Here is a 144,179-nt window from a genome sequence, read left to right as displayed (position 1 = left end):
ATTGTTTTATTTAATCTGATAATTAAATTTTTTTTTCTTAAGATGGTTGTTACCTACATCTGTTCTCCCCCAAATCCTGTTTTACTCTCGTTGGCTGACATAAAGTGGTTCCCCTTGTGGAGAAGAAATTCAAAAGGCTTATAGTGGGGTATAATAAGTGATCTTCCTTTCATCTAAAGATATATGCCTTTTTTAAAAATATCTACCCTCTGTCATGCTAAGATATTAATATGGGGGGTTTTCATATCCCATAACAGTGAACTAAGAAAGGCTGTTAAGTCTAATTAGCTAAATATGCAATGTTCATTTGTCAGGTTGCATTTATTTTAATTTATTGGCATGTACTATGTGCTTAAAAAAAAGATTTTCCACTATGTGGAAAATTAATGGGTAGTCTGGGAGCAACAGAAAGAAATTGGTGTATGTGTATTAAGGGGATCAGAGAAAAAGGAATAAGAGAATTACAAGTAAGTTAAGTGAAATCGAGGCATAATTAAGGAAGGGAAATGAAACATAGCACTGGGACACATGGAACCATACAAATATACAATTAGTATTAATTATTTACATCAATTAATATTGATGTCATTTATAGATGACCAATAACTGAAAAAAATACCTAAGCTCAGAATTGCTCACCTTGGAATAGGCCCAGATGATTTCTCCTATCATGTTCTCAGAATTTGTGAAAGTATTTATGGAAGTCCTTACAACTTCTTAACCTGGATGGATCTGTGGCTTTATTCTCTTTCAGCTTTAGTTTACTCAACTGTGAATGATATCCATTGGAGCCCTTCTACCAACATCCCAAACATCAGTCTTGTTTGTTTCCATGGAAAATAAAGGAAAGTAATGGAAGCAATCCATGATGGAAGGACCATGGGAAGGTAGGCACGTTGGACTGTTGGCAGAGCTATGCAAAGGTACACCCATTCTTTATTTCAGTTTGGAATTACAAAAGAAAAGTAACTAAACAATTCATTCCTTTTACGAGACCATCCCATTACTAGGACACATATATCCCCAAGGAAGTCAGAGATGGAAACAAAAGTCTAATATATGTCAGCATTTTGATAGCAGCACTCTGTAGTACCAAAGAACTGGTAACAAAGTGGATACCCATCAATTGGGGCCAAGAAGACCTAAGTATAAGTTGTCCTTTCTGATATGTACTGACTGTATGACCCTGAGCCAAGTTACTTAACATCTCAGTGTTCAAACAATTCTCTAAGACTATGTATAAGTTGCAGAGAAGGTATAGACCTTCACTGATAGAGTTCCTCACCTGGCTGTTCTCCATACCAATGATCAACAACTCAATCCCTATCCCTCTATGAATGGAATAGAATTTGATTCTGCAATACAAAATGACAAATATAAGAATTCAGAGAAATTAATACATTTTTAAAACAGTAAGAGTTTACTATTTGCACTGGGGATACGAAGAGAAAAGAAAGGCATTCCTGTTCCCAAGAAGTTCACTTTGTAATATGGAAGATAATACATGTAAGAGGTTTCAGTTACAAGTTAGATGAAAAGGTTTAGTGGTCCTTAGGGTATAAAGGCAGGGCAAATGGTAATTCATCTCATTTAGAGTCACTCCCATTAATAAAAACCATAGCTATTACTAATGTTGAATCATTCGATAGTGACTTTCTTTTCCAGGTCTTCAGCAGCTCTGAATACTAAGAAGGCAGTTGCCAGGTCATTTCTACATAAAAGTCTTTCCCTAGATGGTGGCTGTGCCTGCCTAGAAGAAGGACTAGTTGCCCATGGGGTTGCCCCTATTCTCCAGGGCTCTTGGGTTTACCTGCCCCTAGATAGCAGATGGCCAGAATCTTGTGGAAAAATCTGCATGAACTAAGAGAGTGAATTAAAGAAAGAAAACAAAATGCACAATAACTACAACAATGTAATCTAAACAGTTGCTAAAAGGAAGTTGAACTCTGTCAAAATGGCAAGCCGATGAAAGTCTTCAAGAAGAGATAATTGAACATGTCTCCTCCCTCATGGTAAAGAAATAGGGAGTGACAAGGACAGAATACAGTACACATTGTTGGGCAAAGTCTCCATGCTGGATGTTTTTCTTTAATTGTTTATCTTTGTCACAAGGAAAAAGTCAATGGCAGTGGGGAAAAAGGGTATGGTATGTGGAAGAAATGATTAACATAAAGACAAGAGGCATCAATATCAATTTAAAATTTTTTAATAGGGAGGATTGAAGCTCCCAGATAAAAACTTTTGCTCCTCTGCATTAGCAATTGTGGACCCAGGTTGATATGTCAAACACAACAGCTTTCTTACAGGAGATTAGGAGGAAGGGATGGGAAGAATTTTGTGACCAGTTCAGTACTCCTTTCCCAAGAGCTCTGTACTGAAGCCAAATTCATCAGTGCATTAGACAAGCCAACACAGGTCAGCTGTTAGCTGGGTGGAGTTGCTTCTGGAGATCTGGTGTTCCCAGAGCATAGAAGCAAAATTTCAAAGTGAGCTGGCACCATTCCTAAGGACACCCACAACCTTTGGCTCTTAGAGGCAGATGATGTCTATGGGCATGACCTAGAATTTTTTAATTGTGTAATAGCACAGCAAGAGTGGAGCAGCTGAAGGATGGGGTGAGGGGACAGTATGGAAAGGGACTTCTGGGGTCAGTTCCCCTATGTGTCCCCTACCCATGATTAGTGACAGCTGTCCTCACCAGATCCCAGTGTCCCTCCTTTAGTGCCTTTCATAAAAATCATAAATTTAGATTGGGAAGGAACCTCAGAGGAACCCCCTCCTTCATTCTGGGAAGTGACCCCTGTGGAGAGATGGCCTGGCAACTGCTCCAGCAGGTACGACAGGCACATCTAATGAAGACCCAGAAAAGAAAAGTCCTGGTGGCCCAAGTCCTTGGTACTGTAGTATGGTGGAACAATAGAAATTGATATGATTTTATCCTTGCCACTGCACTGTGAGAACCATGGGGCCTTTCCATCTAAATTGTACCTGAAAATCTCCACTTGTGTTATCTTCCCCATTAGAATGGGAGCTCCTGGGAGACAGGGACTGTCCTACTTCTTTATTTGTGTCCCCAGGACCGAGCTAGAACAGTGCTTTGCACAGAGTAAGCACTTAATAAATGCTTTATTGTTCATTCAGTTTATAAATGAGAAAACTAAGTCCCAGAAAAGTTAAGTGATTTGCCCAAGATCACACAGGTATAAAGCATCACAGCCAGGATTCGATCTCAGGTGGTTGGATTCCAGAGCCAGAGCGCTTTCCACTAAAATTTCCTACTATTGATCAGATTTTTTTTTTCCGGTAAAGAAGTTAATGTCAGTCGTTAAAATGAAACAGCCCCATAATATCCTTGAGATGTTCCAAGAAAATGATAGCAACCATCATGACAAAAGTTGTTGTGGTGACCTTCAATTACTCTAGGTGGCACAGTAAATGGAGTGCTGGACTTGGAGTCAAGAAGACCTGGGTTCAAATCCTGCCTTGGTCACTTATTTGCTAAGTCACTTCCCCTTGATCTATCTCAGTTTCTTCATCTATAAAATGGGGATAAAAATAGCAACTACCTCCCAGGATTCCTGTGAGGACCAAATGAGTTAATATTTGCAAAAGCACTTTGCAAACCTTAAAACACTGCATAAGTGCTATTATTGTTGTTGTTATTGTTGTCAATGTTATTGCTATTTTTATTTATTACATTTCTCCCTTGGTGTTACAACCTGTCAAACCCCTACTGAGAGTCCAAAAACTGCAATGTCAAATTCCTTTTCCATCTTGGCAACATTGCTGGAAATTGCAGGTGACCCAAAAAGCAATGGAGGAACATATGGTGGGTATCCGCAGGGCACAGTACGATGTTACCAATGATGGTTTGTGGGTGAGAAGAGGCATAAAAGAAATCATCAGGGATGAGGATGACTAGAAAAGGAAATAGTAGGTGGGGCCTATAGCAAGAATGAGAGATAACAGATGGACCACCCAAGTGCTACATTAGTTGGTATCCTAGAGTTATTCAAAGAACCAAAGGAAAGGCCTGTAGTATATTGAATGGATCCTCTATGGAGAATTTATGAAAGGATGTGGATAAGAACCTCATAGGATAGGACAGATCCAGCATTAAAAAGCATAAGATACTTTCAACTTCCTATTTTTCCTTGAAGGTCCACATTTAAGAAAAGGACTTCAGTGAAAGTTAAATGAATGTAGGTTGGTTTCCACTGATGTGAAATAGAATGTTAGAGCTGGAAAGAACCTTGGGTAGCATCTAATCAAACCCTTTCGTTTTAGAGAAGAGAATAGACTTTTTCAAGACCCTTAGCTATTCAGTTTAATTCAATTCATTTATTAAGCACCTTTGTTGTTGCTGCTCAGTCATGTCTGACTCTATGTGACCCTATGGACCTTCTTGGCAAAGATACTGGAGTGGTTTGCCATTTTCTTCTCTAGTGTGTCTGAATTTTACAATTGAGTAACGGAGGCAAACAGTGACTTGCCCAGGATCACACAGCTAGTAAATGTCTGAGGTCAGATTTGAACTCAGATCTTCCTGACTCCAGGCCCAGTGCTCTCTCTTCTGTGCCATCTAGCTGCCCAATTATATGCCAAGCACTATGTTAGGAACTGGGTATAGGAAGACAAAACAAGTCATAGTCCTGCTGCTTACATTCTACTTGGGAAACAGTGTGGTCACAGATAAATAAATATAGTATCTATATAAGATATATAAGAAGTAATTTTGAGAGGGGGACAGCACCAACAATTGTGGAACTTGGGGAAGGTCTATTGTAGGGTTAACTGAACCTTGAAAGAAGTCAGGGATTCTAGGCAGTAGAGGTAAGGAAGGGCTTCTGATCAATTTGACGACTTCCTCTCCTGCCCCCATCAATCTGATAAGACCACAGGGTGTGGACCTTGCTGTAGCACCTAAAGGGCACCTCCTATGAAGATGGACTTGCTCGGTGACATTTTACTAATTGAACTTCAGAGTTTGGGGTTGCCTCTTGAATAGGGAGCTTCTGATCAATTTAATGAATTCCTCTCATTGACCCCCTTACATAGGCATGGAGGGCAGCCTGTGCAAAGGCATGAGATGGAAGGTAGAATGCTATATATAGGGAACAGCAAATAGGATGGTTTGGCCAGAAAAGAGGACATGAAGAAAATGGTGTATGATAATTCTGTGGAGAGAGATTGAGCCATATTGTGAAGGACTTTGGTTTTGGGGGGTTTTTTTTGGTGAGGCAGCTGGGGTTAAGTGACTTGCCCAAAGTCACACAGCTAGTGAGTGATATGTGTCTGATGCCGGATTTGAACTCAGGTCCTCCTGGCTCGAGGGCTGGTGCTCTATCCACTGTGCCACCTTGCTGCCCTGTGAAGGGCTTTAAATAACAGAGAAGGTTGTATCTTATCCTAGAAGCAATAGGAAACCACTGGAGCTTCCTGAGAAAGAGTTTAATGTGGTCAAGCTCCTACTTTAAGAGTATCATTATGGGGACAGGTAGGTGGCAAAGCGGATAGAGCACCAGTCACAGAGTCAGGAGGACCTGAGTTCAAATCCAGCCTCAGACACTTACTAGCTTTGTGACCCTGAACAATTCACTTAACCCCATGGCTTCAAAAATAATAATAATATGACAGATTAGAGAGGAGAGAGATTGGAAGAAGGGAGACCAACTGAAGTTCTTAAAATAATCCCAGTGAGAGATGATTGGCTAAACTAGGGTGATATCTATGTGGGCAGAGAAATGGATGCAAAGGCTGTTGCAGAAATAGAATTGACAGGACTCGGCAACTGATAAAATGTGTGGGATGAAAACAAGCAAAGAGTCTAGGATTGATTAATCAATCCACAAATGTTTGTTAAGTCAGGCACTATGCTAGGGACTAGTAGAACCAGTTCCTGACTTCAAGGAACTTATAACCCATTGAGGAATATAACATGTATACATCTAAGTGTATAAAGAATACACCCGAAGTAAACAGTTCTGGGAAAAACAGCAAGTTCTAAGCAGCTGGGGAAATCGGGAAAGGCTCCATGTAGAGCAGAGTCTTAAAGGTCGTAGAGGTAGAGGTGACCATGGAATGTATTTCAGGCTTGGAGGAATGATTTGTATAAAGGCAGAAACATGAGTGAGGTGTGAATGTTACGTGTGAGAAGAAGCAAAAAGGTGATGGATACAAGGCACAGAGACACACATTTTTGAGCATGTCCACTGTGTGGATTTGCTTTGCTGGATGATGTATACATGTTGGTTACAAGGGTGGTTTTTCCTCTTTCTTTCAGTTTATCCGGGGATGAGTCAGAGGAGATGAAGTGGCAGCAATAGTCATTGCCTCCCCCCCAACAAAAAATCAGAGCCATTTTTTTAAAGGCACAAAAGAGACCAGAAAAAAATTCAGAAGGAAGCACAGACAAGCGGGACAGTTTTGAAAGTAATATGTGGTATTTATTATATACTTTTAAAGGAAATCAAGCAGTATGAAATGGAAATTCATGGTTTCATAAAGAATCCTCTTGCATTTTGCTGTGTGTATAGGAAAAATATTTTTGGTGTTTAAGTTCAAAATAAAAAAATAAAATTTCAATTAAAAAAAGGAGGTTGGTGCCAGGTCATGATAGGCTTTTAACTGCCAAACAGAGGAATTTATATAGCCCTTATAAAGCTCTGGATATCATTAACCCAATTCACATTCACATTGATGAGTTAGGCCCCTCCCAACTCCACCACCACCACCCCAACACGCAAACCCTCATATGAGAAACTAAACCAATATGGTTCTAAAAGGCCTGGGGCAGGTCCTACAGGGGTCCTATGTGAATCCCATAGGAATTCTTGAGGTTGACTGGAAGTTACCCCTTCATTCTCAGGTGAGAAACCAAACTGGGTGGCAGGGCTTCCAAGATTCCTTTTAGAACATAAGGCCATCCTAACTGGAAACTGCACAAATCTCTAGGTATGCCTTTCTACACATGCACACAAAAACTTTTTCCTGGAGTCCCTTACCATAGGGAATCCTCTTGGAGGACAAGGCAAATCTCCTCTGGATTCCCATGCCAAAAGGCGCCTGAAATTTTCCCCAGTGGATACTTGCCACTGAAAGGGTACTTCTGCTGGAATGCCAAACTTACCCAATAATAGGACAAGTAGATTAAATGAGAGACTGAAGAAAATAAGAACAGTAAGAAAGTATAAGGACCCTTACATAAATATTCACTCTTCACTCTCCTTGTGACAAGGAGTGGGGGTGGAGGGTAGGGGATGGCTCACAAGAAAAGGGATTAAGTATATGGGGATAAGTATTCCAGGTTTATGGTCAACAGGCAAACCTGACTCTATGGATCTGTAATCCTTAAAGATGTTGAAATAAAGCAAATGGTCTAGGTCTAAGAAATATGTAATCATTTATCAGCTAGGCATCAGCATTTTAGTGATAGAAAAATACGATTCTCATATTAGCTTCAGTATCAATACTTGAACAGAAGTCAGTAACATGGCAATATTTAAATATTCAGCAAACACAAAAGTCTGCAAAAATGGTCTCAAAAAGGAACTGGTCTGACTTATAAAGGGAACACTCCAGGAAACAGACTATTCAATTTTAGCCTAAACTAAAGGTGGGGCAGGGAGGGGGAAGAATTGCCGATTTTTTCCTAGTGGATTTCAAAAACAAGGGCATCCAATAACTGAAGTGCTGGGATTCCAGAAAATCTGAAATCCTTGATGAATGTGTAGGGCCCAACTTTGTAGATAGAGAGAAAATTTAATTATTAAGTTTTTACTATGCTCCAGGCACTATGCCAAACAATGAGAGTACAGATGCAGTCATAAAGGACAGTCTCTTGTCTCCAAGGAGCTTCCATTCTAAGGGGGAAGATAACACATAAAAGGGGAGTTAGGCAGTGGAGTTAGGTCAAGGTGTCCAAAGAAGGGGCAAGGTGAAGAAGTAGTCTGGGGAGTCATGGGCTGAGACAAGTTTGAAGGGGTAGTGGATGTGGGTGTTTTCTCAAATGGAGGTTCTTGGGAGGAACTGTGGCTGGTAAAAGATTAAATGACTGAAGAAACAAAGGTTCAGTCTTCAGAGCATATCAATTTATTAAGCAATACACGCTGATTGCCCAACAAATTGGGACCAGGCCCCTTCCTCAACTTAGGACTGGATCCCAATACAGGGGGAGACAGACTTTTATAAATTAAAGACAATTAATCAAATAAGGCTAATTAATTAAAAGGAAATTTCATTTCTAATTACATGAAAGATTAAAGACTTCCCAAGCTGGGAAGGGAAGAATGAACAGGTGAAATTCCTTGAAATCAAAAAAGGAGATGGTTCACTCTCCCCCAAGTGTCTGTAAACAATCAAAGGAACATGGAAGCAATAACTGATTAACAGCATGGGGCCAGTTTTCAGATAAGACATATGGGTGGCTCATGATGTACAATTTTGAGAAAACTCCTTGCATTGATCTTTGGATCTGACTGGTCAACATAACCTAGGTCCTTGAGAGGGGTCTCTAAGCAGTAAGAAGAAGTGCTCTAGTTTCCCAGCCATGAAGGGCTAGATTCAAATAATGCAATGAGGTTTTTTCCCAATTCCTTCAGCTGAATAAATTTTTCTCACAAAACAGAATTTGTACTAGACCCATAATTGAATAGAAAGGGAACTGAGCTAGCTCCAGAACTGAGTCACAAGATGGAAAGATGGGGTCAGTGTGGCCCACTCAATTGCACAATTAATCACTTGCTATCCCAATCATCTCAATTCCCGCAGAAGTCACCAATCAGAGGAGGAAGTTATAGGGGTGGAATGATTGCCATTATGAGTAGACTGTTTCCAGATGAGCCCCTACATATAGTTCTTATAAAGCTCTGGGTATCTTTATCCTAATTCACACTCATATAGATGAGTCAGATGCCCCAGAAGAAGGCTACATCTTCCTTTCAGGGTTCTAGGGGTATCCCTGAAGGTTTGAGTGACTTTTCCATAATGTTATTAGTTCGAGCCCATATTCTTATGTGTTTTCCCAAAGTTAACCACCAGTGATTAGCACTTACTATCATTTAACCAATTAACAAACTTTTAGAAAGAGAGATTTCCAGAAGGAACAGCAAGAACAGAATTACAAACATCTCCCCCAACATCTGAGGGAATATTCTTCTCTGTACCACCTTGGTCTCCAGGGAGAATGAACTCAAACTTAGGGTGGTTGCTACAAGGCATCAAACCCACCAACATCAAGTTAACTTCAGCATGAAGACCAGCTAATGGATGTAGGTGACTGTTTCCCTTTGATCTATTCTGGTCAAACCAGTTATTCAGAACTTTGCTCCACAGTCTCAGCTGACCACAAAATCTGGCACAGAATCTGGCTCCCGGACCTCTGATGGCATATCATTCTGACCTTTGGAAGCTCACAAGGCTATCACTATCTCCAATGCTTCATCAAAAAATAAAAAAGAGCAAATGCAAAGAGGTAGAGGCCTGGCATCCGTATTCGTAGGTCACAAGTCAGCCCCGAATGGAGAAGCCTCTCTCCACTCAGAAGCTTACAGCATCTTTGCCTGCTTGAAGACAGAAGGCAGGAAAGATTAGAGGATCGTTTTGGCTGGTTAGCGTCTTTTGAATGCACCCCAGTTCTAGTTCACCAGTCAATCAAAAGTCTGTCTTTTCACCACATGATTAGACGACTGGAACCAGTTACAGAATACCTATGCATGCTCAATGTAGGGATTGCATAACCAGAGCATGTCACAGATTCTTGAAATGACTGGGCTCATTAGCCAGGCCCCTGTAACAATTATATTTTATCTTATGGACAATGGGGGAGGGGGGGGCACTGCAGTGTACTGAGTAGGGAAGTAACATAGTCACACATGTACTTAAGGAAAATCACTTTGGCAGCTGTGTGGATGATGGATTAAAGTGGGGGAGAAACTTAAAACAGAGAGACCAATTAGACAGCTATTGCAAAAGTATTAATGAGAGGAGATAAAGGTATGAGCTAAGGTGGTGGCTGAGTGAGTAGTGAGATGCCAGATAGGAAAGATGTTGTGTAAATGGCAACATTTGGCAACTGGTTGGATATGATAGGTAGGGAGTGGGAGAAGTCCAGGATCACTCGGAAGTTTTGAAACTGATAGCCTGTGGTGATAGTGGTTCCTTGACAAGAAATAAAGAAATTTAGAAGAGAGGTGGTTTGCAGTAGGGGAAGGAGGAGGGGAGAAAATAATGAGTTTTATTTTGAACATTCTGAGCTGTTCATAGAATATCTATTTTAAAATGTCTAACAGTTAGTTGGCAATGCAGGACTAGAGCTCAGGAGAAAGACTAGGGCTGGATATAAAGATCTGGGAATCTTCTGCAGAGAGATGCTAATTAAACACATTGGAGCTGATGAGGATACCAGAGATGCTCAAGAGTGTTAACTTTGACAAAAATAGGAAAATTAGCAAGGGTGTGGGTCTTGGGGAAAAGATAATGTGTTCTGTTTTGGAAATGTGGAGTTTGAGATACCCATGTGGGAGGGGAAGTAGGAAGGAGAGTGATCTCTGAGTCTACCAATCCACTTGATAAAATTGTAGGATGTCAGATGTGAGTAGCCCACTTTTAGTTTGTAAGGACACAGGACAAGGATCCATTTAGACCTCATTTTCAAAATGTGAGGAATAAGTAACAGAGATAATGAGACGTGAGAACATGCTCTTTACAGACTTAGAGTGGCCACAATTTCATAGGAAAAGCGCAGGAAACTTCACTGTGTACTGACAAAGACAATAGACTTCCTCTGGACACGGATTGCCCTGGTGACTTTTCCTTACACACTCATTAAAGAATCAATAAATAATTAAGCATTTATTAAGGGCTTTCTATATTAAACATTGAGGATCCAGAAGTGAGACAGCCCCTGCCCTTAAGGAGCTTGCATTTAATGGGGTAGACAACATGTAGAGAATACATACAAAATGAATATAACGTTGTTTGGGGGGAGTTAAGAAAGAAACTGAGAGTTTCAAAATTGGTTAAAAATAGGGAACTGAGCCTGATAGAGCCAGTCCAGTCAAGACAGCCAGTCAGCTCTTAGGAGTACTTCCCCTTCTTCTTTCATCTTGCAAAGGTCTGTTCCAAACTTTGTCTGCTGTCCTCAGACTTCTCACCACCTCCTCCTCCTACCCTTTCAACTAAGGACCTCTACTCATACTTTTCTGATGTAACATCCCCTCTGGGCTCACTTGTCCAACTGGCACTTTTACTGGTAAGCTGAGACCCCAGAGGGTGGTTGACTACTCTTCCCTTGGGGTAACTAGGATTTAGGAGTTTACCCATTAGCCACATATGCTCTTTAAGTTTGAGCCCACTTCCCCAAGCATAAAGACAAAGTGTGCCCCCCAGTTTAGGGGGAGGGGAAAGGGGAATGTCTTTTTTACTGCCCTTGTTATGTTTGCTTAGTAAATACTATTTCTAAAAGATAATTAATTCTTGCTTCATACATGACCTATCAATGGGGAATACAATGCTGGTAATTCATGAATGATAGTACTAGAAACCCTAGTGGCCCTTAGGGTTACCCACTGTTGTTTCAATGGTTTTCCAGCCTTTCAGAGTTCATAAAATTGTCACTTTGTTGGTGGAAGAGGGGAGGAAGGAATGAGATAAACTCCATACTTTCTCTCTTCTTCCCTCCTTCCCCCTACAGGCAAAAGTCTTCTTAACACAGGGTTCAATCATCAGTGAACTCATTATTGCTGGAATCTAAGATTTGGAACTTGCTTTATGTATTATATATAGAACCAGAATTTTGTCTGATTTTTTTCAGCCAATCACAACATATTTCCTGTGTGGCATCATCCACTTTTTTCCAATGATCCAAAGGCCCTAAAAGCCTTTCCAATTGATTAAGGATTTTTTATTCACAACTAGGACAGCTAGGTGGTAGTAGATAGAGTACTGGGCCTGGAGTCAGGAAGACTCATCTTCCTGAGTTCAAATCTGGTTTCAGACACTTACTAACTATGCGACTCTGGGCAAGTCACTTTACCCTGTTTGCCTCAGTTCCTCATCTGTAAAATGAACTGAAGAAGGAAATGGTAAACCACTCTAGTATCTCTGCCAAGAAAACCCTAAATGAGGTGATGAAGAGCTGGACACAACTGAAACAACTCAACAACAAAATTCATTCCTAGTTCACTTTTGGTTGATTGATGAATTTGAGATGCCTGGGCCTTTTGGGATAAATTGGGAACAGGTTGAACCTCCCTAGCCCCTTACAGGAAAAAATGAAGACCAAACTCCCTCTTTTTCTTGCCTCATAATCTCATAATCCTTTGATACCATGCCTCCCCCCACCTCCCCACAAAAATACACTATTTCCTCCTTAAATCCAATCTCTGATTAAAAGGTGACTCTGATGGCCAACCTCACTGCATCTATGACTGAGCCCATCCCCTTCTGTCTCCTCCATCAGATTGCCCTCCTTATCCTCCCCTCTCTTTTTCTTTTAATCTCTCCCTACCAGCTAGCTCCTTCCTAAAAACCTTCATACATGCCCTGTGAGTTGAGGGACAGCCAAAAGGTATGACTTATGGAACATGCAGCTGTAGATGTCCAGTAACAGTTGTTAATACAAGACTGGGAATCAGAAGAGAAATGAGGGCTGTGTACGTAGATTTGAGGTTTATCTGCATTAAGATGATAATTAGAACATAACAACATACAGGCTATCCACCCTGTGAGGCCTGTGGTTTTGTAGATTGTGAAATATCGCAGACAACTATTTTGAATAAAGCATATATTTCAGCAAAGCACATATTTGAGTCCAAACATACACTGTATTCTAGCATCCAAATTTCTTTGTGAGCAGCCCAGTGTTCACTACTAAATAAAAGTTGATTCAGTTTCAGGAATCACAGTGTACTATATATTTGCCTTTGTCTAGGGGTTTTTTTTTGGAGGGGAAAGGGATAAGGGAGATTTTCTTTTAAAAATTCATAGCTAATAATAAGTAATATTTATATATCACTCTGCAGTTTTCAAAGTGCTTTACATATTTTATGATCTCATTTGGCCCTCACACTAGACTTGTCAGGGTAGATACCACAGATGTTATTATCTACATTTTATAGAAGGGAAAACTGAGTCTTAGAGGGGGTTAATGACTTAAGACAGCTAGTAATTGTCAAAAATGGAATTTGAGCCCAGGTCCTCTTGACTCCTAGCCTAATATTCCAACTATGCTATCACTCAAGACCTCCATTGCTGAAAAATCATGAACAGCCTTGATGCTCAACACCTCTTATTTCCTTAATTATGTGTTGTTTTATAATAGGGATGATTCCTCCCGATCTAATATGATGTTTGTTTTATTTGGGGGCCCTGTGATATATTTGATGTAATAAATAAACAGATGGATTATATAGCATGACTCTCAATGTGACAGCTGGCTCCTATGTACTCTCTTTTCCAAGAGAAAGGCGATGGAGGAGGTGTGTTTATGCCTGTGTGCTTTGAGCAAGGCTGTGAAAATCTTCAAGCACTTGTAGACATGTGAGTGCACGTTTGTACATGTACACATACTTAAAAGCCCTGTAATACTCGGAGAGCACTTTTACGCCAAACACTGTACAAACAGTGCCTTCCTCTTCAGGACATAAAGTAGGCTGGTACATGTGCTGGTTTACTTTATTTTCAATACCATAAAGACTTCTGCCTCAACCATGACAAAAGTTACAGGAAGCAAGTAGTGGAAAGTGTGCTGGTTTGGGAGTCAGAGGACCTGGGTTTGAATCCTGACTGCCTCTTGCTAAATGCTTGGACGAGTGTTTTGAGTTCTCTCAGCCTCGGTTACCTCATTTGTAAAATGAAAGGGCTAAACTAGATAACCTCTAAAGTCCCTTTTAGCTCTAAATCCATGCTTCTGTTGGGGGGGGGGGGCTTTTCAGTCCCCTCACCCTCTTTCCCAAAGCATTCCTCCCATTATCGCCCCCACCCAGCTGTCCCCCAGGTTCAAGCTGCCTGTTCAGTGATGTTATGTAAGTCCTATGTGCATTTACCTATGTGTGCTGCCAGGTAAGCTTGTGTGTGTTGTGTGTGTGTGTGTGTGTACATTTGTGACTACATGTGTCCTAGAGCAGGGTTGGGGCATGCATGCATGGGAGTTTGCATTTCTGAGAACAAGTGCTTGGATGTGTCTGGCATGTTGGCTTCATGTGAAACGCCTAATGGCATTGTCTCAGAGGAAGGTCCCCTAGCCCTTCCCTTAAAGAATGGAGGTGTTTAAAGGTATCTCTTAGAGACAGGCACAGCCAGGGCAGCCTAACCCCAGAACAATGGGTCCTTTCAGCAATCCCCTTTAGATGGATGGCTTGTCGCCATGACAACCACCCCATTATTGAAAGTCAGAACCAGTTCCTGCTTCAGACACTCTTTTTCTCCCCTCTCCCTCCATCCTCCCCCCCCTTCACCCCCCTAGTGCCGTATGGTGTGTGTGGCACTGGCAGCTGCTGTCCAAAGAGGCACCTCTTTGTCTAAAGAGGATGAAAGACATTTGGGTTTCTCATCGCCACTGTTTCTCTGTCCCACAACTTTTCCCCCCATCCAGCACCCCGTCTCGTGAAGAGGGGAACAAATGCTAAGGACAAGCCATGTTGCGTGTTGCTGCCTAAGTTCCTCGTGTTCATTTCCTCTGTTTTCCACATTCTCCCCACCCCTACCAGACACACATCAATTCTCTGGGCTCAAAATCCGTACTTATACAAGCCTCTTGGACCGCCTTTGGACTCTCACCCTGAAGTGTAACTTCCAGGCCTAGCAACGTACCTTCTAAGCCACAGATTTCTTTTTCTGCCCTGTTCATTGATTCCTCTGGCAAAGTAGTCCCCCCACTCAGATCCACATGCATCACCTGATTTAGTGTGACTTTAAGTGAAGGGTTTATACGTGCTGCTGGCTCAATGTCATGTGTCCTTATGTCTGGAAGTTAATGGACCTGCTTAGGACCCATTGATCACAGACTTTCAGAGTTACAAGGGACCTCAGAAGTCGTCTGGTCCAACCTGCACTTAAACAGGAATGCCCTTGACACCAGTCCTCAACCAGACAACATGAACCTCTTCTTGAAGACACCGTGTTCCCTAATGTTGTTGTTGTTACTGTTCAGTCGTGTCCACCTCTTCACGGCCCCATTTGGGGATTTTCTTGGCAAAGATTCTAGAGTGGCTTGCCATTTTCTTCTCCAGCTCATTTTACAGATGAGGAAATGGAGGCAAGCAGGGTTAAGTGACTTGCCCAGGGTCACACAGGTAGTAAGTGTCTGAGACTGAATTTGAACTCAGGAAGATGAGTCTTCCCTACTCCAGGTCTGGCACTCCATCCACTATGCCATGTTCCCTAATACAATGAACCTCTTCCTACTGCCCACCTCCCACATAGACAGATATAATCTTTGAGTTCTTGAGGGCAATAAACATATCCTGACCAGTTCCCGAAACTGTGGTTTGGAGGTGGAAGGGTGAAGAGTCAATCTTCAGTTCATGTGAAAGATAAAGAGAATACAGTGGTGATGGTACAAAGGCTGAGGGAGTCAGGATATCATGAATGAAAATAATCAAACAATGGCAGTCATTTCTGGGAGAGGAAAAAAGAAAAAGTCAAAGATGGGCATATGGGTGGAACACAGAGGCTTTAGGCAAGCAATAAATACTGTAGTACATGAGTGGAGAGGAAATGTTGGAAAAATTAGAAGACTGGGGCAGCTAAGTGGCCTAGGAGGTCAGGAGGTCCTGAGTTCAAATCCAGCCTCAGACTCTTACTAGCTGTGTGACCCTGGGCAAAGTCACTTAACCTTGATTTCCTACCCGAAACAAAAAAAAAATTAGGAGAATTTTTTTTTGAATCGTGAAATTTTGTCTAATGCTGAAATTGGTGCTTGCCAGGAAAAATGGTAGATCATAGGATTTAGAGCTGAAAGGATGACCTGGCCCAACCTTCTCACTTTATAGGTGAGGGAAGAGGTTTGTTTGAAGGAATCACTGCTCCAAATCAATAAGACTTTCCCCCTTCAAACATTAAAAACATATGTGATTTTCTGTTGCCAATATATTTTAATTTCTTTTCCAACCAATTATGCTAAAACTTTTAACTTTGAGGCAATAAATGTAAAAGTTTTACTAATGTTAAAGTATAATAAATGGTCAGGAAACTCTTCTACCAAGAGAGGCCAACTCCTGCCATTCCAGCTTTCACAGCCTGTCCCCACCCCACCCCAGCCTATCTCTAGTTTCACTTTTGGTCACCACTCATTTAGGGATGGGAAGTCCAGAGGGTGAAGGACAAGAAGCAAATTGCTCTGATTTTTTTTTTTTTCCTGTTGTTAAGTACTCCAGTTAATAAACAGGAAATTGCCAAGTCTAGCAGAGGAAAATTTTTCTGACTAATTCTCATCTAGACTACCATCTATAAAATAGTAAGCACCTTATTTTGAAAACTTTCTCAGTCTCAGGGACCAAGTTGCCTTTTCTTTCTTATGTTTCCAAAGATAAATCCTGGAGAGCAAGCCGAGGAACTAGCTGATGTGATTTAGTTAAAATTGATATTTTTTCCAGTGTTTTTAAAGAAAAGGTATAATTCAGTATTCTTAATCTTAAACCTTAGCAAATGATTTGATAGTTTTAAAGTGACTAAGATGCAAAACTTTCCAAACACTTCATATTCTGTCTGAAATAATTACCCTTGGCTCTATTTGCAATTTCACCTTATTTTATGTTAAACCTTTTTTGCTTATTGGGTTTAGGCACATTGACTATAAAGCAGGAATATATTTAATAATTTTATTTTTCTTACTTTGTAGGGGAAAAACTTGAGATTGGTTAGTTGTAGAAGGGATTCATGTTCTAAGCAGGCGGCTGAACTAAACATCTTCTAAAATCCCTTCCAACTCCAGGATTCTAATTAGGTCAGGCATGTGTCAGTCCAAATCCTCTTAGACAGACCTTTATCCGTAGCAGCCTGTTTGTGTAGAGGTTCTCACCAGTTCTTAGTGAGGGTCTTTAGTTGCTTAACCTCGAAGGGCCTCCAATATTATAGAGTTGGAAGGTAGCTCATTCAGTCCAACCCCTTCATTTTAGGAATGCAAGTCGTCCTTTCTGTAATGCGGTTAGAAAGATGCTAACACTGACTAAACTACTTACTGATCCTCCTTCTTACTTCTCTCATGCCCCTTCCCAAAATGGGGCATTTCTTTTTTTTAAATTGTTATTGATGCCTTTTGGTTTTACATTACTGACATTTCCCAATTTATCCTTCCTTCTTCCCTCACCCAAAGAGCCAAATTTGTAATAAAAATAAGTTTTTAAGGGAAAAAATAGTTTAGCAAAATGAAACCACATATTGAAAAAGCATGGCATTATATCAAGGGTCCCATATCTGCCAAAAAAAGGGAAGGAAGAATCTTCTCAAATCTCTTCTTTGGGCTACGAGTGGTGGGACAACTAATTCTAAAAGGAGATGTTTATATATGTGCTAATGTATATATATGTACTTTATTACAGGTATCAAACTATAATGATAGGGATTCTGTTGCCTTGATAGAAAAATTTCTAATGATAATAATAATAATAATAATAACAACCATGACAACAAAAATAAGTATTGAAATTTATATAGCATTTTAAGCTTTTTAAAAGTAATTTACATATATCTCATTTGCTCTGTATAATCCCATGAGGTAAGCACTATGGTTGTTATTATGCTTATTTTTACAGATGAGGAAACTGAGTCTGAAAGAGCATAGGCACATAGATTTAGAGATAAAAAGGACCTCAGAAGTCAACTAGTCCTACCCTCTCATTTTACAGATGAGGAAACTGAGTCCCAGAGAGGCTAAGCAATTTGCCCAAGGTCACACAAGTAATAAGTGGCAGATGTGGGATTTGAACCTAGGTCCGGAACTAGTGTGCTTTTTTCCCATTAATTAAGTGATTTTTCCCAGGAACTATTAGACCCTTGATTAAATGGGCTACTGATGAATGATTTTGAATGTTTCACCAGAAATCTTTATATGTGTATCAGTCAGACAGATAAGCTCTGAGTAATTGGAGTTAAGCCAGCAAATACGCTATCAAACTTACTTGCTAATGGATCAGATCAGGCTGTTTACTGGGCAAAGGATGAATGCAGAAATGGGAATAATCATATTCTACTCTAGGACTCCAAAACTGTGGAGAAGGTAGGGACCCAAATGTTATCAGAGCTTTCACTAGTCAAGAGCTGAAGTGACTGGAGAGTAAATAGAGGTGCATCTATTCACTCCAAATCAATTAATGTGTGCACAGCATTGAGAAATGGCCGATAGGCATCAAGCATTGTTACATAGGTAAACCTTCAGGTTTGACCAATCACAACAGGGAAATCCAGTACAGAGAAGTAATCCCACAGATACAAAGTAGGCCATGGTATAAAAAAATTCAAAGTCAGGAAACAAAGATTTTCTGAAGCAAATAGTTCAAGTAGATTACTTCTGTTTGTGTCAGGCCCTCTGGATTCCTACAGCATATAAATCGGTTGTTTATACTTATAAAAACCCACAAAAGTTGTCACTCTTCTTCAAAGTGGCTGGTCAAAGTGTTATGGAATCAATGAATACTCCGGGCCTCGCTATTTCCCTAGGCTTGTGCTATTGGCTGGAACTAAGGCTTCCTTCAGACCTATCACTTCATTAATTCATTCAATCAATCAATATTTATTAAATGCCTGATATGAATAAAGCACTGTGCTAAGTGCAAGGAGCTTGTCTAAGGAGAGGGAAGTCTGTTCTGAGGAGAAATATAACTAAGATATAAGATACATGTTTTGGGGAGTGAGGGGTTGTCCATATATACATACATACACACATACACACACACACACACAGATATATATATATATATATACATACATATATATATATGTATATATAGACATGGCTTTTAGGTGGCATGGGTTGATATACTAGGAAATCTTGCCCACTCTTTGCAGAAAGGAGAAGAATCTTGCATTCACCAACCACATGCAACTGGTAGGTAGAGGCAGTCAATGTCCAGGACAGTCAACATTAGGCAATTTCTTTTCCAGTCTCCAAGAGGGGTATTGGGCTAAAATTCTATCTGTCTGTTCTCTGGTCTAGGGTTCAAGTGTGGATTCTGAAGGAATCCTTTGATTCCTCCTTTGATCAGTCTTAAGAGGAAGGGTAGCTTACACTTGTCAACCCCTCTGCACTAAATGCTAGTTGCATAAAAGACAGTCTCAAATAGTGAATAGCAAGTAATTCTAGTTATGCAAACAAAACAGCCAACAGAGATTAGAGAAGTTCTGCAGGAAATACACAGGGGGAAAGACGTTCTTCTTCTAGGAATGATGTAGAAATAAGATCTGAACCCAGATCAGGAGAAAGAAAATGATCTCACCCAGGGGAAGTCCTGTCTTTGCAGTGTCTATAATTTCAGGTCTTGGAGGTCAGGAGCATGATGGAATTGGTTCCCATAGATGTCATTGGTTCAGAGGGTTCTAGTTTGCCCTTCAAAAGTCTTTCTCCACTCCCTCCCAAAAGGTCTTTTCTCCTCAAAGAGTCTCTGTTAACCAACTATAAGCCTGGGCAGAATTCAGGTTAAATAAGAATAAATAAGGCTTGGTCTATGTCCTCAAGAGTTTACAAGTTAGTTGGGGTTATAAGAGAGATACAAAGAAAATTACACAGTAGATAGGATTTCAAATGTGTAGGACCTACTCTGGGAGCAGTTGGCTTTTTTCCCTTCAGATCTTTCCAGAAGCATCCCTGAGGTAATTTGAATAACCAAGGCAGTTACCCCCAAGGAAGGTGGGATAAAAAGAGAACTGAAAAGAGGAGGGGCCTTCCATTCAAATCTCATGACTCAGTGAGTGATACTGAGGCAAATGAGAGGCATGCCAACTTGGTTTCGGGGAAGGTGGAAGAAAAACAGAGGTGATTCTCTTTAATTTTGCATGAAAATGAAAATGGAGACCCATTTGAGCAGTGTAAGAAAGGAATATTTCTATAGGCCTCAGAAAGGCCACTGGAGTGAAAAGATAGAGATGGCGAGATCCAAGAGTACCCCACCCCTCCCAAAAAAAAAAAGATTTCAAAAGTAACAGAACAGAATCATCCTGGTCTGGAGATATATTTTTGAGTTGTAAATACATTCAGACAGGTTAGAGAAGTCTCTCCATATAGATCAGCATCTAGAGATCTAATCCTCTACTCACTCCAACAGAGAATTTATGATAAAGAGAGGAAAGTTGAGAACAATATGATATGCATTCTAGATTTGGGAAGAGGAGATTTCAGAGGGTTCGGGGGAAAAATAGCAGGTTCCTGTGACACAAAACAAGAAAAGTCCCAAGAGGGATGAGAAACTCTCAAGAATGAAATACTGAAGACACAGACAGAAACAATACCAAAGAAGAGGAAAAGAGATAATTGTCTAAAGATAAATCCATATCAATGCATAAGGATCCCACCAACCCACTTAGATTTTTTTTTAAATATATGCACTGAAGGTAGAAGCAAGGATCGATTATGGAAGATGAATTCAAAAGTATGACATATAAGGCATCTTAAGATTCATATTGACTGGTGGCTGGAAAGGAAAGAGCAGGTTAACAAAAAAAAGGTGGTTTTAAAACTATATTGGGGAAAAAAGAGGATTATAGAAATGATAGGGCTAGAGAAAATGACAAATGTTGGAAGGGATGTGGAAAAATTGGGACATTAATACACTTTTGATGGAATGGTGAACTGATCCAACCATTTTGGAGAGTAATCTGGAATTATGCCCAAAGAGTTATAAATCTGGGTATACTCTGACCCAGCAATACCACTATTAGGTCTGTTTCCCAAGGTGATCAGGGAAAAATGAAAAGAACTTATATATTCTAAAATATTTATAGCAGATCTCTTTGTTGTGGCAAAGAACTGGAAATTGAGAGGATGCCCATCTACTGGGGAATGGCTGAATATATTATGGGATATGATTGTGATGGAATACCACTGTGCTGTAAGAAATGATGAGCAGGTTGAATTTAGAAAAAAAAACATAGAAAGACTTGCAGGAAATAATGACAAGTAAAACTAGGAGAACCAAAAGAATGTTGTATACAGTAACAGCAATATTGTTTGAAGAGTAACTGTGAATGGCTAAGCTACTCCAAGTGATATGAATATTCAAATCAACTACAAACAACGTATGAAGGGAGATGCTATCCATCTCCAGAGTGAGAACCGATATATGAAAGTACGTATTGTATGGTTCCGTATATATGTTTGTGTGTGTGTGTGTGCATACATATATATAATGTGTGTATATATATACCCGTATCAAATGTTGGCCATCTCTAGTGTGGGGTTGGGAGGAAAGGAGGAAGACAGGAATTCAAAATGTAACAAAACAAATAAATTAAAGAAATATCAAAAAAGGAAAGGATAGGACTAGTTCTTGGAGTAGATGAGAGAATTATAACTGCTGATGGAAATAAGACATTGCTGCTTGATTCATTTTGCTTCTGTTTTCTCAGGTTAGGAGAATGATCTCTGGACTGTCAAAGTCAGGGAAATTGTCAGCTAATTGGGTGCTGATAAGCAAAGTAAGCAGGGAAATAGTAAGAGAGTACCTAGTTTCCCTTGAGGAGTTCAGATCAACTGGCCTAGATGATGAACTACATCCTTGGGGACTGAAAGAACTAGCAGGTGTGATTGTTGAATCACTGTCAGTGATCTGTGAAGGATCATGGAGAATGGGAAATGTCCTGAAAGACTGTCCTAATTTGAGAGAGAGAGAGAGAGAGAGAGAGAGAGAGAGAGGCAGATGGAGCCTGAAAACTATAGACCAATGAGCTTGACTTCAACTCCTAGCAAAATTCTAGTGTTTTCTTGAAAGAGTTAACAATAATCTCCATTGGAATGCCTAGGGATTGGTGCTTGGCCCTCTGCTTTTTAGAGTCTTCATCGTAACCTATATAAGGGAGGAAGCATTCATCTGTAGACTCCCCAAATTAACATGATGAACTTATTGGTGGTAAGCTTTTGTCTGAAATTTTTGAAAGCATCTCTTCCTATAGTATATAGATAGGACCACTGACCCTCTGTTAAAAGGACAAAGACAACTTCTGATTAAGTTTCAGAACCTAAGGCTGCAAGAATATGAAATGGCTGGTATGTGTCAAGGCAATCACATTGTACCTTCTTGGGTATTCAGTGAATGAAATTGTAGCCAAGATGATTTGGTTAGCCAGACTCAAGAGAATGAATTCTTGTTGTAGCAGCCACTCCCTGTGTTGGCCTACAAAAGAGAGCCAACTCATCCCCTTTCTGTTTTTTCTCTTGTGCCTTTCTTCTGGAGTATAGCATGGATTGGATGGGGGGAAAGGAAAGGAATTTTCATCTTCCTCCTAAACAGGAGTCCATAATGGCTGACTTTTTGCAGAATCACACAACAAATTACATGTGCTCGCTCAGATAGCCAGAGAAAGGAGTTCATAGATTTCAAGTTCATAGTTGCTTTCTGCCCTTGTTTCCTTTTCTGAGCATAGGTCAGAGACCAGAAAGCTGATCCTATGAACAGACAATGAACTTCCCAATCCAAAAGATGGCAGCCATAGCTGGACAGCAGTAGAGCATCAAGCAGTTCTTGCAGAAGCATGCGACGGCAGTAAAACATGTGCTCATCCATGAGGGTCAAGAGGGGGCATTCATAGAAAATGTTCCTGAACATCCTGGGTAGAGGAAAGGGGACCTAAATTTCATAGGCAGCATGATCCCTGAATCTAGCTTTCCAGCTTAAAAGGATAATAGCTTGGGCAATGCCAGCCTTGGGTGTTACCTTAAAAGAAACCCTGTTGGGGCAGCTAGGTGGTGCAGTGGATAGAGCACTGGCCCTGGAGTCAGGAGGACCTGAGTTCAAATCCGACCTCAGACACTTGATGCTTACTAGCTTTGTGGCCCTTGGCAAGTCACTTAACCCTGATCACCTCACCAAGAAACATAACAAAACAAAACAAAACAAAAGCCACTTTGTTCAGGAGTTGGAAGATATGACTTAGAGGAGAGAAGGGAAGATCATGAGCAGCATGCTTTGGAGATAGAAGAGTATTGCCTATGTGGCCTCCACAGCTAGAAGAGTAATGAAAGACTAAAGCCATGAGATGGGGGAGTAGGAGACACACTTTACCCTTCTACTATTGCCATCAATTATTTAGACAGTGCAGGTGCAATGGGAAAAGGATTTTCTGTATAGTAGCCCTAACATATATTTGCTTTCCAGGGGGAGCCAAACATGAGGGTGGCACCATGAGTCTGGGAGGAACCATGTTCCTGTGGGAGACCTAGAAGGTCAGAGTGTGACCTGCTAGCCCCCTAAGTTCATTTCCCTTCTGAGGAGAGCTAATAGTCTATTTTGAGTATTTATTGTGTGTTGTGAATCTGTTTATGGGCTCCTGAAAGTCTTTTTCCACATCTGCATTTTCTGTGGGGTGAAATAAAGACTGTACTCTCCCAGATATGCATTTGTTACCTTGAATGAAGATAGAGGAGCTGGGGGCACTATTACTCACATTTGTGGAAAACGAGACATGAGCATATTTAGAGATTTCCCAAAGTGAACTCTGGGTGGGACCATAATGAACTAAAAAGAAACAGATTTTTTGGTTCAGCCCCTAAAAACAGACTTTGTCCACATTAGTCCAGAGCTTTAGGGACCCCAGGACACTGGACAGGGGTTATACTTGAATAAAGGCATAAATGGTGTGGTTGTGAGATTTGTAGATTCCACAAAGCTGGGGAATAGGGATAGTTCACAAACCGGATGACAGACTCAGGATTCAAAAAGATCTTGACAGAATAGAACATTGGATTGAATCTACTAAAATAAATTTTAGAAAATAGTAAAAATTATAATTATATCAAATATGCCTGGTAGTGTAAGTGTTTAATAAATGCATTGTCCATCTATAAATCCAGTAGACCATCTTAATAACAAAACAATAATAACAATGATTATATCAAATATTTGAAGATAATTATCATGCCCCTTCCCCTCCCCAAGTCTTTTCTTCTTCAAGCTAAATATATCCAATTCCATTAGTTGATCCAGATATGTCATGGTCCCCACTATTCTTGTTACCCTACCGTTGAAGCCTTCTAGGTTCCCAGCCTCCTTCATAAATTGTGGTACTCCAAATTGAACACAATACTTCAGATGTTGTCTGACCAAGGGAAAGTACAGTGGGATTTGATCTGAATATTGTCCTTCTCTTAAAGCTAGTATAGCATTAGCTGTTTTTGGCTTTCATCTTATACCATTGACTCATTTGGAGTCTGCAGTCTATTAGACATCCTGGCTCTGTCATTGTCCCAAGGCTTCCCCTGGGACCAGAGTGAGCTGTCAGCCTACTAGATTCTATCTTCATACCAGGTCCTTCTCTAGAACTGTTAGACTCATATCAGAGACCAGGCCCCATCATTGGTTTCAGGAGTCTTCCTCCTATTCCCCAGGGTTTTCTTTAGCTGTCCCACTTCATACTGCCACCTCCTGTCTCCTGCTCAGACTTCCCAGGGTCTTATTCTTTCTATTCCCACCTTCTTTGTTGCAGGCCTCTCAGGATACAACATCACCACTTGCCACCATATGATGAGGGAGGACCTCATCCTGGTGATTCTGAAGCCCTTGTTACCTACATAAAAACTCCAATTCCCCAATCCCAACTCCCTTACTTCTCAACCCAAGCCCCACGAGATCCCATTCCACATCTGCCCAATCCTTCTACCATACTCTCCTTAATGCCTGTATCATAATTAACTAATTTCCTTTCATCTTAGACCTCTTCTGTTCTCATTGTTTCCAGTTTTGGAAATGACTGAGACATAGTTCCCTCCTGCATCCCTGGTCACCTTTTCTAGTACAAATTAGATTGTTACTCATACCCCACATCCCCCAACATCCAATGATCATGGTAGAGGAATTGGAATACTCCTTGCTTCCTATTGCCATTTCTGGAGACTCTCTGCCAGCATCATTCAGCAACACCTCCTTTGAGGCTCATGCTATACAAATTTGTCACCCAATGGAGATCCTGGTGGCCATTATCTATTGCACCCCAGCACTTTCCCTTCCTTCCTCAATGAGTTCAGTCCCTAGCTCATAGTCTTTCTTCCCCAATTCCCACCTTCATGTTAAGGGACTTCAGTATACATGTTGTTGCTCCTTCAAATAGCCTAAATTCCCAGTTCCTCAATTTATTCCACTCCCACGATCTACTCCTTCATTCTACTTTAGCTATACAAAGAAGAGGACATACTCTTGATCTTGCTATCATCCATAATTGTTCTACTTCAATATCCATGAACTCCCAAATGCCTTTATTTGATTGTAATCTCTTATCATTCCATCTTTCCCTATACCCTGTGACCCATAATTCCATGTTTTGTCCTTATTGTGACTGCCATTCCCTTCACCCCTCAGTTCTCTTAGAGGCCACCAACCCTGCATTGGCTGCACATTCCTCCTTTTCCAATTCCAATCCCTTGGCAACCAACTCAACTCTGTACTACCCGCTATTCTCTAATCCTTCCCCTCCCCCCACTGTATTACAGATCACAGATGCCCTGGATTGCTCCCACCACCCAAGATTCATGTGTTGCTGAATAAAGATAGAGAAAATCAAGAGACCTTATGATTGGATCCACTGCAAATTTATGTTACGTAATCTCAATTGGATCCTCCCTGCAGCCAGGCAATTTTTTTATGCTTCCCTAATTGATTCTCTATACCATTCACTGCAGCAGCTATTCCAAATCTTTTAGTATCTGTTCTAGCCTCCCACTGAATCCCTCCTCCACCCTACTCTTACCCCAGCCCTCTCTACTGAAAACCTTGCCTTAAACTTCACTGAAAAAAATTTGAGGCCTTTTGCTGAGAACTCACTCTTTCTCCCTCTTCCTCATCTCATATCACTCAGACATCTTCCCCTACTACTTGTTCCTTCACTCCTATCTCTGATGAAGAAATAACTTTTCTCTTTGCCCAGGCAAACCCCTCCACATGCATCCCTTTTTCCTTTTCTAACATTCATTTTTAATAAGATTTTGAGTTCCAAATTTTTCTCTCTTCCTCTCTCCTCCCTCAGACAGTCAACAATTTGATATAGGTTATTCTATGTGCATCCTTGATCCCACCCCATTGGTTTTTTTTCTTCAGGACATACATATGCCCCTACTAACATCCCTACTCTCTTTCTAATCTTCAATCTCTCCCTATCTGTTGATTCTTTCCATGGTGCCTGTACATAATCCAGTGTCTCCCCTAACTTTAAAAAGTCCTCATTTTATCTGACCATCCCTGTAAGTTATCATCCTGTATCCCTTCTTCCCTTCTCTACTAAATTCCTTGAGAAAGTCATCTACACACACTAGGTACATCTACTTCATCTTCTTTCACTTTTAAACTCTCTGAAGTATGACTTTCAACCTTTCCATTGAAAGTATCCTCTCCATAGTTACCAGTGATCTTCTTATTGCCAAATCTAATGGCCTTTTCCCAGTCTTCATCCTTCTTGACCACTCTCCATAGAGCCTTTGACACCAATAGTCACCACTTCCTCCTGAATGCTCTGTGTACTCCAGGTTTTCAGTATACTGCTCCCTCCTGGTTCTCTTTCCCCTTTCCTAACTAACCATTTTTCAGTCCCCTTTGCTGTATCTTCATCTGTGTCAGGACCACTTACTGTGGATGTACCACACAGCTCTGTCCTGGGGTCTCTTCTCTTCTCCATCTACTCTATCTTGGTGATCTCATCAGCTCCCATGGGTTCAAATGTATCACCATACAGATGATTCCCAGATCCAGTTATCCAACCTTTGTCTCTCCTGAGATACAGTCCTGCATCCCCAACTGCTTTTGGAATAGCTTGAGTTGGAGTCTAGTGGGCATCACAAATTCAATATGTCCCAAGCCTAATTTATTATCTTCTCCAAAACCTACTTTCTTCCCAACTTCCTTATTAGTGTCAAGGATATCACCTCTTCTCCCAGTGACCTATACTCACAACCTTAGTGTCCTTCTCAATTCCTTACTTTATCAACTACGTATATCTTATCTGTTGCCAAATCTTATTTCTACTTCACAATATCTCTTGTACACAACCTCCTTTTATCCATTCATACAGCCACTACCCTACTATGGAAAATTATGTCAAATTGGTTGCCCAGAGAAGTTCATCAGCATTGTATGTCAATTTCATGACTGCGTGCTTGCCTGGGTTCTGGATAATGGACGATGCTCTCGTGCTTTCCCAGTCACCAATGGAGTGAAACAAGGCTGTGTGCTTGCTCCCACGCTTTTAGCATGATGTTTTCAGCCATGTTGTCAAATGCCTTCAATGAGGACGAACACAGCATCGAGGTCAGCTACTGCACTGATGGTAAATTCTTCAACTTGAACAGGCTACAAGCTAAGACCAAAGTGGAGGGAGTGTGGGTGCATGATTTTCTGTTTGCAGATGATGTGTACTCAGTGCAGCCTCTGAAGCTGAGATGCAACAAAGTATGCATTAATTCTCTGCTGCTTGTGCTAATTTTGACCTAATAATTAACACCAAGAAAACAGGTGCTCCTATTAGCCACCACCATACCATTCATATGTGGAACCATCAGTTATAGGAAATGGAGAAGTTTTGAATGTTGTGGCTAAGTTTACTTAACTTGGTAGTATAGTTTGCCAGGATGTACACATGGATAATGAGGTTGCACACATTGCCAGAGCTGGCTCAGTGTTTGGGAGGCTCCAAAAGAAAGTGTGGGAGAGAAGAGGTATTAGCCTGACTACCATACTGAAGGTCTACAGAGCTGTTGTGCCAACCTCATTGTTGTACGCCTGTGAAACCCGGACAGTCTACCAGCGCCACGCCAGAAAACTGAATCGCTTCCATTTGAATTGTCTTAGCTTCCTAAGATTCTGAAGATCATGTGGCAGGATAAGATATCAGACACTGAGGTGCTTTCTTGAACTAAACTGCCAAGCATTTAAACTGTACTTCAGAGAGCACAACTCCAATGGACCGGCCATGTTGCTCAAATGCAAAATGTATGCTTGACAAAAAGACTATTTTATGGAGAACTCACATGGTGGTCAGAAGAAGCAATACAAGGACACTCTCAAGGTCTCTCTTAAGAACTTTGGAATTGATTGGGTGACATGGGAGACATCGGCATAGCACCTCCCAGCATGGCATGCCCCCATCAGAGAAGGTCCTGTCCTCTATGAGCAAAGCAGAATTGAAATAGCTCAAAAGAAACTCAAAATGTGCAAATTTAGAGAATCTATCCCAAGTGTTCACATGGAATATTTGTGCCCGACTTGTGGTAGAACATTCTGATCTCATATTGGTCTGATCAGCCACATTTGCACACACTGTAACTTGACTGTAGCATAGTGATGACATTTTGGTCCTCTTTGAGAATGAAGAACACCAACCAACCAACCCTAGTATCAGCCCTCATCCATTTTCACCCGGACTATTGCAATAATCTATTTTTCCATCGAAGCCCTTCATTTATTTATTATATTATATATGACATATTGTTTATTTTATTATATTTTATTTCTTATTTATATACTGAATTTCATCTTCAGCAAACAATTTGAAAAACTATTCACCTTCCCCCAGTCTAGTTTCTATAATGATTCTCTTAAAATGCACATACTATGTATGAAGTTGTTCATGTCAAAAATCATAAGCTCCCGACAAAATGAAACAGGACAGCTCATTTTTTTAGTAAAAACCTGCGGGTCAACAGATAACTCTTCTGACTGTGACACACATGGGTTGGCTGAGAGAGGTCACATTTATGAAGCCTTGAAGGTTTGCAAATCACATCATTAATTAATTAATTAATTAGAGCCACACAACTACCCCATGAGGTAGGCGCCACTTTATTTTATTGTTTGTTGTTGGGTTGTTTTTGGTCACGTCCAACTCTTTCTGACCCCGTTTGGGGTTTTCTTGGCAAAATACTGGAGTGTTTGCCATTTCCTTCCCCATCTTATTTTATAGATGAAGAAACTGAGGCAAACAGGGTTAAGTGACTTGCCCAGAGACACACAGCTAGTAAGTGTCTGAGGCCAGATTTGAACTTAGGATGATGAGTCTTTCTGACTTCAAGCCCATCACTTTGTCCACTGTGCCACCTAGCTGCCCTATACACCAAGTTAAACGACTTGTTCGGGGTTTCAAAGCTAGTGTTTGGGGGCAGGATTTGAACCCAAGTTTTAACTCCAGGCCCAGCACTTTATTCACTATAGACAACTGCCACACACAGAGCAACCTTCAATATATAATTATTACACAAACAGGGATGCAGAGGTCAGCAGTTTAAAATATCATGTACATATTTATTACTGAACCAAAAAGGTCAGCAGCAGTCTCTGCAACAATGAGTTTCTTTATGTCTGTCCCTTAGCAGGCAGCTTGCAAAATGGGAGAGTCGTGGCATTTACTTCTTATCAGGGGCGGTGCCATGGTGAGGTGCTTGGACTTGATACAAAATAAATCTGAGCATCATAATGTTGGCAATTCTTCATGGATCTTGCTCTGTCCTTCTCCAGAGCCTCTTCCTGGAGCCACACCTAGACTTATGGACACTTTTCATGAGAACCAACTGAAAAATGAGACAATTTTGCTTCGACTTCTTTGCAAAAGAGCTCTTGATCTCAGACATCTTGTGGGAAGACACAAGGAGGTGGCAGCTGCTAGGCCTCTGCAGCAGCCTTCTGACTGGTGTCATTGCCTCAGATCTTTTTCTACTCCAGGCCATATTCCATATAACTGTCAGAGTGATTTTCTTACTTTCTTTCTTTCTTTCCTTCCTTTTTTTGGGTGAGGCAATTGGGATTAAGTGACTTGCCCAGAGTCATACAGCTTGGAAGTGTTATGTGTCTGAGGCCAGATTTGAACTCAGGTCCTCCTGACTCCAGGGCCAGCATTTTATCCACTGTGCCACCTAGCTGCCCCCACAGTGATTTTCTTTGGGTTTTTTTGTTTGTTTGTTTTGTTTTGTTTTTGTTTTTGCTTTTTGGTGAGGCAATCGGGGTTAAGTGACTTGCCCAGGGTCACACAGCTAGTGAGTGTTAAGTGTCTAAGGCTGGATTTGAACTCATGTCCTCCTGACTCCAAGGCCGGAACTCCATCCACTGTGCCCCCTAGCTGCCCCCCACAGTGATTTTCTTAAAGCACAAATCCTACCACCTCACCCTTCCCCCCTGTTAAATAAGCTCCAATAGCTTCCTATTACCTACAGGATCAGATGTAAAATCCTCTGTTTGACATTGTATGTCCTTCACAACCTGACCTTTTCCTACCTTTCCAGTCTTCTTACACTTGACATCCCTCCACGCACCCTCTGATCCAGCTACACTGACCTACTTTCTAGTCCTAGAACATAGCACCCCATGGAAAAGACTATTTTCCATGCTTGGAGTGTTTCCCTTCCTTACTTCCACTTCTTAGCTTCCCTGGCCTCCTTTAAAACTCAGCTCAAATCCTACCTCTTACAGGAAGCCTTTCCCAATCCCCCACTGCTAGAACCTTCCCTCTCTGAAATTACCTTCCCTAAACTCCATATATAACTTATAGATGCCCAATTGTTTATAAGCTATTCCTACCTTTAGTATGGGAGCTTCTTGCTTGGTGGATTGAGTTCTGGGTCAAGAGTTAAGAAGTTCAAATCCCACCTCAGACACTTATTGTATGTCCCAGAGCAAGTCACTTAATCTCTGTTTGCCTAACTTTCCTCAACTGTAAAATGGGGATAATATTAGTACTTCGCTTCCGAAGTTGTGAGGATCAGATGAGATAATATTTGTAAAGCACCTAGCACATAGTAGGTACTATATAAATGCTAGCTATTATTATTATTATCATCATCATCATTATTATTATTATTATAGTTGTTATGATTGTTTTGCTTTTTTATATATGCCTAGTGCCTAACATAGTGCCCGGCACATAGTAGGTGCTTAATAAATGTTTGTTGATTGATGATCAATTGATAAACCTCCCAAATCTGTTTAACTTGAACTATAATCTAATCATGCCTTTTCATCAAGTACTTACGAAGCTGATTTTTGAAACCCTCAGATGTATAATTTTATTTATTACCATTCAATTTCACTTGATTATATCTGACTTCCATTAAAGCCATACTCCAATATACATTATGGTGTGGAGGTGACCCTGACTTCTTGAGAATTGTGCCAGTGAAGTAGACATAAGTCTTATCAAGACAGGAAGGTTTTGAAAAAGGAATCGGTGATGGATCGATTGTATGTCTATGGCTTGAGAACTAGTCCAGCTAATTTTTATAGAATTTTTAAAAATTCTGAACTTAACAAATATCAGATAAAATTAGCATCTTCATATATGTATATAGAACAGAAAAAAGAGAATTGTACATGAAACTGTAAAATTCTATTATGTACAACTTGTTTTTCTTTTAAAATATGTAATAAATTCAACATGTAACTTTCACAAAGCTGTTCTGCTTGTTTGTGATTCTTTCTGGTCTTCCTTTCCTTCCCTTCTGTTCATTTTAAACAATTCTCCAACAAGGCTCTTTTTTTCCCCCCTGGCTAGGCAATGGGGTTAAGGGTCACACAGCCAGAAAGTGTCAAGTATCTGAGGCCAGATTTGAACTCAGTTCCTCCTGACTCCAGGGCCGGTGCTCTATCCACTGCACCACCTAACTGCCCCCAAGTCTCTTTTCTTTTCTTTTTTCCCTTTCTTCAAAAAAAAAGTCCAAGGTCACCACTGCATCCTGGGCCATCTCCAGTCATCTTGACTTTCATCTTGCCACTGAACTCTCATGATTCTGTAGGAGAGAGTGAGGCTGATAAGACATTAACCTCCTGATGTTTTTGGTCCTCTTTAAGAATGAAGGACAAACAACAATTTCCTTTCTTAATTCTAGTGACTTCTCTCTGTTGGTTATCTCTAATTTGTTCATTATCTAGCTTGTTTGTTCGTGGTGGTTTGCATGTTGTCTCCACCTTTAGACCATGAGTTCCTTGAGAGCAGGGACAATTTTTTGCCTTTTCTTTATGTTTCTAGCAGTAAGTACACTATCTGGAACATAGTAGGTGTTTAATAAATATTTATTCACTGATAGACCTTTTTTTTTTTTTTTTTGCTATCTCATCCCTAATCCTCCCCTTTTCACTCCCCCTCATCTGCAATTTTAAAGTAAAAACAAAAGCCTTGCAACAAATACACATAGTTAAGCAAACTATATTCCTACACTGGCTCTGTCTGAAAATTTATGTCTTATTTTTTATCTCAGGTCCTTCACATCTTTGTCAGGAGGTGGATAGTAGGCCTTATCATCAGTCCTCTGCAAACTCTGTTGGTCATTGCATTGATAGAGTTCTTAAGTTTTTCAGAGTTGTTTACCTTAATCATATTGTAGTCATTGTATAAATTGTTCTCCTGGTTCTGTTCATTTCACCCTTCATGAGGTCATTCAAGTCTTCCCAGGTTTCTCTGAAACTTTTCCTTTCACCATTTCTTACAGCGTGATAGTATTCTACTACATTCATATTCCACAATTTGTTCAGCCATTACCCTATTGATGGGGACCCCTTTGGTTTACAATTCTTTTTTATAACAAAAAGAGCTACTATGATTATTTTTGTGCATATGAGGTCCCCTTTCCTCTTTCTTTGATCTCTTTGGGGTATAGGCCTAAGAATGACACTGGGTCATTTAGTTACATTTGGAGCATACTTCTAAATTCAGTTTAACGATGGATAGGAGGGAGAGAGAATTTGGAACTTAAACTTCTAAAAAATGAATGTCAAACATAAAGAAAAAAGAAATTCAGTTTAGCTACCTTTAGACAAGTCCATCACTAGGTTTGCTATAGAGCAATAATTTGGGGGCCACAACATTTCTCTAAGACTACTAATTTACACAATACATCATGGAGGGAATATCAATATCAATGAAATTACAGATTCTTTTGGTATAGAAGAAAAAGCAGATTTGACCCATTGTATTGTTTAGATCTCTCTGGATACTGACTCTGTCATCAGATGTATTAGCTATTTCTCTCAGCTTAAGACATTGGCAAATTTGACAAAAATGACAGGTATGGCTTCATCCAAACCATTGATACTCTCAATAGATTTCCTTCTAAGTTGACAGAGGGCCATTAATGGTTACACTTTGGGTTTGGTTGTTCAACCAGTCCTGAATTCACCTCCTTATAGGTTCTTTTAGGTCAGATCTCTACAAATTGTTCAAAAGTACAACTTGAGAGATTTTGCCACACACCCTAGTCCTTTTCAAATTCTCCTAGACCTCGTTGTCTTTCCTCCTCTTCACTCCCTACCTTTTATTATATTCATCTGGGCACATGTCCTATGCCCCAAGTAGAATGTAAAATCTTTGAGAAAAAGACTTTCATTTTTGCCTTTTTCTCCCCAGTGCCTAGCACAGTGCCTCCTACTCAGGAATGTTTATCAAACTGAATGACCATAATCCAGGTAGATCATGCCTAACAGCATTCCCTTGATCTACCAGTCTAGTTACCTTGTCAGAAAAGGAAATGAGGCTAGTCTGGTATGACCTGTTCTTGACGGTGTCTTTTACCTTTTAACTGTTTATTTTTCTCACAAACCATCACTTTAATAACACATTAGGAAACTGAGAACCAGAAAGGGAAGTGATTTGCCCAAGGTCACACAGCCAGTTATTGGCAGAGCCTGAATGAGCATGCAACTCTCCTAACTGTGCGTTTTAGTCTTTTTAGGCATTGTCTCTGCATAAAGTAAGAACAAAACAAGCATAGTAAAGTGGGAAGAATGGTTTGCGAATCAGAAGATGCAGCATTTGTTCAATATTTAGAATCATGCACAGGGTTTAGAGCTGAAAGGGACCTTAGAAATCATCCAGTGCAAAAACCTCATTTTTTGGATAGAGAAACTGAGGCCCTTAGGGAAGGAACTTGCTCAAGGCCATACAAGTAATAAGGGGCAGAGTCAGAATTCGAACCCAGGGCTCCTCTGGCTGTAAATCTAGCGCCCTTTCCGCTGTACCGTGATGATCAAAGATATTATTTTCCTTCCCATATTGTGCATTTGATAAATTTGTTTCAAAACAGACATCTGGTACCGTTCCCGTTTCTGTGTGGGAAGCAGCGACACTCAAAAGCTTGTGACACAGAAAATAGGACAACCGGCCGCAGACCTACCCAAGCCCACTGTCCCTCCGCCCACCCGCTCTCTGTCTGCCCAACCAATCAGAGGCCCGAGCGACTGGGCAGCCCCAATCAGAGGTCGCTCCAGCACAACCAATCACGAAGCTTAGAGACTGGAGGCCCAGGAGGCGCCTCGGGAGGGGCCAACCAAAGGACTGAGGAGGAGAAGAAGGACAAATCCAATCAGCGACTCCCTCCTCTTCCCTGCCTGGGGGCGGAGCGCGGGCTCTCCGGGTAGGCCAATGAGCGCAGAGGAGGGAGGGGCGCGCGCTCCAATGTGGGCGGGGCAGGAGGGTAGGGGAAGGCGGGGCTCGTCAAGCGCGGCGTAGCGGGTCTGCGAGAAGCCGGGTGAGGGGCCGCTTTTTTTTCTGGGCCAGGTCGGGGGTGGGGGCAGCGCGAGTGCCTGTCACAGGAGACTGGAAGTCCAGGGAGGGTTCGTGCAGGGCTCGAGGGCGCAGCGATGGGGGCGCGCAGAGCGGCATATTGTCGGGGTGCGATGGAGAGAGTCGGGGTCGTGCCAGACCTCAGAAACCGACCCTCCAGAATGCGACATATTGAGAGAGGTTGGGGGGGGGGAGCTTCTCACGAAGGCGAAGACCGGGGAGGCTCAGAATCCTGCCCGGAGACTGTCGGGGATGGGGGTGGGGGAGGATGAGGGTTATGGAAAGAGGAGGCGGAAAGCTTCGTTGCCATGGCAGCGGATGTATGGAAACTGAGAAGGCCCCATCACCCCATCCTCCTCCTTTCCCTACGCCTCCCCACCATTCTCCGTACATGGTACCCAGGACCCCTGGCCTTCGTGCAGCCAGGCTGGGGCCAGCTCTGCAATGACCGGATTTGGCATCTTCCGCTGTCCCCAGCCCCGCCATCCATCCCTCCATCCCTCCATCCCTCCATCCTTCCATCCTTTCCTCCCATGCCTCCATCACTCCTTCCTCCCTCCTCTGCCTCCATCTCTTCCTTTCGTCAGCTGAGGCTCCCACTCTCCTGCTTCTTTTCCTGTGTAAGTTCGGGAGGCAGAGCGGTCGAGGAGCCTTGCACGAGTATTTTTGGTATAACTGTCCTCTGCCCCTGCTCGGCCATGTTGGAAGCTAGCTCTCCTCTCCCCCTCCCTCTTTCTCTCCACCTCCCTCCCTCCCTCTCTCTGTTTTCCTCTCCTCCCTCCCTTTTTCCTTCCTCCTTCTCCTCCCTTTCTCCCTGTCCCTCCTCACTCTTTCTCTCCTCTCCCTCTCTTCCCCCTTCCCTCTCTCTTCCTCTCTCCCACTTTCTCTTCCCTCTCTCCCCCTTCCCTCTCTCTTCCTCTCTCCCACTTTCTCCCTCCCTCTCTCCCCCTTTCTCCCTCTTCTTTTCTCTTCCTCCCATCCCCTCCCTCTTTCTCTCTCTCTCTTAGAGGTACAGAGATGTTGCTGCAGCAGGAAAGGTCTGAACTGTACCTCAGAGAGTTGATTTTTGTGTAAAGCATGAGTAAACTGTGGCCAAATTGGTGAAATAAACAATTAACATAAGGCAGCTAGGCAGGGTGTCCATGCAGTGTTGAGCTTTAGTGGCTGAAAACTGCGTTTTGGGACAGCCTAGGCTGCAATGGCGCAGTGAAAATAACAGGACTTGGTGTCAGAACTAGGTTTCCAATGAGGACTGCTGTTTCCTACCTGTTTAACCTGAGGCAAGTCGCTTATCCTCAGGGGGACTCAGTTTACACAGCTGTAAAATGAAGAGATTAGGTTATCTCTTTAAGTTTTATAATCTATGATTATGAACTCCACAAGGTACCTTGCAAATCAAGGTAAGAGAAGAAAGCTTTTTCATATAAATAGCTACTTGTTTTGTCTAAACTTTGTAGCTTTCTCATACCTAGCACAATGTGTTCCAAAAGTCTTAGTGCAGTGTTTTAAACTATTAAAACTTCAAACTTTAATTAATTTTTAAGCTTTCAAAGCTTAAAATAATGCACTAAAACTTTAGGAACCCTGTTATTTCTTAAATAAGGAGTACAAGCAAGTGTAAGGCAGAGGCCTTCCCCATAAATAATTTACACTCTTTTGGGAGTCAAGACAAATGTGTTAAAAATGAAATGATAAAATATTGAAGTGATAATTCAATGTAATAGAAGAGATGTTACAAGATGGTTTATAATTAATTGCTAACAGAACCACACAAATAGTAATTAACATGAAAGTTCAGAAGAGGAAAATATTTAGTCTGTAGCTATTACTATTACTGAGGAATTGGAACATCACTTGTTTTTTGATGGATAAGTATGATTTAGATAGTAAAAAAAAGAGAGAGTGGGCATTCCAGACAGGTGGAGCATCACCTTCTTACTTAACTCATTTTGTTTTCCAGGGTTGAATTTCTATCGAGTCTCTGAGTCATTTGTACTGAAAAAAGGCTTTCTTCTCTCACCATGATTCACAGCCTATTCTTGATCAACTCCTCTGGGGATATTTTTCTAGAAAAGCACTGGAAAAGTGTGGTTAGTCGTTCCGTTTGTGATTACTTTTTTGAGGCCCAGGAGAGAGCTACTGAGGCAGAAAACGTGCCTCCTGTGATTCCTACTCCTCATCACTATCTCCTAAGTGTTTATCGCCACAAGATCTTTTTTGTGGCTGTGATCCAGACAGAGGTGCCACCCCTTTTTGTCATTGAGTTCCTTCATCGTGTGGTAGACACATTCCAGGTGGGTAAATCAAGAGAAGACTTACTTGTAATATCTTTTAAAATTTTACGGTTGACCAGTTGTATTCACCTTTAGCAATATCCATGATGAGAGAGGTATCCTCCCAAGAGAGTCTTGCTATTCAGTTCAATAGAGAAGTAGCTTCATAGCTGATGAAAGTTATGGTGTAGTCAACTCCTTCTAAAATGATAAACTGAGTACCTTTTGGATGGGAAGAACCATTACAGTCTCTCAAAGTTGGACACTGCATCATGTACTACATGTAGTACTACCTGTCCTTGACCAGACAGACATACTTGAATGATACCAGAGTTGCTGGTTCACAGCCCTTTCAGTTCTGGTGACTAGTTTAAATTCCATTTTCCTTCATAAGCTAGATGACTAGAAATATCGTTTTACAGTATGGTTCTTTGTTGATACTAACTACAGTAGTAAAGTGCTATGAGTTACATCAGAATAAGATAACTATGGAGGATTGTTAAAGAGAAAAGGAACAAACTAAGTTAATGTTTTTTATTGACAAATTCTGTTTCACATAGCAGACACCTTCACGAACAAATCACCAACACAGTGTATTTACTGAAAAGTTAAAGAAAACAGCATAAAGGAGTATATGTGACTGATACTACATGCAATTTTATACCTTTGTAATTTATCATTTAAAAGAAAGGAAGGGTATGTGCTTTAATAAGTTAGTGCCATAAGTTAATTATTATTGTAGCAGCATGCCAGTTGCAAGGGTGAATGGTTTGTACACAAATAGCCTTTAGTTTAGGATATTTGTCTGTAGGTTGTGACTGAGCTCATAATGGGGCAGCTAGGTGGCACAGTAGGTAGAGTGCTAGGCCTGGGGTCAGGAAGACTCATCTTCATAAGTTCAAATCTGGCCTCAGACACTTAACTAGCTGTGTGGACCTGGGCAAGTCACTTAACCTAGTTTGATTCAGTTTCCTCATCTGTAAAATGAGCTGGAGAAGGAAATGGCAAACCTCTTCAGTGTCTTTGCCAAGAAAATCCCAAGTGTCCTCATGAAGAGTCAGACACAACTGAATAACAACAAAGAGTTTATAATGCTGGTGTTAAACCTTTATTGCAGATAGAAACCTATAAAGACTTCATTACTAAAATTAGTTTGTATAGCTTTTAAGTTTCACAAGGTAGTGTTCTCTTTTGGAGTTTGTCTTCAAAGGTAGGCAGGCTTCAAGTCTTCAAGGAGAAAGTTAAGTTATGCAAAACCATTAGTACAATGTAGAGCACAAGTTTCTCAGTTATTTTGGGCAATTTAGCCAAGGTCTGACCTCAGGCAGTAAAATCTTCTATTTAACTCTGATTGCTTCCAAATCAAACTTTCTGCCCAGGTCTCATGACCAGCATTTGCATAGAGATAAGTAACGACTCTTTGATTTAATTTGTGAGTTATGGAATTAGCTGTATGAATACAGAAGTTGGTGGATTGGCAGAGAAGAACATGAACACTGAAACATTTAGATAATACAAATGAAAAGCATCATCAGAAACCAGCTCTATGACATGTTTAAAGCTTCTTTTATCCCAAGGAAAGCCAAAGCATATTTTATAATATTATTTTAGTGTGTGCATATATATGTACAATACATACACACACACACATATATATGTATATATACACACATTCCTAAAGGTTTGTAATATAAAAAAGAGCAATTCTGAGATATCAAGATTGATATGGAACACTAATTACTTCTTCCATACTTCAGAGATGTGTAATTTCATCAATGTGGGTACTTGTACTACTGATGCAGATGACAATCAATAAATCAGTTAATAAACATTTATTATGCACCTGCTACATGCCATGTACTGTGCTAAGTTCTGGGGATACAAAAAAGAGGTAAAAACAGTCCCTACGTTCAAGAGCTTATAGTCTATTTGGGGAGACAGCATGCAGACAAATATACAAAGCAAGCTATATACAGGAGAAGTAGGAAATAATTAACAGAGGGAAGGCACTAGAATTAAGAGGGGTTAGGAAATGCTTCCTCTAAAAGGTGGGATTTTAGTTGGGACTTACATGAAGCCCAGGAGGTCAGTAGTCAGAGCAGAGGAGGGAGAGCATTCTAGGCAAGGGCAATAGCCAGAGAAATTGCTCAGAGCTGAAAGAGAGAGTGTCTTGTTGGTGAAACAGCCAGAAGATCGGTTTCACTGGATTCAAGAGTATACACTGGGGAGTAAAGTGTAAGAATATTGGAAAGATAGGCGGAGGCTAGGTTATGAAGGGCTTTCAGTGCCAAACAGAGCATTTTGTGTTTGATCCTGGAGACAGTAAGGAGCTAATGGAATCTGTTGAGGAGGAATGGGGAGTGACCTGTATTTTAGGGAAAATCACTTTAGTGGCTGAATGGATGGATTGGAGTGGGGAGAGACTTGAGGCAGGCAGACCTGCAGGTTATTGTAGTAGTTCAGGTGTGAGGTGAGGGGGTGGTCTGAATTAGTGTGGTAACAGTCTCAGAGGAGAGAAGGGAGTATATTCAGGAGATGTTACAAAGTGAAATGGACAGACCTTGGCAGTACCTTGGATATGGGAGGTGGGAGATAGTGAGAAATCCAGGATGGCTCCTAGATTGTGAGCCAGACTGGGAGGATGGTGTTGCCCTCTACAGTAAAATCGGGAAGATAGAACAATCCTTCTAAGCCTTTCTTGATGATCTTTATGAGTTGGCCGGCCAAAAAATTTTCTGATGGCCAGTCTTTTGATGATGACTCTTTCCTGATTTGTCTAGGGAGTTCCTCGGTACCATGGACAGGTGTGCAGTCCATTGCTGAGACCCCCCAGAACTTCTACTCTGCTGGCATAGCCTCGCAAGTTTAACATCCGTGCCATGCTAAGGCATTGAAGGTAGATTTCAGTGGACTAGCTAACTTCATAAAGTGAAAATTATAGAAGCAAGTGATAATTATAGATGAAATGAAAGCAAATGAAAATTATAGAAGCAAATGATCTCAGCAAGCAACAGAGATGGAGTTAGCTTAAGTCATTTCAGCAAACACATTAAGTACCTATTATGTGCAAAGTGCCTTGCTAGGCATTAAGGATACAAAGACAAGACTGAAAAAGGCTTTATGCTGAAGGAACTTACATTGTACTGGGAGGATATGATATGTAAGCAGATAAGTATATACAAAGCATTTTCTGGAGGAAGAGAGAACTAACGATAGGAAGAATCAGGAAAGCCCTCACATAGTGATAGCACGTGAGCTGTCCCTAGAAGAAAGCTAGGGATTCTGAGAGGTGAAGGTGAGGAAGGAGCATATTACAGACATGGAGGTGACATGTCAAGGCATGAAATGTGAGAATGTCATTTATGGGAAACATCAAGTAAACTAATTTGTTTCAAATGGAGAGTGTAAAATAGTGAAATAAGATTGGAGATGTAAGTTGGAGCCATATTGTGAAGAGCTTTAAATGTCAGGCTAATGAGTTTGTATTTTATCCCAGAGTTAGTATGGAGTCACTAGGGTTTGGCTGTGAAAAGGAGAAGCTATAATAGCTTGAAGGAATCGCAGGGTCAAGTGAAAGCTTCTTTAGAGATGAGGCCAACCTGAGTGTGTTTGTTGGTCTCAGGATAGGAGCCAGTAGGAAAGGAGAGATTTAAAGAAGAGAGAGGGAATGATTTAAGGGATAAGCTTCCAGAGAAGATGGGGGTAGGGTGGTTGGATCAAAGGCTCAAGTAAAGGTGTTAGCCTCAAAGCAAAAGAGAGGATAAAAGTTTTGAGGAATGGAGTAGGGAAGGAGATGGATGTCCACTATTTTATTAGAAGGCAGGGTTGTGGAAGAGAGGAAGATATGAGCCATATACAAAACCCCTTAAGAAAGAGGAGAGACTGGTGGTCAGTTGATAAGTGTAACAAAGATTTGGACCCAGTGCTAAAGATTAATAATAATAATAATGATAGTTAACATTTTTATAGCACTTTTAAGGTTTGCAGAGCACTTTACATATGTTATCTCATTTGATCCTCGTAACTTTATGAGGTACATTTTATTGTTATCCCCATTTTACAGATGAGTAAACAAACTGAGAGGGGTTAAGTGATGTTCTAGGGCCATATAGCCAGTAAATGTCTTGAGGTAGTACTTGGACTGATGTCTTCCTGACCTGAAGTACAGCAGTCTATCCACTATGCCTCTTAGCTGCCTCTTAGGATGAAGTGAAGTGGATAGAGGGAGCCTCAATGGAGGAGAGGTTGTTGAGCGATGGTGGCTAATGAGCAGTTTGTCTTCCTCTCCTTCTGACCCAATGCTTTGGAATGCATGAGAGAAGGAGCGTCCAGGACTAAAGTGGGTGACCTGGGATACACTGTCTTCTGGGGAAAGCCAGGTTTTCACTCCTGCAAGAGGGAAAAAATGTGAAGTCAAGAAATCCAGGATGAAGGGGAATCGCCAGGAGAATGGAGGTTTTAGAGGATTCCAAAGAAAACGAAGACTTTTGAAAGATAAGACTGAGGTAGTTAAGAATGAGCATACAGCAAAACATGAAATAGGCAGGGGATTTTCACTTCAGAAGTCATTGACTCTACCTGAATCTCTAGGATAAAGCGTGTAGTCTGAGAATTTGCCCACCACAGCATGAGGAAAATCCTTACCAGCTGATCAGAGCTCCAAAGCATAAGGGACTTGTGATGCCTGAGTATGGAGTCCTTAAGGGTTGTTTTACTACTGCTAGCTCTCCGGGGCCCAGGATGTTTATAATTTTGAGACTCTGAGAGTAAAGAAAGAATAACATGATGGAAATCTGACAACTGGACTGAACTCAGGGTTCAGGGCCATCTCCCAGAATGGTAGGGATGAAGCATACCCAGAAGATACCCTGCATTTGGAGGAGGCATTAAGCTCCCAGTCCCCGAGTTCTGGAAAGTAAAGCCCTTGTAAGTACCTTTGCTATGCTTAGGCTTAGGATATATGAGGCTTTGAGGTTGTTTTAGAACAGGGCCCTTTGCTGCCCTAGCCCCTCAAGGCTTAAGCAAAGAGATAGAAGACCAAGTGGGAATTTGTTAACAGCAGTGGGGATTCTAGAGGACACAATGAGTAGTTTAGTAGGGGAAGATTTTAGGCTTTGAAGGAGTAGGGCCTGGAAAAATACCTAGGGAGGAGTGTAAAGTAGGAAGGGAGGATTTGTGTATACTGATAACTTGATAGCTAGTGTTTAATCATTTTAAGTGTACATTTTTTGCTTAGGTGCCTACATATGATACTTTATCTTATCCTAAGATGTAACGGTTTCTGTGGTGAAACATGTGACAGCTAGTTAACATCTGCATAGCAACACTACATGACTGATTATAATACAGGAAGTAGGAAAAGATGTTTAATCTAGTTAAACCACAGAGGAGTTTAGGAAGATTAAAAATTTAGTTGGGTTTCAGGTTTGACTTTCGAACTTAATAGTTTTGAGAGTAATTAGACAAGTCCTAAATTTTATGTCTTATTTGAAAAGTGATACATACACTTTGCTTTTAGGAGTAGTCTAATACATTGTACAGAAGTGCTCACTTCAGAATTATTAAAGGATTGTATCTTAGAAGCCTCTTTTTCAAGGCCTGGGGTGACATCAAGTATGGCCTATAAAATCTTGTGATTTAAAAAAAGATACATTTGGGATGAAAACTTGATAACTATAAGTAAAATTTCTTTTGTCCTTAATTCTCCATTTTAGTAGGAAAGAAATGTTAACTTAAGACAGATCTTATCTAAGGGTATGGAATTGACCAGAATCCAGAATTTCAGAGTCACAGAATTAGAATTTCATTTACAGAATTGAGTCTTCAGTTGCCATCCCATCCAGACAGGAGCAAAAATCCATGCTATCATGGATTATCCTTAACTTAGTTAATCAAGCAATCGTTTGGTCCACAAGTATTGATTTAGCTCTTACTATAGTGGGCCAGACATTATGCTAAGAATTAGGGAGACAAAAATAAAAAGAAATAGTCCCTTCCCTCAAGAAACTTACATTCTAGAAGGGGAGACAGCATGTACAGAGAGAAGTATATGAAAAATATGTACAGACTAAATACAAGGTAATTTTGAAAGGGAAGTATACTAGTAGCTGGGTCAGGGAAGTCAGGAAAGGCCTGACTTTAGTTAAGAGTTAACGTTTGAACAAAATTTTGACGGAAACTAGGAATTCTAAGAGGCTGATGGAAGAAATACATAACAGGGATGGGAGACAGCTTATACAAAGGTATGGAGATAGGAAATGGAATGTGTGTAAGAAACAGGAAGAAAGTCAATTTGACTGGACCAAGGAGTACCTGAAAATGAGTAATATGTAATGAGGTTAGAAATCAAGGTTAGAGCCAGTTGTAAAGGTTTTAAATGTCAGAGTAGTTGTTATTTGATCCTAGAGCCAGTGGAGTTTATTGAGCAGGGTAGTGACATGGTCTGACCTGTGTTTCACTTGGGTAGCTCTACAGAGAATGGATTGAAAAGGTAAGAGGCAGGTGGTCTGTAGTTTTCTCTAGAGACATGTGGCTTCTCTGAGGCCTTTTCCAAGGTTGTTTGGAGGGAAATTTGAGAGACTCCAGAGAGTTCATTTCCTCATTCTGCCAACTTGGCACCGGAAGTCCTTCCTTCGTTGTTCTTTAGCAAAATGCTTTTTACCATGTTTAACTCTGCTGGTTCCCAGATTTCCACATATGAACAGATCTTCTTAATTTGCGTTGTTCTTCCTGCCACCCAGACTAATCTCCATTTTTACCTTTCCCATTCCTTATGAGTAAGATATACCTTTCCAGAACTCTATTCTAATCTTAGATCCAGTCCTATCAAATCTCAGGGATACCTATGAGATCAAATATGTTTCTTCATGTTAGGATCTCTAAATTAGCTTGTACATTGAAGAAAGATTTTGTGGTATACATAGAATAAGGATAACAAGGTAGATGAAGTAGAGATCATAAGGTTGTTTTGAGCCTCACATGTAAAGTGTTTTGCAGACCTTGAAGAGCTGTATAAATTTCAGTATTATTATTATTATTCTCATTTTATATTTAATGATGTTCACATAGACAGGTTGATGGTCTAATATATTTTTGTGTTTAATGTTCTTTAAACTATTGTGCAGTGGATAAAATGACTGTATTCTTTAATTATATAAACTTGTGCTATAAGCAGCTTTTGCCTCTTTAGGTTTAAGTGTCTCCTTGAATTAGGCTTTTATTTTATTTGATCTTAGAATAAATAAGGCACCTGGGTGGCCCAGTGGATAGAGCACTAGGCCTGGAATCAGAAAGGTCTGAATTAAAATCTAGCCTCAAATACTTACTATCTGTGTGACCCTGGGCAAGTCACTTAACCCTGTTTGTCTCAGTTTCCTCATCTGTAAAACGAACTGGAGAAGGAAATGGCAAGCCACTCTTTGCCAGTAAAACCCCAAAAGGGGTTACAAAGAGTCAGATACAACTGAAACAATGACTGAACACAACAGAATGAATAAAATTATTTCTCAGAGTTGCTCAGCAATGATCTCCAATACATTATCGGATAACTTGGAGCTGAAGATATCAGTGGCAGAAAGCAGTGTAAAGCTGTTGGGAACAACATTTTGTTTTATAGTTTTTCCTTAAAGGTGCAGAAAACTGCCTTTTATTGATCTAGGAGACTGATGATCCTTGATATGGTTTCCTGATCACTTAAGACATAAAATATCTAACCTTATGAGAAGTTGGTGTTCATCAGTCTTGACAGAAACCACACTTTCATGTGAGACAGCACATTTTTGTTTTCTTCTTTTCTTTTTTTAGGGCAACCCTATCCCCATCCTCCTTTCCTTTCCTAAATACCCTATCCCACCTCTACCCCCTTTGAAAAAAAAAAGAAAAAAGAAAAACAAAACCTTTGCAAAATTTACAGTTAAGTAAAATAAATTCCTACATTGGCCATGTTCAAAAATATATTCCTTATTCAGCATCTTGAGTAGATCCCTTATTTTTCAGGAGTAGATAGCTAACCCGATCTTTAAAAAGAAAAAAGATAACCAAATTGTTCATATCAAAAATGAAAAAGAAGAATGTATAAAAATGGAAGAGGAAATAATGGAAATGATTAGAAATTCTTTTGCCCAATTATATGTCAACAAAACTGATAACTTAAAGGAAATGGATGAATACTTATAAAAATAGAAAATACCTAGATTAACAAAAGAAGAAACAGACTATTTAAATAACTCAATATCAGAAAAAAAATTGAATAAGCTACAAGTACACTCCCAAATTAAAAAAATCTCCTCAGATGGTTTCACAAGTCAATTCTATTAAATATTTAAAGAACAATGAATTCAAATACTACATAAACTGTAATAATAAGAAAGACACCCTTCTAATCTCTTTCTATGATATAAATATGGTCTTGTTACCTAAACCAGGGAGAGGCAAAAGAAAATTATAAATCCCAATATCCCTAATGAACATTGATACAATTTTTTTAATTCCAGATTTTCCCCTTTGCCCCTCCCCTACTCATTGAGAAGGCATAAAATATGATACCCATTATACATGTGAAGTCATGCAAAACATATTTCCACATTAGCCATGTTACAAACCAAAAACAAAAAAAAAAACAAGAAAGATAAAGTGAAAAAAATATATTTCAATCTACACTGAGAATTCATTAATTCTCTCGATGGAGGTAGATGGCATTTTTCATCACGAGACCCCTGGAATTGTCATGGATTATTGTATTGATCAGAGTAGCTAAGTCTTTCACAGTTGATCATCCTTACAATATCATTGTTACTGTGTACAGTGTTGTAATTCTGCTCACTTCGCTTGATGTAAAAATTTTAAATAAACTATCATAAGCCATAAGCACATATTGGTTACACATTATGACTAGGTTTGTACAATGGTTGGTACAAGGAATGTAGGTTGGTTTAACAGAAGGAAGACTCCAAATACAATAAACTATCTTAATAATATAATTTTTTAAAGCTATGGTGTCAATAGATGCTGAAAAGGCTTTTGACAAAATACAATACCCATTTTTATTAAAAACTCTAGAAATCATTAGAATAAGTGGACCTTTCTTTAATATAGCAATACTATTTAAATGCAAAAGCAAACATCATATAGACCTTTCTAATAAAAGATCAGGGGTAAGGTAAGGATGCCCATTATTAGCACTACTTTTTAATAGTGCTAGAAATAAAACAAGGAAAAAATTGAGGAGATAAGCATAGGCAAAGGGAAAAAATAATCATTTTTTTTCCAGGTGCACTTGGAGAACCCTACAGAGTCAACTGACAGATAATTATGATAACTTCAGCAAATTTACAGGAAAAAAATAAATTCACATAAATCATCAGCATTCTTATATATAACCAATAACTTCTAGCAAATAAGAGTTCTAAAAAGAATTCCTTTCAAAATAACTCAAGAAGTTATAAAATACTTGGGGATGTATCTTCCAAGATTCAGCCATGAGCTATATGAATCTAACTATTGAAACTCTTTGCAGAAATGACAGACCTAAATAATTAGAGAAATGTTAATTGCTCATGGGTAGATTGAGTCAGTATAATAAAAATATCAATACTACCTAAGTTAATTTCCTTATTCAGATAGTGCAGTGCCAGTCAAACTATCAAAAATATTTTATAGAGCTAGAAAGAAATAATAAAATAGGGAGGAGCAAAAGGTCAGTACTCAGAAGGGAAAAATGAAAAAAAGTGAGAAGGAAAAAGGTCTACCAGTACCAGGTCTCAAACTGTATTACAAAGCAGTAATCATTAAACTGATTTGGTACTGAATGAAAGACAGGGAGAGATCAATGGAATGAATCAGGTATACAGCATGCAGAAGCAAACACAGTAGCATGTTTGATAAATCCAAAGACCCTACTTACTGCAGGAAGGATTCAACATTTGTGAAAAGTCACTGGGAAAACTGGAAAGTGGTATGGCAGAAATTAGGTTTAGATCAGTACCTCACATTATATACATTTCAAGGTTCCTACAAGGTCTTCATAGCTACCAGTCTCAGAGCACACAAAATTTCTACTACATATCATCCTAGCTGACATTCCCCCATTTTGCCATTTCCACTCCCCTCCTCCCATGATATCAATGATGGTTTGGGCATTGAGAGGTTATTATTTAATAGTAATAACAACAAAAAGCTCATTCTTCTATTATTGTTTGATAGATCACAGATAAAAATGATCTTGAGACAAGTTGCTATCCTATTTTTTTTAATATTTAATGTTCTAGGGGCAGCTAGGTGGTACAGTGGATAGAGCACCAGCCCTGAAATCAGGAGGCCCTGAGTTCAAATTTGGCCTCAGAGCAAACACTTGACACTAGCTGTGTGACCCTGGGCAAGTCACTTAACCCCAATTGCCTAAAAAAATTTTTTTTTAAATTTAAAATATATTTAATGTTCTATAGATTATTGAACTAGTAAACAAAAGAACTGCTTTTTGTAGTTGAATAACAGTATCAGGATGTAAGCTCATCTTCTGTAAACTTACTGAAAGTATTCTTGGTATAAGTCCCATAGGAGACAGGGCGGCAGGGATTATATATACATTCTTTTCCTGTGTAATGGTGGTGGTGATGAGGATGAAGATGATGATGATGTATCCCTAGTGCTTAGCACAGTTTGTGGTACTATATAAATGCTTATTTCCCTCCCTGCCCCTATGTACCAGGCACTGCACTGTGCTAAGAACTGAGGATACAAAGAAAGGCAAAAAACAGCCCTTGCTTTCAAGGGGAAAGTCTAATGAGGAAATCTTGACAGTGCTGCATGGTAAAAAGTGTTTGAGTGAACATCAGAAGAAACAGAAATAAACTATATTGTCATCAGAATATACTACAGACAACCTGAACAGAAAGAGGGAATAGATGAAGAGTTAAGGAAACAGGTCGGAGGTCTGGCAGAGTAATATAGGAGTAATGGGAGATTTCAATTATCTGGATATCAGCTGGAATGCTATCACTGTGTGAAAAGCAGAATGTCTAATAATTTCTTTTCTTGGCTTTGATGGTCATTTCATCCTTCAAAAGGTGGAGGAACCAACATGGAGAAATTCCATTCTGGATCTGATTCTCACCAATGATAAGGCATTGGTTACAGAGGTGGAACTAAAAGGAACCTTCAAAGTGAGTGATCATTCCACCTTAGTTTGTGATGAAAAAGAAGAAAAGCTAAACATACCTTTAAATGCATTCAGAATTTGAGAAGAGCAGATTTCAAATGGTTCAGAATAAGAACAGGTAGAATTTCTATGCACTGAAATTGTAAAGGGGAAGTTAGCCCAGAAGAGACGGGAAACTTTCAAGAGCGGATGACACAGAAGTGGTTTTGGTGAGAAGGAAAAGAGAAAGTTGTCCAAAGAGACAGATGTTGGTGCACAGAGAACTTAGTGACCAACTTGGATTTTTAAAAAGAAGCACAGAAGATGGAAGCAAAGATAGGTGTTAGATGATAAATACGAAAGCTTGGAGTAATGGGGAGGGGAGGGTAAAGTTCAGAATAAGCAGGGGCTAGAAGGAGAACTGAAACAGCAAAGGAGTGGTTGGGATCCAAGAGGGAATGGAATCACTGTTCTGAGTGCATGGGGACAGTAGGCAGAGCAGCAGAATTCTCATTGTGCATTTTTTTCCCTGCAAGAAAAATGCTCTTTGGACTGTCAAAGAGTACAAAAATGGTTAATAGGGAATTGGTACCTAAGATAAGTACCCAATATTAGTAAGGTGACATACTCCAATAAATATTAAATTAATAAATATTTTTAAATTACAGTACTACAAAACATTGGAAATATAAAAACAAAATGAAAAACGGTATCCATTCTTAAGGACCTTGCATTCTACTGAGAAGATACAACATACACATATGTGATAATTTGAGAGGAGAGAGTATTAGCAAACACATCAAGAGAGGCTTCCTATAGGAGGTAGCATATAAATGAGCTTTGAAAGAAGCTAGAGATTCTAAGAGATAGAAGTGGTGATGAAGAAGTGCATTTCAGGCATGGGAGACAGCGTATGTGAAGGCACAGTCCAGAGGTGGTCAATTGTATACAGACAACATCAAATAATCCAGTTGGACTGAAATATAAAGTCCATAAAGGAGATTTCTGTGTAATGAGTTTGGAAAGGCAGGCTGGAGCTAGAAAGTGAAGGCTTAAAGTGCCCCCAAAGGTAAGTTGTGTTTTTCCCAGTCACAGTAGGGAACCACTGTAGCGTCTTGAGAGGGGAATGACACAGTCAAACCTGTACATTAGGAATGTCATTTTGGGAACTTTGTGGAGAATGGATTTGAGGGAAGAGAAAAGGGGGTGAACATGAGATGTTGAGGATATAGAACTGATTTGGCAACAGATTATTTATGTGGGTAACTAGAAAGAAAAGTCAATTATAACTTCAAAGTGGGTGACTGGCAGGATGTTGATTTTGTCAGTAGAAAGAGGAAAGTTTAGAGGAGGGATAAATTTAAAGGTGGGGGAGTGAGATGATGAGATAAGAGAATACCTAGTTGCCATTTGTGATTTCAAGTCATAAGGACTTGATGAAGACACAAAGGAAATTTATTCTCCAGTACTAAAATGGCAGTAACATGTATTTGCTGATTCACTATCGTTGATCCATAATAGACTGGAGAATAGAAGAGGCATTGCAGAACTGGAGAAGAACAAATACTCTAATTCTTACCCCCAACACACTATCTTGTTGTCTAGACTAGATGACTAGTTCCACTCCCCCTTTTGTACTCCCCCATCCAAAAAAAAAGCAGCCTGCAAATTGTAAGCCAGTGAACTTAATTTCAGTTCCTGGAAAAATTCTAGAATATATTATCAAAGAGGTGGTTATTGATCATCTGAAAAAGGAAGCAGTGATCGTGAAGAGCCAATATGGCTTCATTAAGAATAAGTCATATCAGACCAAATTAAATTCTTTTTTTTTTTTTGGACAAGGTTGCTTCACTGGTAGATTGGAGGATGCTCTAGATACACTTCGTTTGTTTTGAGACTGGGTCTCCCTGTATTGCTCAGACTAGAAGTCCAGCAGATGCTCAGAGGCCTAATCCCAAAACTAATAAGCAAAGAAGCTTTAACCTTAATTTTTTTATGTGGTTTGACCCTCATTTAGGCAACATGGTGGCCCTCCACAATGGGCTTACTGTGTTGGTGTTAGATTTATTGCAGACACCTGATTAGCCTTAACCCTACTGCAGCTCAGAGCTTCCAAACTCAAGTAATATAGCAGTCATTTATTGTCATTATTCAGTCATGTCCCACTCTTCATAACCCCATTTGGAGTTTTCTTGGCAAAGATACTGTAGTGGTTTGACATTTCCTTCTCCATCTCATTTTACAGATGAGGAAACTGAGGTAAAAAGGGGTTAAGTGATTTGCCCAGGGTCACACAACTAGTGTCTGAGGCCAGATTTTAATTCAGGTCCTCCTGACTTTATACCTAGCACTCTATCTGCTGTACCAGCTAGCTGCCCATGCAAGCTTTAGCCTCCCCTATTAGCAGGGATTACAGGCATCAACCACCATATATGACTTTAGATGCACTTTACTAAGATTTTACCAGAGTATTTGATGAAATCTCTTGTACTGTGCTTGTGGACAAGATTGAGACATGGGTTAAATGTAAGTGAATTGAACTGGTTGAATAGTTGAACCCAAAGAGTAATCATCAATATTCAGTGTCACTTTGGAAGGATGACTGTAGTGGAGGGCCCCAGGGATCTGTACTTGGCCCAATACTATTTTGCTTTTTTATGAAATACTTGGATAAAATTTATAGTAGGGATAAAATGCTTTTCAGAATTGCAAATGACACTAACCTTACAGTCACAGGTAATTCACTGTATTGTACTCAGGATTTTTAAAAGATCCTGACCAGCCAGAACACTGAGCTGATTCTAATAAAATGAAGTAAAGTCTTACACTTAATTTTGTTTTATTTTTTTTTTTCATAAGTGCAGGATGAAAAGACCAGATAACTGCTCATCTGAAAAAGATCTGGGGGGTTTTAGTAGACTACAAGCTACTCTAAGTCAGTGGTGTGATATTGCAGCCAAAAACATTGATTCAGTCTTAGGCTGCATTATAAGAGACAGAGTACTGTATACAGGATTAGTGAGGTAGTAATTCAGCTGTGCTCTGCCCTGGTCAGACCATGGCGGGGATATTGTGTTCTGTTCTGCAGACCACATTTTAAGAAGTGAATTAATAAGCTGGAAAACAACCAGGAGAGAGCAACCAGGTGGTGAAGAATCTTAGATCATGCTAGATAAGGGTCAGTTGAAGGATCTTGGAATGGACAGCCTGGAGAAGACTTGAAACTTTGAAGACTTTACAACTTCAAGACTGTCCTGAAGTATTTGAAGGACTGTGACATGGAAGAAGACTTAGACTTCCTTGATTTATCGTAGAGGGTAGAACTTAGGACCATTGAATGGAAGTTGCAAAGAAGCAAATTGAGGTTTTAGGAATAATTTCCTAACAATTAGAGCTATCCAGAGTGGAAGGTACTGCTTCAGTAAATGGCTGATTTCCCCTCATTAGAAGTCTCTAAGCAAAAGGCAGATGAGCAGTGTGTTAAGTATGCTGTAAAGCATACCTAAAGCATCTGCTTGCTTATATATCGTGCAATTGGCTAGATCATCTCTGAGACTCTTTCCAACTCTGAGAGTCTGTAGCCATTAGCTTAGACCAGGTAAGGCTCAGTAGAGGTATAATTGTTTTCAAATATTTGCTAGACCTTCATCAGGAATAAGGAGTAGACTTGATCTGTGTTACTCCAGAAGGCAGAACTAGGACCAGTGGGTACAGCTTTCAAGGAGGTAAGTTTTGGCTCAGCGCAAGGAAAAATCTTTTTAACAATTAGGACTGTTCAATAGTGGAACAGACTGACTCTTAAGAAAATAAATTCCTCATCACTAGAGATGTTCAAGAAAAGGTTGACTATTTGCCAGGGATTATTCTTAGAATCCCGGAGTTGGAAGGAACATAATCTAGTCTAAACTTTACCTGAAGCACAAATCCTCTCTACAATGGTTATCCATCAATAGATATCATGTACCTACTATGGGCCAGGCACTGTGCTAAGCTCTGGGGATACAAAAAAAAAATGCAGAAGACAGTCCCTACCCTCACGGAGTTTACAGTCTAATGGGGGAGACAACATGGAGACAAATATATTCAAAGCAAGCTATATGCAGAATAAATAGGAAATAATTAAAAGAGGGAAAGCACTAAAATTAAAAGGGGTTGGGAAAGGCTTCCTGTGGAGGGTGGGATTTTAGTTGGTATTTAGAGAAAGCCAGGGAGGTCAGTAGTCAAAACAGAGGAGGGAGGGCAAGGGGAACAGCCAGAGAAAATGCCTGGATCTGAGAGGTGGAGTGTCTTGTTCCTGGAACAGCCAGGAGGCCAGTGTCACTGGACCCAAGAGTATACATTGGGAGTACAAGAATACCTGTTTGGAAAAAATAGGAGGGGGATGAGGTTATGAATGGCTTCAAATGCCAAACTTATCATTTTTGCATTTGCATTTGGAGATGTTAGGAAGGCACTGGAGTTTATTGAGTTGGGGGGTGTGCATTTTAAGAAAATAACTGTTGTGGTTGACTGCATGGAGTGTGCATTGGAGTGGAAAGAGACTTGAGGCAGGTACTGTTAGAAGACTGGAAAGTAGGAGGAGGGTAGGTTATGAAGGACCTTGAATGCCAAACAGAGCATTTTGTATTTGATCAGTCAAATGAAGGATAGATTGGAATGGGGAGAGACTTGAGGCAGGCAGACCCACCAGCAGGCTGTTGCAGTCATCCAGCCATGAGGTGATAAGGGCCTGAGCCAGAGTGGGTGCAGTGTCAGAGGAGAGAAGGGGGAGTATATAGGAAAGATGTTGCAGATGTGAAACAGACAGGCCTTGGCAACAGATTGGATGGAGGGGGGGCACGAGAGATAGTGAGAAGTTGAGGATGACTCCTAGATTATGAGCCAGAAGGGCTGGAAGGATAGTGTACCCTCGATAGTGATACATAAGGTAGGAGGTGGGGAAGTCTTATCAGGGAAAGATAATGAGCTCTGTTTTGGACATGTTTAGTTTAAAGTATCTACTGGACATCCAGTTTGAGATGTCTGAAAGGCAGTTGGAGATGAGAGATTAGAGGTTAGCAAAGAGACTGGGGCAAGATAGGTAGGTTTGAGAGCCATCAGCATAAACATGGTAATTAAATCTGTAGAAGCTGATGAGCTCATGAAGTGAAGTAGTATAGAGGGAGAAAAGAGGAGGGGCCGGGATAAGGCCCTGAGGGACATCCATGGTTAGAATGTGTGATCTGGAGGAGGATCTAGCAAAAGATGATCAAATTCTCCAGTAACTCTGAGCTTGAAGGGACAGCTGATACTTCAAGAGTTAGGATCTGAAACGATCCTCGTAGGCTATAATAATAATGTGCTGCATGTATTAGTATGATAGACTTTAAGGCAAGTATAAGATCCTACGCTTGTGTCAAGAAACTTAACTGCATAGGTATAGGATGGCCGAGGATGACTAGACAACAGTTTGAAAAATATTTGAAAGTTTTAATGGATTGCATGCTGAATATGAGACACTAGTCCACATTGTCAATCCAAAAAACTAGTAAGATCTTGGCCCGAGGGGCACCATGACATGATGGGTAGAGTGTAAACTTGGAGTCAGGAAATTTATATTTGAATCAACCCTTGGGCACTAGCTCTGTGACCACAGGCAAGGAACTTAACCTTTCTGCATCCAAGTGCTCTCCTCTGTAAAATGCACCTGATACTGTGTGTAGTACATACCTCCCTGAGTTGTAATGAAGATCAAAGGAGATGAGGCATCTAAAGTGCCCTGCGAACCTTAAAACACTATTTAAATGTCAGCTAATGTTTGACAGCATAAAGAGAGGCACAACAGGCTCCTTGGTGTAGTTAACAGAGAGCTGGCCTCTGAGTTAGGAAGATCTGGATTTAAGTCCAGTAGCAATGTGATCCTAGGCGAGTCACAGCCTCTCAGTGCCGCCCAGACAACCCTAAGAGTATAAGAGGCAGAGCAATTGCTGGTCTGTATTAGTAGAGGGAGTTTCCTCCCTGGAAATTTTCTACACCAATGTTATCACAGGTCCAGACCAGAAAAGAGGCACAGTGTCCAAAATTAGTAATTAGTACTTACCTAGTCAGACTGCATCTGGAATGGTGTTCATTTCTATGCCATAATTTAGATTGGGTATTGACAGATTGGAATGCATCCAGAGGAAAGCAACAAGAATAGTAAGGAAGCTAGAGACCATGCTATACATTTCCAGTCTAAGGAATGAGGGGTGTTTAACCTGGAAAAAATAAAGATTGGTGATAAGAAAGGACATAACAGCTGACTTCAAATATTTTAAGGGTTTCAATATGGAAGAATGATTAAATTTGTGCTTGGTCTTCAGCATAAAACTTTGAGCAAAAGGTAGAAGTTGCAAAGAGACAGATTTAGGCATGATGTATGGAAAATAACAATTGGAACTACCTAAATGTGGAATGCACTCCCTCAGGAGGCAGTAGATTCCTCTGAAGACAGGATGATTACTTTTCAAGGGTACTGTAGAGATTACTGTTCAGTTACTGGATTTTGTTTATTCAGTTATTGAACTGTGATGATATATGAGGTCCCTTTCAACTCTGGGATTCTATATACTCCAACAAATAGTCATCTAACCTCTGCTTAAAGACTCCTAGTGATGAGGAACTTGCTACCTATCAAAATAGCCCATTTGATTTTGGAACAGGTCCTACAGCATAAGGTTATTAGAATCAACTATAAAATGCTCTACAAATGTAGAATCATATTATTCACCAACTTGCATATGCCCCCTCCTTTTTATTTTGATGCTTTCAGACAATGGAAGATATTCTGGAAAGACTTTTTTCTTTTTTTTTTTTTTTTAGGCATTTGGGGTTAAGATTCTTGCCCAGGGTCACATGGTCTGAGGCCGGATTTGAACTCAGGTCTTCCTGATTTTAGGGCCGGTTCTCTATCCACTGCACCACCTAGCTGCCCCAAATGGAAGATATTCTGAAGAAATAAAACAAGACTTCTATACTTTCTTTTCAATAGACAATACTTTGGCCACACTATTATTATAAAAATGATTCTCACGCTAGATTGGAGTTGGGTTGGGCGACCTTTAAAGTCACTTGCAACCCCTAAGATTCTGTAATAAATTTTGCCAATCCATAGAAATAGAATATAAGCTGTAGTTCTTGTGTTATTGTTTTGTCATACAGACACGTACACACAGAAATATTGAAAAGGAATAGGAAAAAACCTATCTTTAAAAAAAGTATCTGAAAACTTCAGCAAAAAGTGTTTAAAAAAAAAAAAGGAATATGATTACCAAGAAAGTCCAGCAGGAAGAGAGAGAGAAATTCCTTTTAAAATAACTATAGACAGTATAAAATTCTTAGGAGTCTACATGCCAAGACAAACCCAAGAACTATATGAAAACAATTACAAAACACTTTTCTCACAAATAAAGTCAGATCTAAACAATTGGAGAAATATTAATTGCTCATGGGTAGGCAGCGCCAATGTAATAAACATTACAATTCTACCTAAATTAATTTACTTATGAATAGTACCATGCCAATCAAACTACCAAAATTATTTTATAGAGCTAGAAAAAATAATAATAGAATTATTCTGGGAGAACAAAATGTCAAGATTATCAAGGGAATCAATGGAAAAAAGTGAAGGAAGATGGCCTAGCAGTACCAGATCTCAAACTGTATTACAAAGTGGCAATCATCAGAACAGTCTGGTACTGGCTAAGAAATAGGGTGGTGAATCAGTGGAATAGATTAGGTATACGGTGTACAGTAGTTAATGACCATAGTAATCTAGTGTTTGATAAGCACAAAGGTCCAAGCTTTTGGAAAAAGGATTTACTATTTCACAAAACTTGTTGGGGAAACTAGAAATCAGTTTGGCAGACATTGGGTACAAACTAACATCTCACACTTTATACCAAGATAAGGTCAAAATGGGTACATGATTCATAAATAAAGAGTGATATAAGCAAATTAGGGGAGCATGGATAAAGGAAGAATTTATAACCAAGAAAGAGAGAACATTATGGGTATAAAATGGAGAATTTTGATTACATTAAATTAAAAAGGTTTTCTACAAACAAAACAAGTGCAGCCAAGATTAGGAAGAAAGCAAGAAACTGGGGCAAAATTTTTATAGCAAATTTCTTTGATAAAGGCCTCATTTCTTATAGAGAATGGAGTCATATTTATAAGAATACACATCATTCCTCAATTGATAAATGGTCAAAGGATATGAGCAGGCAGTTTTCCTAAGAAGCAATCAAAACTGTCTATAGTCATATGAAAAAATGCTCCAAATAACTATTGATTAGAGAAATGCAAATTAAAACAATTCAGAGGTACAGCCTCACATCTATCAGATTGGCTAATATGACCAAAGTAGCACAGTGGATAGAGTGCCAGGCCTGAAGTCAGAAAGACTCATCTTCCTGAGTTCAAATCTGTCCTCAGACACCTACTAGCAGTGTGACCCTGGACAAGTCACAAGTCACCCTGTTGGCCTCAGTTTCCTAATCTGCAAAATGAGCTGGAGAAGGAAATGACAAACCACCCCAGTATCTTTGCCAAGAAAACTCCAAATGGAGTCACAAGGAGTTAGACATGATTGAAACAATTGAACAACGATATAATAGAAAAGAAAAACAACAAATACTAGAGGAGCTGTGGAAAAATTGGGACACTAATATGCTCTTGATGGAGTTGTGAACTGATCCAACCCATTTTGGAGAGTAATTTGGAACTATTCCCAAGGGGCTATAAAACTGTGCATACTCTTTGGTCCAGCAATACCATTAGTACATCTGTGTCCCAAAGAGATCAAAGAAAAAGGAAAAACTTCTATATGTACAAAAATATTTATAGGAGCTCTTTTGTGGTGGCAGAGAATTGTAAATTGAAGGGATGCTCATCAATTGGGGAATGGGTGGACAAGTTGTGGTATATGATTGTAATGGAATACTATTGTGCTGTAAGAAACGATGAACAAGATGCATTCAGAAAAACCTGGAAAGACTTAAATGAACTGATGCAAAGTTAAGAGCCAAGAGGTCATCGTACACAGCAACAGCAATATTTTATAGTGATCAGCTGTGAAAGGCTTAGGTATTCTGATCAATACTGTGACCCAAGACAATTCTGAGGGATGAAAAATGCTATCCATCTCCAGAGAAAGAGCTAATGGAGTCTGAATACAGATCAAAGCCTACTTTTTTATTTTGTTTTTCTTTTTTTGATTTTTCTCTTTTGCAACATGACTAATACGGAAATATGTTTTGCATGATTGCACATGTGTAATCTATATCAAAGTGCCTTCCTGAGGAGGGGGGAAGGAAGAGAGGGAGGGAATTTGGAACTCAAAAATTATAAAAAACAAATGTTAAAAATTGTTTTTACATGTAATTGAGAAAAAACTCTTTTAATAAGTAATATAGACAAGACTGGATATTCATTCATTGGGGAAGTTATATTTCTTACTCTCTGTGTGTGATTAACGTCTTTGTTTTATTTTCTACAGGATTATTTTGGAGTTTGTTCAGAACTAGTTATCAAAGACAATGTTGTTGTGGTTTATGAAGTACTCGAAGAGATGCTAGACAATGGGTTTCCATTGGCTACTGAGTCAAACATCTTGAAAGAACTGATAAAACCTCCTACTATCCTTCGAACTGTTGTTAACACTATTACAGGTATAGAGAAGGGTACAAAACTAATTGTAGTCTCTGACTGCTGAAGTCATCATGTTGCTTGTTCTGAAATTTTGTATTGGCTGAGTGCTAGCCTCAGGGAAAAAATGATTTCTGATTTTTAGTTGCTTTAATTTTAATATTTGCTTTGTATATGCATTCTTTAAATGTTGAGTATGGACTGAAATGATACTTTTTGTTAGACAGAAAATTTCTTCAGGTCCAAGGAACTCACACCACCCCTTTTCAAGGGGGGAAAAAAAAAACTTTTCCCACATTTTTGAGCATTCTGACGAGGAGGAGAAATAGACCCCTGAAGTTTAGAATTGAATTTTACAGCTTTGTTCCATATATTTTTCATGAAGTGTAGGTCATTTATAAAAACACTAGAAAGTCTCAAATGTCCTTTATCCAACTCAGTCCTAGGAAACTAATGTCTCAGAACAACTTTCCCAATGCCTGACTGTGAAGATGCTGGTAAAGGCGTGGCTTAAAATTCATTATCTTTGCCTTCAGTTTGAGAAGGTGCAAGAAATAGTGGAAGAACAGAGCTTAGAAGAAGACTAGTCTTATAGAATTTTAGTACTAGTGCTTTTTAAATCTCTTTATCTTTTTATGAGGAACATAAAAATGGCTTGAAAATATGTCTTTAGCTGGCATATAATAGAAAGGAATTGCAGTAGTCTTTTATGCCATTAAACCTCTGGCCTTAATATTGGTCTAAGAGAGATTGTATTGATCGATTCATTCTGATACCAGAGCCCTGATGTACGCAAGAACTCAGCAAGAACGAAATGATTTTACCCATGAAAACTGTACACCACTGTATATACTGATATCCCTGGTGGAAGCCATTACATTATTTAAACTGCAGGCTATTGTGGAATTTGAGAAAGTAAGTTCAGGTTACTTTCAAAACCATAATAATAGAGTCTGTTCTTCAGGTAGCTTTATTTTTTTTTTCTCTAGGAGGGGGAAGGGAGAAAGTGACTAAGGGAGGTGGTGTTTTTTTCAGACCAGATGGCAACAAGGAATTTTTTAAAAGATCAGGTCATTCCTTTATAAGGAGGAAGAAAAGCCTTTGGGGAAAAGCGTAGCTTTAGTTCAGGAAGTATAGTTTAGTTTAGTGTAGAAGTTTGGTGAGGGGGATTGGGAAGTTGTAATCAACTATGGATAAAATTGTGTTAAATATTGTTTTAGGAAGCACAAATGTGGGTGATCAGCTTCCCACTGGACAGTTATCAGTGGTACCATGGCGACGGACTGGGGTGAAATATACTAATAACGAAGCATATTTTGATGTGATTGAGGAGATTGATGCCATCATTGATAAATCAGGTATCTGCAGCTATGATCTAAAGTGTTTGAGTACTAAGAAAATTGAGAGCAATGACTTTTTTCATGTAGTATTAATTTGTATTGGAAGTATGCTCCCATGATCTAAAGTGTTTGAGCACTAAGAAAATTGAGAGCAATGACTTTTTTCATGTAGTATTAATTTGTATTGGAAGTATGCTCCCCTTACATGACTTAACTGACCATTGTTATGTATACAATGATGTATACTTGTATATCTGTCCCATTTATCAGTAACTAATTAGGTTTCTCTTGATATTTTATGCTTTTAGTGTGGAACTTTAATGATTTTATATGGCTAAAGCTTTGTTCTGACAATTCTCTTTGCTATCTTGTACTCCTCCAATTAAGTTCTATAAGCACCAAAAAGAAAAAGAACTTTATTTTAGTAGAAATTAGTGTTGCTTTCCTAAGATATTTTACCCCTTATTCCTAGGACCAGTCTGGCAAAGGTTATCACTAACAGAATCATTAATGAGGCCTTTTTTCCCACTTATTTAATTTGACAGATATTGAGAAAATATAACATTTTAGAATTTGGGGAAAATTACATTTGATTATGGTCCTTTAGCTTACATGAAACGTCTTGGAACTTTAGTTAGAATGATATTTGTTTGGTTCAATGACCTTTTATTTTCTGTTTTGTTTTATTTTTTTGTGTCAGGTTCTACAATCACTGCTGAGATCCAAGGAGTCATTGATGCTTGCGTCAAGCTGACCGGGATGCCAGATCTCACACTGTCTTTCATGGTAAAACACTATATAGTGCTTGAAAAAAAGAGATGGCACGAAATGAAATGAGTAATTAAAAGGTTTGGTCAAAAAACTTGTATTTAACTAACTAAAATTCATTCTACGTAACTAGAGAATTTTTGTTTGTTTTTATGAAAAACATCTAATTTCCCTGGATGATATATGAGTGTTTATTTCCTGTTCCTTACTCTTCCTTATATGGTAACTTTAGAATCCTAGGTTGTTAGATGATGTCAGCTTTCATCCGTGTGTTCGTTTCAAGCGCTGGGAATCTGAGCGTATCCTTTCCTTCATCCCCCCTGATGGAAACTTCCGCCTGCTCTCGTACCATGTCAGTGCTCAGAAGTAAGCAGCAATTCTCAATATGAATGAAACATATCTGTGTGTTTCCGAATCAGAGTATTTTTCTCAATTTAGAATGTGAACATTGCTATATGATTTGTATTCTTATATTCAACAAACATTTTAAAAACAATAATTGTTAGGATTTCAGTTGTCTCTTTAATATGAGGATTTAAATTCCTTTAGAGAAAGTTCAAGTTCATGAAAAGAGCATAAAGTATAGAAGGAAGTACAGAGATCCAGGTTCTGGTTCCCGCTTTGCCAGTAACTTGTTAAATGATGCCCTTCACTTTTCTTTATTTGTTCATCTATCAAGTGGAAAAAATAATGCCCCACCTATTTCATTGGTTTATTAGAATCAAATTATATCTTGAAAGCAACAGGCCTTTGAAAAAAGTTAAAAGCATTATATAAATATAAGGTGATAGTATTACACTGTCAAGAGAAGAAGTATTAACCACACTTTATAAATCTAGAAATGGAAATACAGGATAAAGTGACTTCTTAGTATCATATCTGATGCCTGGTACTTAGTATTTGAGGGCTACATTGATTTTACTTTTAGAAACATTGACCTTTAGAGCTAGAAAGGACTTCAGAGATCATCTGGTCTAGCTCCATTATTTAATAGGTGAGAAAGCTGATGCCCAGAAAAAGAAATGATTTGCCCAGGGCCACACTGTTAGTGAGTGGCAAAGCCAGGATTCAAACTCTGGTTTTCTGAACCTGAGACTAGTGTTTAAGAAGTCCACTGTCTCAGCAAGGTTGGAAATTTAGAGCCAAAACTTCATGCTATCTATCTAGTAATTTAGCTACTAGATACTACTGTCCTATCCTTGAAAAAAGAAAAGGGAGAAAAGTATTTTTGTTGTTTACTGATTGAGGTAAGGGATGAGGGCGTAATTACAATAATAATAATAATTAGCATCTGTATAGTGCTTTAAATATATGCTAAGTAGTTTCATAAGTTAATTCATGTGAAGAGGAAAATATGATGCCAGGAGAAAGGTGAAGAGATGTTGCAGGTTTTCACTGCAATAATAAAATGAATTGCCTATCTTTTTTTTTTTCCTCAGCTTGGTTGCAATTCCAGTGTATGTCAAACATAACATCAGTTTCCGAGATAGTAGCTCACTAGGACGCTTTGAGATTACAGTGGGGCCCAAGCAGACTATGGGAAAAACTATAGAGGGAGTGATTGTCACCAGCCAAATGCCCAAAGGGGTCCTGAATATGAGCCTTACTCCATCTCAGGGCACCCACACTTTTGACCCAGTTACCAAGGTAAGTGATTATAGATTAGGTAAATTTAGATTTATATAGATTATAGATTAGATAGATTTTGAATTGGAAGTGGCTACTACAACAGTAACTGTTTAGGCATTTCCAAAAGTGACTGTGTCATTTGTTGAAAAAGAGGTTGGGACAGAGTTTTGCCCTCATTGAAATGACATGACAAGGAAAAATACAATGATTACACATAGGTAGTGAAAAAAAAAAAACAAAACACCACAGGGGCAACTTATGTTGCATACTTGGGATCCTAAGAGCAACTTCTTAATTTTTTTTTTTTTTTTTGGTGAGGCAATCAGGGTTAAGTGACTTGCCCAGGGTCACATAGCTAGTAAGCATCAGGTGTCTGAAACTGGATTTGAACTCCAGTCTTCCTAACTCCAAGGCTGGAGCTCTATCCACTGTGCCACCTAGCTTCCCCATAATTCTTTTTTTTTTCTTTTGATGAGACAATTGGGTTTAAACGACTTGCCCAGAGTCACACAGCTAGTGAATGTTATGTGTCTGAGGTTGGATTTGAACTCAGGTCCTCCTGCCCCCAGGGCCAGTGCTCTATCCACTGCGCCACCTTGCTGCCTGAGCAACTTCTTTCAAATGTTAATCCCAGTGTAGGTAATTTTTTTGTTTAAAAAACTTTTTTTCTGTAAGATCATAGCTAAAATACATTCAAGAAAAGTATTGTGGACTCTTTTTTTGTGTAGAAATAGGACTAAAGAAAGTATTTTCCTAGCACATTTAACTCATCAATTCTGTTATCATTTTTCCTCTTCTCTCTGAAGTTGCTTTCTTGGGATGTCGGAAAAATAAATCCCCAAAAGTTGCCAAGTTTGAAGGGGACTATGAGCCTTCAAGCTGGGGCTTCCAAACCTGATGAGAACCCTACTATCAACCTGCAATTTAAAATCCAGCAGCTGGCCATCTCTGGTGAGTTACCAACAGCTGAAGGTCAGGAGTATAAATGACTTTCTAATTTGAAAACCTTTCCTGACAGCTTACTATTTATTTACAGAGTTTTGTTTCTTTAACTGAAAGACTTCTCTAGCCTTAGACTAGAAAGTGTGACTTTTTTCCAACATATTTCAGGGAAAATTTTATAATCCTTGATTATAAAATCACCAAAATCACCTGGATGAAAGGAACTAGCTGCAAATAAGAATAAATACTGATAAGAGGTTGTACTTAAGTCCTTTCTGACTTGAGAAGGTTTTTGCCCTTAGTTCTATCGATCTACAGTTTGAAGGTACGTCTTTTTCTTTTTTTGGATAGTGGCTTCGATCAGAAATGGTTTTTTCCGACCTATTTTTGATAATCATTCTAGGCCCATTGAGCCCACCCATATCAGCATACCCTCACCTGGAGTTGCTCTGGCAAGTCTCTTTGCCTTCAGAACTCCGTAAAATCAGTCTTCCACCCCCTAACTTTCAGACTCCTGACTGAGTTCAGTGATTAGAATTAACTAAGAACATGAGATCCTTGAAGATTGCATCTGCATCATCATAGGCCTATCAGAGTTAGAATATTGTTAATATTAGTTAGCTTGTTAATCTCAGATAACTTGGAATTTGATTTATTCATCATGCTCTTTACTCAGCTTTTTCTTGCAGCCTTCAAATAAATCACTTTCAAGTCACAGCCACTCAAAGAACAAAAGGATAGATTTTCAAACTTATACTTCGATCAGTGATTTTATTGATATGAATATTTCCTCACACGATATAGGTCACAACATACACATTCTCTCTTGTCCTGTGGGATTCTTGTCCCTGCCTTTCCATAAATTTTCCATGGAGGATCTACCCACCATCCTAGAGGATTTCCTCTAGGTCTTTTAACATTCCATGAGTACTAATGAGGCATGTGCCACTAGAACTACCACATCTTTATGTCCTTCCTGTGTTTCTTGATTGCCTTTTGAGTCACCCACAATTTTGTTTTTTTTTTTTAAGACTGAAGTGTCCTAGCTTTTTCTACCCATATAACATCACTGGAAGAATATTGGTGCTAAAAGATGGGTTTTTGTGGTACCAAGCAGTTGGGGAAAATTAAAGTGCTACGTAATTTCACAGATGTTATCTTGCCTACTCATTTCTGGGTTTATTTGATTATTCACCTGTAGTGCTTGTCCAGGTAGCTTTTTGAGGAGCAAACTCAATGGACTGCCCGTGTAATTGCGTCATCATCTGAACAGTAGTTATTCTTCATCCATTTGATTTTTTTTGTGTGAATCGTTAGACTGATCTCTTTTGAGGAGTTTTGGAACTCACTGAGGAGACACTTAATATTTTTGGGTGTCAAGTAGTCAACACTGTAGGTGTTAATCTCTCAGAAAATTTAATCTCTCAGAAAAGTATTTATGGGAGTCTGCCTGTTCCCTTCCCGTATTCACATCAAGGATACTCTTGACATAAGTATAGATAGATTGTTCTCTTAAAGATTTTATAGAGATGACAAAGTAGGCATATGGATCAGTAGTTATCAATGTCCTTTCAAATGCCTTTTTTTAAAAAGATACCATCTGTGATTTTTTTTTTTACGGTTTCTTAGTATTCCTCTCTTTGATTTATCTTTTAAAAATCGCTCTCAGGCCTTTCAGACTTGTCACTTCTGTCTCCGAATTCTTCTGTTTGTACTTGGTCTGATTTAGCTGTTATTTAATTTTCTTTAGTATAATTTCTACCATATTCCTTATTGACACTAAGGTATTAGAATCCAAATGTGTTGTTTCTACTGTCAATTATAAAAATAGTTTGTTATAAAATGCCGACAGATCTGTTCTATTTTTCTTTTATTGTTGATCTCTCAGTTTTATCTATAAACTCTTTTGGGATGGTCTATCTTAGTTGGGTTTTATGCCAGACTTTTGAGATTCATTCTCCTTCCATCATTCTTCCCTCTTTTGGGAAGCTCTTCTTATAACCTATCTACTTCTTTCACATTTCATAAATGAATATATTCTGAATTAGCATTGTTCTGCCTCTCACCTTGGCAAGATCAAATGTTTGCTGGTTAAGGTTGACTCTGGGGTTCTTTGGTCTACTTCTTATTGTGATTACAATATATTTGTTAAACTTCTGTAGGAAAGATGGTGATCATCTATGTCTATTAATATCTTTTCCCTGATCTCTATTTTCCATTTCTTATTGTAAGTAGCTGGTTTATATAGATCACTTCAGAAGTGTAGTTACATACAGTTTCTTCTTATCTTGATTCTCTCTTCCAATTGAGTGTTGATTTTGACCTTTGTTCTAACTAGTTAATGGTCTGTTTGACTGCACACAAACAACTGATTCAAAAATGACCTCTACACGGATAATCTGTCTATTCCTGTCAGTTGACATAGTTCTATTTTTGTTGTTCACCATGTCTAAAGCCTTTTGACATTTTTTAATTTTTCTTAACCGATTGAGCTTTTACAATACCTTTATTTCCCAATATATCCATTCCTTTTTTCCCTCTCAGAGAGCCATCTCTTATAACAAAGAATAAAACAGAAAAAAAAAATTCCATAAAACTAACCAACCCATCAACCAAGTGTGACATTGATATTGTTCTTCACCCGTAATCCCCTATCTCTACAAAGAAGGGACAGAAGGTTCATTTTCTTTTTTTCTTTTTGTACGTAATAGTGTTTTTTTTTTCCAATTACATGTGAAGATAGTTTTCAACATTCATTTCTGTAAGGTTTTGAGTTTCAGATTTTTCTCCCTCCCTTCAATCCCTCCTGTCTCCCAAGACAGCAAGCAGTCTAATATGTTATACGTGTGTAATCATGTTAAACATATTTCCACATTAGTCATGTTGTGAAAGAAGAATCAAAATAAAAGGGGAAAAGCACAGGAGAAAAAGTATGCTTCAATCTGCATCCAGATTCCATAGTTCTTTCTCTGGATGTAGATAGCATTTTCCATCAGGAGTCTTTTGGAATTGTCTTGGATCAGTGTATTGCTGAGAAGAGCTACGTCTGTCATAGTTGATCATCATACAGTATTGCTGTTACGGTGTACAATGTTCTCCTGGTTCTGCTCACTTCACTCAGCATCAGTTCATAAAAGTCTTTCCAGGTTTTTTTTAAAATTCTTCCTGCTCATCATTTCTTATAGAACAATAGTATTCCATTACATTCATATATCACAACTTGTTCAGCCATTCCCCAGTTGATGGGCATTCATTCCCTCAAAGATAATTCTTTGCCACCACAAAAAGGCTTTAAAAATAAAACAGAGAAGTTGATATTGTATCTTATAGGGGTAAAAGGGAGATACTAGATTTGATTAAGAGACTGACATGGTCAAATCTGTGCTTAAGGAAAATCATTTTAATAGCGGGTGGTAAAATAAAGTGGAGAGAGACTTGAGATCAGACAGAAGGCTTTTGTAATAGTTTAGGGGCAGGGGTGGGGAACCTGTGGCCTTCTAGGTCCTTGGGTGTGACCTTTAGACTGAGTCCAAGTTTTAAAGAGCAAATCCTTTTATTAAGGGAATTTGTTCTGTGAAGTTTAGATTCAGTCCAAGGGCTGCACTTGAGGACCTAGAAGGCCTCATGTGGACTCGAGGCCGTAGGTTCCTCATCCCTGCTCTAGGCAAAAGGTGGATGGGGGCCTGAAGTAAGGTGGTAGCTGTGTGAGGAAAGGGCTGGATGCAGGACATGTTGCGGAGCAGGATTTGACAACCATTTGGATAAATGAGGTGAGGGAAAGTATGGAATATTGTGCCGGGGTTACAGACTTGGGAGATTGACAAGACTGTGATGTCGTCAACAAAATTAGGGGAAGTGGAAGAGAGGAGCATATAGAGGAAAGAGATAATGGATTCTATTTTGAATATGTTGAATTTGACATATCTCTTAGATATCCAGTTTGAAATGTCCAGTAAACAATTGGTGATGTGAGACTAAAGCTCAAAAGAGAGACTTTAGTTTAATATATTGATTTATAGAATACCTCTCTTCTTCCACAGTGAAACTCAGGACTCCATTCCTACACGAACCTTTCCTGATCTCTTAACTGCTGGTGTCCTCCTTCCCAAACTGCCTTGTACTTAACTTCTTTGAATTTATTTGTGTTTATTGTCTTTCCATCTAGTCTGTATACATTTATAGATGTTCTTTTGTTTTCTCCACTGGAATATAAGCTCCTTAGGAGTATGGGTTGTTTCACTCTGAGTTCATCTGCATAAAGATGATAACTAAACTCATATAAATGATGAGGTTACTAAGAGAAAGTATACTAGAAGGATTCTTAATCTGGTGTCCATGAAAGTGGTTGTTTTTCAATATTTTAATAACTGTACATTAAAATAATTGGTTTCCTCTGTAATTCTACGTATTTTATTTCGTGCATTTAAAACATTATTCTGAGAAGTCCACAGTGTTCACCAGGCTGCCAAAGGGGTCGATGATACAAAAAAAGGTTAAGAATCCCTGATATAGAGAACAAAGTGATGGGGAGGGCCTGGGACTAGAGTCAAGGGAATATGTATAGTTAAGAAGCTTAATATGGATAATGATCAGCAAAGGAGATGGAGGAGCACGACAGATTACTAGGTAAGAGGAGAATCTGGGGAGAACAGTGTCCCAAAAATGCAGATTGGGGAGAGAGTCCAGGGGAAGGGTGATCAGTTGTGTCAAATATAGCAGTGCATGTCATATATCATTCTCTTCTCTTCATCCAATTTTGTTTTCTCTTTCCTTGAAATAACACCTACGTTATATCCCTTTATTTATCCTAGGGTTGAAAGTGAACCGTCTAGATATGTATGGAGAAAAGTATAAACCATTCAAGGGCATAAAATACATGACCAAAGCCGGGAAGTTTCAAGTCCGAACCTGAAAAGAGAATCCCAGATTGAGGAAAGAGCCACCAATACTTCTTCTATTTTGTCTTAACCCAGAAGTAAAGAACCAGCCTGTCTTCTGCGCATCAATTCCTTCTTGGGCCAACATTCTCCCTTTTTTCTGTGTTGAATCTACTGAGCCTTTAGTCTCACTGAACAAATCAAGGGAGAAGGAGGGTCACCAGGGAGAACTGGACATATCTGAAGTTGAATCAGTGATAATTTCATTCTCAAAGAGGAGATGAGACATGGCAGATTTGTTTGACTACATATTTAATTCTTTTTAATCTGTTTCCTGAAGAAGGCTGGCATGTGTTGCTTGCCTCTTTTCTTTCTGAAGCTAGGAAAATAGTCCTTTCTAAAAGATGGTGATAAGAAAGTTCAATCATTTGAATAATGGTGAATATTAGCCAAGGAAGGGTCGATTGTGGACCCGGGGGAGGGAATAAGAAATCCCTGGTTTTGTGTAAGGGAAGTTATGTGTGGGAGGATGAGTAGTATGGGAAGTAATTAAAGACCTCATTTATAGGAGGGTAGAAAGAAATGAAAGTGTTGAGTTAGTTGATTTCTTATAAGTAGATTTCTCTGTTTGTCAAATATTCACTAAATTTTTACAGGGGTGATAAGCTGGAAATTTTCAGAGTTGTTTTAAACCCATCACTAAAATGCTAAAACCCAGTAGAAAAAAATTGTCCTTGCAGACCTGCAATCCTGTACAAATTACTCTGACCCGGTCCTGGCCATTATTTTTAATCTCAATATTCAGAGGAGGTAAGATTGTCCATTATTGGTAGAAAGGGAGAAGAGGATGTCTGAGCCTGGTAGGATAGTGGCTAGACAAGCTATACAATTCTCATTCCTCCTTGCCCAACCCCAAATAATTTAACTCACTACACTTTCACTAACTTCCTTCCTGGAATCTGATTTTCCTCTAGCTTTCATAAGGTGAAGAGGGTTGGAGAACGTTGACCCCACATACCCTAGCCTAGCTTGTTCAGGGATGTCTCAGCATTGGGAAATGAAAGGTCTATTTGGGGCATAGGTTATATGGCTAGATTCCATGAGGAAAAAAATTCGAGTTTTATTCTTAAGGAGGTCAGAACTGGCCACCTGGATGATGAAGAATATGCTAGGGTTGCCTAACAGTTACCTAGTCTTTGTTCTCAGTCACTGGGTGACTAAGTGGCCTGCAATTTCCATAATTGTTCAAGGGTATATGTGGTATTGATTTAGAGATTAAAAAGCCGTGAACATTCATTTTTAGCTTAAATGAAGGTGCTATTCCCTGTTTCCTGGCAGGAGTGGGTAGAAAGAAATGAAAGAAATCTATTTCCTGATCCTATTTTTGCTGATACTTATGTGAATTTTCAGTTTCTTTTCTGGACTTGTTTTTGCTAATGAATAGTATGTAACTTTGTATTGCACTGTATTTTTCCTCTGAGATAAATTGTGCTGTGAAGAGAGAAATTTGTTTCTTTCCCAACTTCTCTGGGCATTCCACTTTGTGTTTTAGGTACTGTGCAAACAGCAGCTGAGGCTCACTTCAGAATCTGACTTGGGCTCAAAGCCTGCTATGGAATCATGTGAATTTTGGAGTCCTCCTTTTTAGGAACTCCGTAGCACTTAGGATCACGTCTTCCCAGGTCCCTGAATGACTTCTAGGCTTCCTGGGATGACGGTGTAACCAGTGCATCCTTTTTCAAAGTGTAGTATATTCCTGTTGCTACTGCATATGTGTGAGTTTATAAGTCTAAAATTCCAGAAGCTGTTCTCTTTCCTCTTAAGCAACTCATGCTAATTGCAGGCAAAACACCTAAGAGGAAGGGGAGCATCCTCCTAGGTGCCAGGCTAAACATACAAAGTGACAGCTGTGTCATCATCTATGACCTGTGTAATGTATCTCTGGTGCATGGTGGTCTATCATTCCAGCCACACAGCTCCGTGTACCACTGGAGCAAATGATGCAGGGTTGGCTGGGAGGAGCTGTTCAGACTCCATGTGTTTAGCACATACAGAAATAGATACTCACCCAAGCCTCAATAAAGGTTAGTTTTACCAGAACTCTGTGTCCCAAGTGTTTTGTTTCAAGGGGCCTGCCATGACACCTGCCACAAATGCATGGTAGCAAGAGCACTGAACTTGGGATTGAAGGGCCTGGCTCAGAATCCTAACCCAGCCACTTAGCTAGCTGTGTGAACATGGACAAATCACAAGGACAAGTCAGTCTTTCTGGGCTTTAGTTTCATCACTCATAAAATGAGGGGGTTGAACTGTGTGATCTCTAACATGTCTTCCATCTCTGAACCCATGTATGACACTATGAATGTCCCATCAAAGGAAGCTCTCAATGGTAATATGTACTGACTGTCATTACATATTATTATATATAATTGAGGGTTTTGATGGCTACTGTTAAAAAACTTAAAGTACTTTTTTATTTTTGATAGAGTTTCCTGTAAAGGTAGGTGGTATTAACTTCATTTTACAGTTGTGAAACCTAAATTACATATTTATATGATTTGCTAAGGGTCTTGGAGTTAATGACAAGTCCAGATCTAAGAATTTAGATCTAATTCCTAATCTAGTACCTTCTTGCTGCCTTGTGCTTGCACTGTTAATTAGACTTAGAGTGGAGATTAATGCCCTCTTGAAAGATGCCATCATTGAGGGCCTCGGGATTGCTAACTGTCTTTTGAAATTCACTTAAGTAAATACCTAGGGGGTAGCTATCAATCAGTAAGCATTTATTAAACTTTACTAGGTTCTGGGCACTGTCTAAGCTCTCAGGATACAAAGCAAAATCTCCTGTCAAGTAACTTACATTCTAATGGGGGACATAATAAATAAATCAGGGTGTGCAAAATAAGAGGATAGAAAGTAACCTTAGAGGCGATGGCACTAGCAGCTGGGGGGACCAGGAAAGACCCCCTTTGATGCTTGAGTTGAGTCCTAAAGGAACTTGGGGATTCTCAAAGTCAGCGGTGGGGGCGGGCAGTGGGGGGACATTCTAGGCATGAGGGGTAGCCAGTGAGTGCAAAGCACAGTCAGGGATGGGAGATGGAGTATCCTGGGTGAGGAGGCCACTGAGGCTGGATCATGGAGTGGGTGGAGAGGCTAGGAGCAGACTGCAGAGTTAGGAAGGGCCAGGCTCTGAAGAGCTTTAAATGCCAAACAAAGGATTTTCAGTTTGATCCTGGAGGGAGTAGGGAGTCGTGTTAATCAAGTAGGAGTTGGCATGGACAGATCTACATTGAACAGTAGTTGTACCACATGTATGCTGGTCACAGAGTTTTCTTGGCACGTGCACACTTTCCATACCTAGTCTTTCCATCTTAGTAGCTTTTAAATGGGCCAGGATATTTTGAAAGAAATAAATGTTGACTATAAGAAAAAAAAAATGTAACTGTAATACAACTATTTGTTATAATACTAGCACTTTATTTCTCTGACCAGTAGGTGGTGACTTAATGCCAGCAACAAGCAAATGATTGAAAATATTTTGTATTTTAAAGGGAGCTTAACTTCAAGCTTTAAAACTTCCTCAAAATGCTAACACTAGGGAGCTTTGTTAAATCCGATTCTTTGACTCAAAGTTGAATGAGAAGGAGAAAGCCTATGACATGCTTTGATAGGCAGGCCTAGGATTATGGGCCAGCTCGTCATCTATGGGTCTCTCTTTCCCTTTTGTTCAATGAGACCCCTAGCATCACTGGCAGAAAATCATACTTATTCACTGGTTGTGGCAGCTTTCTTCTTTAGAAGTCACGTGTTAGCTAGTGTTAGCTAGGAAGAAATGTTTGATCCCCTTCTCTGCCTTTTCCCTCTCAGCCCCCTTTGGATATTTCATCCTGAATCATCTTGCCCAAAGCTGCTCTAAACAAGAGTGTTGCTAACAGATCACAGCATGCTGTTTGAGTACATTTTAGCGTCACTCACATGACCCCTCCTTGCTGGGCTCCGTGTCAGCCCTATAACTGAGTCAGTGACCTTTTCTGAGCTATTGTCTTTACATAGTCTGTGGTTTCCAGGACTTCACTCAAAGGAATGCTGGAGTCTTTTAACTTTGCATTTCCATCCCAGGAGGCCATACTTCTTCAGTTCATTTCATTAACCAAAGTGTCGGAACAAAGCCTGCCCCATGCATGGTGAGGTGGGGGTGGGGACTGCTCGAATTCTTGCCAGATGTAATGGCCTGGGATTCTTGCCACACTGCTGTCTTCGATATATGTTTTTCTTAAATGGCTCAGTTGCATGTCTGGCACTGATTCAGGGAAAGTTAAAACCTAGCCATCCTAAAGTCAAAAATCTATGACTCAAGTTTCTGTGGTCTGCATGTATTTAAATGGCTTTGGGGACGAGTCCAAATTTTTAGAGGAGTTCTTTTTCCTAAATTGTGCCCCAAGGCTTTAAACAGCATATATCCTCTTCTTTTCTCTCTCTCTCTCTCTCTTTTTTTTAGCTGAACCTGCTTTTCTACCAAGAAAATGCTGAACTGAACAGTTCTGACAATATCTCAAGAGATAGTAGAAAACTGTCACCTTCCTTCTCTCCTTTCTCTCTCTGCAACTGTGTCAGCATATATTCAACAGCTAGTACAGGATCATCAGTTTTATTCTTGGATACAGGGTGTTGTTGACTCCAGAGACAACAACAGGCTATACTGAGGAGGAGGAGGAGGAGGCGAGTGAGGGCTAGGCTGCGTCCATGAGCAAAGGCAAACTGAAAATAAGGCGAGCAGAGAGTAGAAATAGTTATCCCTTCCACATCGTGGGGATTAGGGGCATGGAAATCCCAACTACTCTCCCCACTCTGATCTGAAAATTCATGTAAAAATTTTTGACCCTCCCTTCATGCCAGAGAGCAAATCTGAATTATTACAGTATTAAAAGGCAAAATATGGTGATATTATGCAATATTATACATATATTTTATGCATTTCTGAGTTTCTAAACTTTATCTGTGTCATCTGCTGGCCTTTGCAGGTCATCTGTGGCTTCTGCAAAACTTCCCCAAAATTCCCGTTTAATTTCTTATGCCAACCCATGGTATTACAAAACCACAGTGGGAAAAGTCTCGATGTAAAAGGGATAACTGTACTTGGGTACATATTCCAGCTATTGTTTTTTTCTGGTGGAAGTTTCATATCACCTCCTCTGAACCGGGCCAACATTAGGGCTATAGATGTGTCATCAAGGTTATGCTCAGGTGTAAGACAAACTGAAGTTATAAAAGCTTGCGAAAGGTGTGACGATAATTGGACAGGCAGGTGGATACTACCACCCCATGCCAGACAACTGAATACACAATACTGTTTGTCAACAATGTGAAAAATATATCTTTTTATTATATTGAAGAAATATGTAGAGTTGTATCAATAACGAATACAAGCAAAAAATATGGATTGATAGCTATAAATATGCTTAAGAGAACAGTCCCTAAAATGATACAAATTCTGCCCAACTAAACAAAGCAGATTAAAAAGTAGTAACACATGAAAAGATGTACAGTGTACCCAGAAGCCAGGAATGTCGTTCAGCAGTTGTCAAGTGGGGAAAAGAAACCATGGGGATAATGGGATTGTTTGGAGGGCTCTTCAGTGTTTGAGGAAACCAGAACCCTGTACTGGCCAATCAGTCAGTCACTGATTCCTAAAGTCCCAGTGGGGCTTTCCCTGCATCCCATGGCACACTCTCTTAACTAATGATATCCTTTCCCCTCTTAATTTCTCATTATGGTGATATTGTTTTTATCTTTGTGGTCTCATTTTTCTAACCTCATGCTTGGCTTTTTTTCTTCTCCCCGTCTTCCCGTCTGCTTGTCTGTCTGTCTGTCTGTCCCTAGGTGGTGGTATTTCCCCAGGGTGATTGCAATTTATCTTTCTGTGTATCCTCCTGACAGATTACAAATTAAAACCAAACTTTAACTCCTGATAACTTCCAAAGCGGAAAAGTACCTTAAAAATATATATGCTCACTCCTTCTCCCTTTTTCTCTCCTATTCTCATTGTCTGACAGTTTATGGAGAAATCTGATTAAAAAAAAAAAAGCTGCACCTTAGTCTTTTCAGTGCTTCATCTGAGAGGGAAGTAGGTGGGAGACCATTAGATAATGAGGACAATTGCAGTTTTTTAAAAATTGTTCACAGCCTCCTCTTGTCCTCGATCCACTTGAGGTAATTGATAACCTTGGTGTATACACCTGGAACATCTTTCTCTCCACATCCTATGCCCCAGCTGATGATGCCAATCAGATGCATACGATTGTCCTTCATACACACAAGAGGACCTCCTGAGTCACCCTGCAATGGGAGGACAAATTAATCAACACTTTTGCCATGCAGATGAGTACTGCCACCATGTCTGGAGACTGCAAGCAGTATTGTGGAGACCTGAATAGTTCGTCATCATCATCATCATCATCATCATAGACAATTGCCTTTATTCTTTTGTAGTTAATTTACTGAAAATATATTTTCATCTTTTGCAAAGTCCTGGAGACCCTGCCTAAATAGTTAAATTGCTACTAAGTGAAGGTTGAGGTAAATCAGACCCCAACCCATCCCTTGTAGACTTGATATAGAAAAATGATTGAGGTAAAATATTTCCATTTCAACATATAATATCTATATAGTATTGTGTATCCAAATATAATATTAATATTATATCACATATATTGTATATAATAGCATATAGTATGTGCCAGACACTGTGCTAAACACTTCAAAAATATCTCCTTTGATTCTCCCAACAATGCTGGGAGGTAGGTTCTGTTATGATCTCCATTTTACAGCTGAGGAAATAGAGGCAAACAGAGGTTAAGTGAGTTGCCCAAGGACACACAGCTAGTAAGTGTCTGAGGTTGAATTCAAACTCTGGACTTCTTGATTCCAGCCCTGTGCTCTCTCCACTATGCCACTTAGCTTTCCTCCACCAAAAAGTGTCTTAAAATGCAACATAAATATTTTAAGTGCTTACTATGTATAAAGCACTCTTTTGGTCCTATAACATGTATCTTTTTTTTAACTGTAACGAATCGACAGTGTTCAAACAATTAAGCATTTATTAAGGCCTCCAGCTATGGGAAAATGCACGGAATCCTTCCTTGATCTGCTGGATTGGAGCCTTCAAAGACAATCCCATTTAGCATGCTTGATCAGTCAGTCAACAAACTGTTTAAGTACTTATGAGCCAGGCATGGGACTAAGCATTGAGTATACAAAGAAAGGGGCAGCTAGTTGGACAATGGGTAGAACGCTGGGCCTGGAATCAGGAAGTCCAGAGTTTGAATTCAGCCTCAGATACTTAGTAGCTGTGTGACCCTGGGCAAGTCACTTAACCCTGTCTGCCTCAGTTTCCTCATCTGTAAAAATGAGCTGGAGAAAGAAATGGCAAAACCACCCCAATATCTCTGCCCAGAAAACCCCAAACGGGGTCACAAGGAGTCCAACACAACTCAATGACAAGAAAATACAAAGAAAAGCAAAGCCACAATCCTGCCCCTCCAGAAGCTCGCATTCTCTCACATTAGTACCTACCTCCTCTGGGTTGTCGTAAGGTTCAAATGAGATAATAGCAGTAAAATGCTTACCACATAAACCTTTATAAATGTTAGTTATCATTATTATCATTATTGTTATTATTATTATAGTAGGGGAGGCGGTGTGCAAACTCTGGTACCTACAAGATGTATGCAGGGTAAATGCGAGTCCTGAGGCATGGCACTAACAGGGGGCAGGAATGGGCAAGTCCCCCTGAAGAAGGTGAGAGTGAAGTTGGGTCTTGAAGGAAGCGAGGAAAGCCAGAGACAGAGGGGAGGAGGAAGAACATTCCAGACGTGGAGGACAGATGGTGAAGAGTCACAGATGTAGGAGACAGAGTGTCTGTCATGTGCGAGGAACAGCAAGAAAACCGGTGTCTGAATCTTACAGTCTGTGGAGGGGGTAAAGTCTAAGAACTCTGGAAAGCTGGGAAGGGGCCAGAGTGCAGACCCCACTCCAGAAGTTGGGCGCGGAGGGCTCTCTAATCACCCCCATTACTTAAGAAAGCATTGCAAGATTCCTACTTTGAAAACCGTTCAAAGAACAAAAAATGCCTATTTCCAGTGTGACCTTGGGCACATCATCTAACTTCATTAAAGTCTTAATTTCCTCATCTATAAAAGGAAGTAGTTGGATTAGACGGCCAGAATTGCTTTATGTGCTGTTAAGTAGCATAATTGGGATTTAATCCCAGGTATTTTGTCTCCCAAGTCCAGGACTTGCTCTACTGGAAGCCATTGAGGTGAAATGGGAAGAGCCCTGGATTTGGAGTCAGAGGAACTAGGTTTTAAACCCTAGCTCTGTCTGTGTGACTTTGGAAGGAAAGAAGGAAGCAAATGTTAAAAATACACCTACTATGTGCCAGGCCTGGTGGTGCCAAGGACTTTACAAATATTATCTCATCTGATCCTCACAACAACCTTAGGAATAGGTGCTGTTATTATCTTCATTTTACAATTGAGGAAACTGAGGCAAACAGAGGTTAAGTGACTTGCCCAGGGTCACAAAGCTAGTAAGTATCCAAATTCCAATTTGAATTCAGGTCTCCCTGGCTCTAGTCTCAGTGTTCTATCCACCTCACCACTTAGCTGTCTCTATTTGCCCAAGGCAATTAAAATTACCCCCCTCAGCCTCATTTTCCTCATCTGTAAAATGAGAGGGTTGGACTAGAAAACTTATATGTCCTTTCTAGCTCTGACCCTGTGATCCTATCATTGGGACTTAGAAGGGACCTCAAATATCAACTGTTCCAACTCCCTCATTTTACAAATGATGAAACTGAGATCTAGAAAGAAGAGAATTGGCCACGGTCTCACAGGGAGTAAATAGCAGAACTGGAATTCAGTCCCCAGATCTCTAAATACAAATCCGGAGATCTTTCCCTTTGCAGCTACATACAGATACATACCTATGCAGCTGGCAGGCCTGGTTTGTGCCCAGCACCATGTGGCTATAGAATGTCAGCACTCTGTCTCACATGAATGCCAGCCCACAGACTGCCTGGACAACTTGTCTCTTTTAGAGTTTCACTTGGTCGATGGTGCGATTTTGCTGCTATTGCTCCTAAACGAATGGTTTCTCTAGGACATAAAATATTCCATAGCCTATTTCCCAGCCTCATAAATTCCTCGAAGCTCTGTGAAGAACTTTGGACCTCCTCTGGTCATTGGCACAGTGCTCTGAATATAGTTGGTGCATAATCAGTCGACAACCACTTATTAAGTGAGCCCTGTGCCAGTTTTTGTCTTTATAAAAATGAAATATTCCTTATTATTCTACCAAGTAAAACAACACTTAAGAGACAACTAGATGGTACCTTAGATAGAGTGCTGAGCCTAAAGCCAAGAAGACCTGAGTTCAAATGTGACTTGAGACATTTGTTAGCTGTGTGACTCTAGACAAGTTTGTCTGCCTCAGTTTCCTCCCCTGTTAAAAACAGCACCTACCTCTCAGGATTATTGCAAAGATCCAATAAGATAATATTTGTAAAGTATTCCAGGCAAGTCTCTGCCTCAGTTTCCTCACCTGTAAAATAGGGCTAATAACAGCACCTATCTTTTAGGGTTGTTGTGCAGATCAAATAAGATGGTATTTGTAAAGTACTTAGTACAGTGCCTGGCACACAGTAAGCATTTAATTAATGCTGGTTCCCTTTTCCTTAATAAATGCTGGTTGCAGTAGTAATGGTTAGCATTTATATAGCAACATGATGGTGCAATGGATAGGGTCTAGGACTTAGAGTCAGGAAGACCTGAGCTGGAATCTGGTGCCAGACACTTGCTAACTGAGTGACCCTAGACAAATCATTTAACCTCAGTATGCCTCAGTTTCCTCATCTGTAAAATGAGTCTGATTATAGCACCTATCTCCCTGGATTGTTGTGAAGATCAAATGAGGTCATATTTATCAAGTTCTTGGAAAACTTTAAAGTGCTATATAAGTACTATTATTATTTTAATAAGTTTTTATCAATGTCTCCTGTTTTTTACATCATCGTGGTTATCCCTAGTATCCCTCACTAACGATAATTGGTAAACACTTTAAGGTTTACAAAGCAGTTTACATATATCAGTCATCTTATTCAGTCCTCACAACAAACCTATTATCATCCCCATTTTTCAGGTGGAGAGCCCGAGGCCAAAAGAAGGTCCAGGTCATACAACAAATGCTGCAGGTAGGATTGAACTCAGGTCTTCCTTACTCCATGCCCAACATGCTATCCACAACACCACCTAGCTGCCCCCAGGTGAATACAAAATAGGTTTGAGGTCGGGGACGGTGCCGTCAGTTCAGGGAGATCAGGGGAGGCTTCCCGTAAGAACTAGCACCAGACTGAGCTTTGAAGGAGGCAAAGGTGAGGAGTCCATGCGTACACGTTTTTATTCTCTTTCCTTTCACTGATTTTAGTCATTTCAATTGTTTCTGACTTTTTGTGATCCCTTTCAGGGTTTTCTTGGCAAAGATAGTGGAGTGGTTTGCCATTTCCTTCTCTGGCTTATTCTAGAGATAAGGAAACCATGGCAAACAGGGTTAAATGACTTGTCACACAGCTAGGAAGGGTCTGAGGCCACATCTGAACTCAGGTCCTCCTGACTCCAGGCCTAGCCCTGTATCCACTGCACCACCTCACTGCTCCTTCTCAGGGGAGATACCCATTCCCCAGCACCTGTAGAAATCAGGAATTTCTCATATAACTTGCAGAATATTACAACTAGAAGAAACCTTAGAGATCATCTAGGCCAATCCTCTCATTTTACAGATAAGGAAACTGAGGCCCGGGGAGATGAAATGACAAATAATAGCTATAACCATAGGTAACATTTACATAGTGCTTACTCTATTCCAGGCCCACTTCATAATTATCTCGTTTGATCCTCACAACTAAATAAATAGGAGCACCAGCAATTGAACCAGGTGGAAACTGAGCTTTCACCCCATGTTCTCTGACTCCCGAGTTCAGCCTCTTTCCACTGGCCCACACTGCCGCTGTTTGTGTTTCATTTGTCACTGCAACAGTCAATTCACTGAACGGGCTTGCAGGAAATCCAGCAAGGCAGGTGGGGTTTCCTTCCCAGAAACTAAGGAAATTTCTTACAGTTTATTTAGTTTAGGATTCTTTGGTCTTTCCCTGCCACTAGTCTCAAGGACTCTCACCTATACTCCCTGAGGTTTACATTGGCTTCTTGAGATTAAATGCATTTATTCCATTCTGACTGGAATTTTCCTTGCCTAAAACCTTCTTTTCCTCTACCACAGTAATCCGAGTGATGGAGAAAACCCTATTTACCTGGCAGGCATCGTGTAAGTTTCCTTCCTTCCCGCCACTTCTCGTGTCCCCGGCACAGAGCATGTTCTCTGTGACTGTTTTATTAAACAGGTGCCGTGACGTGCAGCGGCTGGATGGGTACAGACGGACGTGGCCCTCCTTCAGTCTCTCAGAGTAGAAGGGAGAATCTGTAAGAGAGACAAATGGTGTCATGGTTTCTGCTACAACCCTGGTTCCTTCCTATAGAAAAGACATGGGATTGTTTCTCAATCCTTACCATCTGCAGAGTGCAAGACATGTCCTATAATTACTCTTTTTTAAAATTGTAAACTTAATTATCAATGTAAACATTTCATTATATGAGCAAAACCAAAAAAGAAAATTCTAAGTACATTGTTGTTCAGACATGCTGACTCTTTGGGGGTCATAGCACACCAATACTGTCCATGGGGTTTTCTTGGCAAATTTACTGTAATGGTTTCCCATTTCCTTCTTCAACGGATTAAAGCAAACAAAGGTTAAGTGACTTGTCCACAGTCACACAGCCAGTAAGTGTCTGAGGCTAGATTGTCTGAGGTTTTTGTCTGCCTTCAGGCCCCGGGCTCTACCCCACTGCAAAACTTAGCTGCCTCTTGTAAAAAACGTCAGTTTGGTTTTTAAAAGTGAATGTTAAAATTATCAAAGTTGTAACAAAGTTGCCCCGTTTGTGTTTCCCTTCTGAACGTGTTTGTTTTCTTCTGTGTATTTTTTTCTTTTTTTGGCTAGGCAATGGAGGTAAGTGACTTGCCCAGGGTCACACAGCTAGGAAATATTATGTGTCTGAGGCCACATTTGAACTCAGGTCTTCCTGAATCCAGGGCCGGTGCTCTATCCACTGCTGCCACCTAGCTGCCCCCTTCTGTGTATTTTTTAAAAATGCTTCATGCGTGCTTTTTTTTCATCTCTATCCTTCTCACTGACCTCCCCCCCACCCCCACTCCCAATAGAAGCCCTTCCTTTTAACACATTAGTCAAGCAAACATATCAGCACATTCACTATTTCTGAAAGTATGTCTCATCTTGTACCTCTCGTTCATCTCTTCTCTGCCAAGAGGTAAGAGGCATGCTAAAATTACTCTTCACAGAGCACCTTCATAGCCATCCTCTCTTCTGTTCTGCCAAATTACTCCGTGAGCTAGGCAAGCACCAGGTCATTGTATGAAGGGACAAGTAAAGGTACAGAGAGCTGATAACTTGCCTAAAGTCACAGGGAGGGATGGAATGGACAGGGACTAGAACCCAGATCTCCTGCCTCCTTGTCTTCTGGGTTCACTACCCCATAGCATCTCATGGTATTCTGCAGACTGGTTATGGTTAGAAACTCCCTACAAGCAGCGGGTGTTACACTTACTCTCCTCGTGTTTGCCGTAGCCAGACAGCTCACATTCTGTCCAGTCAGCCAGTTGCAGGCCTGCATCAGGAAGGCAGACGGTCCGCACAGACTTGGTTTCCTGGGCACATTGTAATGAGTCAGCTTTAGGTTTCAGATGCAAGAGAGCTGGGAAAAGGAACAAGGAAGAATGTGCTAAGTCCTCTGTGCAAACACACACACAAACACACACACACACATTTCCATTTTCAGAACAGTAATGTAAAGGGTGAGGAGCTAGAGAGAGTGAGCATAGGTGTGTTGACAAGGGCCAGATTTCAGAGGGGGAAATTTAGAAAAGGTCCATCTTACCAATGTCATTGTCAAAAGTCTCTGAAACAAATTTTTCATGGATGATGTATTTTTCCACTTCAAACACTTGTTCATCCTCTTCTTTCTTCTCCCGGTAGGTGCTGCCTAGAACCACCCTAATTTCATGGACTTTGTACCTGTTGAAGAAAAGGGTCCTTAGATGACTATTGTCACAAAAACTTCTTAGGTGGCCATATGAGTAGGAAAGTGGGTGGGAAATTCAATTCAAAAATATTATCAAGTGCCTACTCTGTATACTGGAGCAACTAGGTTGTGCAGTGGATAGAGTCCTGGAGTCAGGAAGACTCATCTTCCTGAGTTCAAATCTAGCCTCAGAAACTTACTAGCTGTGTGACCCTAGGCAAGTCATCTGTTGGCCTCAGTTTCCTCATCTGTAAAATGAGCTGGAGAAGGGAATGGCAAACCATTTCAGTATCTTTGTCAAGATAACCCCAAAATGGGGTCACAAAAGGTTGGACATGAGTGAACCTATTAAACCATAACAACACCATGTGTACTTGGTGCTAGCGTTAAGACAAAAATGAAAGTCATTACCCTCAAGGATCTTACATTCTACTGGGGTGATACAACCTGTATACAAATATGTAAATGTGAAGTATATTCAAAGATACAAGGTAATACAGAATAATTTCAAGAGGAAAAGATAAAACAATTTCATAATTAGAGCAATCAGGAAAAAAACCCATGTAGGGGGTTGTACCTGAGCTGTCCTTTGAAAGAAGCTAGGAGGCTTTATGAGATTGAGGTGAGGAGGTCTCTTATATTTCAGACATGAGGGACCATTTGTGCCAAGATAAGAAGGCAAGAGAAAATAAATGCTTGTTTTTTCCTTTTGCAAATTGTAAATTTTTTTTGCAAACTGTTTCTTCCTTCACAACATGATTAATATGGAAACAGGTTTTACATGATTGCACATATGTAGCTTGTATCAAACTGCTTACCATCTTCCAGAGGGGAAAGAAGAGAGGGAACAAGGGAGGGCAGTGAAAGAGAAAGAAAATTTGGAACTCAAAATTTTATTTTAAAAATAAATGCTAAAATTGTCCTTATATGTAGTTGGAAAAAATACTATTAAAAAATGAAATTGGCAAATATTTAGCAAAATAAATAATGTTTAAAAAAAAGAAAAATGCTTGTTAACACGGAATTGTGTATACAAAGAAGAGCAAACAAGCCATTTTGGAACAGAAAACGTGTAAAGGGGAGCAATAGGAAATAAGATTAGAAAGGCAGGTGGGAGTCAGATTGATTGGAAAGGGATTTAAATACCAGACTAAAGTGTCTGTATTTTATCCAATTGGCAATGAGGAGCTAATGAAGATTTTTAAATAAAGAATGCCATTGAGCAGCAGTTGTGTTGAAGGTATAGTGGAGACAGGAGCAACTGAAGACAGAGAGACCAGCTAGAAGGCTAGTTAACGTTAATGCAGGCCTGAACTAGGATGGAGGCCATGGGAGTGGAAAGAAGGGGACAGTTGTGAGGGTTGTGGAGGTTGTGGAGGGAGGACTGACAAGTTTTGGCAACTACTTGAATATGAAGGTTGAGAGAGAGAGGAATCAGACGATTCCAAAGCTGTGAACCTTGGTAACTAGGAGGATAATGGTACCATGATCAGAAACAGAGAAATTTGGAGGGATGGGTCTGTGAGGGAAAATGAATTCTGTTTTGGACACACTGAGGTTGATACGCCTATGGGACATCCAAGTGGAGATGTCCAATAGGCAGGTGGAGCAGGCAGTTGGTAAGATATGGGACAGGAATTCAGCTTCATGGATCATGGGGGAGGCGCAAGAAGATCCGATCATGGTAGCCTAGGATCCTTTAAGTGTTCCACCCTTCAGGTGAAACATGGCAAAACCTTCACCGTCCCCTAGGACAGAAGCTTTCTTGGAAAGTTGGTCCCGTTAGAGAACATTAGACCTTGAACCCAGTAGGAGCCCTGATGTGTTTGCTTTATTCTTTAATACAACTGTGTGCATCCTTTCCTGGCTTGAAAGCCTTTGTATGTCATCACCAGATTGTAATGCAATGAGCATGTCCCATGATCTGGTAATGGTTCAGGAAGAAGAAGAAAAAAAAATCAACTTATAACTCAGTCTGCCCAACCCCAATGCTACTTTTATCATTTGCTTTTACTCTTACATCCTACGATGGAGTTGGAGAAGAAGAGTCAGTGTGAAGCAGCCCGAGAGCTCTATCCTTTTAACTTCTTTCATTTAAAATTTTGAAAAAAATATTTATTGATTGATGCTTTTTGTTTTATACGTCATAATCATTTGCAGCTATACCTCCCTACACACACACACACACAAACACACACACACATGTATGCACTGAACCTTCCTTTTTAATAACAATGATTTTAAAATATTAAGCAAAAATGACCAACAGAGCAATTATTATCTGTTAAACAACATTCTGTATCTATGATGTCGACCCCTCTAAGAGGAGGAAAGTGTGTTTTACCACCTAATCTAGAACCAAGATTGGTCATGGCAAAAATCATCATTTAGCAGCTTCTTAGGCTTATTTATATTTCTTAGTTGCTTTTAGAAATTGTGCATTTGAACAGCTGTTTCTTTACCTACAAAATGAGATTGTAGACTAGTCTCTAAAGTTCCTTTTAGCTCTTAGTCCTATGTTTGTATGAACCACTTTGCAATCTCCGAATGCCAATCCATCCTTGAAAACCATGTGCATAGAGGGGGCTCAACTGTTAACTTCTAAGTACAATAAAAATTAAAATTAATAAAAACTGAAGCAATGGAGGTATGCTTCTAATACAGGCATAACTAGAATTAACTCCCTAGACTATTATCACTCATCTTTCTTTCTTTTCTTTTATTATTTTAGAAAAGAACCTAGAAAAAAAGGAAAAATTCATTTTGCTGATGTGAATAGACCAAGGTTGGACTGCCTCCAAGGGATAATGAGAAATTGCCCAATGGTCTGACATATTGAGCAGTTTCAAGAGATTTGACCCAAGCTTTGGTGGCTTCATTTTCCAACTCTGCAACTTCCCCACCTCCACGACTCTTCAAGTTTGTTTAAAAACTCCTAAGATCGTACAGTTGACACTGATTACTGAAGTGTCTGGAAATTTCCCAGCCTCCCCAAACCAGTCATAATCTGGGACCATTCCAAACTAAGAAGTGGAATAATTGTCTGACTTTGTACTCCCAGGGCTGGCCCAGAACTAGACCATCTTCAGGCATTGCAGATGGTTGAGCTGTAGAAAGACCTTATGGCATGGTTGAGAGGAGGCCTTAGAGGAAGGTCTGGGTTCATGTCCCACTTACGACTCATCCTGGCTGGGTGTCTGGGCAAGTCACTTAACTTCTCAGTGCCCTTAGACAATTTCCCAAGACTATATTTTAGGGAATAGTTTTCTAACTGAAGTGGTAGAAGGAGCTTCCTCACCAGGAATTCCCTACATATCCATGAAATCATAGGTCCAGACCAATAAAAGAAAATTAAGAGTGACTGCAGACAAATTGTTATTCCCTTAGATGAGTATTCCCTGGCTGTCAGACTTTCTATAAGAGTTTCCTCTGATTTCAGTGTCTAGAGGAGAATAACTTGTGGGTTTTCCTCATTCTTACCTCTCCTGAAAGCAGTGGGCTGCAGAGAGAACCCAGCAGGAGTCAATCAGTATTCCTCCACACAGAAAATGTGTTTTCCCAGGGGATCTCCTGTCCAAGGTCGTGATGGCAGCCTGCCAAGGATGAGAGGTGATGTCAGCGAAGAAGCCTCCTTTAATTCGAAATTGGCTTTCTTTATACTGCCGCAGGCCACAAGTAGCTGGGGAAAAGCAAAATACAAAGAAAAGGGAGGAGGTCAGACTTTACAGAGGTCTGCAAGAGTTCTTGAGAAGCCATTTTGGTTCCCAATTTTAGTCTTCTGAACTCTGGCAAAATAGATAGTTTCTATAAGCATACAAAATGATGGAGAAGACCACAGGAAACATGTTATTCACTTAGCATACAATGCCCTCTCCTCTCCCCTCTCCTCTCCTCTCTCTTCTCCTTTCTTCTCTCCTCTATCTTCTCTTCTCTCCTCCCATCTAATCTCTCTTCTCCTCTCCCCTCCTCTTTTTTCCTTTCCTCTCATCTCCAAATTTACCCATCTTTCATAACCCAACATGATTACCACCTCTTCCACAACCATCTCAGGTCACAGAAATCTCTCTCCTGCCCTCAAGGAACTTACATTCTATTGGAGAAAGGGGACAGATAAAATGTGATTACCGATAAGAAAATATGGTCTATACAGAATAAATCCAGGGTAATTGGGGTGGGGGAGAGCACTAAGAACTGGGGTAAATCAGGGAAGGCCTCCTCAAGGAGGTGGCACTTGAGCAAAGGCTTGAAGGGAATTAGGAGCTGCAAGAGGAAAAACCCCTAGTAATATGGCACTAGCTTACCTTTCCAGGCTTCTGTACCCTACCCTCCTTCATGGGCGCTTCATTCTAGACAAACTGGTGTATTCACTATTCCTTGACACAATATCCCATCTCCCACTGCCATGACTTTGTCCAAGCTACCCCCCATGCATCTTAAGCTCTCTCCTCCCCTCTGCCTCTTAGAAACTCTAGCTTCCTTCAAAGGTCATCTCATCCCCCAGTTGTTAGTGCCCTTTCACCAGAAATTACTTGCTTTACGTCTCTCTATCTCTCTCTATTTGTCCATCTGTCTGTCTTGCTCTCTCTCTTTCTCTCTCTGTTTTCATCCATCTCTCTCCATCTCTGTCTGTCTCTGTGTCTCTCTCTGTCTCTTTCTCTCTCCATCTCTCTTCATATATATGTATTTATATACATATACATATATATACACATTTACATACACATGTGTGTATATATATACATATACATATTTGTATTTAATTTTCTATGTACATGTACAAGGAGCAGAAGCTCCTTGAAGGCAAGGACCATTTCATTTCTGCTTTTGTATCCCCAGCACTAGCATAGGGCCTATCATTAGAGTTAGGTCTTAATAAATGGTCGTTGAATGAATGAGTAAAGATCATTCTTGACAAGAAGGACGGCTTGTGAAGAATTGAAGAGGCAGAAGATGGAGTATTATATTTGGGGAACAGCAAATAAGTCAATTTAGCTGGAACACAGAGTGTACAAAGGACAATCTGGAGAGGTAAAGGTGGCAACCCTTGATTTACCTCTTTATTCTCTTTTCACTCACCCCCTCTTGCTGACCTAGATCTTCTGCACAAGCTGAAGCACATGATAAAAACTGAAAGGAGAGATTTTTGAGGGGGAATGGGAAGGAGGGAGGGGACAGAGTATTCTCGGTAGGGAGGAGAGTTAGATCCACTTGAAACCTTTCCCGAGACTGCCATCAGGAGATTGCTGATCCCTCCCACCCACCCCACTCAGTGGGCAATGGAAACCTGTGTTGACTCTCATTAATTGTCAGGTTAAGGAACAAACATGACAGAATGATTTTTTAGTTTCTTCCAAGTTCCTCACCCACGGAGAAGTGGCTGCTATAATCACAGACCAACTAGAAAGGAAGAGAAAGAGCTAGAGCATGCAACAAAAGAAAATGCCAAAAGTTCATCTCTTACAGCATTTGGGCACATCACAGTATTCCCATGTCTCCAGGTTGTCCTTCAGCACGTAGCACCAGGGTTTTCTGTCATTGTCTGGATTCCTGAAAGCAAAGAGGTTAGAGCATTTTACCTCAATTAGCAAATCACAGGATTTTTAAATAAAAGCTCAGAGTTGGAATTTATTGTGCTATAAGAAATGATGAGCAGGCGGACTTCAGAAAAACCTGGAAAGACTTGTGTGGACTGATGTCGAATAAAGTGAGCAGAACCAAGAGAATGTTGTACACAGTAACCGCCACATTGTGCAATGACTAACTTTGATAGACTTAGCCCTTCTCAGCAACGCAAGGATCTAAGACATCTCCAAAAGTCTCATGATGGAAAATACTATCCACATCCAGAGAAAGAACTATGGAGTTTGAATGCAGATCAAAGCTTACTATGTGCTATTTTTTTTCTTCCGTTTTGTTTTGTTTCTCCTTTCTTGTGGTTCCTCCTATTGGTTCTAATTCTTCTTTACAACATGACTAATGTGAAAATATGTTTAATAGGAATGTATATGTGGACCCTATATCAGATTACACGCTGTCTTGGGGAGGAAGGTAGGAAGGAAGGGGGAGAAAATTTAAAACTCAAAAGCTTATGGAGGTGAACGTTGAAAACTAAACATAAATTAATTAAAAAAAAAAAAAGCTCAGAGTTAGAAGAGACCTTTGTGACCTCTACAGTGATGTCAAACTCAAATAGGAATGGATCCCTGCTGGCCACATACTGACTTAGAAAACCACAAACTTATGTAACCAATGAAGTATTTTTATTCATTTTGTTAAACATTTCTTAATTGCCTTTCCATATGGTTTGGGCTACACTGGAGAGCGCATAGAACCCACAGGCCTCACGTTGGACATCTCTACCACAACATCTCAAACATGTGGCCCTCTAGTCTTTACTTAAAGACCCTCAACAACAGAGAACTCACTATCTACCAAAGCAGACTATTTCGCTGCTGGGCAACTTGCAATTATCAGGAAGATACAGACGGGGAGTCTCCCTGTAACTCCTATCCACTATTCTTCATCCTGCTCTCTGGTTTCCTTATCCAAAAGATGGCCTTATGGATAACGAAGGATACCCCTGCTTCTCTTCACTAGTCTTCTTCAATCTATCTTCATATGACACAAATTCAAGTCTCCATCATCATCTTTCAAATCTTTCCCATTAATCAAATTCTACTTCTGCTATGATCTTGTTGTTGAATCATTGTTCAGTCGTGTCTGACTCTTCGTGACCCCATTTGCCATCTTCTTGGCAAGAATACTGGAGTGGTTTGCCATTTCCTTCTCCAGTCCATTTTACAGATGAGGAAATTGAGGCAAACAGGGTTAAGGGACTTGCCCAGAGTCATACAGCTAGGAAGTGTCTGAGGCTGGATTTCAGCTCACAAAGATGAGTATTCCTGAATCCAGATCTGGCACCCAATCCACTGTTCCACCTAGATGCCCATGCCTTAAAAAGGGCCTGCGTCCTCTCCTCCCCCATCATCCCCCAACGTTCTCATATAGAGCTTGGAATATGAAAAGTAAGATTTTGAATGTCTCCACAATACCTCCTCTCTCTTGGGAAAAATCGTGTTGTTATTTTTGAGTAAGATTAAGCAGGCTGCAATGCTTTATTGTCCACTAGCTAAAAAGGTCCAGAGAAGTCCAACTGGATAGGGGAGTCAACGGAACTCCCAAATCCCTTCTAGGAGCAGTGTTCATAACAGAATTGTGGAGAACAAGGACATCTTAATAATAGCTTGACTGACACATGTTGGTAAGGGTAATCAATTCTGTAGAGCTATTTAGGGCCCCTTCAGGCTAACTTGAATGTTAGCTACCTTTACATAACACACCAACGAAGCATATATAATCATCTAAAAATAATTTTTTTTAGGAATGAATTACATTGTTATATAATGGATGCTGGGAAAACTGTCACAGATCCATGCATTCATTTGTTTGTCTGCTTGCTTTTTTTTTTTATTTATAGAAAGAAAATTTCTTTGTTTACAGAGGTAGCTTGATAGCTCAGTGGATAGAGCACTAGAGCTGGCTTCAGGAAGACCCAAGTTCATATCCTGCCTCAGATACTTATTAACTCAGAGAGCCTGAGATAAGCTCTTAACCTTGTTCTGCCTCAGTTTCCCCATCTGTAAAATAGGGATAATAATAGCACCTACCTCACAAGGTTGTTGTGGGGATAAAATGAGTGAATATTTATAAAGTGCTTTGCAAATCTTAAATTTCTATATAAATTCGAGCCACTATTCTTAGAAAGGGTTTTAGAGGAAAAGGGGAACCTGGGAAAAGATACATCATAGAGCAATTCAATAGCTGGGAATCATGACACCTGTGTTCTACATTTGATTCTTTGAATGACTATGTGAGTCACCTTTCTGTGACTTGGGCTTTTTTTCCCCATCAGGAAAATGAGAGTAGAAATCTATTTTCACAGGAAATTTGTGAAGATATGGAAGCTATATGAAAATTCTTGGAATTCTATGACAGACAAAGCCACAAAAATCTCTTAATATTTTAACTTGAAACATCCAATATTACCCTTACTCACTCTTTCTCCCCTCCCCCCACATAAAATCCAGAGTCATACATACAAATACAAACCTACCGGCAAAAATTATGACTGCCCAGGCCCAAGTCATGTGCATTCTTCTTCCATGCTGTGTAAGTTTTAAGTATCAGACGTGGGGAATTCCACTTCAGGCAAGAATTGCCTGATTCAGTTCTGCTCTGAATACCCCGGTACAATGTGCCATTTCCAGTAAAGCAATCGTTAGTGAGACCTAGATTAAGAAGGGGAAAAAAAGTGTGAAACAAAAAATAAATAAGAAAACAAATGAATAGTAATCCTTTCTGGGAGGGCTTAGAGCTGGGTAAGATGAATTGGGATACCAAACTTCTCCTTTTCGGGAGGATCTGAAATTTTATCACTTCCTTTTTATTTTCTCAAGTCCAAGGAGAAACTGCTTCCTTCTCTCTCTAACAGAAACAATTGATAAACTGTCCCACTTAATATTATCAGTTGTTAGTGTTTTGGAGGTAGAAGGAACCTTAGCAATCACTTTTTCAAACCCCTCTATTTTGCTTCTTGGGAAACTGACCCAGAGGGATTAAAGAATGTCCCTCATAGCTGCATTGCAAATCAGGGATAAAACCAAGACTGAAAATCATAGCTTCTGAGGTATTAGCGATCCATAGGGTGATGGGGCGCTATGATACAATGGAGTGACTTGTTTCCCCTTGAATTCCCACCTTTATACACTGTCAGATACTAGAATAGTTCTGTAGTGATAAAATATGCTTCTGTTAACCTACTCTTGCTTCTCTTTCTATTTTGCAATTTCTACGTCATTATCCTAGTCACCTAGATGCTTAAATCCTTATTTAAAGCTCTTTCCTATCCTTTACCCTTCCCCCCAACCTATCAAACACAAAATCAAATCAATTCTCCCTCAACATTATCTCTTAGAGTATTTTTTCCGTTTCTCTCTACTCTCATTGCTTCCACCCTCATACAGGTACTCCTCTCTTGCCTGGATGATTGTATTGTTTGTGGTTGTTGTTCAGTTTTTTTCAGTAGAGTTTGACTCTTCATGACGCCATTTTGGGGCAAGAGATACTGCACTGGTTTGCTATTTCCTTCTCCATCTGATTTTACAGATGAGGAAACTGAGGCAAATGGGGCAAGTGACTTGCCCAGGGTCACACAACTAATGTCTGAGACCAGATTTGAACTCAGGAAGATGAATCTTCCTGACTCCAGGCCTGGTACTTCATCCGCTGAAACATCTAGCTACCCAGATGATTGTATTAGCCTTCTAAATAATCTATTGCTTCTCTGCTTAAAAAATTTTGGTGACTCCTCATTGCCTGCCAAACCAAATACAAACTCTTTAACTTGGTATTCAAAGCCCTCCACAGTCCAGGCTCAGCCTTCATAGTCGTCATTCTATCATTCACTTCTCACCATTCTCCAATTTGGCCTTTGCATGCCTTTCTGCTTTTGCACACACTGTCCCTTAGGTTGGGAATAATATTGCACTTCATCTCTGCCTGCTGAAATTCTTCTCTTCCTCCAAGGCCCAGCATAGGAGCCATCAATTTATGAAGTTATTCCTAGAAATGATCTCTTAAAAAAAAAACAAACCTACACCTCTCCTATGCACTTAACATCATTTCTCATACTTCTTCCGAAGAGCCATACAGGCCTCCTTTCTAATAATGCAGATGGTAACCCCCCTTATACCTTAATAAAAGGTCTCCTTGCATTGCTATTGTAAAAAAAAATTAAGTCATCACTTAGTCACTAGTATGATGGTAAAAAGCATCTCTGAACTAAACTAGGTTGATCCTTGGACAGCTGACATAGTCTATTACTGGCTCATCCTCATAGTTCAGTAGGACCGGCCAGAAATTGTGCTCTGTTAACCTAGCCTTTGAGAACCCAGGGTCACTTGTCCATCACAATGAGGCTTTGGTAGAGAAGAAGGCTTTGATAAAACATCATAACATGCTTGTAAGCCTGTCTTCTCTCTGTTACACCGTTAGACTACAATCTTCCAATGACAAGGCCTTTGGTTTTTCTTTTTCTTTTTTAAATCCCCATCGCCTAACACAGTGCTCTCTACATAGTGGGTGTCTGACAAATGTTTGCTGAATTGAATCAAACTGTGTAGGAAGCCTGTTCTTTCCTTGCTTCTGAAAACCAAAACAACCTCTAACTTTGTTTCCACTGAAACAAGTCAGACACCATCCTGTTCTTTTTCTGCTCTTCTCTGAAGCAAGGGCAGCCTTGCCTCCCAGCTGCTTTACCCCCCAACCTGGTGGTTTCCTCTCTCCGTCAAGGCCAGTGGGAATGTTCAGACCAAATGTGCCCCTTAGGCACTCACTCTTTGAGCAGGACGGGATGCTGCAGTACTCCCCGATATAAAATCCATCCTTGAAGATGTAACACCAGGGCTTGGAGCTTTTGTCTGGGTTCCTAAATGTCAGAGGGCAGAGGGAGGATTAGAAATTCTACTCATCTCCAACATTACCAAGGTTTTTGGGGACCCTTCCCGGAGAAACCCTCTCAGAGCCAAAACAAGTCTCATTCACCTGCAATAGTTGTGGTTCCCAAGTCCCAGCTTGAGGGCGTTTGGCCTCTGCCCGTTGTACTGTTTGGAGTACAGGCCACTCTGCCTCCAGTTTGCACACTCAGCCCCACTTTCACTTGTGCTCCACATCCCCCTGTAGGTGAAGCCCTTGTCTTCGTAGCACTCTGCATTAGTATCTGATTAGAAGGAGAAATATAATAAAATAACGCATTAAATAATCTGATTTTTTGATAATCGTTTTTAAAGAATTTTGCCTCACATCTTTTGTTTTGTTTTGGTGAGGCAATCTCCCAGGCTCACACAGCTAGTGAGTGTTATACGTCTGAGGCCGGATTTGAACTCAGGTCCTTCTGACTCCAAGGCCAGAGCTCTATCCACTATGTCACCTACCTGCCCCTGCCTCATATCATTTTAAGCTAGAAAGAACCTTGATTATATTTTGAACTGGAAAGAACCTTGAAGATCATTTAGTCCCGTATCCTTATTTTATAGACGATGAGTACCGAAGAGAATTTAAATGACTTGTCCAAGATCACTCAGGTATTAAGTAGCAGACACCAGCAGTTGAATCCATGACTCCCAACTTCAAACCCATTGCTTTTTTGTCTCCCAACATATCGCCCAACAATCACATGAGAATACACCAATGGCCAAAGGACACTGAGACCTGGAGTGCTTAGGCAACTTGAGTGATGTCATGCTGCTGGCTAATGACAGAGGTGGTGGCTGAACTTCCTGGGTCCACAGACCATCTGCAGAACTTCTGATCTCTATGCCTGGGAGAGAAGGGGGCTGACAAATCCAGGTCCTAAAGGAAAAGTCCTCAAAAGGAATAAGGGGCAAATTCCTATCCCCAAGAACAGCTAGGTGGAAGTAGATAGAGCACCGGATGTAGGGTCAGGAAGACCTGAGTTCAAATCTGACCTTGGATACTTAACTAGCTGTGTAACCTTGGGCAAGTCACTTAACCCTGTTTGCCTCAGTTTCCTTATCTGTAAAATGAACTTGATGGAGTGCTCAGGCCCCAGCCTCCCAATTTCTCATTAGGCCCCTGTCCTATGAGAAAATTTTCTCTTGTTGAAGAACACATTCTTTTATCAGAACAGACAGATGCATGCCTGGTCCAAGGAGTTTTGTCCCTGGCTGGCCCAAGGATTCTCTCTCATGCCAGATCCCCAAGGTCCAAGCGTCTGACAACTCCCTCAATGTCTGGTATACTCCCTGTGCTTTCCCATCTATAGCTCCCAAGACACCTGGACCCCTAGATTACCTAATTAGTATCCCTAGCATTCCTTTCCCATACACCTTTTCTACATAAGCTCTAGATTCGCCCCCATTAGATTGCAAGTTCCCCAAAGGAACTCTGCCCTCTTCTATTGGTATTACAACAAACTGTCTCTTGACTGAAAGATGGCTTGAGTGTGTGAATTCATTCCAGGCAACTCTGCCTTGGCATTCTTGGGGTCCCAGCACCCCTGACCTCTACCCCAAACCTCTTCAAGCTAGAGAAAAAAATGGCAAACCATTTTGGTATCTTTGTTAAGAAAATCCTAGGGGCAGCTAGGTGGCACAATGGATAGAGCACCGGCTCTGGAGTCAGGAGGACCTGAGTTCAAATCCAGCCTCAGACACATAACACTCACTAGCTGTGAGACTCTGGACAAATCACTTAACCCCAATTGCCATACGAAAAAAAATAATAATAATAATAATAATCCCAAATGGGGACACAAATAGTTGGACATAAAAAAACAACTGAACACCATTGGTAGCTAGCTATATACCTTGGACGTAGAAACAGAACTCCTTCTGCTAGGTCGCATAACCTCTTACTCCTAAAACTTCAATGTTACCCTCTCTGGTCCCTTGACTGGACCTGGGCTTATTCTGACACTCTGCCTTCCTCTGTGGAGCTGGGGTTTATTCACTCATTCAACCACTTACCTATTTCACATTGTTTTCCTGTAAAGCCTCTGGGACACTGGCAGACAAAATCGAAGAAATACAAGGCCTGCTTGCAAATGCCACCATTGAAGCACCTTGGCTCACTGCAAGCTGTTAAATGCAAAGAAAAATGGAGTCACTTTTCAAAGTAATCCTAAGGGGAAAAAAAGGATAGTGTATAACCAAAGACAGCTCCCCGCCCTCTACATTTCATCTCTTCCTCATCATCTTGTCCTCCCTCTTCTTTCTTGTCCTGCTACATTTTCTTTTTTTTTTTTTTTTTTTGGCTAGGTAATGGGGTTAAGTGACTTGCCCAGGGTCACACAGCTAGAAAATGTCAAGTGTCTGAGGTCACATTTGAACTCAGGTTCCCCCCCCCCCGATAGGCCAGTGGTCTATCCCCTGTGCCACCTAGCTGCCCCATGTCCTGCTACATTTTCACATTCACTTCAGGCCCAGTCATTCTTAGTTACTTTAGCAATAAATCTTCCATTAGGGCTCAGTTATTCCTTTTGTCACTAGTACTTCAACAAGCATTTACCAAGCACCTACTATATGCAGAGCCCTGTGGTTCATACTCAGTACAATGCAAAGGTTAGCTAAGGTCTAGGCCCTTGCACTTATGGAACATGTGATCTAGGCAATCAGGATCAGCTTCCTGGAGGAGGTGGCATTTTACCTGTCTCTTAAAGGACAGAAAATATTTCAATAGGCAGAGGGGAGGAGGGGAGGCATTTTACAGAGGTCCTGGGAAGAAGATTCAGTCCTCCCAACACCTTTCTGTCTCTGTCTGGGTCTGTCTCTGTCTCTGTGTCTCTGTCTCTCTCTCTCAAAAGTGCTGTGGGAGGATAAAGGAGGATCTTTAGAGGGGAGGGTGAGGGAACAGGCCAAAGGGGTGTATAAAAGAGTGTTTATATTTATAGGAATGGGAGGATAAGGGAGGGATCTTTGGGGGGGTGGATTAAGTAATAGGAGGGCAATGTAGCAGGTAGAAGTAAAGTAGAGGAGTCAGGAGGGATAGGAAATAAGAGAGATACACAAACATAAAAACAGAGATTAGGAATAGAATCTGTTAGGAAAAGTATGTGTTTATATGCGTGTATATGTATACATGTATGTATGTGTATATATCCATATATGTATGTATATATACATATACATATATACATGCATATATATCTCCATGCTTAACTGTAGCCTGGGCAGGGAGGAGGGAGGAAAAAGAATGAAATAAAAAGTGCACAGCAGAGAACAAAAGAAAACTTACAAGGAAACAAAGATTGACAGCTCTCAATATAAGGTGTAGTATTTAGCATATAGGCTTTCCTGAAATGGAAATTTATTGCTGTATGTTTTGAATCCTCTCTTGCATTCTGCTGTACACATGACATTTTTTTCTTTTCTTATTTTATATGTAAGTTTTAATACTTAAATTTATAATATTTTTTTCCTTTCTTATTACATGTTTAAGTTTTAGTATTTAAGTCTAAAATTTAAAAAAATTTTTTAAAAGTTCCGTGGCCTTCTAAGGACAAAATTCCCATGAGTGAGATTGATTATTTGGAGTTTTAAGGGTAAACCTCAATAGCGATGCTTACTTTGGACAGGTGTGCTGTGACACCGGGGGTAGCCATTATCACACCTGCAAAATTCTACCCGGTTACTTCTGAGTGCAGGACGTAGCCATGATTGCCCTTTCTTGTAAACCATCTGGGTTTCTTCATCTTTGCAGGTACCTATAACAAGAAGCAGGACAACTCTCTTTAGTGTTTTATGCATTAAATAGTACGCAGCCCCCTTCATCCCATAAAGAGAAATCCCACAGTTTAGTGATAATAATAATAGTTGATATTTATATAGTACTTTAAAGTTTGCAAAGCATTTTCAATGTGTTATATAGGTTAACAACTCTGTGAGAGAGGTACTAAAATAGGTATTATTATCCCCATTTTACAGATGAGAAAACTGTAAAGTTCCCTTCCAAATGGCATCTTGGACTTTCTTTCTTAACCGCAGTGAGTAGAATAGGTGACAGTCAGAGGTGATAGCTAAATTTTACAAATGGAAAGAAATTGAGTCACAGAGAGGTTAAACAGCCTCTCACCCAGAAAGCAGTTCTTGGTGGAGCTGGGATTACAGCCCAGGAAAGAATACTGGACTGGGAGTCAGAAGCTCTGACTCAAAAAGGGTTTGAGTTCCAGCTTTGACACTAACTAGCTGTGTGGGCTCGGGAAAATCTCTTCCCTTCTCTGGACTTTGGTTCCTTCTCTGGAAATAACAGACATTTGCCTAAATGATCTGTAATCCCTAATGTCCTTTAGGATTTATGACTCCATGACTATCTTGCTCTCATAGGACAGGAACCATGCTTTGTATCACCTATGGTGCCTAGGACATTTCCTTGTACCTAGCAGATGTTCAATAAATATTTATTGAATGAATGAATTGATGAACAGTGCCTGGTATATAGCAGGTACTTCATACATGCTTGTTGAAGATATGTTGAACAACACAATGATCATTGTTTAACAATCATTAATAGCATATAGATATGCATAATATACACATGAGTATATCTATCTCAACAGACTTGCTCTCCTTACAAAACATAACTTTGGCACAGCTTGTGCAAACAGGGTCGTGCGTGCATTAAGAACATCCTTAACTACCCCACTTCTGCCTTCCCCCCTAGTTTAATTGACTCCTTACATGCCGTCTGCTTTCTCAAACCTCTCCTCACCAACCCCACCTCTCACTCACCTGTGTAGGATCTAGCTCCTCGTTTAAAACGGTTGTGAAGGTCCTGCAAAGAAACCAGGGGAGAAAAGGGGGATAGGTGAATGCTGGCAATGTCTCAGGAAAGAACTATTTAGTAAGCACCTGTCAAACCAGGCGGCCACCTAAGGTAATCTCTCCAATGAGAATTGTTATCTTATTATTATTATAATTATTATTATCTTATTAGCTCCTGTTTTTCTCTCCCTTCAAGCTAATTTCTCCTTACTGGGAATTCAGTTCCACTTCTCCCACCTATCTAAATCCTACCCATCATTCCAGGCCCCAGTAAAGTCCACCTTCTCCAGGAAGTCTTCCCTGATCACCTCACCCCCCACACAGATGCCACCTTTCCACGGACTCTTGCGTTGCTTTTGCCCAGGTCACGCTTCCATTTGGCACTTACACCTGGCATTTGTAGGTGTCTTTTCCAGAAGAGTCTATATGCTATCTCCTCAGCCAGACTGTGATCTCCTTTAAGCAAGGGACTGTACCTTATACTTCTGTATCTCCACAAACATCTGGCCTTTGTGAGAGCACATTGTAGGCTCTCAACAAATACTTGTTTCATGATAGTCAGCCGACCTGGGCACTTTTCTTGTCATGATCTCACCATGGACATTGGGCAAAGTACAACCTTTCTGGGTCTTAGTTTCCTTCTCTGCAAAATGAGGGGATTGAACCAGATATCTCTAAGATGACTCCTATAGGAGGAGGTTTGCTGACTTTCTAGGTCCAGGACTCTTCCATCACAAATCACATATTTACTGGGGGCCTGCTCCATGCTCTCACATAAAGGAGTTGGCAGCCATCTAGTCCAATGCATAACCAAGAAGAAGTCTCTAGCACAACACCCCCAGTAAGTGATCAGTCAGCCTCTGTGTGACATCGTCTTGAGAGGGAGAACCCATCAGCTCCAAGGTAGCCCAGCTAGCCACTTACTACTTCTGTAACCTTGGGGAAAAGAGAGTTGGACCAGATTACCACCATAGGCCATTTGGATAGCTCAAAGTAGAGCTATCATCAATTTGTCTCTTTGCGATTTCTAATCATCACTCTGAATTCTAACTTCTGGGACCTAAGAGAACATGCCAGTTGTCTCTTCTACTTGACAAGCCCTCAAACATGCCCAGCTCCTTCAGCCGACCCTCATATGACAATGTGTATAATGTAGGTGAACAGGCTCCTTACCTGGCTAGAGAGAGAGATTACTCCATATAACAACAGAAAACCGAAGAATTCTCCTGTCATTTTCATACTTCCCTTCTTTGATTTCCTTCAAGTCCTTAAAAAAAGAGAAGAATGGGATTAATATTGTGAGATGAGAACTGGAAGGGAACCACAAAATCCAGTCAATCAATCAGTATTTATTGAACACGTACAAGATGCTGTAGCTCTAATATGACTGAATCCTTCTTTGTCTGGATGTAGAACCAAACTGAATTAAGTATTAAATGTTTATTAAGCACTTACTGTATACAGAACATTGCTCTAAACTTTAGAAAGACACGAAGTTGAGAGATAACACTGTCTCTGTCCTCAAGGATCTTACAGTCTAGTTGAGGAAACAGATTTGAGAAATGTTGCCAAAGTGGAATTGACAAGGCTTGGGATTTGATTGGATGTGAGAGGCAAGGGAGAAGGAAAAGTAAAAAAATAAAGATTTCAGCTGGACCAGGTACATTGTAGTAACCAGTGATCCAAGCATTGATGTCAGACAGAGAAGCAGGTTTTAGAGGGAAGGTAAAGAATGGAAAATACCAGCACCAATGGTCAGAAGATACATCCATCTATAGACTGAAAGAGAAGGCGTTCAGTGGCACTTTTTCATAGCCAATCAAGCACCCTAGCCTGAGTTCCTATAGAAGTGATTCCTGACTGCTGCCTGGGGCTAACTAAAGTATACTAAAGCAATGCAAACTCTCTCTCTCTCTCTCTCTCTCTCTCTCTCTCTCTCTCTCTCTCTCTCTCTCTCTCTCTCTCTTTCTCCCTGTCTCTGTCTCTGTCTTTCTCCATCTCTCTCTGTCTCCCTCTGTCTCTGTCTCTCATTTTTCCAGAGGAAATTATTAAGTTATTTATAACTTATTGCTGGCACATCAGCACTAGCTGAGCCTCAATCTGTCCTCAGTGCTATCATCGCTACTGACACAGATTCTAGAGCTATTCCTGATGCTTACCAGCAAATGTCACTCCTCTCCCTGCCCCAAGCCCAACCAACTGTCTCATTTTCTGTGAATGGTGCTGAATGTGGGAATGGGTAGAAATGAGAGCAAGCATCCTGTTTGCAGTATCCAACTCATCTATTCCTGGATCCCAGTCTTCCAGTTTCCATTTGCCTTTCCCTCCGGTCTTGCCCTTGGCACTTAAACTGGGTTAGTTGGTTGGGGTGTTATTTTGTGGTCTGGCAAGCCATCTCACTCCTTCATCCACCAGAATTAAATCAATGCCTTTCTTCCTTTGACTCATTTCCCTTCAGTCACAACAATCTCTTGATCCCATTCCCTCCTCTTTACCTCCCCTTTCTTCCCCCAAGGCTCTAAGGAACTAGGCTTCCTCCATCTGTTCAGAGACAACTCCAGCTGAACCTTTACTCTCCAAGCCTTTATTCCTGTCTTTTACTGACTTCCTCTTTGTTCTTTTATAAAACTCCTGCCAAAGTTAAGTCATCCCCCACCTTCCCACTTGATCTTTTCAGGGTGAATGAGAGGCGAGGGGGCTCATTATACCTGACTGAACTCTTCCTGGGCAACTGGTAACTGGAAACAGAAGAAAAATTAAGGCATGAAGAGCGATAGAGATGAGGGTTTGGGAGGGTGGGAAGGAGGATATGCAGGGTTATTTGATGTAGAAGGATTCCCAAAAAAGAATGTACTGCATGAACTCAGAGGGATTTCCTGCTAATGGTGTCTGTCCTCACTCCCAATTCCTCTCCCTTCCTTGAAGGAAATAAAAGTCCAGTGTTTGGGTCTTCATGTGACTTGGGCAGCTCAGAACATGCCCACTTCCACCTGCTGCTTTTTGAAATGACTTTACTTCACACACAGGAAAGGGCCTAGGATTTTCATTTCTTGGCCATTCCAAAAGAAAGGAGAGAAAATTCCAAGGTATCGCCAAACTGACACACATGTAATATTCTGAGCACAGGGAATTTCTCCTGCTTTCCCTAAATTTCCCCTTTCTCCATTTTTTCCTAATTTTCCCTTTAAGTTCCTCTTCTGGATTTCATCCCATTGCTAATTCCTCAAGTGGTGGTTCTCAAATAAATTTCTCTTCTTAGTATTTGCAGATTTTACATATTTATAAATTGGTACCCCACTTAGTTATTACTTTAGCCTGACCACGAAGGCTTAATGCCCATCACAGTATGCAGGATAGTGCCCTGCACATCTCAGATATCTCAATAAATATGGAATAAATGAATGAATGAATTTAACTCCTTTATTCTTGCATCCTAAATTAACCAGCCCCTTCCATTTTGATTACTCCTTGCTCATCTCCCCTTTACTATTACCTTGTCTTTCCTGAATCAAATGAAATAACATAAGAAAAGCCTTTGCAAACCTGAAAGCACCATACAAATGCTATTTTTCCCTGGATATGATACCCAGTTTCATCTTCTCATCCCTAACACTGATCATATATGTAGTACATAATAACTGATCACATACATAGTACATAGCCCATGGTAGGTGCTTGAACTGAGTTGACACCCACTAAGTTCCATCTTTCAGGAACCCCAGATGCCACCAACTGAACACAATCCTAAGTGCTGGAAAATGAAGGAAGAATTCATTTTTTACCTTTCTGTTTACCTGTTGGCCTGCCTCCCCTAAAGCGCCCCTCTAACGTCTCACTGGAGCGTGGAGGTCACCCTGAGTTTTCAAAGTCTCTGAGTCAATAGAGCATAAGGCCTGGCAGGTCCCACCAAATTGGAAAGGAAAACCTGACTACAGACTGGGAAACAGACTGTGTCTCATCCAAGCACTAGTCTAGCTAAGCACAGAGAAGGTCTCCATCAGGAGGTTGAACAATGGGAGTTGAGGGGTTTTTTTGGGTTTGTTTTTTTTTTTTTTGTTATTGTTGTTTTTTTCTTTTTTAGCCACAGCAACCCAGGAAACCAACTAAAGTATGGAGGAACTGTGATCTTTTACATAAATGGAAGGAATACCCACACTTTCATTGTCAGTTCTTTTGAAGTTTAAAAAAAAAAATGTTATTCTTCCCTCAGAGGAAAAGATTCCCTCTGTTGAGTATCAGCAAGGAAATTTGGATAAGAATGTCCAACAGCATTGTGGACACAGAGCCCTCTTTGCATTTAGGACACAAGAAAACAGGGAAAGGGGAAGTTATTTTCATTTTCACTTGCTACCAGGCATTTTCCTGGTTTTTTAATCTGGCTCTCAGTGAGGGTGCTTTCCTATTGACTTCCATTCCCGCTACCTCCCTACTAACACTCCCCCTCCTCAGCAGCTACACACACACACACAGAGCTAATCCAGTTCAAGCTAGTCTCACACACAAACAGAACTGTTGCTGAACCCATGCTGCATAAACAGAGCCCATTAGAGCAGCTGGAGGGGCTGGTGGGATGGAAAGATGACAAAAGACTTAGTCACCAGGCCAGCAGAGTGAGCCAGTGAAATTGATGGAAGAGAGCCAAGGGGAGGGGGGATGGTACATGAAAAGTTTCCTTGTCTGTCCTTTGTCAGAGAAGTTGGGGGTAGGTAGGGGTCAGGGACAACTGCCTGGGCAAAGGAAAGGGAGAATGCAAACCCCCGCCCCCCCCCAAAAAAAGAAAAACCCAGTAAGTTGTACAATGGATCTGCAGGATAGATTTTGAACATTTCTTATCTCTCTTGGTGGTATCAATGGGAAATTCTTCAGATGATATAGCTGGTGAGATTGAAGAGAGGAGAAATAAGGTTGATTCAGAATTGAAATTTTCAAGAAGACAAGCTTAGAAAAATATCTTCAGGTGTTCATTTTACAAACAATAAGGTGAGTTTTTTTCCCTAGCAGATTGTACTTACAGGATGTTTCAGATCTGAAGTACACCAAGAAAGAAACCACTATGTTGTGCTATGGATTCCTTCTGTTTTTCTGCAGACTTACTGAATGTAGAACTTTAAGGCCAAGAGGGAAAGGTACCACAAAGTGAGAGGGCAATCCAGGTCCAGGTCTTAAAAGCTAAAATGCTATTGCAGGCACAGGCAGCAAAGATTTTGGAATCAAACCGATGGCACATTTCTGGCCTTCTGATAAACCTGTGTTTCGTCCTGGTTGGTACTGTTGGTACTCTTTTCTAATGAGTGGCGATGGAAAGAGACTGAAGTCAGGAGAACTGGGGAATTCTTCCATTAATTCACATTTATCTAGTCATTTACAGTTTATAGATCACTTTCCACGTAATATACCCTTTGATCTTCTTAACAACTCTGCAGAATTAGGTACTTACTGTACAGGCAATTTAATTCCCTTTTACAAATGAGAAGCAGTGTGCCATAATGGTTAGAGAGCTGGCCTCAGAACCAGAAAGACCATTGTACAATTACCTCCCCACCCACACACCCACACACTGGCTAGGAGACCCTGAGCAAGTCAGCTGACCTCTTAGTTTCTATGCAACTCTCTAAGCTGCCGCTACCTGCTTTGGTAAAGGGAGTTTCCTCATCTGAAAGAGAAGTTCCCTGTCTCCTATCTCTTTCAAACTGAGTTTCAGAAAAGTTAAATGATTTAACCAGGATCATATAACCATTATGAGTTTGGGCATGTCTTTAGGAACAAGCATCCATTCATAAGTATGTATTAAGTATCTGCTATATACTGAGCATAGACTGAGCTAGGTGGCACAGTGGGTAGAGCACTGGACATGGAATCAGGAAGACTCCTCTTCCTGAGTTCAAATCTAGCCTCAGACACTTACCAGCTATGTGACCCTGGGCAAGTCACTTAACCCTGTCTGCCTCAGTTTTTTCATCTATAAAATGAGCTGGAGAAGGAAATGGCAAACCACTCCAGGATCTTTGCCAAGAAAACCCCAAGTGAGGTCAAGGACATTCAGACATGACTGAAAAAATGACCCAACAGAGATCCAGGAAGCCATCTCGTCTAACCTTCCACTCAAGATTGAAACAATTGAACAACAATGTGCTGAGCACTGTGCTAGGGGATACACCTTTAGAAGTAGGCCACACAGCTCCTGCCCTCAAGGATATTGCATATTGAGGAATACATGTCCACAGGTAAGTGGACATCCAGGATATATACAAACTAAATGCCCAGTGATTCGAGGTAGGGCAAAGGACGTTAATGACTGGGGGAATCAGGCTTCTGGAAGGAACTGGCATTTAAGCTGAGTCCTGAAGTGAGCCAGGAATTCCAAGAGGTAGAGGTGAAGAGAGGAACTGGGAGGCGTTCCAGGGATGGGAGACGGACTACGCAAAGACACAGGTAGAGAGCAGCGAGCAGTCCAGTTTGGCTGGAGCATGAGGAAGGAGCCTGAAAAAGTCACCAGGAATCAGCTTGGAAAGACAGTTTGGTGTCAGCTTGTGAAGAGCTTTAAATGCCAAGCAGAGGAGCCTGTATTTGACCTCAAGCATCCATAGAGCTTAGATCTGGAGCTCGAAGGCATCTCAGAGGCAACTTGGTCCAGCCCTCTTTGGGGATGAGGAACTGAGGTCGGAAAAGGTTAAGTGAATTGTCCAAGGTCACAGGGAGCAGTGGAGCTTATGGAGCAGGGGAGTGATGTGATCGGGAATTTACTTACGAATATCACTTTGTGAAGAATGTGCCTCAAGGAAGACGACCATTAAGAGGCTATTTCAATAATCCAGGCAAGAGAGGATGGTGGTCAGAACTAAGATGGTAGCTGTGTGAGTGGAGAGGAGACAGAGAGGAGAGATGTTGTGAAGGGAGAATCTACCAGACGCAGCAACTGACTGAATATAAAGTATGAGGGAAAATGGGAAGTTGGGATGATTCAAAGGTTGTGAAAATAAGTGACCTGGAAGGACTCTGGTGCCTTTGACGGAAATAAGAAAGGTCAGAAAAAAGAAGGGTTTAGGGAGAAAGATAATGAACTCGATTTTGAAGATGCCAAGTTGAGATGCATATGGGACATCCAGTCTATGAGACTTGAGCTCAGCAAAGAGACTAGTAAGGGATGTATAGACCTCAGAATCATCTGCATAGAGATGATCATTGAACCCATGGGAGCCGTAAAGGTCGCCAAGTCAGAAAGTGTAGAAAGAGAAGAAGGGTCAGAATAGAGCCTTGGGAGGAAGGGTAGACACCCATAGTTAGGGGATGAGAGATAGGTGGTGATCCAGCAGACAGGAAGGCAGAGAACCAAGGTAGAGCAACATCAGGAAAACCCAGAGAGGAGAAAGTATCCATGAATAGAGGCTGACCAACAATCAAATGCACCAATTTTGAGGCAAAAGATAGAGTTTTGATTTGAACTTGTGGAATTCAAGATGGCTCCAGGACATTCCATCTGAAACGCCCAATAGCAGATAAAGATGCATGACTGGAGCTCAGGAGAGAGACACTAGGGCTGGACATATATACCTGGGAGTCATCTCTATAGAGATGATAATTAAGCCCAGAGACAAGTGAGAGGGTGTAGAGAAGAGAAAAGACTCCCAGAGTCTTGAGACAGACCTACAGCTCAAAGGGAGAATTTGAAAGATAAGAGGCAATGAGGTGTAGTGGATAGGGCACCAGACTTGCAATCAGGACAACTTCAGTTCAAATCCTACCTGGGAAAATTACTTTACTTTTACTCTACTATTTCCTCATCTGGAAAATGAAGGTCTTGACGGACTTTAATGTCCCAGTTTTCAATCTAGTCCAACCCTGTCATTTTGCAGATGAGGAAATGAAGCCCCAGAAAGGATAAGAGATTTTTGTTAAGGTCACATAGTCAGTAACTGACAGAGATAGGATTCGAACGCAGGTCTTCTGACTCCACAGCTAGCACTGTTTCCACTGTACCTCACAGCCAAGGGGGCAAAGCATGGTGTACTGGAGAGACAACTGGAGTCAGAAGACCTGGATTCAAATCTCTTCATCTCATCTCTCTGGGCCTTAGTTTCCTTATCTGAAGAAATGAGGATGTTGGACTACACAATCTCTTGTTTCTTCCATGGCTAACATTCTGCAATTCTACACCTTATACTCTTACTTTGTTCATCCCTCTGTCTCTGAGGAATCCATTGACCTCCCGCTCATCGCTCAACTTCTTTCAAATCCTGTTCTCAAACAATAAAACAAAATTACACTGGATACAATAAAGAGAATTTCAGAAAGGGACACAAATAAACATGGCAATTGTGTTACCAGCTTGTTAAATTTAATATGCGCTAGTTAAAAAGAAACTATGGGACAGAAGATCATGGTTTCATTTCAAATTCCTTCTTTTATTGTTTTATATGAGAGTGTTTGTGTTTGGTGATTGTTAAGTTTGTAACCAAAAAAAACGATCTTTAAAAAAATCTTCCTTCACAAAAGAACCTGATGAACTCAGTCATGACTGGTATACATGATGGATAAAAAGAATAAATAACTGATTATGAAAGAGTCCTGAACTTAGAGATGAAAGAAGGGGGTTCCCATTTAGCTGTTACACTCTTGTGAGATAGGTGAAGAGGTTAAGTCACATCATTTCCCTGATCCCAAATTTCATAAGAAAATTTTCATTACATAAGCCCCTTTTCATTCATTTTTAACTTTTCATAAAGGTCCTTCCTATGTATCAAGTGCTCCTTCTCTGTCTTTTTGACTAATTTTAAAAAATAAATCCTGAGGAAGCTAGGGGAGTGGGAGAGAGTAGGAGGAGAACACTATGCCAGCCTATTTTTCATTATTGATGAAATGGAGTAGACATAATGTTATTTAAAAAAAAAAAAAACACTAAACTGTTCTCTCAAAGTGGAAAGGGGGCAAAATTCTCTCTTCCTCCCCCAAAATTCTTTTAAGTTTTGGTGTGAAATAGGAAATTAGCCGAATTGTCATGGAAACATTGATTCTTAAGTGCTCTATTACCATCCACCTAGTCTCTAGGTCACCTGGGACTGGTTGTGGAGGAAGAAATAGACTAGGTCTCAGGGCAGCTAGATGGTGAGGCGGATAGGGCACTGACCCTGGAATCAGGAGGACCCGAGTTCAAATCTCACCTCAGACACTTACTGGCTGTGTGACCCTGGGCAAGTCATTTAACTCTGCCTCAGTTTCCTCATCTATAAAATGAGCTGGAGAAGGAAATGGCAAACCACTCTAGTATCTTTGCCAAGAAAATCCCAAATGGAGTCACGAAGAGTCAGGCATAGCTGAACTAGCATCACCTAGATTTGGAATCAGGAGAGATTTGGATTGGAATTCTAGCTTTAACACATACTATGGACAATTCAAGTAACCTCTTTGAATCTCAGTTTTCTCTTCTCTAAAACAGAATAACAATAATTTTCACTACTTACTACACAATGGATATCATGGGGAAAATACTTTCCAAATCTCAAAATGCTATAAAAATATGAGGTATTATTTAAATGATTACAGACTAGCCTAAGCTAGTTAAATGGACTGGTCCCAATAATAACACCAAAAATCCAAAATAAGAGGAATTTAACAATCCAAGTTCCTTCTGAAAACTCTAGTTAATCTGTTCATTGAAATGTTAACTTTGAAGTTGGAATTTAAATAAATCCTGAAAACACCATCAAATAGGATTCTTGTTGAATAATAATTATTGTTCTTCAAGGAAGCTCCACCCTCTAGCTAAGAATTGGAAATCAAAGGGATACCCATCAATTGTGGTATATGATTTAATGGAATATTATTGTGCTATAAGAAATGACAAGCGGGATGATTTCAGAAAAACCTGGAAAGACTTACATGAACTGATGCTGAGTGAAGTGAACAAAACCAGGGGAATGTTGTACCCAGTAACAGCAATACCATTCAGTGAAGAACTGTGAACAACTTAGCTATTCTCAGCAATACAATGATGTAAGACAATGATGTAAGGACTAATGATGAAGCATACTATCCATCTCCAGAGAAAGATTTGATATTGATTGAATGCTATTTTCCACTTTCTTTCATTTTTTTTTCTTTTATTTGAGCCATCTTGTACAAAATGAGTATAACCTATATTTGATTGCTTACTGTCTCAGTGAGGGGAGGGAGGGACAAAACTTGGCATTCAAAACTTTAAATAAAAATGCTTTTTAAAAAATTTTAAAGGATGCTCCACCCTCCCAAACAAGTGGCAAAATCCAGGAAATGAAATACCCAATAATACAACAATGCTCCATTTTGCTTCCAAGTTTCCATGCTGGACGGTCAGGAAATAGAGAACGGAAACTTTTCATAGTATGGTAACATGAGCTCCCCTTTTTTTTTTAACTCACCTTCCACTATGTCACACTGAAGTATGGCTAATGTGCAAGGAGGAAGAGGGCTTCAGTGGAAGGAAATCCCTGAATTTGGAGTCAGAAGAGTTGGCCCTAAGTCCTTACTTGTTCCTCAAGCCAGATACCCTCATCTGCCTCCTTTGAAAATGAGCGGGTTAGATTAGGCGATCTCTAAACTCCCTTCCGGCTCTAATTTTGTAATTGTGCAATGGAAAACAAATTTCCGCAGAATTGGTTTTTAATATGTTCCAAGTTGCAAAGAATGTTTATCAGTTAATGGCAAAAAGTTGATTGGCATATTTCCTACTACCTTCAAATACCCTACATCCTCTGTATCAATTTGTGACTGGTTCTATTGATCCAATAAACCTTTATCTCATACTGCCTACCAGTGGTCTACACTCATAGAGTTTTTTATAAGTAATTTTGTTTCCTGCTCAGGGAAGGGACCTTTGCCTGATTTTATAGGCTTTTTATTTGTTTTTCACTGATTCTATGATTCTGATACAGAGGTATTTGCCCTACATGTGCCATAACCTTGTGTCCAATCTCTTTTTTGGGGATGGGGAGAGGGGGAGGAAGGGGAAGGCGGTCTGGATCTATGATTTCATCCATGTAGAAAGTTTTCCTGGAAGAAAATTCCCCCACTACCAGTGCAGGTCTGCAACTGTTCTGTAATTTACAGCCTTAGAGAGTGGCTGGACATCGAAAGTTTAAGTGGTCACCTTCAATTACAAGAAGAAACCAGAACGAGAAGCTGACTTTTCTAGAATCTCACCCCTGATAAGACCCATTTTAGGGACTGTAATATAGCCAGGCTTGGTTGGAAACAAAACTTTACATGAATAAAAATGTGAGGCTGGAAAATAAGGAAACGGGAACTTTCCAAAAAACACCTTCATCTTTCCTTTCTGTGGCCTAGATGGCTGTCCCTGGCTTGGGCATAACCTTAGCTATAACCAAGCAAAAATAATACATTTCCTTTTCCTATTATCATAACAAGCAGGGAAGAGAAGAGAAGAATAACATTTCCTGTGTGGTCTTTTTTTTTTTATTTAATGATCCATACCTTGTGGCCAGATTTGTAATCTGCCTTCCTTCCCTCCCTAGCTATTTTTGAGGCTCTCCAAAGGAAAAGAATTTAGATCTCCCTTTGATATATTGTCTCTCCACTCTGATGTCTAACAAACCTGCCACCACTCAAAAGGATTTAAATACCCATCTGAAGTCATTCTTCAGCTTAAGCTATGAAAGGTTCTATTTCTTAACTCCCTTGTAATGAAGACCAGTGTACCGAAAACCACCATCTCCTAAGAGGTGCCCGGTAGCTCAGTGTTTTTCTCTGAAATAGCAAAGTAAAAATGAGCCCACACGTAAGGGCGGCAGTTCAGAGCAAACACCTTGGGGGATGGTACATTATTGGGGGCGGGGGGAAGGAGCAAAGTCAACAGGTAGAACTAAGAGATACCCGGAGAGCCTTCAAGAGGCAATGCGGTTCTGGAATCCTCAAGGATTCCCTACACTTAGGAAATTGTTGACTGACTTCAGACTAGAATCCCTGCTACCTGTGTGCTGCTATGAGGTCGAGGCATCGTCCACTATAGAGGAGTTCTGTTCTATCTCTGGTGTCAGCTCAAGCAAATGGCGGACCCCTTGAAGGAGCTACAATTCGAAGTGGATTGCCAGGTTCATCCTATCCACAACCTACAAGCCCGAAGTTTCTCCGACTATGTAAATTTATAAATCAGGAGCATACTTTCGGCATACTTTGCCCAAGTCCTCTCTCTTTTCTGTTTTCAGCTGCCTTATGGACAATTCCTGAATTCATCCAATTAGAAAAGTGTCATGCAGATAATCCATAGCACTATTATAGCTGGGTACATTTTAGCAGTATATCCTTATGCAATTAAGTACCTATCTATTAACATATAATAACGTTCTAGTCCCAGCTCTTCTACCAGCCAGTTATATGACCAGACCTCCTTTTCTTTGACAGTAAGTTCCAAGGATTAGACTAGGTGATTTCTAAGGCCATTTTGAGCTCTGAGAGGCTAGGTTGGGCTAGGTTCATGCTAGGTTAAGCCATACCAGCCTAGGCCTGGACAGGTGACTCAGGTTCAAATCCCATCTCTGAAACATACTAGCCAGGCAAGTCACTTTGACTTGTTTAGGCACAATTTCCTCATCTGTAAAATGGGAAGAATAATAGCACTTATTGTTGTGTGGCTCAAAGGAAATAATGAATTAAAGTGCTTTGAAAACCTTAAACTGTTAGGTACAGTAAGTGTCAACTATTATTATCATCACTATATTGAGGTAGGCCATGCTTAGTTAATTAGATTAAGTTAGGCTATGCTAGGCCAGGCTAGATTATGCTAGCCTGGACAAGACTAGGCCAAGTCAGGACTAGGGCTAAGGGAACATTTTTCCTCTTTCCTTTCAGACCTTACTCTCTAACTAACTAATCATTCTTGTTCCTAGTCACTTGATTATCTCCAGAGAAGTCTATTTCACATTCAGATTAATGAAATCAATAAAATTTTATTGTCTTTTGTAAATGAACAGTCCACTCAGTAGTATAAGTAGTCTAGATCATTGTGTACTGTTCTCCAATAATGATGATAGCTCTTGATAAACCATCTTCATCCTTTCACCTGGTCTCCCATGAGACCAACAATAATCATAGGCTCATGTTGCTAAGGGAGAGAAGCAGATTCTGTGACTGAGAAAAGAATTTTTTTTCCATGTAGGGCTTATCAAATAGTCCTAGCTGGATTTGGGAGTAAGAAAGACCCAAGTTCAAATATGGCCTCAGACATAACTAGCTGTGTGACCTTGAACAAATCATTAACTTCTGTCTGTTCCAGTTTCCTCATCTGTAAAATGGAGATTGTAATAACATCTACCTCCCAGGGTTGTTATGAAGATCAAAAGAGATGTTATTTATAAAGTTCTTTACAAACTTTAAAGTGCTATATAAATGCTGGCTATCATCATAATGATGATGTTATTAACACGGTCTAATAACATGAACTAACAAAGTATTAGAGTGGAACTTAAACACCTTTAGAGGCCCCTAGGGGTGCAGTGTGTTGAGCACCAGGCCTGGAGTCAGGAAGACTCATCTTCTGAGTTCAAATCCAGCCTCAGACACTTACTAGCTGTGTGATCCTAGGAAAGTCACTTATCCCTGTTTGCCTCAGTTTCCTCCTCTGTCAAATGAGCTGGAGAAGGAAATGGCAAACCACTCCAGTATCTTTGCCAAGAAAACCCCAAATGGGGTCAGAAGGAGTCAGATACGATTGAAAATGACTCAATAACAAATAGGTAGTAAGAGTTTTATTCTATTGTCATTAGAAGTGTTGGGTTTTCAGTTAAAATCCATTCTGCATATTTATTTTTTGGCTTGGTCTACACAAGGCCAAATAAACAGATTAAAAAGGAAAAAATTTTTTGGCATATATCCAAATATTTGAGGTCATATAAAGAACTTATCTGAATTCAAAAGCTCTGCTCTATTCACTCCTGACAACATGAGTATGATCGATAGTAGAAAACTCACTGCTGTTACGTAGCTCTGATTGAAAACAACTTGTGTACCTTCAAAGGAACACACAGGAACTCTTGAGTTAATTCCATGTCCTCCCAGTTGGACAAACTTAGAAACATCATTTGTACATGGCTAAAGAATCACAGAATCTCAGAGTTGACCTCAAAGGTCATCCAGCTGACATCTGTACAAGGATGCCCTCTACAACATACCTGAGAAGTGGTCAGCAGGTCTTTACTTGAAGACCTTCAAGGAAGGGGAGTCACTATCTCCAATGACAGACAGCCCATCCACTTTGGGGCAGCTCTAAATTGTCAGAGAGGTTTGTTTATAGATAGATAGATAGATAGATAGATAGATAGATAGATAGATAGATAGATAGATAGATAGAGATAGATAGATAGGGATACATGCACATATCAAGTTAAACCTTCCTCTCTAAAACTTTTGCCCATTGATCCTAGGTCTGCCCTCTGGGAGCAAACACAAAAAATGTAATTACTCTTCCATAGGATAGTCTTCAAATACTGGAAGATGGCTATCATATACCTCCTTCATCCTTCTCTCCTCCAGGTAAAATATCTCCACTTCCTTCCACCAGTCTTTTTATGGCACAATCTCAAGCATCTTTGCCATCCAGGTTGCCCACCTCTAAACTCTTGTCAGTTTCACTCTATCCTTACTAAGATGGAATGCCTAGAACTAAAGGCAACACCTCGAGTATGGTCTGATGAAGGTAGAGTATGGCAGGACTCATTACATCCTTAGTTCTGGGCCCCGTGCATCTCTTAGTTTAACCCAAGATGGCACAAGTTTTTTAAAAATGCCCATTGCACTAAAAATGCTTGCTCATTGCTGTTTATTTACTCTTTTTTGGCAATATAAATTGATTCATATTGAGCTTTACAATCCATTAAAATCCCCAGACTTTATTCAGACAAATTGCTGCCTCGTCATGACACCCATATTTTGTCCTTGTAAACTTGATTTTTTTAACCCAACACTTATCCGAATTAAACATAATTTTATTAGATGTGGCCCAATGTCCCAATGCTTAGCACAGTGCCTGGTTCAGAGTAGGCACTTAATAAATGTTTATGGACTGATTGACTGACTGATTGCTCTAGCTTCTCCAGATCTTTCTGAATCCTGATCTTGTTACCCAAGTATTGGTTCCTTCCAGTCTTGTACCATTTGAAAATTTCATAAGTTAGATAAGCTTCATTCAAGTCACTGATAAAAATGTGGACCAGCACAAAACCAAGTACCGATCTTGAGGCATAATCATGGAAAGAATATAGGCTTTGGAGTCAGGCAACCTGAGTTCAAATCCTACCTAAGATATTTACAACCTATATGACCTTGGACAAGTCACCTCGCCACTCTGAGCAGGCTAGAAACTGAAAACTTTCAGGTAGGGGAACGGGCCAAGTATATTTTTTGGTGATTGAGGAGGAGAGAAGACTGCCATTTGGCAGCATGCGCCTATTGGTGTCCTACCCCATCAATGAGCGTACCCCCAGGCTTTGTCCTGTGCCTTCTCTCTCTACTCTCTTTGTCTTGGTGATCACATCAGTGTCCATGGATGCAAAGATCATCTCTGTACAGATGGCTTCCAAATTTAAATATCCAGCCCTCATTCCTCTCTCCTGAGCTCCAATACCTCATCACCAACTGTCTGCCGTACACTTCAAACCGATGCTTAATAAATACATTGAATCTAATTATAGAATTAATCTCTTTCTTCAGTTTTTCCCCAGATGTTTGGCATCATGTAGACTTGACTTTAGCTGATCATGCTTTAACCACCAAATGAGAGAGCTGATAACACTATTATAACCTACTCAATTAATCAACATTCATTTACTGAGTAAGGCTCCTCTGGCCTACAGGAATTTACAAGCTAATGAGTCAGACCCTTCCTAAGGTTCTGCTGTGCCTGGCTGTGTCTATATCTCATGCCCTTGAAACAGCATCTCTCTCTATTATCTCAGATGATACTGCGCTGTGTCCCAGAGGAGCACAGGTCACTTCCACAAATGCCATACTTACAAATGAGGAATCATCTCCAGTGTCTGGAGAAACTGGCTCCAGGCATTTGGAGATGAACTGAATGGACCTAGGGGAGATAGGACTAGGAATGAGCCATGGGGATTGAAGAAAGCTATTATTTGCTTGGGTTAAATTTCAGAGACTCTCAGGCTGGCATCTTTGAAAAGGAAGGCTAGCCCACACAAAATGGAGGAATGGTGCTATTTACAATTCAATAGCCAAGGTATCCTTGCTAATGCACCACCAGGAAGCATTTTTTTTTTAAACTAAGTGTTGACACATTGATCCAAGATCTTCTCAGTGTCTCGATCCTCAGAAGCCCTCACATAGTATGTTTGCCTCCTTCTTTCCTCCTTGGGAGGTTGAGAAAATGAAAGATTACCCGAGAGAAAATCTACAGAGGCTTATGGGCTTCCAGGGGTAAGTGCTATATGACTAAAGGCCATTCATCCTGTTATTTTGCTTCCACAATTGGAGAAAAAAATTCTTTAAGGACTCTGTTTATCATCAGCCAGGTAAGGAGGTTTGGGACAAAACAGTAGGGAACATAAGGAGGAAATCCGAGGACCCGAGCACAGAGGTCTTTGTGTGTGCAGACCGTTTCTCCTGCCCACTCCTCCACCCCCAGCCCTGTCACCCTCACCCAGAACACTTCAGCAGGAAACTCAAACCATGCTAAAGGGACCTTCCCCTTCCCCCTTTACTTTCTAATTCCATCTACTAATTAGGAACCACCCAGCCAGCATCGGACAGGTAAACTGGCATCATACTAATGTCAGAGGAAGATGACTTCAGGTCCATTAGTCATCAGATGTTTTCACACCATTTTTGCATACCGCTTTTCACTTTTTCCTGACTCTGTATACCAGAGGTTTCTTCCCCAAGGGCTATACCCATTAAACTTCCCTACCCATGCCCCAGAACTGGAAGGTTGTGGACTGGCTTCTTTTATTCCTTCTTTCTTCCTTTCTCCCTTTATGTTCCTTCCTTCCTTTCTTCATAATATAAACAGCACTCTCTGTTACCCCTACAGGGGCCCCAACATTTCAATTAAGCCCCAGGGCAAATGGTGAGAGCTGCAAGAAAGAAGTCCCACTTCAATCCTTCTTCTGCCCAAAGTGCAAAGCTAATACTAACTTTCAGAAATCCCTTCATTGTTGGAGTTTCCTTGGGACTCCTAACAAAGGGAAAAGAGGAGCCCGGCTGACAGCCAGTGGAAGGACGGGCCAATATACGACCTACCTCTCCTTGTCTTCTGTACCCCTCCAAGGGCTTTCTCCCAAGTTGCAGGCTCGTGGCTGAATCTCAGCTGTGAGTTCCCTGAAAAGCTCCCGGCTCCTTTAAATTCCAGGGAGAGAGGTGGGGTCTGTGGCATGGAGTGGGCGGGTTTCTCTCTTCCAGGAGAATGCCCAATGGAGAGGCTGGAGTGATGGAGGCAAGCTGGGGCGGGCCTGTTTTTTGCTAAGGAGGGGGAGGAAGTATGAGATAGTCAACAGAGCCAGCCCTGGCTGGCCTTGAGCCACCCAGTATTATTCATTGGGTTTGATTTTGTAAAGACACACTTGAATTTCTAAGTAAATAAATAAATAAATAAACAAGTACAGGGAAGTTTCTTTGTCCAAACCTGGGGTCCCACTGCAGTTACTTGGCCTCCATTGACATGTGATGGGAAGGGCTGGACAGGTGCAGGCCCACCAATTCAAGGATAGGCTAGCAAGCAAGGCTGGATGGAGCTAAAGAATGAGACCACCAAGAGGAGGGGCAGCCAATGGTCAGATGACAGCTGGGAAATGCCGTCCTGCCACAGAGTCATAGATTTGGAAGGCACCTTAGAGGTCATCTGTCCCAATCGTCTCATTTTGCAGAGGAGGAAACTGATGTCCAGAGGGAGGAAATGACTTGCCCAGCATTACTCAGGGGGCAGGACCACCCAGGCCTAGGATTCTTTCCATTACACCACGCTGCCAGTCACCTATGGCTAAAGCAAGGTCCCCACCCCAAAGTATCCCCCACCTTCCGTCATGGTGCCTAAAACGCCACTGCTTGAGTTATTCCATTTGTTGTTGGAGGCTTTTCAAGTTTCTAGAATTTCGCTTCACAAACACGAATACCTCTGTTATCAGCCAGTAGCCTAAAGGGGCCTGTTCTGGTACTAGCAAAGGGACTGGAGGGGTGGGCTCAAGGAGAGGAACCCTGAAAGGGGAGATAGGAGAGATAAAGGGATGAAGAAAATTGTCGAAGCAGACATCTTTGCCCATTTGGCAAGGCCTGCTTGCGACGAGCCATCATGGAAAGGGGGCACCTTGGAACAGAAGGTGTTTAGCAAGCTGGAGCAGCCATCAGAAATGGGGAGCTATGATGAGCTAACACATTTATTTGCATAAGAGAGAATGTTGTCTACTGAGTAACCCTAACACTTGGGAGATTAGAAGAACTGGCCTTCAAGGCCCACCACAACCTGACACCTAACCATCATTTTAGCTTTGTCTAATAACTCCCCTCCACACCTCTACTCTCCAGACAAATTGGGCTCTTCTCTATCAGCCTCCATGCCTTTGTTCATGTTTTTTCCCATGCTTAGAATGCCTTCCCCTCCCCTTCCTCAGTTGCTGAAGTCCTGTCTTACCCAAGCCCAACTTGAATGCCACCTTCTCCACAAAGCTAGCAACGACCTTCTCTTTGAGACTTCTCATAGCACCATATCTTATATATCTCTAACGCACTTATCATGTAATCTACAGTATTACTATTGTCTGCGTTTGTGTCTCATTTTCTCTACTGGTCTGTGAGCTTGATGAAGGCAGAGACTGATGTCTCATCTAAAATTTGCATCCCCCCCTCCAGGGCCTAGCACGGTGCTCACACCCATAAGTTGTTCATTAAATGTTTGTGGAACTGAATTTAATTGATGCTGCTCATTTAGATCTCCTGGCAGCTCCATTGGCTACACCAGTAAAGGGAATTACTCAAATTCCAACGAATATGAGGTGGTTTTCCCCACCACCAGCAGAATTCCAGGAGTACTTTAGAATAATACTGAATTATTAGCTACTGAATTGATAGAAATGAATCCTGCTTTTAAGTGTGACAAAGATGGAGAGAGGAGAAGAAAAAATTAAAATTAAGCTTGACTCAGGCACAGTCCAAGGCAATTTCATTTAAAAAAAAACTTTTGGGGGGCAGCTAGGTAGCACAGTGGATACAGCACCAGCCCTGGATTCAGGAGGACCTGAGTTCAAATTCGGCCTCAGACACATAACACTTACTAGCTTAACCCCATTGCCTAACCAAAAAAAAAACAAAAAACCTTTTTGTGTTATTGCTTATCCATGAAATTACAGATCTCTTAAAAAAAATTTGTTGTATTGTTGAAATGGCAGAGTATGTGGGAGGAAAGCAAAAATAAGCAAAAAGAGGTTAAAAATTATAGGAACCAAGCACCCACTCTATATATGATTTGTAGTATGTCGACATAACCCCTTCCTGGACTATGTGATCTTGGAAACAAATCCCCAATGAGAAAGAATGACTTCTCCAGGGTCAGACAATACATATTTCAAATAATCAAGGATACTGTTATGAGCAAGACTTAATAGAATCCTAAAGAGTGCTAGGACAAAGGGCAGCTGGAAAGGAAATGCTCTCTTCAAGAGCTCCAGGTTTGGCCCTAGTTCTGCGGTTCCGTGACCTTCCCCCTGCAGATTTCATGAGTCATGGTCATAGAGCAACATCTTGAAGAACAACTAACAGTGATGGGCCCCAGTTATCAATTAAATAGGCAGCAGGACATGGCATTAGAAAGCAGAACTAAAATCAGACCCTAATCATCTGAAAAAGAAATGACATCATGTCTACAGCAACCTGAAGGAGAGGAGAAGTGGGTAAACCAAGAGTTTTGTGACAGGGTGGCTTTAGACAGAGGAGGAAGAGAGAAAATAGCATCTGACTTTGGAGTTTATGTAGGCTATTCTGGTAGTCAGTTGGCATTGAGGGGAATGGATCTTTATGGTTTTCAAATCTGGTCAGTGTCTTTCTGGAATGGATTTTCCTAAATCTTTATCTACACACAAGGAAGAGAGATCATATTTATACCATGAGATCCCTAAAAACAAAACTAGGACCAGTGAGTAGAAGTTACAAGTAGGCAGATTTGGACTTGATAGGAAGGAAAACTTTTTAATGACAATTAATTTTCTGTTGACTCTCTAATCCTCTAAGAACAGTATAGTATCATCTACAAAAAAGCTGATAATTTTGTTTTCTCTTTGTCTATGCTTAATCCCTAAATTTCTTTTTCTTGTCTTATTGCTATAACTAGCATTTCTAGCATTGTGTTAAATAGTAGTGGTGATATGGACTTCTTTGCTTTATTGAAAGATCTATAACTTCTCTCTATCGCATGTAATGTTTGCTCTTGGATTTAGATTAAAAACTGTAACACTTAATAAGTAAAGGAAAAGTATATTCATTCCTATAATTTCTAGAGTTTTTAATAGAAATGAGTATTAGATTTTGTCACAGCCTTTTTCACAACTATTTATATTATCACACAGATTTTATTATATATGTTGTTAACATAAGTTATTATGTATGTAATCTTCCTTATGTTGAACCAACCCTGCATTCCTAGTATAAACTCAATGTGATCATAGTGTATAATCTGTCCAATATGTTATTGTAGCCTACTTGCTAATGTTTTATTTAAAATTTTTCATATCAAGGTTTATTAGGGATATTGACCTATAGTTTTCTTTCTACACTGTGTCTCTTCCCAGTTTAAGTATAAAGACCATATTTGCATCATAGAAAGAGATTGGAAGGGCATCTTCTTGTCTTCTTATTGTAAACAATTTGTGTCACATTGGACTGCCTCATAGAGTTCTGAATCTATCTGGTACTAAAGATTTTTTTTTATCCTTTGGGAGTTCATTTGTAGCTTATTTGATTTAGTTTTCTAAGATTAGATTATTCGGGCACAGCCAAGATGGCAGAGCAAGATTAGATTATTTACATAGTCTATTAATTCTTTTGTTAGTCTATTATGTTTATATGAACATTAATCTCTTTCTTTTAAGTCATGAGTTTTGTTAGGAATTTTATTAATCTGCTTAATTTTCAAAATCCTACTTTGCTATTTTGTTTGCGGTTTTTAATTTGCTGTTGTTGAAGATTTTTTAATTGTATCCTCAATTCATTGATTTGTTCTTTTTCTTTTTTGTTAATGAAAGCATTTAGAAACATGACATTTCCCTTCAGAATCACTTTAGCTGCATTCCATACATTTTGGTACAGTGTCTCATTGTTATAATTTTTTTGATGAAAATATTCTATTTTTTCTATAATTTGTTCTTTGACCCACCAGTTCTTTAGAATTATGTTATTTAGTCTATAATGTAAAGCTTTTCTTATGTTCCTTCCTTCTTTCCTTCTTTTCTTTCGACTAAGCCTTCCTAGCTCCCCCTGGCTGGAAGCACAGCAACCACTAATGAGACCAGTTGCAATCCTGAAAAGCATAGAAGCTTTGACCTGCTCTGTTTCCAACCTGAGCCAGTCCATACATTCTTAGGCAGTCTGGTGGCCCTCTACTCCCAGGGATTTACCATCCTTATGCTGGAGCTAGTGTGTACACTTTTAAACTCATTTTAAACTCTACTTCTGCTCAGAGCTCTGAGTTCAAACTATCCACTAGCCTCAACCTCCTCACAGCAGGGATTATAGGCATATACCACCATACCTGGTTAAATTCTTTCCTTAAGGGACCTTTATTTAATATGATTTTATTGCATTGTCAACAGTAAATGATGTTTAGTATTTATACTTTTTTATTCTTTTTTTTGGTGAAGTATTTATAACTTAAAACATAGTCAATTTTTGTAGTGATGTCATAAACAGCTCATAAGTAGGTAAATTCTTTTCTATTCCTATTTAGTAATCTCCAGGGATCTATCATCTCTAATTTTTCTAAAATTCTATTCAAGTTTATAACTTCTTTCTTATCTATATTTTGTTTAGATTTGTCTAGGTCTGAAAGAAGCACATTAAAATCCATTATTATAGTATTTTCTATTTCTTCTATTTCATAGTTGATACTATGGTATTACATGTATCTATAAAGTATTGATATTGATTAATGAATAACATCATTTCCCTGCTTCTCTCTTTTATCTTTCCTGTACTTATCATAGTTTTATCTGAAATCAGGACTGTTACCTCTGCTTTGAGTTCAGCTGAAGCTTAATAGACTGCATTTCAGCACCTCATTTTAATTCTGCTAGAATCTTTGTGTCTCAAGTGTTTCTTGCAAACAGCATATTATCAGAGTCTGCTTTCTAATTCATTCTGCTATCCTCTTCAGTTTTATGTGTAAGTTCATCCCATTCACATTCATGGTTACGATTGTTAATTGTATATTTTCCTCCACCCTGCCTCTTGTACTTTTCCCTCTCTTTACTACCACCTCCCTCTTTAGAAATAATTAGGTGTTAAAAGAGAGGAAATATGCCTGACATTTGTGATCTTAGGAAACAGTCTCTTTCCTCCCTGTTTAGCTCTTCTTTTCTCCCTACCCCTATCTTTTTCACTCTTTCTTCTTTACCATTTAAATCTTCCCTTCCCGTTCTTCCCTCCAACATTTGAGATTGTTTTGTTTATGACTAACCCTTTACCTATCTTGCTCTCCCTCTCAAGCCTTTCTCTACTCCTCCCTTGTTCCTGTTCTATCCTATTTCCTTTTTGAATTTAACATATTTCTGTACTGAGATTTCAATGTGTTTTGATGGGACTGAGTGGGGAGGGGTCTTCTTTTATCTAATTCAAATGGAAGTGAGGTTCCTGAGATACCCATTTCCCCTCTTTCATCTTCCCGAGCTATATATTCTTCATTTCATACACCTCTGTTATGCAATAGTGATTTCCCTCCCCCTCTTCCTCCTTTCTTCCTAGTATAGTACCTTGTCCCTCCTATTTTTATATTCTTCTAAAATCAGAAAAACAAAACCAAACCACCTACAGACCTTTTCAACTTGTCTCTATTAACTTTAAAGATATTTGGGTTCTGAGAAGACATTTGTTTATTATACCCTAATAACACATAAGCAATTCATCCTTAAAAAATACCCTTTCAATTATAAATTTTATGTACCTTTCTATGTTTATCTTCACACCTACATTTATCTTTCCAAATATCTACTCAGTTCTGGTCTTTTCATAAAGAATACTGGGGAATCCCCTATTCTACTAAAAGCTTGTTTTTCCTTTTAGAATTATGCTTAGTTTTATCAGAATTTTTTTTGCATTTTTTTTCATTATTCACTGGAAACTTGATTGTAAACTTTCATCTCTTGCCTTGTGAAATATCATATCCCAAGCCCCCCTCATCTTTAAATTAGTAGCTGCTAAATCTTATGCCATCTTTACTCTAGTTCCTTGGTATTTGAACATCTTTTTAGCTGCTTGTAGCATTTTTTCTTTCACTTCGAAGTTCTGGATTTTGGTTTGAGAGTTTTCATTTTGGGCTTTTTTGTGGAGGTGACTAGTAGATTCCTTTTATTTTTCAATTTATCCCCTCATTCTAAAAGTTCTGGGTAATTTTCACTTTTAATTTCCTGAAATATAGTGTCCAGGCTTTTTTTTCTGATCATAATTTTCAAAGTCTAATTATTCTTAAGTTGTCTCTCCTTGATCTGTTTTCTGGGTGAGCAGTTTTTAATGCATGTCTTAGATTTTCTTCCATTAATTTTTGTTGCATTTTAAAATGTTTCTTGTGTTGTTGAGTCACTATTTTTTGTCTAGCCCATTCTAATTTTCAAGGCATTCAGTTCTTGAGTAAGGTTTTCCAGTATGTGTTCTAAGGTGTCAATTTTCTTTGCTATTCTTCCCTCCCTAGTTTTTCCATTCTGTATCTCTTATTTCATTTCCTCTATGTATTCCTACAATCCTCGTGGCCAGGAAATTTTTTTTTCTATAAATCCTTACCTTGCCTTGTTGTGGGGTTGCTATCCTTTTTAGGGTTTATCCTTTTGGCTTATTTGCCTCTCCATCTCCCCTCCCCACTCAGCTATCATGTTGGCTCTCCTCAAGGTGTGTTCTAGACCTCAAACCATACCTATCAATACCTCCCTTGAACCACACATAAGCAACCCATATGGACATACATATCTTAAGTGAACAACACATATTTTACTAGGGTTTCACCTATTTACTTTTTTTCCATAGCTTTTTGGGTAATTTTCTTTGAAGATTTAAAAAACAAAGAAAAAAAAAATCACCAGCAGTAACCAAAGTCAAATTAGGAGTGATAAACTAAGCAAGAGCAGTATCTTGGCAAATCTCCATGGGTTAGAGCATATTTCATGCCAAAAAGTTCTCCAGCAGGAGAGCTGCCAAAGCCAATCTCATCTTGATAGTGAGGTCACCTCTGATATGGGAAGCAGGCCCAGGGCGTAGTGGCTTACGCAGTGGGCAGTTCATATCAGTAAAAGATGTCAAAGCAGTAGGGCAGACTGTAAGCAGATAGATGGCGACAAGGGAGCCATTATTTCTACCCACATTCATCATTCCACCGGAGCATCTCAGGAAGCTATGTCTCTTGCCTTTTTCCTGTGTCAAGAATTTTTGCCTAGTGAATGAACCTTGGTGTGAGTTTTCTTAGCTCCCCCCTCTTCACCCCAAGGAAGTGATGATGACTATTTTAAACTGATGTCCTTTCAATGCTTCCCTTTCACCAATTTTCATCTGATAGTACTTCTCACGACGAGCTTGCTAATTCTGGAGCTTACTAATTGTGGGGCTTACACCAGTTCTTTTGGAGCTCATCAGCTGTTCTGTAGCTTCCCACATAGGAAACCCTTCTGTCTGTACGTCTACATTTCCTGTTTAATTGAAGTGGCAGAGTGGTCTGATGGGCTGAATCATATTGTAAAGGTCACATGTGCCATCTTAATGCAAGTTCATGAGTGACTTTCAATCTGTCCATAGCTTTGATTTGGATCATAGGGTCATAGTCTGAGACTCATAGTCTCATAGTCTGAGAAATCATTTAGTCCAGCCTCCTCATTTTGCAGATGAGGAAACCGAGGCCCAGAGAGCTTAGAGTTAAGAATATATCAACAGGACCCAAAGGACTACTTGGACCATAACTTCAGGAGTTCTCAATGATCTGATGATTTGGTCCAATTGAACAACAAGGGCAAGAAAAAAATTTTGTAAGGTCAATCTAATTTTCTGACCAAAAATGGATAAGGACCGCAGGTGGTATTCTTCCCCATCAGCCAATCTTTCCCACATTAAATTAGAATGGTCTTTGAAGAAGATACTTTATAATTATGTTTATTGTATATTTATAATTGTCTTTTGTATAACTATCTAACGAGCATACAAAGAAGAAACGAAAGTTTGCAAGTTGACACACTAAAACAGAAAAAGGCAGGCTGGTACATAAACCATTTATGGACATCCTTATCATGGAAAGAAAGGGCAGTTAGGTGACACAGTGAATAGTCTGCTGGGCCTAAAGTCAGGAAAACTTATTTTCCTGAGTTCAAATCTGGCCTCAGACACTCACTAGCTGTGTGACCCTAGGCAAGTCACTTTACCCTGTTTGCCTCAGTTTCCTCATCTGTAAAATGAGCTGGAGAAGGAAATGGCAAATCTCTCCAGTATCTCTGCCAAGAAAATCCCAAATGGGATCACGAAGAGTCAGACACCGCTGAAACAACTAAGCAACAACAATCATTAAAGGGTTGATAATGGTATCTGTGTATTGTTTCTTTTTTCTTTCTACTCTGTTGATAATGCTTCTTCTTCTGAAAAAGGTGGTTTTTAGATTTTTTGTTTTCATTCTTTCCTGGTTTGGAAAAGAGCTCAGAGTATACTCTCCCCACTTTCCTCCCTCCATTTATGAAATTACTAATGTGGAAATATGTTTATATAATTGCACATGTATAATCTATATCAAATTGCTTGCCATCTTGGGGATGGGGGAAAGAGGGAGGGAGAAAAAAATTGAAACTCAAAATCTTATTAAAAATGAATGTTGAAAACTATCTTTACATGTAAATTGGAAAAATAATACACTATTTACTGAGAGAGAGAGAGAGAAACATGAAGAGTCTTAGTAGATCTCTAATTTATGCCTAACCAGGACCTCTAACACACTCTTAACAAGAATGATCTGAAGGCACCCTGGGAAAAGTTTCTTGACTGTTCTGCCTTGTTTTCCAAGAGAAACTTTTACCAGGATCCGAAGCCTCTACTTCTGGTCCCCATATTCTATAACTGTGTTGGTAAAATCAATCAAATCACTTTACTCCATTTAATGTAAGATGTTCTGATATCTTAACAAGGTGAGAAGTTTCAATCAATTAAACAAACACTGTAGAATAATTATGAAATGTCCTTAGATAAACTGGAGTGATGTTGACAAGAAGAGCGTTCAGATGGCCTAAGGAAACTTAGCCTTGAGGGGATATAGTAGCCATGCTCTGTGGACTTGACTTGTTACCTCAGAGTATGTGTTCCATTATGATAAGCTTATTGGAAAGATTCTTCACTTAGGACTCCCACTAGCCTCTGCTGTCCCAGTGGATGATGCTAGGAGGCCAAGAGGAATTAATCAGAATAGAGGGCTCCTTTTAAGGAGCAATAAGAATGAATGTAAGCTGAATTTAAGTATTTAAGAATATAAGTAGTAGGAAATAAGCTTGGATAGTTTGAATATAACTTTGAAAGTCAGACAAAGGAATTTGAACTTGATCTAATAGGCAGTGAGGAGCAGTTGAAGGCTTTTGAACACGAAAGTAATTTGGAGAAGGAGAAAATCATATTTAAGAGGAATCAGCAGATAGCATTATACAGAATGGAATGATATTAGAGACAGCAAGCTAAGTTAGGACTTTATGGGAAGTATACAGACATGAGATGCTAAGGACTACAGAATTAGAAGTGGGAATGGAAAAGACTGGGAAAATATAACAAAGGAAAGATTGACAGGACTTGGTGACTGATTGGATGTAAGTGATGAGAGAAAAAGAAGATTCAAAGGTGACTGAAGCTTGGAGCCTGGGTGGTAGGGAGAATAGTAGTACCATTAGCAAAAACAGGGAAAACTGGAGGAGGAGCTGGTCTGAGAGGTGGAGAAGGAGGAAAATGATGAATCTGATTTTAGACATGTTGAGTTTGGGGTTTCAGTGAAACATCGAAGTGGAGACATCTAGCAGGCAGAGAAAGATGGGGAACTAATGAGAAAAATCAAAAGAAACATATAATTGGCAGTCATGCTCATAGAAATGAATCAAAACTATGACATGGCCATCCAAAAATTAATACAATCTTGGGTTGCCTTGTGTCATAGTGTCTAGAAAGAGGAGCCACTATTCATAGGTGTAGTGTCCATCACACAGAAGGCGATAGTCCCCTGTATTTTTCCCTGGTCAGATAAGATGTGGAGTATTGTGTTCAGTTCTGGATACCACATTTTAGGGATGACATTGATAAACTGGAGACCATACAGAAGAGGACAATAGGGACGGTGAAGGACCTCAACATCATAACACATACAGATTGTTTGAAGGAACTGGAAACATTTGACTAGAAAAAGAGGAAGATGAGCAAAGACATGATGGCCATTTTTAGGTTTTTGAAGGACTGTCACTTTGAAGAGGAAACAGATTTGTTCTACCTGTCCCCCACGGGATAGAACTAGCAGCATTAAGTGGGAGCATCATAGAGACAAATTTAGGTTGGACAAAAGAAAAAAACTTCCTAATAATTAGAGTTTTCCTAAAGTGGAATAGGTAGCCTCTGGAGGCACTCTCCTGGAGGCATTAAAGACTGAGCTATTTGTTGGGGACATTATAGAAGGAATTTTTGTTCAGTTGTAGTTTGGAATACATAGCCTGTGAGGTGCCTTCCAACTCTGAGACTCTGGGATTTTTGAAGCTAGGGAACAGGATAAAATTGCCAAGGGAGAAGGCATTGAGAGAGCCAAGGACTGATCCTGAGGGAAATGCCCACATCTAAGGATGGAAGGAGAACTCAGTGATGGAGAGAAAACCAGGGCCCCTTCAGAAAAGCAGGAAAAGAATCATAATAGAATACTCTCAGTGAGAACAAAGAGTCAATGATTTTTCCGAAGGGCCAGGAGAGGTAGGGAGAGTAGGAAATGTTGTCAAATGGCTTAGTAAAATATAAATGAGAAATGGACATTGGATTTGACTTTTAGGAGGTCATGGCATGTTTTAGGAAAGCAGTGAGGACCATATACAAGTAAAAATGAAATAGTTGGATGGGAAATGAAAACAACAGATGGGGATCGTTCATTCAAGAAGCATGGCAGTGAAAGGAAGGAAAGAAATCAAAGGTTACCTTAAGGAGGTTGCAAGGTCAAACTGGCACATAGAGGAAGAAAAAGGCAAAAGATCCTTGAGAAAGAAATTGAAGATGCAATGAGAGACAACCTGGCATCATGGATAAATACTGTACCTGGAGTTAGGAAGACCTGGATTCAAATCCTACCTCAGACACTAGTTTGTGAACCTGGACAAGTCACTTGGGCATTCTGTGCCTCAGTTTCCTCATCTATAAACTTGGACATGATGGCTTCTAAGGTCGCTTTCAACTCTTGGTCTGTTACCCTATGACTGGAAATAACTGAGAGAATGAGCACACTCTGAAAGGGGATTAGAAGCTTTGCCAGGAGAAGAATGGTCATCTGCAATGTGGTGTGGTCAATAGAGAACTAACTGACTTTGGAAAAGAAAGGGGTCATCACTTTCTCTCAGAATAGACAGGGTGTGGAGAAGGGGTTCTTAATCTGGTGTCTGTGAACTTAGTTTTTAAAAATACTTTAATAATTATTTCAATATAATTAGTTTCTTTTGTAATCTTAAATTTAAAAAAAAAATATTCATTTAAAAACATGATTCTGAGAAGGAGTCCATAGACTTTCCTTGACTGACTGCCAAAGGACTCCATGACACAAAAATGGTTAAGATCCTACTATAGAGACAGAAGTATTAGAGACAAAAAGGAGGGAAGATGCCGAAACTCAAAGCAAAAGGCATTGACTTTCTCAATAATTTCAAAGACCAACCCATCTGCTGAGAGTCAGGGAGGGATGGGGAAGAGTGAGATTAGAATTTGAGGGGAAACTTTAAGGGGAAACAAATCCACTTAATAAAAAGATTTGTTCTCTAAAACTTGGACTCAGTCAAAAGACTGCACCCGAGGACCTAGAGGGCCACATGTGGTGTCGAGGCCTCAGGTTCCCCATCCCTGTGACTAGGCCATCTAGTGAAAATTAGATGTGAAAACTTGAACAAATTACACAGTGACAAACAAGCAAGCTGGACCTCAGTTTTCTCATCTGTAAAATGAAGGCATTCAGCTAAATTATTAATTAAATATTAATTTAATTTTAAAATAAGTAATAATTAAAAGGCCTGTTTAGCTCTAAAATGACAGGGCTATAATTTTAGTAAAAAGAATGCCGAGCAAGGTCGGTCTGTCTGAAGTTAGCATTCACACTATAGATTTGTACAATCTGGGACCTCCCTACCTTTAAAACTTTAGCTAATATTGTAGCCCTCAATTTATACTCCAACTAAACTGTGCCGCTCCCTCCACCTCATTCACATTTTATGCTATGTTTAGTAACCTCCATGAGTTTGTTTTCATTGTTCTCTATGCCCAGAATGTCCTACATTTAAAGCCCAATCCAAATGTCACATCATCGATGAAGTCTTTTCTGACCCCACTGTTGATAGTAACTTACTCCTTGGAGATTCATATCGCTTTTTGTTTTACATCTCTCTAGGCACTTAAAATGTAATATTAAGTATTTTGGTTATCTGCATATGTGTTAAAGGTCGCACTAGATTGTAAACTCCATGAAGGCAAGGACTATCTCATTTAAACTTTGTAAATCTCCTAGTGCATAGTGCTTGGCACTTAGGTGTTTAATAAATGTTTGTTGGATTGATGAATCTGCTTGAATTTCTGATTTTCTCTAGCAATCATCAATAGAAGGGAAAGTAGATGGTGGGGGCACTTATGAACTTTGACTTGACATGGAAAGCATAGTTGAAATGAAAATTTTATCAGTCTTAGTGAAGTTGTGATTGAAAAAACATCCCTGAAAAGGTAGTCATTTAGTCTCTGATTAAACACCTCCAATGATAGAGAACCTACTACCCAATGAGGTAGCCTGTTCCATTTATGGACGTCTCTAATTATGGGGAATTTTTTTCCTAATATTGAATCAAAATTGGCCCCAATCTTTTGACCCCAGTTCTGTAATTTGAAGGCAAGAGTAATTCTTGGTTCTTTTTAAAGTTGATAACTCTTCAAATATAGACTCATAGTTTCATATATTATTAGAATTAGAAGTTCAACCCTTTATTTTAAAGGTAAGAAAAATACATTTGGAGAAGTGAATGCCTAAATTTACACAATTGGGAAGTAGATTCAGGACTCACACTCCACTTCTGACAATATTTAACCATAGTGAAGAAAGCCATCCTTCCCCGACTGAAGCTCCTGCTGAAGGATTGCTCAAGGACCCTTTCTTTGTCGATTAAACAGTGATAAGGATCAGTTTATACACTTTGCCATCACTTACAACTGGTCAGCTCTCTAGGTCCTGAACTCTGACTACAATTTCCTGTCCCGACATTTCTCCCATGATCTCACTCTTCCTGAGCCCACCCTTCGGACTTCCAGGCCCTTGATCCCTCCCTGTTCTCCTAGTCTACCACCTCCACTCTGGTCTTACTTCAGTCCTTTCATGGTCCTGACCCTGTGGGCAGCTATTTCAGTTATGCCCTGTCCTCCACCCCCGAATCCCTTGTTTTCTTAATCTTCTGCTGTTGCCATGCCAGTCCTCAATCCCGGATGACTCCTTAGTCTGTCCTTTGCCCAAGCCTTGAATCTATTCTAGAGGAAGTCACAAAAGGGTGCTGACTGGCCCCACTACAAGTTGTGCTAATTAGTATCAAGTGGGCCATTGCTGTTTCAGAGCAATGCTTTTATTCATCTTTTATTGATTTACCCTATTCTCCACAGTAGCTGTTCTAATTCTGCTCCTCTTTTCTTAAGACTCCCATTCCACTCTTCCTCTCTTTCGCCTTCAAGGAACTGAGGTTATCTGTTCCCTCATCTCTCCTCCTGCATAAGCTTTGAAGATAACTCTCAGATCCCTCCATTGCCCCCCTCTCCTCTGGACATCATAGATAAAAACCACTCGATATAATCAGAAGACTTGGGTTCTAGCTTCCGATTTGTCACTACCTTGACCTATGGTCCTGGGGCAAGTCACTCTCTGGACCTCAGATTCCACCAAAACAGGGGATTGGACTACAGTATCTCTAAGGTGGGGTTTCTTAACCTTGTTCATGTCATGGACCTCTTTAGTAGTCTGGTGAAGCCTACAAACCCCTTCTCACAACAATGTTTTTAAATGCATAAAATAAAATACATAGGATTACGAAGGAAACTAATTATGTTGAAATTCAATTATTAAAATATTCTAAAACAAAAAACAAAACAAAGAAGTTCCCAGACCCCAAGTTCAAAACCCCTGATTGAAGAGCTCTAAGATTCTATGACTGCAAACAAAACCAGATTTACAAGCCTGCTGGGTATACTGTCTGGAACACAGTGTCTGTGAAACCCAATAATATGCTGCTATTTAATCCCCCCAATCAAGCATTTAAAAAAAGGATTATCAATGTGAACATGGCCACATATGAACCCTCCATCCAATGAGAAGGCTTCGTACCAACTTCTCAAACAGATAAAATATAGACAAAGAACAGGGCGTATGAACAAGCAGAAAGGAGCAAAATATCAGAGGCTGCTCTTTTGTGCACGGGTTCCTGGCATCTTTCACCTAAAGCTGGTGCAATCTGAGAAGGTGAGATGACTCTCCTACCACTTTGCAGTATACCTCACATTCTTTTAGACCATGAGTGGTCTCTATAGCCTCAGGGTTTTCATTATCTAGAATGTAAAATGGTTTCACATTCCCCATTATTCTTGGAAGGTCCTTCTCTGGATGCACTCCAGACAGGCAACGTCCTTCCTGAACTATGGCTTCCAGAGCACAGTAGGTTCAGAATCGAGCCTAATTTGTTTGCTTGTTTTTTTCAATGGGGGAAAGGGGGAAATGTGAGAAAGAGGAGATATGATGGAGTTGCCAAAAGAAAAGGACATTAAAGTCTTTTTTTCTTTTTGGAAGCATGAAGAAAACAGAAGGAAGGCCAGAAGGAAATAGATAGGAGAGACAGCTTTGAATATTATATATTGAATTTGTCACATACTTGGAGAGAAAAACAAGCTATTATTTGATGAAGGGTCAGTCAATCAATAAACATTTATTAAGCACCTACTATGTGCTAGGCACTAGGGTAGCTATATAAATGGATAAAGCATTGGGCTTGGAATCAGGAAGCCTCATCTTCCTGACTTCAAATCTGGCCTCCAACATTTATTAGCTACGTAACCCAGGGCAAGTCACTTAATCCTGTCTGCCTCAATTTTCTCATCTATAAAATGAGCCGGAGAAGGAAATAGCAAACTGCTCCAGTATCTTTGCCACGAAAACCCTCAGTGGGGTCATAAAGAATCAGACGTGGCTGAAACGATTCAACAACAACAAAATATCCCAGCCACTACGCTAAGCCCTGGAGATACAAAAAGAGGCAAAATCCTTGTCTTCCAGGAGTTTACAATCTAATACAGAAAACAATATCCAAAGAAATAGATACAAAGCAAGCTATATAAAGGATAAATAGGAAATAATTACAGAAAGAAGGTACCAGAACTAAGAAGGGTCGGGGAAGTCTTTTAATAAAAGATGAGACTTTGCCTAACTGCAAAGGTCAGGTTTGCAGTTTGTGTACAAATTTTCTTTTTCTGTTCTGTTTTGTTTTTGGAAAGGTTCATTTTATTTGGTGCTTGTCACATTAACGAGGAATTTTTAAATAAATTTTTTAAATGAACCCAAAGATTTAGCATTTGAAGAAAAAAAACAAGGTAGGGGAGAATAGGAGAGGTGACAGGTAAGGAGCCTTCCCTGTTTCTATCCTAAATGCCAAAATTCCCATACCAATCTCTCTCCATCCCCTGAAGATAACGTATTCTCTTACTTCTCTGAAAAAAATCAAGACCGAAGAGCCAGGGTTTTCACATCTTCCTTTTTCTGCATGGGGAGGGACAAAAGGGGGGAAGAACTGCTCAGTGGAGATCTAGTCCTCAGAGCATGCATGGTGGTTTTGCCTGCTGTTAATCCATATGGTGGATTTGGTGAGCCAGCTTCTAGCAAAATGGTGATGACAAGTAAGAGAAGGTTCTGTGACTGTTTCCTGTCCATTTACTGCGTGCATGGTGAAGAAAAGTCTTAATTGGCTGCCAACCTAGAACTAAGAGTGTGTATAGAGAAACCCAATCTCTCACTGCCCAAGCGGAAAGCAAGGTGGAAACTGCTGAATGCCTCTGTGTGGAGAGAGAGGTGGTGCCAGAAATCTACTCTCTCCACCTGGGCTCACATGTGGCCCTGAACAAATGGGGCTAGCATTTCTTCTTTTTTACATTTAGGTGAATGAGTAGTAAATGGAACAGGCGAGGGTACAACTTTGTGAGTTTCAAAAAAAAACCAAAAAAAAACAAAGTCAGAAGAGGCAACAGATGTCCAGCAGCTGAGATCAGGAAGGAACTAGCCCTGAGGAGTGGTCTGCTTGACTCAGACTAGCAGTGATCCACCTGGTAGCCAAGACACAACGACTAGCAAACAGAGAAGCAACTCATACATCAAGCATGCCACACCCAGATGGGAAATCACTAGGTTGGAATCTCCTCTCCCCAGGGACCAAAGGGTGTTTAGAGGGGAGAGGGCACCTTAAGTTTCAGAAGTAGTTGCAGTTTGGGTCTTGCTATGTCTTTTCAGTAAAAATACCCTTGTAAAAACTAATGTGTTAATCATAGGTTGGGGGAAAACATAAGATGGGAGCTCAAACTAACAACGGACAGAAGAATTCCACTGCTCCTCAGAAGTATCCTTAGAACCCTGAACGGGAAATGTATCTGGGTTATTAGTGAAGCTGGGAGTAGTGAATTTAAGGACAAAGTCAAGACGCATACAACCAGACCAGCTAGTACCAATTTCACAAGAGCCAATTATTAAATGTTCATTGGCAAATTGGCAAATGCTAGAAATCAAGACTTGATTTGTTGTTTTATTGATTTCTAGACTTAATAAATGTTAATAATGCAGATTAAACTTAAAAGGATAAGATGCTCTTCAGAAAGGCAGGTAAAATCATTTACCAGTACACTCCTGTATCCACCTCAAAGTATCTCTCTCTACATTCATCCTTTCCAAGTCTTCCACTTATGTGGAAAGATTCATAGTTCTTCAATATCTTTTTTTCTAATTAACAAATCTAACTTACACCAATTGGACAAACACCAAATGAAATATGCATTTCCATATACAAAATAGAACAGAAAAAGAGGATTGCAAATGAGACCACAGACCAGTCATTGCATTGAACACAATTCTTAAGTCCTGTATTCTCCCTGTCATAGAAAAAACTATCCAGACTTTTCCTTTTTCTTTCTTTCCCCTCACTCACTTCTCAGTCCCTTGTAGTCTGGCTTCAGAGCTCATCACTCCACTGAACAGCTTTCTCCAAATTACCAAGGATCTGTTTGCCAAATCCGATGACCTCTTCTTAGCTTTCATCCTTCTTGAGTTCCCCGCAGCATTTGACACTATTGACAGTTCCTCCGGAATATTTTTTTCCTTCTGTGAGTTTTCATAATACTGTTTTCTCTTGATTCTCCCTCTTGGTCTCTCCTTCTCAGTCTCTGTGGGTATAACCCAAGGGTCTGTCCTGAGATCTCTTCTCTTTTCTCACAACATTTTCTCTCCGACATTTACTAGCTGTGTGACCTTAGGCAAATCACTTAGCCTTGTTTGCCCCAGTTTCCTCATTTGTAAAATGAGCAGAAGAGGGAAATGGCAAACCACTCCAGTATCTTTACTAAGAAAACTCCAAATGGGATCACAAAATATTGGACACTACTGAAAAATGACTGAAAAGTAAATCACTTAATCTCTTTAGGCCTCTGTTGGACCTGTGTTATTTCTTAGGACCACTCCAGGTCTAAATCCTGTAACTAAAAGAGAATACCAGTCATCGAGTCATAGATCTTCAGCTAGAAGGAACTCAGAGGTCATGCAAATCTTCTTTCATCTTCCTTTTCTTGATATGCTGTACATTCCAATGGTCTCTGGTCTCCTTGCTGTTCCTCACACAAGACACTCCATCTCCTGACTCGATGCATTTTCACTAGCTTTCCCCAGTAAATTTTCATCTTCCTTCTCTCTGCCTCCTGATTTCCCTGGCTTCCTTCACGTCTCAACTAACACTTCATTTTCTTCATTTTCTTTACCATTTCTTCTTCATGTTAATGCCTTCCCTCTGAGATTAGCTCCAATTTATCATAATATGTATATATGTGTATATATAATATATAGGACTTAAATATATATATATATATATATATATATATATATATATAAATCCCAGTCTTCCATGACCCTAAATTCCCAAACAAGAAGACTTGGCAATTGAAAAGAAACTAATTAACATACTTCCATTGCCTCCCATCCAGATGGAAAAACAGATTTGCAAAACGCTCTCTCATTTCATACATGAGGAAATGGAGGCCTTGGAAAGTCAAATGACTTGGTCAAAGTTAGACAGGTAGTGATCATTTGACTCTAGACCTATGCTGTTTTCTTTCTACTAGACAGGCAATCCCTTCAATGGGATACCTCCAAGGAAGAAGACAAGAGCCAAGTTTCCTCCAGTGTCATTCACCAGATGCTCAAATTGATAACTCAACTTGTTTCAATGAACATTTATTAAGTGCCTACTATGGGCCAGGCACTGTACTAAGTGTTGGGGATACAAATACAAAAAAAAGACAGTCCCTGCCCTCGAGGAACTTACAATCTAATGGGAAAAGACAACACACAAAGGAAAAGGAAAATTGCAGAGGTGGCCTGGGAAGGTACACAATAGGGAGACATGGTGGAAAAGTCAGAGGGTCCCAAAGCAGTGCAGCCAGGTGAGAAATGAAGAGATGTTACTAGCCTTAGAAGTTTTGCTTTTCAGGGAGATTCTCTTGGTTCAGTTGGCAGCCCTTACGTAACTGTTTTTTCCAGATATTTTGTTGTTCTTTGAAGGCATTCCATGAAGATGAGTGAGTCCAGCTTAAGAACTCTTCTGCGTCCTTGAAGTATTTTTTTTTCTTCTTTCTTTTCTTTTTTTCCCGAAACATGTCTAATGTGGAAATTTGTTTTACATGACTATACACATTTGTAATAGGTTTTGTTTTTCTTCCTTTTTCATAGGGTGGGGGATGGGGTAGGGAAAAGGAAAGAATTTGATAATCAATTTAAATGTTATTTAATTTATTTATTTGCTATTTAGTATAACTACAGAATTTAAGTTGTTCCACCTACAAAAGCAAATTGAAATGAAGAATGGAAATAGGCTAATTTCCTAAACTCCTTTTGCTTGAACTATCTGGATATTTCTGCCAAAAATTTTCTTTTGGTCTGATATTATCCTATAGAATACACTTATTTGAAAATTAAAAGAGAAGATGTATTATGAGCCTAACTTTAAGTACCATCAAAACCAAGAAACATACTTCGTAATTATTTACATTTGAATAAATTAATTTTAGCACAGAAAATATTTATATCAACTTCTATCACTACTGATCTCCACTAATATATCTATATTTGTATATGTACTCACCCTATAGAAAAGCCTCTATTCTTTAGAATGTGTCTGGAAGAACACAGATATCTTGAATGAGATAAGAAGGCTAAGTTGGGTCAAGATCCACAATGGTGGAAGAAGTAGTCACATCAATGGGCAATATATTAAAAGTACTTTGAAGTCAGCAAAGCAGTAAAGTAGTTCAGCTGTCGGGTAGTGGATAGCGAGCTGACCTTGGAACCCTGAAGATTAGGATTCAAACCCTGCCTCTGACGTGTATTGCTTATATGATCCTGGGTAACACTTAAGGCTATTCATCTATTATCCCTCAATCTCATCATGGAAACCATCTGACCTTTTGTCTTTTGATCATTAGTTTCTTTGATGTTATCTTTGATGTGTAGCACCTACTTCCCAGTGTTGTTTTAAAGTCAAATGAAATAGCAAATATAAAACACATTGAAACAATTAAAAATTTATATATAAAATTTTTTTTAAAAAGGAAAGAATTTGAAACAAACAAACAAAAAAGAATGGTTCTTTAATCCTTAGAGGTATTTTCTTTAAAAATTATATTTATTTCTAACATTCTTTTCTTTTTAAATTTTGAGTTCCAAATTCTCTCCCTCCCTCCTACCCACTCCCATATCCACTGAGAAGCCAAGCATTATGATATCAATTATACATGTGAAATCATGCAAAACATATTTCCACATTAGCTGTATTGCCAAAAAAAGGTAAAAAAAAAAAATAAAGAAAGTGAGAAAAGCATATTTCAATTTGCACTCAGAGTTCATCAGTTCTGTCTCTGGAGGTGGATAGCATTTTTTTCATCATGAGACTTTAGAATCATTGTATTGACCAGAGTAACCAAATCTTTCATAGTTAATCATTGTTATGATATTGCTGTTATTGTGCCCAATAATATCCCAATTCTCACTTCACTTTGCATCATTTCAAATAGGTCTTCCTATGTTTTTGTGAACACCCCGCCATCATTTCTTATACCACAATAGTGCTCCATCACAATCGTATGCCACAACTTATTTAGCCATTTTCCAGTTGGTGGGCATCCCTTTGATTTCCAATGCTTTGCCACTACAAAAAGAGCTAATACAAATATTTTTGTACATTTAAGTGCTTTTCTTTGTTCATTTTCGGATATAGACCTAGTAGTGGTATTTCAGGGTCAAAGGGTATGCGAAGTTATATAATCATTTGGATATAGTTCCAAATTGTTCTCCAGAATGGTTGGACCAGTTCACTACTCCACCAGCAGTTCATTAGTGTAACTATTTTTCCTCATCTCCTCCAGCATTTGTTATTTCTTGTAGATGCAAGGTGGGATGTCAAGGTTGTTTTCATTTGACTTTCTCTAATCAACAGATTTAGAGCATTTTTTTCATGTGACTACAGATAGCTTTGGTTTTTTCTTCTGAAAACTGCCTGTTCATATCCTTTGACCATTTATCAATTGGGAAATGGCTCTTACTTTTATACATTTGACTGTCTTGTAGTTGATTTGAGTATTTATAATACTCAGAATAGCTTAGTCATTCACATTCTTTGAACAATAATGTTGTTACTGTATACATTGACCCATTCTGTTTTTTAAGGTGTTATTTTCTCCAATTTTTGTGTCTTTTTTACCAAGCTATTTGTCTTTTCATAATTTTCCTGTATCATTTTTGTTTCTTTTCTTTTTAAAATTAAATTAAATTTATTTTTTGTCATATTTTAAGTTTTGAACCATTTCCCTCACTAGAGAAGAAAACCATTTGATGTGTGTGTGTGTGTGTGTGTGTGTGTGTGAAACCATACTATGCATACTGCTATTTATTAGTTCTTTGTAGCTAATCTGAGTATTTATAATACTCAGAATAGCTTAGTCATTCTTCAAACAATAATGCTATTACTATATATAATGTTCCCTTCATTCCTTATTATTTCATGCAAGTTTTTCCATGTTTTTCTAAAATAAACCTGCTCATCATTTCTTACAGCATAGAAATATTCCATCATAGCCATGTACCACAACTTGTTTAGTCATCCTCCAACTGATGGGCATCCCCTCAATTTCCAGATCTTTGCCACCACAAAGAGAGCTGCTATAAATATTCTAGAAAATATAGATTATTTTCTTTTTTCACTGTTCACTTTGGGAAACAGCTCTAATAGTCTATTATTAATCATAATTAATAATAATAGTATCACTGTGTCAAGTGGTATACATAGTTTTATAACTTTAGGGGCATAATTCTAGATTGATCTTTAAAATGGTTGGACCAGTTCACAGTTCCACCAACTGTATATTTGTGTGCCAATTTTTCCACAACCCTTCCAACATTTGTCATTTTCCCTTTCTATCATTTTAGCTGCCGGTGGGAAGAGTGCGTCCACCATGAGGGTATTCTCATGGAGAATCATTTACTTAAGAACACAGGTGGTGAGGGCACATGTGTGGAAGAGCAGGTTCATAGGGAATGTTCACGGCCAGGGCACTTGTAGGAAGGAACAACTCATTCCTCTGACAGGGAAGGGTCACTAACGTCTTCTTTGGATGTCATGGTGCCGGTCCTGCAGGTCCTGTTCCCCACGGAGCATGGCATGACATGTTGGCCAGATACGTTCTTTGCTAGATATGTGGGTGTGGCATGTCATCTCTGCCAGGTATGATCACACGGTCATTGCTGCACATTGCCCTGCCGCTGAACAAGCCTCTTCTTGGCATATGATTGTGGGATTACTCTTTGCTTCAAGTTCTGACTTTAGCTGAAGTCTTCAACTGAGGTGCTACCTATCCTTCCTAAGACAAAGACTGGGCTCTGCCATCTCTCTTTTAGTTTAAAGCTTAAAGGGTTAAATTTTAGCATTATTATATTAATGAAAAACACTTAACTTTCTTTCTCCTCCACAAAGAGAATTGGTCTATTCTCAAAGCATACTTTTCTTCTCCAAAAAGAGAATCCTCAACTTCAAGAGCCAAGCTCTCTTAAAAAACAGAGCAGTCAACCAGTTAATTAGCACATGCTAGAACTGATTGTTTTTTAACCTTAACTTTCTGTTCACTGGACCAGGGTCTCTATTCCTGACTTAGGTTTAGAAAGCCCTTGGGTGGTCTAGCTGTACCAGATCTCAAACTCTATTATAAAGCGATAATTATCAAAACAATCTGGTTAAGAAATAGAATGGTGGATCAGTGGAATAGATTGGGTGCAAATTACATTATAGTAAATGATTGTAGTAATCTACTATATGATAAACCCAAACATGCAAGCTTTTAGGGGGAAAAAACTCATTATTTGACAAAAACTGCTGGGAAAACTGGATAACAGTATGGCAGAAACTAGGTATAGACCAACATCTCACACCATATACCAACATAAAGTCAAAAATGGGTACATGATTTACACATAAAGGGTGATACCAGAAGCAAATTAAGAGAGCATGGAATAGTTTATCTGTCAGATAAGTGAAAAATTTAGGACCAAAGAAGACATAGGGAGCATTACAAAATATAAACTAGATAATTTTGATTATATAAAATTAAAAAGTTTTTGCACAAACAAACCAATGCAACCAAAATTATAAGGAAAGCAGAAAACTGGGGGGAAATTTTTATAACAAGTATCTCTGATAAATGCCTCATTTCTCAAATATATAGAGAACTGAGTCAAATTTATAAAAATACAAGTCATTCTCCAATTGATAAATAGTCAAAGGATATTAACAGGCAGTTTTTGAACAAAGAAATCAAAGGCATCTATAGTCATATGAAAAAATACTCTAAATCACTATTGATCAGAGAAATGCAAATTAAAACAACTCTGAGGTACCACCTCACACCTATCAGAGTGGCTAATGTAACAAAAAAGGAAAATGTTAGATGTTGGAGGGGATGTGGGAGAACTTGGACACCAATGCACTGTTGGTGGAATTGTGAACTAATCCAACCATTCTGGAGAGCAATTCGGAACTATGCCCAGAAGGCTATAAAGCTGTGCATACCCTTTGATCTGGCAATACCACTGCTAGGTCTATATCCCAAAAACATCCGAAAAAAAGGGGGGAAATGACCTATTTGTACAAAAATATTTATAGCAGCTCTTTTTCTGGTGGCTAAGAATTGGAAAACAAAGAAATGCCCATCAATTGGGGAATGGGTAAATAAGCTGTGGTATATAATTGTAATGGAATATTATTATGCTATAAGAAATGACAAGGAGAGGGGCAGCTAAGCAGCACAGTGAATAAAGCACCAGCCCTGGAGTCAGGAGAACTTGAGTTCAAATCTGGCCTCAGACACATAATACTCCCTAGCTATGCAACTCTGGGCAAGTTACTTAATCCCAATTGCCTCATGGGAAAAAAAAAAAGTTTTAAAAAGATGACAAGCGGGATGGTTTCAGAAAAGCCTGGAAAGACTTATGTGAACCGATGCATAGTGAAGTGAACAGAACCAGGAGAACGTTGTACACAGTAACAGCAAAACTCTGCGATGACCACCTTTGATGGACCTAGCTCTTCTCAGCAATGCAATAATCTAAGACATCTCCATGACAGAAAATGCTATCCATATCCAGAGAAAGAACTATGGTGTCTGAATGCTCATTGAAACATATTATTTTCTCTCTTTTTTTGTTTGTTTTTTCTTTCTCATGGTTTTTCCCTTTTGTTCTGATTCTTCTTTCACTACAATATGCTTAATACGATTGTACACATATAGCCTATATCAGATTGTATGCCATCTTAGGGAGAAGAGAGGGGAGGAAGGGAGAAAAAAATTAGAACTCAAAATCTTCTAAGTGAATGTTGAAAACTATCTTTACGTATAATTGGAAAAAATAAAATACTATTAAGTGTGTTGGGGGGGAGAAATGACAAGCAGGATGGTTTCAGAAAAACTTGGACTTACGTGAACTGATGCATAGTGAAGTGAACAGAACCAGGAGAACATTGTACACAGCAACAGTAATACTGTTCTATGAAGAATTGTGAATGACTTAGCTATTCTCAGCAATACAATGATCCAAGACAATTCCAAAATACTAATAATGAAGCATACTATCCACTTCCAGAGAAAGAATTGATATTGATTAAATACATATTGAAGCATGCCATTTTTCACTTTCGTCTTTTTTCTTTTATTCAAGTCTTCTTGTACAAAATGACTAATATGGAAATGTTTTACATAATTGCACATGTACAACCTATATCTGATTGCTTACCATCTCAGGGAGGGGGGAGAGGAGGAAGGGAGGGATAAAATTTGGAACTCAAAACTTTAAATAAAAATGTTTAAAAAATTGGGGGGAAAAAAAAGGCCTTGTAACTCCAGTTTAATTTCCATATGGGAAAACTGCTCCTAAGTGTATTTCAGGTGGAGACTCTGCCCACCCCCCCCAAAAAAAAACCCTGCAAAACTGACTCACAGGTTTTTTTTTCCTAAGCACACAAAGTCCTTTGAGTCTTACCATACAAATGAATCTGAGCAAGCAAAAACACAAAAAACTAAGCCCAGAGGGCAAGGTCATTTTTTTCTCTCCTACCTAGCTACATTCCTGCCTCTGTTATGTATATGCAGGAGGCAACAAGTTGTCCTAATTAAGAACAGGGTCAAGATTGCTAAATCTTAGAATAAGCTGAGGCTGGGAGGAATATTAGGGATAACAAATATGGAATTTTTACCATATTGGGAGAAAGATGAGGCTCAAAGAAGGGATAAGACCTCCATCTTGGGGTGAATGGAATGAAGATAATAGATGAGAGAAGGTAGAACTACTCAACTCTTATTTTGATTCTGTTTTCTCTGCCAAGGAAAATTATATTTGTATTAGAAATGACAGAATAAAATATAACTAGCTAATAGAGATTTGAAGAGAGATAGTGGAGAATTGAGTCAAATTTATAAAAATATAAGTCATTCCCCAACTGATAAGTGGTCAAAGGATATGAATAGGCAGTTTTCAGATAAAGAAAGCAAAGCTATCTATAGTCATATGAAAAAATGCTCTAAATCACTATTGATTAGAGAAATGCAAATTAAAACAATTCTGAGATACCACCTCACAGCTATCAGATTGGCTTATGACGAAAAGAAAAATGATAAATGTTGGAGAAGATGTGGAAAAATTGGGACATTAATGCATTGTTGGTGGAGTTGTGAACTTATCCAACAATTCTGGAGAGCAATTTGGAACTATGCCCAAAGGGCAAACAAGCTGTGCATAGCCTTTGATCCAGCAATACCCCTACTAGGTCTGTATCCCAAACACATCCAAAAAAAGGGGAGAAGACTTACATGAACAAAAATATTTATAGCTGCTCTTTTTGTGCTGGCAAAGAATTGGAAATTGAGGGAATGCCCATCATTTGGGGAATGGCTGAACCAGCTGTCATATAGGAATGTAATGGAATACTATCATGCTACATGAAATGATGAGCAAGTGGATTTCAGAAAAACCTGGAAAGACTTACATGAACTGATGCAGAGTGAAATGAGCAGAACCAGAAGACAATTGTACACAGTAATAGCAATATTGTACGATGACCAACTATGATTGACTTAGCTCTTCTCAGCAATACAATGATTCAAGATAATTCCAAAAGAGTCATGATGGAAAATGCTATCCACATCAAGAGAAAGAACTGAGGGAGTCTCAATGCAGATCTAAGCATACTATTTTCACTCGGGGGTGAGGGGTGTCCACCATGGTTTTTCCATGGTTTTTCCCCTTTTGTTCTGTTTCTTCTTTCACAACATGACTAATGTAGAAATGTGTTTTACCTGACTGCACAAGTATAATCTGTATCAGATTGCTTGCTGTCTTGGGGAGGGGAGAGAGAAAGGATTGAGGGAGAAAAATTTGGAACTCAAAATCTTTCCAAAAAAATGAATGTTGAAAATTGTCTTTATGTGTAATTGGAAAAAAAATACTACTAAATTTAAAAAAAAAAATTTTTAAAGTGTAGGACAGTGACTAAATGGCCAGCTGTATAGTCAAAAAGATCTGGGTTCAAGTCCTGCCTGTGATACATACTGGTGGTGTGACCCTAGGAAAGTCAATTAATCTTTCAGTGTCTCCATTAACTCTCTACGACTATAAATTGCACCCCTGTTACTACTAGACTTTGGGAAAAGGAGTTTCTACATGGGAAGTTCTCTACACAGAGGAAATCACAGATCTAGACAAAAAAAGTGTGAAGAGAGTCAAAACTCAAGATAAATTAGGGAACAATAAGGGTACCTACCTGTCCTTGTTTAATTCAAGTCACCAGGCATGGACATTGAAGATCAATGAATGAATTGTCAGATGTTGTTGTTGAGTTACTATTAATAATCAAAATTAAATTTAAATTAAATTTAAATTAATTTAAATTAAATTTAAATTTAAATTAATTTAAATAAATTAAATAATTTAAATTAAATTAAATTTAAAAGATCATGTGGAATGGGACTGGGTTTTCAAAAGAAGGGGAAAAAAAAACCTAGTTTTGCACACTATGACCCAGAGGCCTTAAACTTCCAGTCCTGGCAAAATTCTAAAATATATTGTTAAATGGTTAGTGAGCCTCTAGAAAGAGAAGCAGTGATCACCAAGAGCCAGCGATGGTTTCATCACGAGAACAAATAAACCTGATGTCATTAAAATTACAAAAGAAATAGGTAAATGTGGGGAAGGAGGAGGGAACCTTTACACCAAGTTTCTCTTATAAAGCTCTCATAGCAACTGATTCAAATTTATAAGATCAAGAGACATTCCCCAAAGGATAAATGGTCAAGGGTTATAAATAGGCAGTTTTCAACAGAATGAATCCAAACTGTCAATAACCATATGAGAAATATTCTAAGGGGCTAATAATTAGAGAAATGCAAATTGAAGCAACTTTGAGGTTCCATGTCACACTCATTAGACTGAAAAAGATAACAAATGCTGGAGGAGTTGGGGAAAATGAGTTCACTAATCCACTGTTGGTGGAGCTGCGAATTGGTCCAACCATTCTGGAAAGCAATTTGGAATTATGTCTGAAAAGTTACTAAACTGTGCAAACTCTTCGACCCAGCAGTACAATTACTAGGCCTATTCCCCAAAGAGACCAAATAAAGAAGAAAAGGACATTTATGTATAAAAATAGTTATATCAACTCCTTTTGTAGTAGCCAAAATTCGGAAACTAAAGGGTTACCCTCTTGGGGAAAGACTCAACAAATTATGACAGATGAATGTTATAGAATATTATTGTGCTACAAGAAATGATGAAATCGATAATTTCTCTTTTTTTTTTGAAATGGATAATTTCAAAGGAAACTGGAAAGACCTTTATGAACTGATATACAGTGAAGTGAGCTAAACCAGAACAATTTATATGACATTATAGAAAAAAAAACAACTTTGAAAGACTTTAGAATTCTGATCAATGAAATATTAAACCATGAGTCCAGAAAACCAAAAATGAAATACACTATTCACCTCCTGCCAGAGAGATGATGAACTTAAAATGCAGAGAGAGGCGTATATTTTCAGGCATAGATAATGCTGGAATTTGTTTTGCCAGACTATTTATATTTATGATGAGGGTTTTATTTTCCTTTTTTTATTTGTTTGTTAAATTGGTGGCCAAGAGAAAAACCTCTTCACTTATTGACCAGCTGTCTCCAGGGGTAGGTGGCTAGACTAGTCTCTCGGAGAACAGATTCATACGGGGCCCATATACTCAAAGCGTTCTCAGGTTGGTAGGGCTTTCCAGAGTTTACATCCTATAGGATAATAGCCCTCGGAAATCCAGGGTCACTTCCACACCACCACGGGGTGAGATATCCAATGAAGGCTCTAGTAAAAGTTCCAGAAATGATCCCCTTAAACAATAACAGTAATGAAAATTGTCTACACTTGCTTGTCATGCTCATTTTCTCATTTGATCCTAATAATAATTGGTAAGATGTATATAGCACTTACTCTGTGCCAGGTATTAAGTGCATTATAATTTTTATCTTATTTGATCCTCACAACAAATCTGGGAGGTAGGTACTATTATTATCTCTGTTTTACAGATGAGAAAACTGAGGTTAAGCAACTTGCCCAGGGTCACACAACTTGTAAATGAATGAGACTAGATTTGAACTCAGGTCTTCCTGACGCTAAGCTCAGAGCTCTAACCATTATGCCACCGCATTTACAGATGAAAGTAGAGCTGGGACTCCTGTCAAAATATAGCTAGTGATAGAATGTTACAGCTGGAAGGGATCATTGAGATCATTGAATCTAATTCCTTCATTTAACAGAGGAGGTAAACTAAGGCCCAGTGGTTTGTCCAAGGTCCCACAGGTAGTCTGCTGGGAAGCTAGAAATGTGACCCAGATTTCACAACTCTGAGCACACCCTAGAGTGAATTCTGGAAACTATCACTAAATACCAAAGCGTACTTTCAAAGAATCTTAAAAAAAAAATAGTTAAACCATTGTTACCTACAAGGAAAAAAGTGACTGCCTGGTAGGTAGCAGTAGGGGTGGGGTTAGTCAATCAATCCTCATTGAATAGAAACAGTCAGCTTGAGTCAGCTGTCTTAACAGCTGCTTTGTTGGTTTGCTTGTTTTTTTAAACACTTACTGGTATAAATGCTTACCAAGACACAAATAGTAATCAGGGTCAGGGAATCACTCAGTTTGTTCAACTGATGACATTTTGATCAGAGACTAAAAGGAAATGGTAGCTGTACTGTAATTAGTGTGGGGAAACCAGAGCATTGTACCAGAATGTTGAAATTTAGAAAGTACTGACGACAAGTAGAACCACCGAGCTTAGCGCTTAATTAGCAAGAATATTTCCTCATTATAGTAAGCTATCAGAGAGTACACTTCCTTCCCCCCACGCCCCAGGTAAGTGCCTCCCCAGCCCCGTTCCAATCTGTTCCCTTCCCTAGCACTTTCTTCCTCAATAGCAGCTTTTTTTCAGGTGACCCAGGGTCCCAACCCAACAGGTTGGTGCGTGTTTGAGGCCTCTCAGGCCAATCTTCAACTGGTTTATCTTTAAATTGGATTGGATTGGATTTCCTGCAATTTCACCTGTTGGGTTTATTGTGTTTGCCTTTGATGGATTTTGTGGTGCATGTCCTAAGCATCATTTTTGCTAGTTACAGTTTGAAATTCATTCATTCATTTATTCATTAAGTACCTACTATGTACAAGGCACTGGCCGAATGCTGGGAATACAAAGGCAAAATGAAAAACAGAAACTGACCTCAAATAGCTTATTGAGTGATAGAATGGTTGTGAGTCATTATCCTGTCTTTCAGCAAACAAAATTTGCCGTTTTCTTTTTCCTATTCCAACTACACACTCAGTTGTCTACTAAAATAAGATCCATATGAGAAGAATTTATGGATAGAATCTTAGGCCTTACAGCTGGAAAACAATTTAGTCTAGTCCCCTCATTTTACAGAGGAGGAAACTGAGATATAAAGAAGCTAAGTGCCTAAGGTCACACAAGTAGGTATGTTAGGGGATGGATCTATGATGTCATTGATTATAGGGAACTCCCAGATGGAGTCTTTCTTCTATCAGTGTAGCTGGTCTGGCACTTTCTCTTCAACTTGAAGTCTTAGAGAAATGCCTAGAGCACAAGACAGTTTAAGTGACTTGCCTAGGGTCATACAGTCATTATGTCAAAAGCAAAACAAATTGAGGCCTTCCTAATTTCAAGTCCATCCCTTTATCTACTAAATCACACTACCTCTCTGAAGAAATATTTATACAAAATTGTCTTATAAAGCTTATGTTGTTGTTCAGTTGTGTCGGACTCTTTATGACCCCATTTGGGGTTTTCTTGGCAAAGATACTGGATTGGTTTGCCATTTCCTTCTCCAGCTTATTTTACAGATGAGGAAACTGAGGCAAACAGGGTTAAGTGATTTGCCCAGGGTCACACAGTTAGTAAGTGTCTGAGGCCGGATTTGAACTCAGGTCTTCCTGACTCCAGCTCTATTTACTGCGCCACCTAAAGGGGCTCAAACAAATGACGAGCCCAGTTCTTGGAATTTGCATAGTGTTCTCTGCTGCATATCCATGTGAAGGGTTCTAAGCCTGCTTCTGGAAATTCACAATGATGAGTACTAGAGGGACCCTGTCCCTGATTTAGAACATCCTTTGTGACTGTTTAAATTTTTTTTGTCATGATGAAAAACCTTTCCAGTGGTCACTGAGATGGAACTGAGAGGCACAAACGGACGGAAGCTCTCTCTTCCCTGGTAGCAAGAGTCAAGAACTGCTCTCAGACTCCAGATGAGGAGAGAGACAGCAAGTGCTATTGACAGGTGCTGCTTTCCTCCTGGGCCACCATGTGGCTGTGAATGCATGGTGTTTCTGTTTCTTCTGCTTCTGTTGTGTTTCTTCTTTTCTGATCCTAGGTAAATGAGTATTAGAGACAGAACAACCTTTGGAGCTTCAAAAGGATCTCAAGACCCACCAGATATCAAGTAATGGGAGGCTAGAGCCACAGAAGTGAAACTTGATGACCCAGCACCGTCCTGAGAAGTGACCTGTATGACCC

The 144,179-nt window shown here is 39.8% G+C and overlaps 2 protein-coding genes across 3 annotated transcripts; one reads left to right on the top strand and one right to left on the bottom strand.

Moving 5' to 3' along the window:
• The first annotated feature begins 34,593 nt into the window (after positions 1 to 34,593).
• Positions 34,594 to 69,397, top strand: AP3M2 (adaptor related protein complex 3 subunit mu 2). The gene is made up of 9 exons (XM_027865323.1): positions 34,594 to 34,633; positions 36,629 to 36,962; positions 57,593 to 57,764; positions 58,962 to 59,099; positions 59,782 to 59,867; positions 60,082 to 60,215; positions 61,289 to 61,496; positions 62,285 to 62,429; positions 67,232 to 69,397. Exons 2-9 carry the CDS (start codon positions 36,690 to 36,692, stop codon positions 67,330 to 67,332), a joined length of 1,257 nt encoding a protein of 418 aa, XP_027721124.1. The 5' UTR covers positions 34,594 to 34,633; positions 36,629 to 36,689; the 3' UTR covers positions 67,333 to 69,397.
• Positions 69,398 to 73,059: 3,662 nt separating this feature from the next.
• Positions 73,060 to 113,179, bottom strand: PLAT (plasminogen activator, tissue type). Of its 2 annotated transcripts, XM_027865598.1 has the most exons (15): positions 113,082 to 113,160; positions 110,000 to 110,093; positions 97,014 to 97,107; positions 95,808 to 95,850; positions 94,646 to 94,783; positions 93,048 to 93,158; positions 91,105 to 91,279; positions 90,897 to 90,988; positions 88,616 to 88,790; positions 85,964 to 86,049; positions 83,983 to 84,181; positions 80,359 to 80,495; positions 80,029 to 80,175; positions 78,660 to 78,826; positions 73,060 to 73,633 (listed from the first exon to the last, which is right to left on the bottom strand). In XM_027865598.1, the coding sequence occupies exons 3-15, from the start codon at positions 97,077 to 97,079 to the stop codon at positions 73,475 to 73,477; spliced, it is 1,695 nt and encodes a 564-aa protein (XP_027721399.1). In that variant the 5' UTR covers positions 97,080 to 97,107; positions 110,000 to 110,093; positions 113,082 to 113,160; the 3' UTR covers positions 73,060 to 73,474. The 2 variants fall into 2 exon arrangements, with proteins under 2 accessions (XP_027721399.1, XP_027721398.1); XM_027865597.1 differs by lacking the exon at positions 110,000 to 110,093 and having other exon boundaries at positions 113,082 to 113,179.
• Between the last annotated feature and the right edge of the window lie 31,000 nt (positions 113,180 to 144,179).

The sequence above is a fragment of the Vombatus ursinus genome, unplaced genomic scaffold (assembly GCF_900497805.2).
Source record: "Vombatus ursinus unplaced genomic scaffold, bare-nosed wombat genome assembly UNPS02014778.1, whole genome shotgun sequence".
Classification (NCBI taxonomy): Eukaryota; Metazoa; Chordata; class Mammalia; order Diprotodontia; family Vombatidae; genus Vombatus; species Vombatus ursinus.
Note: the sequence above shows the minus strand (reverse complement) of the source record. Positions and strands in the feature narration are given on the sequence as shown.

Excerpts from the sequence above, each read along its gene's own strand:
- PLAT (XM_027865597.1), bottom strand. The coding sequence starts at position 97,079 with ATGAAAATGACAGGAGAATTCTTCGGTTTTCTGTTGTTATATGGAGTA. Across the intron at positions 91,280-93,047 it reads AGGAAAACAATGTGAAATAG|ATACTAATGCAGAGTGCTAC; the intron begins GTAAGTGGTTGA and ends CCTTCTAATCAG. Across the intron at positions 86,050-88,615 it reads GGCAGTCATAATTTTTGCCG|GAATCCAGACAATGACAGAA; the intron begins GTAGGTTTGTAT and ends CTTTGCTTTCAG.
- AP3M2 (XM_027865323.1), top strand. The coding sequence starts at position 36,690 with ATGATTCACAGCCTATTCTTGATCAACTCCTCTGGGGATATTTTTCTA. Across the intron at positions 59,868-60,081 it reads ATCTCACACTGTCTTTCATG|AATCCTAGGTTGTTAGATGA; the intron begins GTAAAACACTAT and ends TGGTAACTTTAG. Across the intron at positions 62,430-67,231 it reads CCAGCAGCTGGCCATCTCTG|GGTTGAAAGTGAACCGTCTA; the intron begins GTGAGTTACCAA and ends TATTTATCCTAG.